Consider the following 121896-nt stretch of genomic DNA (forward strand, 5'->3'; position numbering starts at 1 on the left):
TTTTTTTTCTTTCTTTCTTCCTTTCTTTCTTTTCTTTACTGCTGGTGCATTAAAAACCCACAAAGCGAAGTTCTTTGTGTTCCGTTGAGGGTAATCAGAACTGTATCATAAAAACCTCAGATGAAATTGTAAATGATTCTGGAAGGAAAACCATTTGCACTTTTTGGGGTTTTGTTCTTTTGAATTGGTCTATATGCATCAATTTTCTTTTTTTTCCCCTTTCTTTCTTTCTTCCTTTCTTCCTTTTTCTTTTTCTTTTTTTACTGCTGGTGCATTAAAAAACCCCACAAAGCCAAGGTTTTTTTGCCTGCCAACCTAAGTAAATGGAAGGTTTGGACATCATCTTCTATTTGGTTTCTGTTTATTTATTTTTATTTGTTTGTTTGTTTTGTCAAGTATGTATTGGTGGTATGCTAAGATATAATATTATTTATATACATGATACTAGTAAGAGAGAGAAACATTAGGACAGGGGACGGAAGGCACACTGGTGCACTTATGCACGCCCCTTACTGACCACTTAGGAATCAGGAGAGGTCAACCGTGGATAATCTAAGGGTAACGTTTTTGGGGTTTGGTGATGATATTACAGAGTCTGGTAGTGAGTTCCATGCATCAACTACTCGGTTGCTAAAGTTGTATTTCCTGCAGTCGGGTTTAGAGTGGTTTACTTTAAGTTTGTATCTGTTGTGTGCTCGTGTGTTGTTGTGGCTGAAGCTGAAGTAGTAGGAGATGACTTTGTAGCAGATGATTTTATGGGCTATGCTTAGGTCATATTTAAGGTGACATAGTTCTAAGCTTTCTCAACCTAGGATTGTAAGTCTAGTTGCATAGGATATTCTATTGCGGGTGGAGGGCTCTTCTCGTAAAGTATCTCTGGATGTTTTCTAGAGTGTTTATGTCCGAAATGTGGTGTGAGTTCCAGACAGATGAACCACTGTTGTGAGTTGTCCACATCCAGCTCAGCTGGTCATGGATTTTGAGGACCAAGAGACAAAGGAGTACTGGCACCGCAGGCCAGGGTTCTTGCCATCTGAGTCTGAAAGTGTGGTAGAGTTAGGGACAGAGGAACCACCAGAAACTGTAGAACCCCCAGTTAGGGTATTGTCCAAGTCAGAGGATGATGGGGACTTTGAGGATCAGGAACCCCTGTTATATGCAAGAATTAGTAGGATGAGATCTAGCCATGAGTATCTAATCCTTATCGTATCTTGATTGTATCTGCATTCTCATGTACCAATCCATCTTTATCCCTTGTTTCTCCAATTCATGAGTAGATTACCAGTTAAGATATCCTTATATCTTGCAATATTCCCCCAATTAAGTCTATTCGGGTGGATTAGGGCTTCCAATATTGATAACCAATAAACTAGTTTCAGATAGCAATTTTCTTTTACCTTTTCCCACACCACATACAAAGAGTTCCTTATATAGTGTCTCTGGAAATAGCTGTGCCATAAAAATGCGTGCCAACCTATACGTAAGTCATGTCCTTCCAAAGTCAAAAGTCTTGTATTTCCTAGCAAAATCCATTCTCTCATCCACGCCAATGTTGCCGCATAATAATATAGCTGCCAATTTGGTAGTCTTAAATCCACCTTTAAGTCTAGCATTTTGTGACATTTTTATGTTAAATCCTTGCCGTTTTTCCCTGCCAAACAAACTTCAAAATCATTTTATTTGCCTCACATCTGCTGGAAGTTTGTTCCAAGCCTCTACTACTCTTTCAAATCATATTTTCTCACGTTACTTCTGATCTTTCCCCCAACTAACCTCAGATTGTGCCCCCTTGTTCTTGTGTTCACTTTCCTATGAAAAACACTTCCCTCCTGAACCTGATTTAACCCTTTAAACCCATATTTAAATTTTTCAATCAAGTCCCCCCTTTCCCTTCTGTCCTCCAGACTATACAGATTGAGTTCATGAAGTCTTTCCTGATCAGTTTGATGCTTAAGACCTTCCACCTTTTTTGTAGCCCGTCTTTGGATCCGTTCGATTTTATCCATCTCTTTTTGTAGGTGAGGTCTCCAGAACTGGACACAGTATTATTCCAAACGGGGTCTCACCAGCACTCTATACAGCAGGATCGCAATAAAGAGAATCTGACTTCCTCTTTCACTTTGGGGAAGGTTGCAAAATAGAATCACGTGACCCCATGATGCCGCAAGTGTCATAAGTACCTGCCAGTTTCTAAGCCTTTCAATTTCAATCATGTGATCACAGGGATGCTCCTACAGGGGCTAGGTGTGAAAACTGGTCCATAAGTCAGGCAGTTATTAATTTCGAAAGGTAACTCAATGAAAGGTTGTCAGTCAAAATCTACCCGTAGTGCGTCAGGAAGAAAAAGGAGGGACAACGAGCGCTTTCTATTTCCAAGGGACCAATTTTCAGTGGTGGGATTTGTATTTTCCCCTCCTCTTTTCCCTCCGTCTTCAAATGTTGCTTCCTTGAAAGAAAGATGCTGCCAGTCGGGGAGAAAGAGGGGGTGGGAACATTAAAGGGATACTTCGTAGAAGCGCCTACTCAGACGAGCAGGAGGATGCGATGTAAAACACTTTACACATTAAAAGCTCGGGGATGAACCGTGAATTGAAATTGCATTGGGGGGGGGAGGACCACTATGATCTCCCGGCAGAGGGATTCGAGCAAAACCAAGATAAAAGATCTGACGTCTGCTTTCTTGCCTTCTCTTCTCCCTAAATTAGTTTTTATAACCGAATCGTAATTAAAATGAATACCTCCAGAATCGTCTAGGTCATACTTGAAAAGAGCTTTGAAAACTCTTAAGTTAAGGATACGCGCCCGAGTTTCAAACTTTTCTTGCACCCGGAGTCCAGAAATGAAAAATATATTTACAATAACACACACATACAAAAATCAAAATCTAAAGGCGACAGGGGATGCGAGATTCACTTCTAAATGGCTGGATAGGAACTGATAGGAACAGACTATCAATCCTAGGTCTAGAAAGCTTAGAACTACGTCGCCTAAAACACGATTTGAGTATTGCCCACAAGATCATATGCTGCAACGTTCTACCTGTCAATGACTACTTCAGCTTCAATCGCAACAACACAAGAGCACGCAACAGATTCAAACTTAATATTAACCGCTCCAAACTTGACTGTAAAAAATATGACTTCACCAACCAAGTTGTCGAAGCGTGAAACTCATTACCTGACTCAGTAGTGTCAACCCCTAACCCCCAACATTTTCCCCTTAGACTCTCCATGATTGACCTCTCCAGGTTCCTTAGAGGTCAGTAAGGGGTGTGCATAAGTGCACCAGTATGCCTTCTGTCCCCTGTCCAATTGTCTCTCCTTATCTCATTTATCTTTTCTTCCTTTCAAATATGTTCACCTATACTTTTACATCTTTTCTTCTATTCTTTTCTTTACTTATATTATTACATATCTTTCTCTTCAATGTGTATTATGTATTGGACTAAATAAATAAATAAATAAATAAATAAATAAATAAATAAATAAATAAATAAAATGATTTCTTCATACATTTTTCTTCTGAGCTTTGTTTTAATCGGCATTTATTTGTGAGATTGGTACTCTAGCTGGATGAACAAGGATTGAGGAAGAAATTTTCTGCAGTAAATGGGTTTTTTTTAAATGCACGCCTTGTTTTCCAGCATTGTGGCAGAGCCCAAATTGGCTTTTTAAAAAGCCCACTCACGAATGTGCTTAAATACTCTTGGAAGCAGCTGCCTCATTTCTCTGTAATTTCGAGAACTGGGACCAGATGCCTTGTTTAGGCCTTACAAAACTTCAAAATACCTCTTGGGACCCCAAAAAGCAAAATGAATATTGGCTGTACAAGTTTTTATGCACCTGGCGGTAAAATAAAAGAAAAATGTGCTTCAGAAGGGGCTTAAATAAAGACTCTTGAAAGCAGCGACCACTTTGCAATTCCAGAAAAAGAGGCAGCTATTTTCAAAAGCTGGGAACAGATGCCGTATTTAGGCCCATCAACATGTCAAAATATCTCTTGGGAACCAAAAAGAAAAAACGAATTCATACACCAGCAGTTATAAAAAGAAAAATTTTGCTTCAGAATGTACTTGAAAGCAGCTGCTTTTTTTACAGTCCCAGGAAAAGCCATGACTATTTTAAGTGAACCCAAGAACAAGGGGGCACAATGTGAGGTTAGTTGGGGAAAAGATTAGAAGTAATGTGAGAAAATATTATTTGACTGAAAGCGTAGTAGATGCTTCGAACAAACCTCCAGCAGACGTGGTTGGTAAATCCACAGGAATTGAATTTAAACATGCCTGGGATAAACATAGATCCATCCTAAGATAAAATACAGAAAAGAGTATGAGGGCAGACTAGATGGATCATGAGGTCTTTTTCTGCCGTCAGTCTTCTATGTTTCTATGTAACTTTGCAACATGATATGTAATAGAACCACCTAACAGATGAAGGCATGCATCTGATTTAGATTAATCTATTCAGCCTTCCGTTCAGGACGTTTGGCAACCTCTGACATCTCACAACAGCCAGGCAGATTGTTCCCTGAATGTATAAAGTGAGCAGCGTAGTCTGGAGAAGGTAGAAACGTTTGAAGACATCAACGTAACAGATCGGTTGTCGAAGGGTGTCCCGTTAATCTCCATCTCAATCGGTCCTCAAATACTTTCATCAGATATCCCTCGCTTACAGTAAAGGCAGCTGTAATATTAGCTACTGTCATCAGATCAAGGGTCCAGAGGACTAGAAAATCCGTTGCCTTCAAAAGGGCTTTAGACAAAGCAGGATCAATACATCCATCAGTTGTCAACCCTCCGCCATCCAATGGAGTTAAAAATAGGGTCCGTGAGCTCATCTTTTGGATCAGAGCAATGAATTAAATCCAGCAGAATTTATTTCCCTGTCATGAGAGATGAGGCTGGCTGCTCTAATCACGGCTCTTCTAGAGAGGTTGCATTGCATTGGAAATTAAGCAGATCTGGGGAAGAGCCAACGGATGACCATTATCCAATTTGCGGAGCAGGTGATCTGCTTCTTTGCTTACGAACGGAGGTTCTGCTCCCCATAAGTGTAGGACCTCCACTATAGCTTTTGAGATGCATAGAACTACCCGCATTTTGCAATAGGCACCTCCAGTCCTATTTTAAAGTATTTGCAGAATTTATGTCGCTAAGGAAGATGACCGCAAGGGAATCCAACTTGATTTTACAATCTTTTTTTTTTTTTGCCACGAGGATTAAGCAAACCACTGAGGTTGTTAAGTGATCTTGCAGTCCTTAAGCGAATCCAGCCTTTTCTATTAGAATAGAGTAGAATAGAATGGAATAGAATAGAACAGAACTAGATTAGATTAGAATAGAATGAATAGGATAGGATAGGAAAGAATAGAATAGAAAGAATAGAATTGGGTTAGATTAGAATAGAATAGAACAGAACTAGATTAGAAAAGATTAGAATAGAGTAGAATAGAATAGAATAGAATAGAATAGAATAGAATTCTTTATTGGCCAGGTGTGATTGGACACACAAGGAATTTGTCTTTGGTGCAGATGCTCTCAGTGTACATAAAAGAAAAAGATACATTTGTCAAGAATCATGAGGTACAACATTTAATGAGTGTCATACGGATCAAATAAGCAATCAGGAAACAATCAATATTAATAAAAATCTTAAGGATATAAGTAACAAGTTACAGTCATTAGTGGGAGGAAAAGGATGATAGGAATGATGAGAAAAAACTACTAGAAATAGACGTACAGACTTAGTAAATTATTTGGGAATTATTTGTTTAGCAGAGTGATGGCGTTTGGGAAAAACTGTCCTTGTGTCTAGTTGTCTTGGTGTGCAGTGCTCTGTAGCGACGTTTTGCAGCTAGGAGTTGAAATAATTTGTGTCCAGGATGCGAGGGGTCAGTAAATATTTTCACCATCCTCTTTTTGACTTGTGCAGTCTACGGGTCCTCAATGGAAGGCAGGTTGGCAGCAATGATTTTTTCTACAGTTCTGATTCTCCTCTGAAGTCTGTGTTGGTCCTGTTGGGTTGCAGAACTGAACCAGACAGTTATAGAGGTGCAGATGACAGACTCAATATTAACTTTGCTTGTTGGATGCCGGGTGAGAAGATTGTAGACAGGATCCTGAAACTATCGTAAATCCATGCTGGTTACCCAGCACCTGAATTTTATTTTTATTTTTTTTTAAAATATTTTTTATTTTTTATTTTCAACACACATCCATACAAATGTCATACATACATGTTACAAATAGTACCTTAGTCCATATTGTTCTTTTTCTTCTCAAGCACCTGAATTCTGACCATGCGATCATGATGGATGCTCTAACAGTCATAAGTACGAGGATCGGTTGTAAATCGAGGGAAATCCTGTGGATTTTGGAAGGCAGGTAATTCAAACGTATTATTATTATTTTTTAAGCAGAGACACAAGGAAGGAAAAATAAAAGCTTTAATGCCACTCTCATCGAAATCCAGCCAGGATGCCTTTAATATTTATGACAACGCTTGTTTTTGCTTGAAACGTGGCCCTGTTAACCTGGTTTTCCCTGGGGGGCAGCCTACACTCCCCATCAAAAAAACCTCTCCGTTCCTACCCCTTTGTAATTTATACACTCTTCCAACATACCCCTTGCCCAGGGTTGAAGCTCGATCAGGTTGGAGGGCGTAAAGGCTACCTGTTGGAGGCCACGCTTCCGAAAACCTTTCCTCCCCTCTTCCCCTCTCCTCTTGAGATAAATTGAATTGTTGCCGTGCAGATTTGCTTAACCCAAGCTGAAGAAGCCTCTCCAAAGGGACAATTAATGCAACCTTGTCTCTTGCAAGGAGAAAGACGTCCAACTGTAGCATGAAGGAGATACGTCCTTCGCGCTACAGGTAATTCTCAACGTACAGCCACAATTAAGCCTCAAATTTCTGTGGGCTGTGCAGACAGGTGTGAAGTAAGGTGTTTTTTGGACCCATGTTTTGGACCTGCATTGCGTATCAGACATAAATACAAGCGAGAGAGTCCAGAAGTATTTCACAAGAAGAGTCCTTCACTCCTCCTCTCGCAACAAAATCCTTTACTTCATCAGGCTTGAAATACTGGGATTAGACCATTTACCGCTACGTCGCCTCCAATCTGATCATACAGTACTTCATAAAATCATCTACCCAAATGTCCTTTCTGTTAGTGGCTACTTCACCTTCAACTGCAACAACACACGAGCACGTAATACGTTCAAACTTAACATCAACCGCTCCAAACTAGATTGTAGAAAATACAACTTCAGCAATAGAGTGATCAATGCCTGGAACACATTACCTGACTCTGTGGTTTCTCCCCCAAAACCCGAAAATCTTTGATTGTCTACAGTCAACCTCTCCCCTTTTCTAAGAGGTCTGTAAGGGGCGTGCATAAGCGCACCATTGTGCCTACCATCCCTGTCATACTGTCCTATTGTCTTATTTTATCATTATTTACTACTTATGTTGTGCTTATACAAACTACCATCCTATACTTGTTCAACAAAATAGATAGGTAGGTGGTAGGTTGGTAGGTAGTTAGAGAGAGAGAGGGAGATGGAGATAGAGATAGATAGATAGATAGATAGATAGATAGATAGATAGATAGATAGATAGATAGATAGATGGGTTCGCCTGGATTAGGGAGAACCCATAGCTAACGTTATGGCCGATTCGGAGAACCTCCAAATCCTACCCCTAGCTGGCCCCAACTACCCCACGCTGCCCCTCCGACTCCACCCCACCCATCCCCTCCCGGGAGATTCCACGTATCCTATTTTGGATACGAGATAAGAGCAAGAACTGCACAGAAGTTCAGGATAGGGGAAAAACAAGGCCTCCCGGAAATTTCAGGAGTCCAGAAACATGTCCATTTCCAGGCTCCGGAGCCCAGGGGAGGCAGTTTTCACCTTACCAGAGACTTTCCCTACTCAGAGCCTGGGGAAGGTTGGGTGGGTGTGGCCTCGGTGGGTTTGGCCATCATGGCCACACCCACTTAGTGTTCTGGTCTAGCTGTGCTGCTCCCCAAAATACTCTCTTTACAGGCTTGGAGTTTCAAAATACCCCTAGTCTGCGGAGAGGGGCCGCATACAAATCCAATAAATAAATAAATAAAATAACACTTCTTTATTTATTTTCTTCCGCACTGGAATTTGTCAATGTACATCTACGGCACGCAAGTTCCAATCTCCCAGGCTAAACTGCAAAGTCATAAATTCTTTCCAATGAGCAGGTTGTCGGCTTCTAACGTCTCCTTATCTCTGGGTCAGGTTCAAGCTAATTTCAAAGTTTTATCGTGCCATATTGAAACACATTTTGCTGGAGAAATGGCAGAACATCCATCTTGTCTTCTTTCACTTTGCAGAAAAGAATCCCTCATTTCCGACCCATCTCCGGATGTGAGGTATTAATTAATTTACACATTCTGAATTAGCAGATTCAAAACCTCTTTCCCCAAATCTCATCTTTTCTTCTCTCTAACCTCCTAAATTTGGCACTTAACCAAGGGCTATTATTTACACCCCCATTGTCTGAAGACGTACTACTATCCATGCTAATGTCCAATGGATTTTCTACTAAGCTCTCATCCCCACTACCATAGTTCCCTGTAAGGTGCGCAGTGCGCTGGAGCGCAGGCAAATCCTACTGACAGCCCAGAGTTTTCCAAGCTAGCGCGGAGCCAGCATAGTTTCTCCCCGACCGACAGCTGATCCGCCCCTCCCAAGCTGTCAGCGGGAGAGAAAGCCCTGGCTTCCTCAGCTCTGCCGTCGGCCGTGCCGACCTCCTCCCATGCCCTTCCGCTTCCCCTCATCATAGACATCCTCCTCCATGTCTCTTAAATCAGGGTAAATTACAGCTTCGGTGTCTTCTTCATCTGAATCTGGCATCTCCAAAGGCTGACAGGGAACACTCACAACACCCATCACCCGTTGCTGAACTTTTTGAAGCCCACCTCTGCATCCCTTCCACCAAGGATGGTTATCTCCATGGAGCACGGAAGGGTACACCACAGAGGTCCTCCAGGCTTCTTACAGGCATCCAACGCCCTCCCTCTTGCTTTGAAGAAAGGCCATTAAAACTTGGCTCTCCCAAACTCATCCCCGGTTGCAAAGTGTTGTCATATTGTTCCCCCGACACTGGGGAAAGCTTTGACTTGTGCAATGGATATCCCCAGCGTTTAGCTCTATCGATTTCCTGTCCTTCGGTTTCTTTCTAGCGTGATTGATGGATTGTCATTTCGGTTTTAGCCTGATTTATGAAAAGCGGTATGTCTGCTGCTCAGAGTTGGCAACGGGAGAATGACATAGAAGCCCAGGAGATGAGCATTAACAAGAAATAAATAAGGGTGGGGGGATGGCTCCTTTGCGTGTCCTTCTTAACTACCTTCCTATCATCCAGGGATGTGTCTTTTCAATGATAATGGAGTTATTTGCAGCCGGCTGTTTACATTCATTCTGAGTTGTCTTATCCCGAAGACTCACCTTGGAAGAAGGTTGTGGACCTGTCTGCCAAGGAATTTTGGCTGGTGGGATCCAGGAGGAGACCCTTCCCTGCCATAGGTCCTGTCCTCTGGAACATCATGCCCAATGTGTCATCCGTAGAATGGCTTGCCTTCAGAGGTTACGGAGTCTCCATCATTGGAGGTTTTTAAGAAGAGCCCAGTGCAAAGTATTTTTGTACTTACCATATTTTTCAGAATATAAGACACACCTTTATCCTCCCTAAAAGAGGATGAAAATTCAGGTGTTTCTTATACTCTAAATGTAGCTTTTTTTACCCAGCTCTAACTAGGTGCTAAAGATCTTCCCAGCTCTTAGCTTCTTACCCTGCAGGTTCTTTCATTGTTACTCTTTTCAAATAATGTTTTCCAAGCCCTAAGTCTTTGCAGGTTTTTTTTTATTGCTCTAATTTGCTCCAAATATTTCTTTCCAGCCCTAACCAAGTGCTAACAATGTTCTCAGATCTTACCTTCTTACCCTGCAGGTTCTTTCATTGTTACTCTTTTCAAATAATGTTTTCCAAGCCCTAAGTCTTTGCAGGTTTTTTTTAATTGCTCTAACTTGCTCCAAATATTTCTTGCCAGCCCTAACCAGGTGCTAACGATGTTCTCAGCTCTTACTAGCTTGCAAGCTCTTTCATGGTTACCCTCTGCCAAGAGTGTTTTCCAAGCCCTAAGTCTTTGCAGGGTTTTTTCCATTGCTCTACTTGCTCCAAATGTTTCTTTCCAGTCTTAACCAGATGCTAATGATTTACCCAGCTCTTACTGGCTTGCAAGCTCTTTCATTGTTACTCTCTCTGAATAAAGTTTTCTTAAAACCGTAACCAGGGGATAAAATAATGTGCTGAAGCTGACCAGAATAAGGACGCTAGCCAGCTGAATACCTGGTAGGCAGATTCTTTTCCCATTTTCCTCCCCAAAATCTAAGGTGTGTCTTATACTCTGAAAAATACGGTAAGGTTTTTTTTCTCCTTTGTTGTGGTTAGCTCTGGCCCAGCTCCTGCCCCAAGGAATGTGCAGGTGGATGTGGGGGAAACATCCACATGCTGCAGGCCTGTTTTGCTCCCGATGGAATCTGACGACGAAGCCTCCTCTGACCAAGGAAGCGTGAGTGACAGGGAAGGGGGGGAGTTTGGCAGACAGCCCAGGAGGAGATCAATCATCTGTATCATCCTTGGATTCTGAACAAGAATTAATGACACATCCACACATGCGTAGAGTGATGCATAGGAGACAACAACTGAAGGGTTATTACAAGAGAAAATGAGGCCACCTGTGGTTGGGTGGGGCTGCTGTAATTAGAGCTACAGATAAAAAGAACAGCGTGCTGGTTTAGCTTTGTGGCAGTTTATCTGATTCATTGTTTCGTCAGGATCGTGGTTTTTGTGCTGTTCAAGATTGTGTGTGGACTCTCTGGACTTTAGAATTGGACTCAATTTCCCAGTTATTGGGTGAGCAATTGGATTGCATTTCACCTGTGCCTTGTGTGTACCAGAAAGTCCCTTTGACATTTAAAAAGGGAGCTGTTTCTGTTTTTCTGTGGATAAAAACTTTTGGGTTTTCCTTTTATTGTGTGGTGTGTGTCTTCCTGGGCTAACTACCCTGTAATTACGGGCAGTTGAGACACGCCGGCAGAACATCCTTAAAGACTCTTTGTCTTAATTATTAAATGCTAACAATCAAATTATAACAATCATGCATCCACATTGGCCATTAAAAATACAGGCCTGAAAGAAACCCAGCTTCATTCAAACTCAACACGGCTTGCAGATTTAAGCCGATCCCTTTTGAAGCATTGCTGCACCACACAAGGTTTTAACACCTCTGGGCTCTAGGTTGTGGTGTGGTGCCTTCCCTTCTTTCTCTCTCTCTCTCGTTTCCTCTACGTACCCACAACCACATTTTCCCACCGCCTCCCTTTATTCACTGCTGTGTTTAAGAAGGATAAACCTGGGGAAAGCTCAGAGTCTCTCACTTGCTGGGAAGACGGGCCAGCAGGGAGCAAAGATTGAGTGCTTGGCTGATGCTACTTCATTGTCGATTCTGCCCGGATCCCTTCAGGATTAGCTTCTCTTCGGAGACCGAACGTAATTCAGAAACTGTCTTAGTGCATTCTTGTTCTCATGTCAGGCCCTTCTCCGATTCCCTCAATCTTGTCTTGCTGACGGTGGCGAAACCTCTCTGGTAAATGCATCTCGGTAATTCCTCCTCTTCATCCACCCACCCACCTACCCCCACAGCGTTAGCCTGGAGCAAAGTGGTACATTGGCACTCCAGCAGTCTGCTCATTACCAAGATGTATTTACTCATGTACATTAGCTCTTTATTAAATGTGGGAAGGGGTGTGTGTCTATCTGTCTGTGTGTCTGTCTTGTGTGCAGGGGGATTGGGAGAAAAACCTCACAAGAGTTCAACTCTTCAATAAATAAATACTTTATTGTCATTGTATATCAGTAGTGAGGAAGCTTGACCCCCATACAGAAGATTTAGATTTATTTAGATTTATTAGATTTGTATGCCACCCATCTCCGAAGACTCAGGGCGGCTCACAACAACAACAACACAATACACAGAGTACAAATCCAATATAGAAACATAGAAACATAGAAGACTGACGGCAGAAAAAGACCTCATGGTCCATCTAGTCTGCCCTTATACTATTTCCTGTATTTTATCTTACAATGGATATATGTTTATCCCAGGCATGTTTAAATTCAGTTACTGTGGATTTACCAACCACGTCTGCTGGAAGTTTGTTCCAAGGATCTACTACTCTTTCAGTAAAACAATATTTTCTCATGTTGCTTTTGATCTTTCTCCCCAACTAACTTCAGATTGTGTCCCCTTGTTCTTGTGTTCACTTTCCTATTAAAAACACTTTCCTCCTGAACCTTATAAGTTAAAAAACGAAATTTAAAACCCATAGATATTAAAAACAATCATTACTGCACAATCACACATTCTCATATATGACAGTCAAGAAAAAAAGGTGGGGGGGAAGAGATACTTATTCCCCCCCATGCCTGGTAACATAGATAGGTCTTCAACATCTTGCAGAAGGTGGGACGAGTAGGGGCAATTTGAATCTCCAGGGGAGTTGATTCCAGTGGGCCGGGGCCGCCACAGAGAAGGCTCTTCCCCTGGGTCCCGCTAAATGGTGTTGTTTAGTCAATGGGACCCGGAGAAGGCCAACTCTGTGGGATCTGATTGGCCGCTGGGATTTGTGTGGCAGAAGGCGGTCCCGAAGTTATGACCAATAGAATAAATTCCTCTAGAGGAGAAGGGTTGGAAAACCAAACATGGCCACAGAGTCTTCGGAGAGGGGCAGCATATAAATCCAATAGATGGGCCATCTCATCAGACTCGAGGTTGACTCAGCCTTCCATCCTTCTGATGTGGGTAAAGTGAGGACCCAGATTGTTGGGGCAACAGGCTGACTCTGTAAACCACTTAGAGAGGACTGTAAAGGAGTGTTTCCCAACCTTGGCAACTTGAAGATATCTGGACTTCAACTCCCAGAATTCCCCAGCCAGCATCTTCAAGTTGCCAAGGTTGGGAAACACTGCTGTAAAGCATTGTAAAACGGTATATACTGTAAGTCTAAGTGCTAGGTAATATTGTTATGTCTCAGAAAAGGAAGTTCTAGTGACAATTGTGGTCGTAAATTAAGGACTACCTGTAATGGATAAAGACAACCTATAGAAGAGGGGAAGGATTTGGGGAAATTGATCCTATTGCTTGCCCCCAACATCTTCAGACTCTCCTCTCTAGGGTTGAAGGTGTCGCTGTCCAGTAACCAGTGCTGAAATGTAGAATGTGCAAGTTAATTGATTGGACTGCTGGGGGTAAAAACTGACTTCCCCAGCCTGGTTCTTTGATCCCGCTTCATCAATTTGGCCAACAAGCTCCAGGGAGCGTCGTCCAATATGTGTAGAAGGCACCAGGTTGTACGTAGCTTTGATATTCTGGCAGCAAAGCGTAGCAGCCTGTCCATCTGTTCTGGCCTTTCTCCATGTGCTTATCTTTTCCCTTCAGCCTTCTGCCTGACTGTGTACAGAGACAAATAGTGCACTGGGGTGTTTCACACACACACACACACACACACACACACACACACACACACACCTAATGGCTACAACAAGGAGAAATTTTGTCTTCCGCTAGGTGTGCTAGGTGATTGCTGGAAAAGTGAGATGGCTTCTGTCTTTGTAGAGTTGATGGGGAAGGGTTTCTGAAGTGATTTCATTTAAAGGAAGAGAGAAGCAAGGGAAGGGAAGGGAAGGAGGAAAGGAAAGGGAAGGAGGGGAGGGAAGGACAGGGAAGGAAAGGAAAACAGAAAAGAAAGTAAAATAGGGAAAGGAAAGGAAAAAAGGAAGGGAAGGAAAGGGAAGGAAAGGAAAGGAGGAAAGGAAAGGAGGGAAGGGAAGGAAAGGGAAGGAAAGGGAAGGAGGAAAGGAAAAAGGAAAGGAAAAGGGAAGGGAAGGGAAAGGAAGGGAAGGAAAGGAGGAAAGGAAAAAAGGAAGGGAAGGGAAAGGAAGGAGAGGAAAAAGGAAAGGAAAAGGGAAGGGAAGGGAAAGGAAGGGAAGGAAAGGAGGAAAGGAAAAAAGGAAGGGAAGGAAAAGGAAGGAAAGGAAAGGAGGAAAGGAAAGGAAGGAAAGGGAAGGGAAGGGAAAGGAAGGGAAGGAAAGGAGGAAAGGAAAAAAGGAAGGGAAGGAAAAGGGAAGGAAAGGAAAGGAGGAAAGGAAAAAAGGAAGGGAAGGAAAAGGAAGGAAAGGAAAGGAAGGGAAGGAAAGGAGGAAAGGAAAAAGGAAGGGAAGGAAAAGGGAAGGAAAGGAAAGGAGGAAAGTATGTGCCATAGGTTCACCATCATATCTGTAGGATGTGTATCACTCTGGAAGCTGCTATTCTCTCTCTACCTTTTTTTCCCCCCTTGCAAATGTTGGCATGTATTTGTCCGAGACAACATCGGAGAAGCAATGCAAAATAATTGTCTGCCTACACAATTATTTCTCGTTGCATTGCCAATGTTTTCCTTTCCTGCCTTGTTCCCCAGGGCTTTGAGACTTTCTAATTTCTCCTGGGGGTGTATTCTTAGCCAACATGAGCATTGCAGGAGACAGAGAGGGCTTGGTGCTTCTGTGGAGCAGACGTTTCATCTCTGAGAATCTCTGCCTGCTCCTCCAAGACTTCTCAATCTGAAAACAGACCGGAGCATTTTCTGGGTCCCATGAGAGGTGAGGTGGTTTAAGCATTAGGGTGTTGACAATGGAGGAGGAGCAGGGAAATTCAGATACAAGCTTATATCCTTGGAGATTTGGGACAAGGCACAAATACACTCAGACAGACCTTTTGTGCACTTGGGTTCTTATTGCAAAACTGGGAGGGAGGGAGGTAGAAAGGAAAGGAAAATATAGGAAGAGGGAAGGAAGGAAGGAAGAGAAAGAAAGAAAGAAATGAAAAATATAGGAAGAAGGAAGGATGGAAGGAAGGAAGGAAAGAGAGAGAGAGAAATGGAAAATACAGGAAGAAGGAAGGAAGAAAGAAAGAAAGAGAAAGAAAGAAGGAAAGAAAGAAAGAAAGAAAGAAAGAAAGAGAAAGAAAGAAAGAAATGGAAAATATAGGAAGAAGGAAGGATGGAAGGAAGGAAAAGAGAGAGAGAGAGAAATGGAAAATATAGGAAGAAGGAAGGAAGGAAGGGAGAAAGAAATAAAGAAAGAGAAAGAAAGAAGGAAAGAAAGAGAAAGAAATAAAGAAATAAAGAAAGAGAAAGAAAGAAGGAAAGATAGAAAGAGAAAGAAAGAAATGGAAAATATAGAAAGAAGGAAGGAAGGAAAGGAGAGAGAAAGAGAGAAATGGAAAATATAGGAAGAAGGAAGGAAGAAAAGAAAGAGAAAGAAAGAAAAGAAAGAAAGAAAGAAAGAAAGGGAAAATATAGAAAGAAGGGAGGGAGGATAATAAAATGGGGCAAAAGTCACTTAACTGTCTTGCTTAGTGACATACATTTGGGCTCAAGTGTAGTCATAAGTCGAGGACTCTCTGCATCTGGAAATTTTGTTCCCACTTGGATTAGATTGTGTTTCCCAGCTCCCAGCATTGATGGCAAGTCCTCTTGCCCTGCCTACCCTATTTAAATAAAAGCAGTGGCTTTTCATGCATGAAATTTGCTTTGTAATCTTCAGATTAAGGCCTCTTTTCAAAAGCATCTGTTCCCTTCGGTTAAAATTCTCTCTCCAAATCTTTCTTAAAACAGCTTCCAACTTTGATCCCACAGCAGGATCCCTTTAAAAGTGGGGAAGGAAGATTAGCCGAGCAGAAAATGGCAAACGGAGTGTAAATAATATCTCAAGTTTCTCCTTTTTTTCTTTTTTTGTTTCCTTCTTTTTTTCCCACCCCTCTCCAATCTGCTCTTATTGTGTAAACCTGAACTTTACAAATGTCAAAGAATAAGCAAAATGGGAAACGGGGGAATAAGTAAATCTCTATTAAAACTCCTGGCGGTAACATCCCTTTTCAGGCTAATTTGATATTAGTCTTTATGGATCATCTCGGCTTGTGTCGGAAAGACGGCGCTGCAGCAGGAACGGTGTTTTAATTAGCACGGTCGTAAATAAAGCCAGGCACAAAACCCAACACAGTCACGTAAAATGGGTAACTTGGGAACCGATTGCCAGAAAAGCAGGAAGTGAGCTTTTTTTTAACTCTTTGGCTGCTGGTCCAGAGCGGTCCATGGCTCAGAACTGCCGCTTAAGATGGAAAGCGACAGGTTGAGCATCGGAAAAGAAGGACTAAAGTCATGCCAAGATTCCCGATTCAAAGCAGTCCTACCTGTCTGGAAATTTCTCCTTAATTCTAGGTTGGAGGTTTCTTTGAAGGTCTCCCATCTTTTAAAAGGTTTTTTTTAATATCATATCAGACCAGATTATCTCAGGGACCGCCTTCTGCTGCACTAATCCCAGTGACCAGTTAGGTCCCACAGAGTGGGTCTTCTCCGGGTCCGGTCAACTAAACAATGTTGCTTGGCGGGACCCAGGAGAAGAGCCTTCTCTGTGGCGGCCCCGGCCCTCTGGAACCAACTTCCCCCAGAGATTAGAATTGCTCCCACCCTCCTCACCTTTCGTAAGCTACTTAAAACCCACCTCTACCGCCAGGCATGGGGGAATTGAGATTCCCTTTCCCCCTAGGCCTTTACAATTTTATGCATGGTATGTCTGTATGTATGTTTGGGGTTTTTTTTATTATAATGGGTTTTAAATTGTTTTTAGTATTGGATTATTGTTATACGCTGTCTTATTATTGCTGTTAGCCGCCCCGAGTCTCCGGAGAGGGGCGGCATACAAATCCAATAAATAAATCAATAAATCAATGATATAAAAGACATCATATTTTTAAACATATCAATGCATGAACAGTGTGGCACCTGACTGTCATACGTTTTAATACAAATAGAATAGCCTTAATCCTATTTGTTTCCTGTGAAACAAAAATAATCCTTATATAATCCTCGTAGCAATGCACATGTCTTTTTATTGAATTCTAATCTTTCATTATTTAATCATTCAATATTTCAATGTGTCGTTCCTACGCCACTCACCCTATTCTAAGTGTCATCCCTTTGAATACAAATAGAATATTATTAATCATATTTATTACTTTTAACAAGCTTATATCATTCTAACAGTAGTACATTTATGCTAAATTGAAATATTCCACTATTTGCCCTGCCCTCAGGTGAACCCAAGAACAAGGGGGCACAATCTGAGGTGAGCTGGGGGAAAGATCAAAAGCAACGTGAGAAAATATTATTTGACTGAAAGAGTAGTAGATGCTTGGAACAAACTTTCAGCAGACGTGGTTGGTAAATCCACAGGAACTGAATTGAAACATGCCTGGGATAAACATAGGTTAGGTTTAGGTTTAGGTTTATTGGATTTATATGCCGCCCCTCTCCGCAAACTCGGGGCGGCTCACAACAATAATAAAAAACAGTACAGTACATAATACCAAATCCAATGCCCACCCATCTAGTTACAATTTAAATTAATAATCTCATAAAAACAGTATATATAAAAAACAGGCACACAGTCAATCAATCAACGATCCATCCTAAGATAAAATACAGGAAATAGTATAAGGGCAGACTAGATGGACCAGGAGGTCTTTTTCTGCCCTCAATTTTCTAGGTTTCTATAAATGTGAGTCAGTTTTCAATGGTGTGGAATTTGATCACGTGTCCACAGGGATGTTGCAATGAGAGTGTGAAAAACGGTCACAGATCACTTTTTTCAGGCCATTGTAACGGTCACTAAATCAATTGTTGTAAATTGAGGACGAGCTGAAACTTGTGCAAGGAACACCTTCCCTTTAAAACAAAACCAGAAGCGTCCACAGAATGAAGATGTGGTTCTTTTGTTTTAAGAAGTCATTTCAAAGCATCCATTTGGTTAGGCCCATATAATCTTTGAAAAATGCCTCCCAATTTGCTCTTAACCGCTGCAAAATAGTTTCCAATATGTAGTTAAATAAGATCATTTACTTCTTTTCTGTGAATTCATTCTGAATACTTTCTTGAACATTGAAACTTCATTCTGTCTCTAGTTTTTTTATTTCTATTTTTTAAAAAATTTCTATTTAAAACAAAGGTGTATTTTCAAAAAAAAAGATAATATCTAGCTGCATGACTCTACAGGCATGAAGCATTATGATTCATAATGATTCAACTACTATATCCCAGGGCGAATCCCAGTGACCGATAAGGTCCCACAGAGCTGGCCTTCTCCGGGTCCCGTCGACTAAACAATGTCGTTTGGCGGGACCCAGGGGAAAAGCCTTTTCTGTGGCGGCCCCGGCCCTCTGGAACCAACTCCCCCCGGAGATTAGACTTGCCCCCACCCTCCCTGTCTTTCGTAAACTACTCAAGACTCATTTATACCGCCAGGCATGGGGGAGTTGAGATATTCCTTCCCCCTAGGCCATTACAAGTTATGCATGGTATGTTTGTGTGTATGTTTGGTTTTATAATAAAGGTTTTTAGTTGTTTTATTATTGGATTGTCACATGCTGTTTTTATCATTGTTGTTAGCCGCCCCGAGTCTACGGAGAGGGGCGGCATACAAATCCAATAAATTATTATTATTATTATTATTATTATTATTATTATTATTATTATATGTTATATTGCTTTGATGATATAAAGAAGTACAGTATACCTTTCTGAGCTTTATGGGAAGAGGTTTTGTACGATTGTTGCCTTGAGTTATAAAAGTGAGATTTTTAAAAGTCTAATGAAATAAATATATGTGGTACCTTGCTCAATGGTAGTAACTATGAAAGGGATCTTGGAGTCCTAGTGGACAGCCATTTAAATATGAGCCATCCCTGTGCAGCAGCTGCCAAAAAAGCCAACACAGTTCTAGGCTCCATTAATAGAGGGATAGAATCAAGATCACGTGAAGTGTTACTATCACATTATAAGGTCTTGGTAAGGTCACATTTGGAGTACGGCATTCAGTTTTGATCGCCACGATGCAAAAAGGATGTTGAGACTCTAGAAAGAGTGCAGAGAAGAGCAATAAAGATGATAACAATAAAGATGATAGCCAATAAAGAGGCTAAAACATATGAAGAACGATTGCAGGAACTGGGCATGGCTAGTTTAATGAAAAGAAGGACCAGGGGAGACAGGACAGCAGCCTTCCAATATCTCAGGGGTGGCCACAAAGAAGGAGGAGTTAAGCTATTCTCCAAAGCCCCTGAGGATAGAACAAGAAACAATGGGTGGAAATTAACCAAGGAGAGAAGCAGCTTAGAACTAAGGAGAAATTTCCTGACAGTTAGAACAATTTATCAGTGGAACTGCCTGCCTCCAGAAGCTGTGAATGCTCCAACCCTGGATGTTTTTAAGCAGATGTTGGATAACCATCTGTCTGAAGTAGAGTAGGGTTTCCTGCCTAAGCAGGGGGTTGGACTAGAAGACCTCCAAGACCCTTCCAACTCTGTTAAAGAGAAAAAAATATGCTTTTTAGTGCTTTATTAATGCCACATTCTTTGGCTGATTCTATTCTACATAATAAATAAACCAGACGTAGGTGGATTTGGAGATTCTGTGCAAAGGCCGGTTCCAGGAAACCCTTTTCCCAAAGATGAACCAAATCATGGAATCTATTAAAATACCCAACTCACGTGCCAGATCCAGACGCAGAAAAAATATTGGCTGCCTTCCCCTCCCTGGCGTGCAGTGTGAAACCGGATTGATCCAGATGGTGAAATTGGATTGGTTTAGACCCGGTGTTGAAAATTCTTGGACGCAGGTGCTGACACGCCAGCAATGTGGTTATCGGGGAATAAAAGGATGACGAAAGCATCTGACTCTGGTAGAGATGGCAATTTGTTGGAAATATTGGGAACCGCCATCTGTGCACCATCGGAAATGGGAGATACAAGAATCAACATCTGGAAAAGGAAGCCAATTCTGGAGCATTTCAAGATCTTCTATTCTATTCTATTCTATTCTGCATTATATTCCACTTTCTGTTCTATTCTATATTCTATGTTCTATGTTTCCCAACCTTGGCAACTTGAAGATATTTGGACTTCAACTCCCAGAATTCCCCAGTCAGCATTCGCTGGCTGTGGAATTCTGGGAGTTGAAGTCCAAATATCTTCAAATTGCCAAGATTGGGAAACACTGCTATAGTCTATATTCCATTCCATTCCATTCTATTCTATTCTATTCTTCTATCCTGCATTCTATTCTATTTTATTCTATATTCCATATTCTACATTCTACATTCTATATTATATATTCTATTCTGCATTCTATTCCACTTTCTGTTCCATTCTATATTCTATATTCTGACAATCATTAAGTGTTGTACCACATGATTCTTGACAAATGTCTCTTTTTCTTTTATGTACACTGAGAGCATCTGCACCAAGACAAATTCCTTGTGTGTCCAATCACACTTGGACAATAAAATTCTATTCTATTCTATATTCCATATTCCATATTCTACATTCTACCCTCGGCTCAGTTGCCTTCTTTCTATCTAAAGCAAAGAACGAGGCTGCCTAATTTAAGGTAATTTAATTTTTATGGTCTCGGTTTCCCAGGCCTTTCCTTTATTTCTCCCTCCGTTCCAAGAAGACTCCGTGAATACTAATTCTTTAGTAACTACTCGTTTAAACAGCACCAAAAACCTTTGATCTCATTCCGGGCCCGGCCCACTTACCCTTTCTGCTTGGAAGGTGATTAAGCCTCAGAAACCCAAAGTGGTTGCAATTGATCAGACGCTTGTTTTATCTCCCTCTTTGCCTCAGAGCTCTGGAGTCCAGAGGCGCTCAGTTGATTTGTGATGTTCAGGGTGGAGGAAAAGGATTGGTGGATGCAAAATAAAAAAATAATAATAACAAATAGTGGTAAATGGCTCAGATCTGAGAGCCAGTGAGGGTCATCAAAGCAGGAATTGTGGAGGAGGTTAGAAGGGGAAACCAAGCATTGCAAGGTATTATTTATTTGTTGGACTTCTATGCCCAGAAGGAAAAGGCCTCCTGGTCCATCTCATCTGCCCTTTTACTATCTCCTGTATTTTATCTTAGGATGGATCTATGTTTATCCCAGGCATGTTTCGATTCAGTCCCTGTGGATTCTTCCTTCCTTCTTTCTCTCTCTCTCTCCCTCCCTTCCTTCTTTCTCTTTCTTTCCTCCCTCCGTTCCTTCTTTCCTTCCTCCCTTTCTTATTCCTTATTCATAGAAACATAGAATACTGACAGCAGAAAAAGACCTCCTGGTCCATCTAGTCTGCCCTTATACTATTTCCTGTATTTTATCTTAGGATGGATCTATGTTTATCCCAGGCATGTTTCGATTCAGTCCCTGTGGATTCTTCCTTCCTTCTTTCTCTCTCTCCCTCCCTTCTTTCTCTTTCTTTCCTCCCTCCCTTCCTTCTTTCCTTCCTTCCTCCCTTTCTTATTCCTTATTCATAGAAACATAGAATACTGACAGCAGGAAAAGACCTCCTGGTCCATCTAGTCTGCCCTTATACTATTTCCTGTATTTTATCTTAGGATGGATCTATGTTTATCCCAGGCATGTTTCAATTCAGTGACTGTGGATTTACCGACCACGTCTGCTGGAAGTTTGTTCCAAGCGCCTACTACTCTTTCAGTCAAATAATATTTTCTCATGTTGCTCCTGATCTTTCCCCCAAATAACCTCAGATTGTGCCCCCTTGTTCTTGTGTTCACTTTCCTATTATTAAAAACACTTCACTCCTGAACCTTATTTAACCCTTTAACATACTTAAATGTTTCCATCATGTCCCCCCTTTTCCTTCTGTCCCCCAGACTCTACAGAGTGAGTTCATGAAGTCTTTCCTCATAGTTTTATGCTTAAGACCTTCCACCGTTTTTGTAGCCCGTCTTTGGACCCATTCAGTTTGATCCATATCTCTTTGCAGGTGAGGTCTCCAGAACTGAACACAGTATTATTCCAAGTGGGGTCTCACCAGCTCATACAGCGGGATCACAATCTCCCTCTTCCTGTTTGTTATACCTCTAGTTATGCAGCCAAGCATCCTACTCGCTTTCCCTACCGCCTGACCGCACTGTTCACCCATTTGGAGACGGTCAGAAATCACCACCCCTAAATCCTTCTCTCCTGAAGTTTTTGCTAACACAGAACTGCCAATGCAATACTCAGATTGAGGATTCCTTTTGCCCAAGTGCATTATTTTACATTTGGAAACATTAAACTGCAGTTTCCATTGCTTTGACCACTTATCTAGCAAAGATAAAGATGTTTCTGATTTGTTGAGAGTCAGAAGGATGGGCAGACAAGGAGGTTACTGGTAGCTGTGGGAGAAGAACCCCAGAAGTGTTCGCCACATTTAATGACCACGCCAGCTCACAAGAGAACCTGGAGAATGAGTGCCTGAAAAATGAAATAAACCAAGAGACAAGGGCTACTTGAACGAAAAAAATGGTGGCTTTGGAGGAGCTGGAAAACATCCAATGACCCTTTTTTATTCCCAATCCTGTTTCCGGGTCTCGAAGCTTCTTGCTAAAACAAATATTCCAATTTTTATCCCCTGCAGATAATTCACAAGACTGTCCTAGTCAATCCAAAACTCTGTCAATCATGGTTAAACCTCCCCCCCCCCACGCCCCCCCTGCTGCTTTCTTTAAGTAGGACTGCAGCCCACGAATTTTCTGAAAATATATCTATTTATCCCAAACTTTCTTCTGGTTTCCTAATGTCAGATTCTGAGCTGATTAATTCACCACCCTGTCATCTTATTAGCCCCGTCCTTGAAAACACATCTCGTTGGTTCTCTTGTCGGGGAGCCAAATTAAACTTACTTAAGCATCCTTCGTTGGTCTAATTAATCCCAACATCCAGTTTTTTAAAAAACTGATCAGATTGAACACAAGTCAATTCATGTGACAATCAGGGCCTGGTTTTGATTCCCTGACGGGCGTTTGGCCTGAGGGCTTTAGCCTGGTGACGGCTTCAAGGAACGGCCTGGCTAAAAATATCCAAATTTGATGCAAAGTCCTTATAGCCGAATGCAAATCACAAATTGCTGCATGGCCATGTGTCTTCTTGAAAACCCGGGCTCAAAACTCGGAGAGTTTGCGCAGCATTTTTAAGCAAAGCCTGATCAGAGATTTTGTGAATCTGCCTTCTCTAGATATGTCATGCATTCAATAGTCCTTTGGCCACTTTCTGACAAGCCAATGGGAAGGCCAGATTTGCTTAACAACCTAACGGTTGCAATGGTCCACTTAACAACTATAGCAAGAAAGGTCATAAAAGGGGGCAAAGTTCACTTAACAACTGTCTTATTTAACAACAGCCATTTTAGGCTCAAATGTGCTCAGAAATCAAGGATACAGTGGTACCTCTACCTACGAATGCCTCTACTTACGAACTTTTCTAGACAAGAACCGGGTGTTCAAGATTATTTTTTTTGCCTCTTCTCAAGAACAATTTTCCACTTACAAACCCGAGTCTCCAAAACTGTAACTGGAAAAGGCAGGGAGAAGCCTCCGTGGGGCCTCTCCCTGGGAGAAAACAGGGCCGGAAAAGGCAGAGAGAAGCCTCCGTGGGGCCTTTCTAGGAATCTCCTGGGAGGAAACAGGGCTGGAAAAGGTGGGCAGAAGTCTCCATGGAGCCTCTCTAGGACTCTCCTGGGAGGAAACAGGGCCTCCCCCCTCTCTGTGGTTTCCCCAATCGCACACATTATTTGCTTTTACATTGATTCCTATGGGAAAAATTGCTTCTTCTTGCAAACTTTTCTACATAAGAACCTGGTCACAGAATGAATTAAGTTCATATGTAGAGCTACCACATATATAATGTAGAATTAAATAATATATTTTGGATGTTCAGTAATAGGGAAGTTGTATCTCTTTGAAGCGAGGAGAGGCCAGGCACCTGAACCCAAACCCTTGACGTGAGTGACATCAAGTTTGATGCTTAAGACCTTCCACCATTTTTGTAGCCCGTCTTTGGACCCGTTCAGTTTGATCCATCTCTTTTTGTAGGTGAGGTCTCCAGAACTAGACACAGTATTATTCCAAATATTCCAGTATTATTCCAAATTATTCACCAGCGCTCTATACAGCGGCATCACAATCTTCCCTCTTCCTGCTTGTTATATATCTTTTGCCCTTTTCTTGCATTTATTTCCAGTTTCCAGCAAATAAAAAATAAAAATCACACACTGCAGAAAACGGATTCACCGAATGACGACAGCATTTCCCTAAAGCCCGGTTGTAGTTGTGAATCTGGTTACCAGATGCCTCAATGTACGACTGCAGCCACTTTTCACGCTAATCCCAGTCTGAATTATTTATTTATTTTTATTTATTCATTTGTCCAATACACAAATACATAGGAAGAAAAGTAGACATGTGATAATATAAATGAGGGTGAAGGTGAACTTAGAGGAGAGGATATATGAAAGGAAGAGAATATATATGATAGGTGAAAGAAAGGAAAGATAATTGGACAGGGGACGAAAGGCACACCAGTGCACTTATGTACGCCCCTTACTGGCCTCTTAGGAACCTGGAGAGGTCAATCGTGGAGAGTCTAAGGGAGAAGTGTTGGGGGTTAGGGGTTGACGCTATTGAGTCCGGCAATGAGTTCCACGCTTCGATAACTCAATTGTTGAAATCATATTTTTTACAGTGGAGCGGTTCGTATTAAGTTTGAATCTGTTGCGTGCTCTTGTGTTATTGCGGTTGAAGCTGAAGTAGTCATTGACCGGTAGGACGTTGCAGCATATGATCTTGTGGGCAATACTCAAATCGTGTTTTAGGCGCCGCCGTTGTTCTAGGCTTTCTAGGCCCAGGATTGTTAGTCTGTTTTCGTAGGATATTCTGTTTCGAGTGGAGGAGTGAATTATGGCTGTAAATTGAGGACTACCGACAGTGTTGTTTACTATGAGCCTAAAGCTGCATTTTTTTCTAAGATTCCTTAAAATCTCCAAGGCTAATTGTGCAATTGTTGGCTGCTTCTGTAAAATGTGGGCAGTGTATTGCACGCATCCATTCTTCCTTGCCTTTCTCATCCGGTTGTCTTCTATCGATTAGATTCGGCCCGTTTATGCAGCCCACACTTTGGGGGACATAGCAAGAGAAATGGAAATGTGGACTGGGTTTTAATTTACTTATTCCACTCGTATATATTATTTATATTTGCTTGCATATGCAATTCCCCCTTCCGTTTTTGAAAACTTCAGCGGTTTTCTTGCACACGAAGCTCACTCACAAGCTGCACTCCATCACAAGATTAGTAATAATGCAGGTTTCCCCCACCCAACACATACACACACACAAATAAGTTGTGTGTTGGAAGCCATTGTGAAGACAGAGAATTGTCTACAAATCTACGGGCAGGTTCTCGTCGAGTTTTGCAAAGTTGTCTCCAAACCGGGTGCCAGAGTCGAATTTTAATCTTTTAAACATGGCAGAGCAAATGTCATTATTATAATTTCTTAGCATGAAGATTCAGAAATCCCCCAGGATGCTTTTATAATGCTATAATGTATGTGTATTTTATAATGCTATAATGTATGTGCTGTATGGTTTTTAATTGTTGGGGTTTTTACATAGAAACATAGAAACATAGAAGACTGATGGCAGAAAAAGACCTCATGGTCCATCTACTGCCCTTATACTATTTCCTGTATTTTTTATTTTTTATTTATTTTTTATTCCTGTATTTTTTATTTATTTTTTATTATTAGATTTGTCCCATTGTTACACTGTTTCTTATTACTGTTGTGAGCCGCCCCGAGTCTTCGGAGAGGGCGGCATACAAATCTAATTAATAATAGTAATAATAATAATAATAATAATAATAATAATAATAATATTTAATAATAATAATTCTACGTAATGGGGAAAGGAAAGGGTTTTCTCCTTTCAGAACTGAAGCGAAGATTTTCTAACTTATTTATTTTATTTATTTTTATTTGTTTGTTTTGTCAAGTACATATTGGTGGTATGCAAAGATATAATAATATTTATATACATGATACTGGTACAGGGGATGGAAGGGGCGCTGGTGCACTTATGCACGCCCCTTAAGTGACCTCTTAGGAATCGGGAGAGGTCAACAGTGGAGAGTCTAAGGGTAAAGTTTTGGAGGTTTGGTCATGATACTACAGAGTCTGGTGGTGAGTTCCAGGCATCAACTACTTGGTTACTAACGTTGTATTTCCTGCAGTCGAGTTTGGAGCAGTTTACTTTACATTTGTATCTGTTGTGGGCTCATGTGTTGTTGTGGTTGAAGCTGAAGTCGTCGTTGACAGGAAGGATATTGAAGCAGATGATTTTATGTGGTATGCTTAGATCATGTTTAAGGCAACGTAGTTCTAAGCTTTCTAAACCTAGGCAATAGAATAGAATAGAATAGAATAGAATTTTTATTGGCCAAGTGTGATTGGACACACAAGGAATTTGTCTTGGTGCATATGCTCTCAGCGTACATAGAAGAAAATATACATTTGTCAAGAATCATGTGGTACGACACTTAATGATTGTCATAGGGGTCAAATAAGCAATGAAGAAGCAATATTAATAAAAATCTTAGGATATAAGCAACAAGTTACAGTCATACAGTCGACATGGGAGGAAATGGGTGATAGGAATGATGAGAAAAACTAGTAGAATAGAAGTGCAGATTTAGTAGAAAGTCTGACAGTGTTGTGGGAATTATTTGTTTATAGTGAGTTCTAAAACCCGCTGCTACCTGTTTTATTTATTATTTTATTTATTATTATTTTTATTTATTTATTTATTTATTTATTTTATCCAATACACAATACATATTGAAGAGAATAGACATGTAGTGATATATATAAAGAAAAGAATAGAAGAAAAGATATAAAAATAGAGGAGAAGATATATGAAAGGAAGAAAAGATATATGAGATAAAGGAGAGGCAATTGGACAGGAAACGGAAGGCACACTGGTGCACTTATGTACGCCCCTTAATGACCTCTTAGGAACCTGAAGAGGTCAATCGTGGATAGTCTAAGGGAAAACGTTGGGGGTTAGGGGTTGACACTACTGAGTCCGGTAATGAGTTCCATGCTTCGACAACTCGATTGTTAAAGTCATATTTTTCACAGTCAAGTTTGGAGCGGTGAACATTAAGTTTGAATCTGTTGCGTGCTCTTGTGTTGTTGCGGTTGAAGCTGAAGTAGTCATTGACAGGCAGGACGTTGCAGCATATGATCCTGTGGGCAATACTTAGAACGTGTTTTAGGCGTCATAGTTCTAGGCTTTCTAGGCCCAGGATTGTTAGTCTATTTTCGTAGGGTATTCTGTTTCGAGTGGAGGAGTGAAGGGCTCTTCTGGTGAAGTATCGTTGGACATTTACGAGGGTGTTGATGTCCGAGATGCGGTATGGATTCCAGACAGATGAGCTGTATTCAAGGATGGGTCTGTTTGCGCGCAAGCGCTCATGTGATGCTTCTGCACATGGGCAGAAGGGGCCTGGGCAAATGGGCGGAGCCTCCTACCGCTGTCGCTACCAGTTCGCAGAATCAGGCCCAACTAGGAGCTACCCATCGCTGCTTGAAATCAACATTTCATAGGGCTGTGAAGATCAACTCCAGTTTGATTGGGAAGGATCATTACAAGGTGATTGAAATGGCTTTAGGAAATTGAGGTTAGGATTTCAGGGCACGTGCAAAGCAGTTTTCTAAACTTTTGGCTCAGTTCAAACTTGACTGAGAAATCGTGGGACAGCAAAGATGGTACAGCTGTTATAAATGCAAATACATGGCAATAAAACACTTTTCTGGAAGCCCTCATAACGTTTTATTATTTTTTATTATTATTTATTGGATTTGTATGCCGCCCCTCTCCGCAGACTCGGGGCGGCTAACAACAGCAGGAAAACAGTACAACAAAATCCAATACTAAAAAACAGTTAAAAACCCATTATATAAAAACCAATCATACATACAAACATACCATACATAAAACTGTGAAGGCCTAGGGGGAAAGTGTATCTTAGTTCCCCCATGCCTGGGGGCAGAGGTGGGTTTTAAGCAGCTTACGAAAGGCAAGGAGGGTGGGGGCAATTCTAATCTCTGGGGGGAGTGGGTTCCAGAGGGCCGGGGCCGCCACAGAGAAGGCTCTTCCTCTGGGTCCCGCCAAGCGACGTTGTTTGGTTGACGGGACCCAGAGAAGACCCACTCTGTGGGACCTAACTGGTCGTTGGGATTCGTGCACCCACTCTGTGGGACCTAACTGATCGTTTGGACCCTTGTTAAACATAATGGTCATCAATCACACAATGCCCATGCATCTTTGAGCCAAGTTGAAGCCCAGGCCTCCCTTTGTGAATTTCAGGGAGAAATCTATGAGGAATTGGGATTTCTTTCTTTCTTTTTTCCCCCTCCCCTTCCTCCTCACTTGGGCTGGATTGTCAAGATTGATCAGAAAACAGCTCAGTTGTCCTTTTCTGCCCAGTTTTAATTAACGTCCCTTTCATCTCTAGCCTGAAGGAATCTGCTCACTCCTGTCTTCTTAATTAACGTTCATTAAGTAAATCCAAAGAGCGCCTTCGCCTTGCTAACTAGAGGATCCTTAACCCTTGCAACAGGCAGCAGAGAGTGGCATCGAGGTAGTTGCAGCTCTTGCATCAGGTGTGAACAGCCAGACCCACACCAGGGGTGGGTAAGGCTCCTCCCAGTCAGAGCTGATTCGTCCGAACCTGTAGCAGCCCGCTGGTGATGTCACGATGACATCACCGACCCGATTTGGTCAGTTCCAGTCCATGGGTGCCACCATCTTTTTAAAAATTATTTTATTTATTGTTTTAATTTATTTTATTTCTTATTTTATTTTACTTAGGTTATTTTGTTTTTATTTGTTTTATTGTATTAAATTTATTTTATATTTTATTTTATTTTTATTTATTTTATTTATATTTTATTTATTTCATTTTATTTTATTTTATTTTATTTATTTTAATTTATTTTATTTTATTTTAATTTATTTTATTTTATTTTATTTTATTTTATTTTATTTTATTTTATTATTAGCCGCTCCGAGTCTTTGGAGAAGGTCGGCATACAAATCTAAATAATAATAATAATAATAATAATAATAATAATAATAATAATAATAATAATAATTCAGGAGGGAAGTGTTTTGGCAGTGCCAAAAGATTTGTGGGACTTCTGACTTCAGACTGACCGAATTCTGAAGCATAACACACCAGACATCCTGATTGTGGAGAAAAAGAAAGTATAGATCATCGACATCGCAACCCCAGGAGACAGCAGAATTGAGGAGAAGCAGCTAGAGAAATTAGTGAAATACGAAGATCTAAAAATCGAGCTGCAACGACTCTGTCATAAGCCCATGAAAGTGGTCCCAGTGGTACTTGGCACGCTGGGCCCAGGGCCAAAGGATCTCAGTTGACATTTGAAAACCATCGGAATTGATAAAATCTCCATCTGTCAATTGCAAAAGGCCGCTTTACTGGGATCGGCAAACATAATTCACCGCTACATCACTCAGTCCTAGGTGCTTGGGAAGCGCCCGACTGGTGATGAAATACGAAATCCAGCATAGTGATCTCATTTGCTGTGTTGTATTGACATAATGATAACGATAATAATAATAATAATGATGATAATAATAATAATAATAATAATATTTTATAATTTAATTTTTATTTTATTTTATTATTTTATTTTAATATTTTATTTTAATATTTTATTTTATTATTTTATTTTATTATTTTATTTTATTATTTTATTTTATTATTTTATTATTTTATTATTTTATTTTATTATTTTATTTTATTATTTTATTTTTAAATTTTATTTTTAAATTTTATTTTTAAATTGTATTTTATTTTAATTGTATTTATTTTATTGTGTTTTATTTTATTTTATCTTCTTCTGAGCATGCACAAGAGCCAAGTTTCCAACACTGTGCATGCGGTCGCCATCTAGGCTTTTGGGAGGGGGCACTGCGTACGTGCGCTCTTGCAAAGCACACGCCCGCGGCACAGGAGGAAGTGAACCGGCCACAAGGTAAATTGGAACTCACCCCTGACCTGCACATATAGAGCTCCAATCAGCTACTTGATTGTTTGTTGCCTATAACACAGGAATCTCCCCATAATGTCGTAAATTGAGAACTGCCTGTATCTCCAGGGCTCGAAACATATGGCTCTTTCTGAGAGCAGAAACGCTTGGCAGAGGTTTTTTCCTTCCCTGGAGTTGTTCAAACGGCCCCTAATCGGAGGTGGCTTTGATAGCAACTTAGCTTTGCTGTGCTGCACCGTGGCAACTGCCAGAGCTGTGACAAACCAGGCATTTTTGGACGGAGAAGACAAATCTGCCGAGCTGCCTGTCAAGCCAGAAATAAGTCACCCAAGTCATTTGGAGGATGTGCTAGCAGCATGGTGTGAACCTGGCATGCCCAGCAGGCTGACAAAGCCATCAAACTCCGATCCAAGGTAACCCGACAGCTTCTCACTCACCTGCTAATAATCGTGGTTAGCGGATCATCAGCACACGTGTAGGCAGCCCTCGACCTATGACCATCCATTTAGCGAGTGTTCACAGTGACAACGGCGCTGTAAAAAGGTGACTTGTGATCAGTCCTCACACTTACGACTGGGCCTCACACTTATAGAAACATAGAAATCTAGAAGATTGACGCCAGAAAAAGACCTCCTGGTCCATCTAGTCTGCCCTTATACGATTTCCTGTATTTTATCTCAGGATGGATCTATGTTTATCCCGGGCGTGTTTCAATTCAGTGACTGTGGATTTACCAACCACGTCTGCTGGAAATTTGTTTCAAGCATCTACTACTCTTTCGGTAAAATAATATTTTCTCACGTTGCTTCTGATCTTTTCCCCAACTAAGCTCAGATTGTGCCCCCTTGTTCTTGTGTTCACTTTCCTATTAAAAACATTTCCCCCTCCTGAACCTTATTGAACCCTTTAACCATGTGTCTGGGTGGGTGGGGAGGGTGGATGGATGGATGGATGGATAGATGATAGATAGATAGATAGATAGATAGATAGATAGATAGATAGATAGATAGATAGATAGATAGATAGATAGATAGATTATATATTACATAATATATTATATTAATTGGAGTTTTATGCCATCCCTCTCCGAGGACTCGGGGCAGCTTACAATGTATAATAAACAATATACAGTATCTTAGATCCAATTAATTAATTTAAAGGTCTAAAAACCCAAAGAGAACATAATTCCATTCACTCAGCATTCTCTCAGCACAGTCATTGGAGAGAGAGAGAGAAGGATCTGTGGCAGGGGTGGGTTCTGGTTCCTGCTGGTTTGCTCAGGGTCACACTTTTGCGCGCATGTCCACAGCAATTAAAAAATAGCTTCTGCACATGCGTGGAAGCAAAATCCCAGCTGGTGGCACCCACGGAGACACCGACAAAACCAGCTCTGTGATGTCATCTCCAGTTTATTACCGGCTCTAAAGAACCGGTTGGAACCAGTAAGAACCCACCTCTGATCCGTGGGTGGATATTATTTGAGCTTGGCTAGCCCTCTCAAGCCCGCCAATTAAAGATGCCCTCCGGCGTTAATTTAACTAGCTTGCTGCTCAGAATTCCAAGGGAGAGCCTGTCAAATGCTTGGCTGAAATTAAAATATCCCTCCCATAAGCAAGAGGGATAAAAATCAGGTGTTGACATCACTTTGGGACAAGCCCCGTGCCGAACGTCTAATCATCCCAAAGGTTGTTTTTCAAGGTATCCGCAAATCGATAGTTTTATCATCGGCTGCCTAATCTCTCTTCCTGAGCTTGCATTTCTGCTGGAAAAAAGAAAGAATATCTGTGGGAAATGTCAAGTAAAACTTATTAGTGCATCTGTTCCGAACTGAGTTACAGGCCAAGTTAACTTTTGTGGTTTGTTTTCCGAGGAGAAAGCCTCAGGACTGCAATGAATATCTTGGGTTTAGTTCTGGATCCTCAATCATTTCCCGTGGATTTAATCTTCGCCTTCTCCTTCTGAATCCGGTGCCAAGTTTGCGAGTAGTTCTCAGGATTCTATCCAAGGTAACATTTTTCTTCTCTGCTCTCTAAAAAAAAGTTGGTGTTCTTCGATTTTAAGAGGCGCGAGTAGCAATTTCAAACGTCTTAAATTCCCATCTTGAATCAAACGGCTTCTTTTAGATAGAACACCTGTTATTGATCAGTGTTTTATTTTGCCATTATGTAAACTTTATGTGCCAGTTTGCCGCGTCCCGGGCTTAAAAAATCGATAGCAGAAAATGACCTTGCTTTGAAAACGTCTGGTGGGGTTGCAGTAACTATAGCGTGCAACAGGCAAAGATGAAACTCCACGCAGGAAAAATAAAAAAAGAAAATTTTAACAAGCCTGGAGGATAAATTCAGCCATTTTTGGCCGGCCTGGTGCATCCAAAGTGAAAATAAGAAATAGGGGTGACACGATGGCCTCCAGAAACTGAATGTTCCAACCCTGGAAGTCACCAAACATCAAAAACGCCATCTAAAAAGCACAACGAAGAATGTTCTTTCTGCGCCAAATCAGGAAGCTCAAACTGCCCAAAGAGCTTCTGATCTAGTTCTACAGAGGAATCATTGAGTCTGTTATCTACACCTCTATAACTGTCTGATTCGGTTCTGCAACCCAACAAGACCGACATGGACTTCAGAGGAGAATCAGAACTGCAGAAAAAACAATTGCTGCCAACCTGCCTTCCACTGAAGACCTGTAATACTGCACGAGTCAAAAAGAGGGCCGTGAAAATATTTACTGACCCCTCACATCCTGGACATAAACTATTTCAACTCCTACCCTCAAAACGTCGCTACAGAGCACTGCACACCAAGACAAGAACAGTTTTTTCCCAAACGCCGTCACTCTGCTAAGCAAATAATTCCCTCAACACTGTCAAATTATTTACTAAGTCTGCACTACTATTATGACTAGTTTTTTCTCTTCATTCCTATCACCCATCTCCTTATACTTAGGACTGTATGACTGTAACGTGTTGCTTGTAGCCTTAAGATTTTTATTAATAGGGTTTCCTCATTTCTTGTTTGACCCCTGTGACAATCATTAAGTCTTGCACCTCATGATTCTGAGAGCATCTGCACCAAAGACAAATTCCTTGTGTGTCCAATCACACTTGGCCAATAAAGAAGTCTATCTTCTTCTTTTTTTTAAAGAAGAGATTAGCTAGCCATTTGTCAGAAATGGTATCAGGTCTGGTGGTGGATTAAAAGACCTCCAAGGTCCCTTCTAATTCTGTGGTTCAAATGCTTGGAGACCATCTCCCATCTTCCCCAGCCAGCCAGGAAGGTGGCTGCTTTAATTAACTCTATAAATGTAACAGAGACAGGGGGGAAATAATCAGGCTAAGAAGTTTGACCTCTTTATAAAAATAAATGCGACTTCAAAGAAAGCGGATGAACCGAAGGGAGCCGTCTTTCCCTGTTTCTGATTAGAGGTAATTGCTTCATTTAACAGTTTTAGAACAGAAAGAAGTGAAACTTAATTTAAACTGGTGGAGACTGAAATCCCTTCAAACCACTTTTGGATTATTTGAAAGAGGCCACTGAATATTTTTCATAGCATTTTGAGTACAGGCTGTGCAACCTTTGATGCTTTCGCTTTCCAAGTTCTGGGGTTTTTTTTCAGCTGTAAGAACATTGTGCAGCAGGAAGAAGCAAATCAAAGTTTGGAAATAAAACTATTTCCTGGATGCAAGGAATTGTAATCTGATGTTCAGAAATGGCCAAGAGAGTGGAGAGGAAACTTCCTTCCTTCCTTCCTTTCTTTCTTTCTTTGTTCTTTCCTTCCTTCCTTCCTTCCTTCCTTTCTTTCTTTGTTCTTTCCTTCCTTCCTTCCTTCCTTCTTTCTTTCTTTCTTCCTTCCTTTCTTTCTTTCTTTCTTTCTTCTTTCTTTCTTTGTTCTTTCCTTCCTTCCTTCTTTCCTTCCTCCCTTTTTTCCTTCTCACTCTCTTCCTCTCTCCCTTCCATTCATTCCCTCTTTTTCTTCCTTTCTTTCTCTCTCCTTCTATTGTTCCTTCTCTCTTTCTTATCCCCCTTTTCTCTCTTCTCTCTTTCTTTTTTTCTCTTTCTTTTTTCTCTCTCTCTTATCTTTCCTTTTCCCTTCCTTACTTCTTCCCTCCTTCCCTCTTTCTCTTTCTATTTTCCTCCTCCTTTCTTTCCTTCTTTCTGCTTCTTTTTTCTGTGCTTGTTTTTTCTCTTTCTCTCTCCCTCTTATTTTCATCTCTCTTTTTCCTCTTTCTTTCTCTTTCTTAGTCTCTGTTTTACTTCCTTCCCTCTTGTTCATTAACTGTTTTTTTTAATGGGCAGACCATTTAGAGTCCTATTTCGAACAGTAAGAACCAGTGAATGCATCAGCAACGTCCCAAGTTAAAATAATCCAAAACTTCGGTTTCCAATCCACATATGAATGGGCCCCCTGTCATTTCTTCGCATCATTTTTTTTTCTTAAAGGGGAAAATTCAGGATCAGCCATAGCTTTGGAGGATCTGGGCACAAAACACCCAGAAATGTATAGACTCCACTCGAAAATCAGAAGAAGCGGAGGATGTTGGGGAGGGGGATCCTAGGAGATCAAACACATTAGCTCTCTCCAATTAAGTCCCAGAGCAACCCATGCAAATTTTCCCCAGTCTGGGAAATCCCCCGATTCTATTCCAGCTGTCAAAATACAGATCAATAGATGTTAACGAGGCTTTGAAAGATGACAAGTGCTAGGAGTGAAGGGTTTTTTGCAGGCGTTCAAAGACCCTTCATAATTCATGGTGATTCCACCATGCCTTCTCTCTCTCCCTCTGGTCCTTTTGGAAGAGGAAGGGGGCTGCGTGTGACGAACATATCTATAAACAGAAAGAGGGGAGCTTAAATTATAGATGAGGGTGAAGTTTCGGGAACCCTTGGCAGAGTGTTTGAGCAGGCAAATGAGCAGAATCAAATGGTGTATGTGTGTGTGTGAGAGAGAAATTTTAGTTTTTTCGTTTGTAAATGGAAAAGGTAAGTAAAAGCCGCCTAGAGTCCCTTGGGAGATGGGAGGCATACAAATTGAATAAATAAAATAAAATGCTAAGCTTCTAAAATCTCAGAGTGCAGAATAACAGAGTTGCAAGGGATCTTGGATATCTTATTTATTTATTTATTGGATTTGTATGCCGCCCCTCTTCTAGTCCAGGCGTAGGCAAAATTGGCTCTTCTATGACTTGTGGACTTCAAATCCCAGAATTCCTGAGCCAATCATGCTAGCTCAGGAATTCAGGGAGTTTATTTATTTATTATTTATTATTTATTATTTAGATTTGTATGCCGCCCCTCTCCGCAGACTCGGGGCAGCTCACAACAGAATACAACAATTCATGACAAATCTAAATTATAATTTAAAATTTTTTTAAAAAACCCATTTACTAAGCAAACATACACACAAACATACCATGCATAAATTGTATATGCCCGGGGGAGATGTCTCAGTTCCCCCATGCCTGACGACAAAGGTGGGTTTTAAGGAGTTTACGAAAGGCAGGGAGAGTAGGGGCAGTTCTAATCTCTGGGGGGAGTTGGTTCCAGAGAGTCGGGGCCGCCACAGAGAAGGCTCTTCCCCTGGGGCCCGCCAACCGACATTGTTTAGTTGACGGGACCCGGAGAAGACCCACTCTGTGGGATCTAATTGGTCGCTGGGATTCGTGCGGCAGGAGGCGGTCTCGGAGATATTCTGGTCCAGTGCCATGAAGGGCTTTAAAGGTTATAACCAACACTTTGAATTGTGACCGGAAATTGATCGGCAACCAATGCAGACTGCGGAGTGTTGGTGAAACATGGGCATACCTGGGGAAGCCCATGACCATTCTCGCAGCTGCATTCTGCACGAGTTGAAGTCCACATGTCATAGAAGAGCCAACTTTGCCTACCTCTGTCCTAGTCCAACTTCCTGCTCAAGCAGGAGACCCTGTACAATTTAAGACAAATGGCTGTCCAAACTATTCTTCAAAATTCCAGCGGAGCAACCTCAGTTTCTGGAGGCTAGTTGTTCCACTGTTCTCACCATCACGAAATTCCTCCTTAGATCCAGGTTGTATCTCCCCTGGTTGAGTTTCCATCCGTTGCTTCTTGTCCTGCGTTCTGGCATCTTGGAAAATAAGTTGACCTCCTCTTCTCAGTGACAGTGCTTAAATATTGGTACATGTTATCATGTCATCCCTAATTCTTCTCTTTATTATTTATTTATTTATTTATTTATTATTTATTAGATTTGTATGCCGCCCCTCTCCGGAGTCTCGGAGCGGCTTACAACAACAACTTATCAGACTGGACCTAGCTCTCTCAACTGTTCTTCAGATGGTTTAGCCTCCAGACCCCTAATAATCTTGGTTGTTACCCCCAGCACTTCTCTTTACTAGACTAGTTCTCACAACTGTTCATTCCATAATAGCAATAGCACTTATATAGCACTCCATAGTGCTTTTACAGCCCTCTCTGTTTACAGAGCCAACATATAGTCCCCCAACAATCTAGGTCCTCATTTTACCCACCTGGGAAGGGCTGAGTCAACCTGAGTGGGTGATCAAACTCTTGACAGTGGGCAGAGTCAGTCTGCATTGCTGCATTCTAACCTATGTGCCACCACAGCTGATAAATAGATGGATGGATGGATCGATCGATGGATCGATAGATCAATGGATGGATCGATGGACCGATGGACCGATGGATCGATGGATCGATGGATGAACCGATGGATCGATGGATCGATGGGTTGGAGAGACACAGCAATAGCAATCACCCTTAAAGTTATATACTTATATCACCCTTATACAACCTTATAAACTTATATATACCCAGTGCTTTTACAGCCCTCTCTATGTGGTTTATGGAGCCAGCCTCTTGCCCCCAACAATCTGGCTCCTCATTTTACCCACCTCCGAAGGATGCAAGGGTGGGGACTTTTGGGAGTTGAAGTCCAGATATCTTCAAGTGGCCAAGGTTGGGAAACACTGCCCTAGGGAGTAGCCAAACTACCTTCTTCGCCTGTTTGAAAAAAAAAAGACCCAGCATTTTAGTTAAAGCAAGTTGTAGCATTTTGCAGCAACCGCTGTTATCTTTGCTTAATCCAGTAATAAATGCCCGAGCGCAGAAGGCAATCAGTTTCCATCAAAAGAGCCATCGCAGCCGCAAGCCATGGCAACGGAACATGATCAAAGTACGTTGACACACACGAAACAACATTTCTCTAAGAAGTCAGAGCAGAAGAATAATTAACAAAGATGTACATGTCATGTTCCTTTTCCCTCCGCCCACAAATTCATGCTAGATTTTTCTGAATTATGGCATTAGATCTGAAAGGCTTTTTTAAAAAAATGAAATTAGAGAAGTTTTGCCAGTAGAAAATGTACTGTATCAGTTGCCTCCAGAAGTTGTCGATCTCCAACAATGGGAGTTTTTAAGCAGATGTTGGATAATCATCTGTCTGAAGTGGTGTAGGGTTTCCTGCCTAAGCAGGGGGTTGGACTAGAAGACCTCCAAGGTCCCTTCCAGCTCTGCTGTTGTTATTAGAATAGAACAGAACAGAACAGAATAGAATAGAATAGAATTTTATTGGCCGATGTGATTGGACACACAAGGAATTTGTCTTTGGTGCAGATGCTCTCAGCTCTAATATTATTATTAGTTTGCAAGACAACAAGATGAAGGTTGGCCTACTTCGATGGAGAACCTCTCCTGAGTAAGTAACTACTTGCGAGTAAAAAGTGCAGAGAAGAGCAACAAAGATGATTAGGGGACTGGAAGTTAAAACATACGAAGAACAATTGCAGGAACTGGGTATGTCTACTTTAATGAAAAGAAGAATTAGGGGAGACATGATAGCGGTGTTCCAATATCTCAGGGGTCGCCACAAAGAAGAAGGAGTCAACCTATCTATTTATATCTATTTATATTGTATTTATATTGTTGTAAGCTGCCCTGAATCTTTCGGGAGTGGTCGGCATAGAACTTGAATAAATAAATAAACCTATTCTCCAGAGCACCTGAGGGTAGAACAAGAAGCAACGGATGGAAACTACACAAGGGGAGAAACAACTTAGAACTAAGGAGGAATTTCCTGAGAGTTAGAACAATTAATCTGTGGAACCGCTTGCCACCAGACGTTGTGAATGCTCCAACACTAGAAGTTTTTAAGCAGAGGTTGGATAACCATTTGTCTGAAATGGTGTAGGGTTTCCTGCCTAAGCAGGGGGTTGGACTAGAAGACCTCCAAGGACCCTTCCAACTCTATTGTTATTATAAGATGATGATGATGATGATGATGATGATGATGATGATGATGATGATGATGTTCCATGAAGGAGTAACAAGGAGACACCAAAAATGGCATCTAGTGATGTTCTTGCAAAACGTCTTCAGGTTGTCTTCCAAGAAGGACCAGAAAGGAGACGCCAAAGTTGACATCTGGATGTGACTTCAGTTGGCCTTCAAGTTGCTCACTCAAAAGCAACTGAAAAAATAAAACTTCTACCCTGCAAATATGTCAGAAATCAAAAGAGAAGGGATGGGAGGGTGTGTGTTCATAAATGGGCAGGAAAACTTTGTCATCAATTTTTGACCGGGGTTGAATAAGGCAACTTTGCTTCTTCTTGGCATGACTGAGTTCATCCCTTGAAGGTGTCCATCAACCATGCACAGTCTAGAACAGCTGGAAGATGCCTTGAGGCCATGACCAGCACAACAAGGTGACTGCTTTGTTGTCAGAAGCAACAAAAGCACCCGCGACACCTTTTTCGCCTTGCACCGAAACCTCATCAAAGATTCAACAGTTAAACCTTTTCAAATCTTTTTTTAAAAAGCGTGGTGTGTGTTCTCTTGCGTGTAGGGAATGTTGGTTTCTTAAAGAACACCTTGATCTTGTCGTGGGGGAAAGGGAATGGAGTCTTTCATTTCTAAACATTTGAACACTGTCTCATCTGTTCTGGCAATACTACAGAATCATTGGACTGGAAGGGACCTCGGGGGTCTTCTAGTCCAACCCTCTGCTCAAGACAGGAGACTCCTATCATCCCAGTGAAATGGTTGTCCGCTTTATTTTTGATAACTTCTAGTGATGGAGCACCAATTTATGTGCTCACATCCTGGGCATGAAGGAAGGAAGGAAAGGAGGAAGGAGGGAGGGAGGAAGAAGGAAAGAAGGAAGATGGTAGTGGGAGGGAAGGACGGAAGGAAAGATGGAAGGAAGGAAGGAAGGAAGATTGACTGAGAAGTAAGCAAGAAGGAAGGAAGGAAGGAAGGAAGTGAGGGGAGAGAGGGAGAGGGAAGTAATATATGCTGATAGCAGGATATAAAATCCCTTCCTTCCCTCCTACGAACTTCCTTTTTTTCTAGAAAAACATTTTATGGAATTAATATACAATTTAAAAAGACAGTACATAAAAAAAAGAAGAAACAATAGCCAATATTGATTGAATGAAGGAATACAAGTTGTTCACCACCATGAAAATGGTTTTGCAGGAATTTGCTTTCCTGAGGATTGATGTAGTGTTTTCCTAAAAGATAGTTAAAGGGTAATGTTAGACATATCTTACACGTTCTTGAATATTTGGAAAGACTTCATGGAAAGCAAACTGCATTGATTTTCTTAGAGACAGAGAAGGCCTTTGACAATTTGAATTGGGATTTCACATCCGCAATTTTGGAAGATATGAATTTTGGAGAGGCCTACATGAAACGGGTAAGATCGATTTTGACTTGACAGAAAGCAGAGAAGAAAAACCCAACATCATTCATGGAGATTTAACGACCAAAACTTGTAAGATACAGAGAGGAACGAGTCAAGGATGTTCACTATCTCATTTCTCGTTTATTTTCGTTCCTGAAATACTAAATAGAAACATCAGACAAGACAAGGAGATTGAGAAAGTAAAGATTTTTTTTAAAAAAAAAGAGCCATAGATTTTGCAAATGACTTGTTGTTGATTTAAAGGGAATTGAAACATTAACTCTAAAAATTTGTAGGTTGGCAGCTTTTAAAAGTAACAAATTTGAAGACGTAAACAAAACCCATGAAATTGGAGGCTTACACAGAACAGATGAACAAAGTGGCTTTTTAAGTTCAGAAGAAAATTAAATACCTAGGTATCACTAAGAATTGGCATTAGTATATAATATGTCAGTCCTTCCGATTAATTCATCCTTCATCTTTGAAGGAGGGTGCAAAATGCTATTAATTATAGTTGTTAGCTAGTTTTTAATTTATACATTTGTTTTGCATTGTTTTATTTATTTAGTCAAGTATTTATTAAATAGCAGATAAATAAACATGATTATTCATTCATGAAATGGATATGAATGGGGAAATTAAGACAGGGAGGTAATAATAATAATAATAATAATAATAATAATAATAATAATAATAATAATAATAATAAATAAGTTGTTAGATTTGTATGCCGCCCCTCTCCGAAGACTCATAGGTGCACTTATGCATGCCCCTTACTGTTTATTAGTTTATTAGTTTATTATTCGTTTATTAGCTTCCTATCCTGCCTTTATTTTGAGAGTTGCAATGGATAACATCCTCTCCTCTTAGTTTTCCCCCCCCCCTCATAACAACAACCCAGTAGAGTAGATTGGACAGTGGGCATGCCTAATTAGTTCTCAATTGTTAATTGTTCTCACTTTCAGAAAAATTATCTCATTTCTAGTTGGATCTTGGGTTTTGCTCTGCTCTGGTTTTGCTCTGCTTTGCTCATCAGGAGCTGTCTGGGAAGATCACAATTGTGACAACATGATAAAAAATATGAGCTAGTTACCAAGGGCCCAGATAGCAATCATATGACCACTGGGACACTGCCATAGTCATGAGGACCGGTCATAAGTCACTTTTTCAGTGCTGTCATAACTTGAAACAATCATTAAACCAATGGTTGTAAGTCCAGGGTTACTTGTAAATTCAGATGGCCAATTGTAATTGGGTTGCCAAAATACAGGTGGCCATTTGGTGGCAGTAGTGAAGCGAAGAATATGCATAACAAAGCTTTGCTGCCACCTAATGGTTCCCTAGATTTTCACCACCCAGTTCTGGCACAGCATGAAAAAATAACGGGAACAACAAAAAAGTACAGCAAAGAAACTCACAAATGTTAGTCTTCCACTTTGTGTAAACTCCGCTGGGAATTTATCCTAGTCCCTCAGCTTTTTCTCATAAGAAACAAACTCTTAATTTACAAAGAGGAAATATTTATTTATTTTTTGGCTGAGAGCTACAGGGAACATTCTCTTTCTGCCATCTACAGTGGGGAATGGTTCTTGCAAGAGAGCCCTTGTACCACCAGAACAAGAACTGGAAATTTCAAGAATTGTTTCGATTCTGACATCAGGAAAAATGCCACTCTAGGGCTGACTACTGTGCATTACTCTGGAGTATTTTATTTACTGATGTTGTCATAAAACTACATGTGTGCCTCTGCAGATTTGCCCAATATTAATGGATAAGAAACCAGTTTGGTCTAATGGTTAAGGCACCAGGTTAGACTCTGAGTTCTAGTCCTGCCTTAGGTACGAAAACCCACTGGGTGACTTTGGGAGAATCACCAGAAGATGATGAGTTCAAATCCCACCTTAGGCATGAAAGGCACCTGGACTTTGAGCTAGTATGTCCCAGCCAAACCCACCTTACAGGATTGTTGTTCTGAGAAAATAGGAGGAGGAAGGTATGTTCGCCACCTTGAGTTATTTGGAAAAATAAAGGCGAGAATAGAGTAGAATAGAATAGAACAGAATATAGAATAGGAGTAGAGTAGAGTAGAATAGAATGGAATAGAATAGAACAGAACAAAACAGAAGAGAATATAGAATAGGAGTAGAATAGAATAGAACGTTCCCCTGTCCAAGTGTCTTTCCTTTATCTCATATATCATATATATTTTCTTCCTCTCATATATTTTCTCTTCTGTTTTACATGTTATCTTTATATACATTACTCAATGTCTATTCTCTTCCATATGTATTGTGTATTGGACAAAGAATAAAGAAAGAAAGAAAGAAAGAAAGAAAGAAAGAAAGAAAGAAGGAAGGAAAGAACAGAACAGAATATAGAATAGGAGTAGAGAAGAGAAGAATAGAATAAAATAGAATAGAATAGAAATAGAAAAGAATCAAGATTAGACCACACGGATTCATCCTCAGCCATCCCCATCCCACAAATACAGGTTTGGTCTTTTTCTCTTCCTGCTGCATTTTTTTTTTTTTAAATGTCCCTCGGGCTCCAACTTTCCCAAGTCCTCTGGAGGGGCTTAATTCATGCCTCCCTCTTGCCCGTGTGTGTGTGTCCCCCTCCCCACTCCACTACCATCTGTGCAAGGAAGTAAAGAAAAATTGTGTCCCGCTGCTTTTTCCACCCAGTTAGAATATATGGGTTGTCTCCCCCCCCTCTCTGAAGGAGCTCTACTTTTTTTCCCAAGGAAGAGAGAGACTTTGATCGGACGGGGGACGTTCCTGATTCCATCCACAAGATGGGAGTGAGTGGGAGAGAGAGAGAGAGAGTTCCCGCAGCTGGGAAATTGTGTTTTTCTTGTTCCCCATCCTCCGTGAAAGAAGGAGGAGGAGGAGGAGAGCTTTAGAGGCTGGGACTGTGCAGATGAGAGGAGAACATCATTGCAAAGATTCTTCCCAGACCCGTCATGGCACAGCTGCTGCTTTGTTCTCTGGCTCTGGCCGCCGTCTTTCGCCCGGCTACAGGAGCCATGGATGTCTGCTACGACTCCCAGGGCCGTGCCCAGCGTTGCATGCCCACTTTCGAGAACGCAGCCTTCGGACGGCTGGCCCAGACCTCCAACACGTGTGGCCGGCCGGCCGAAACCTACTGCCTGCAGATGGGCACCAGGGAATCCAGCGCCCTGTGCCACCGCTGCGATGCAGAAGACTCCCTGGCGCACCACAACGCCTCTTCCCTGACCGACTTCCACAGCCAGGAAGAGCCCACGTGGTGGCAAAGTCAGTCCATGGCCTTCGGGGTCCAGCACCCCACCTCGGTCAACATTACGCTGCACTTGGGTGAGTAGGTCGCGTCAGGAATACGTTTATTTCTGGAAGTAATATCACCATGCAAGAAAACGGTTGTGGCGAGTGGGGCGTTTGCCCAGGTTCGCCTGGTGCACCAGTTGCGGCCCTATTTGGACCGGGAGTCACTGCTCACAGTCACTCATGCCCTCATCACCTCGAGGTTCGACTACTGTAACGCTCTCTACATGGGGCTACCTTTGAAAAGTGTTCGGAAACTTCAGGTCGTGCAGAATGCGGCTGCGAGAGCAATTATGGGCTTCCCAAAGCATGCCCATGTCACACCAACACTCTGCAGTCTGCATTGGTTGCCGATCAGTTTCCGGTCACAATTCAAAGTGTTGGTTATGACCTATAAAGCCCTTCATGGCACCGGGCCAGGTTATCTCAGGGACCGCCTTCTGCTGCACGAATCCCAGCGACCGATTAGATCCCACAGAGTGGGCCTTCTCTGGGTCCCGTCAACCAAACAATGTCGGTTGGTGGGACCCAGGGGAAGAGCCTTCTCTGTGGCGGCCCTGACCCTCTGGAACCAACTCCCCCCAGAGATTAGAATAGCCCCCACCCTTCTTGCCTTTCGCAAGCTTCTTAAAACCCACCTGTGTCGTCAGGCATGGGGGAATTAAGATATTCTTTCCCCCTAGGCTTCCACAATTTATGCATGGTACGTTCGTATGTATGATTGGTTTTAAAATAAGGGTTTTTAGCTTCTTTAGTATTGGATTGTCGCATGTTGTTTTTACCACTGTTGTTAGCCGCCCCGAGTCTACGGAGAGGGGCGGCATACAAATCCAATCAAATGAAATGAAATGAAATGAAATGAAAGGCCGATGTAAGCCATAATCAGTACGTAATGATGGGTTTGCTAACTGTGCTGCAATCTGATTGGCTGTAACCTATATATCAGTGTTTTTCAACCAGTGTGCCGCGGCACACTAGTGTGCCGAGAGACATGGTCAGGTGTGCTGTGGATGGATCCACAAACCACCATTCCTGCTAGGATATCCCTTTTGTGTTCATCAAAGCTGGTACAGGTTTCACACTAAGTGAGTATAAATACATTTAGAAACTATGTTATTAACTATATGTTTAATAGGTACTGTGTTAGAGTGTCATTTTGTGTCATTTTGGTTGGTGGTGTGCCCCAGGATTTTGTAAATGTAAAAAATGTGCCGCGGCTCAAAAAAGGTTGAAAATCACTGCTATATATAATCCTTTGGGACCGTCTCCTGCCCCATGAATCCCAGCGGCCGATAAGGTCCCACAGAGTTGGCCTTCTCCGGGTCCCGTCGACTAAACAATGTCGTCTGGCGCGCCCCAGGGGGAGAGCCTTCTCTGTGGTGGCCCCGGCCTTCTGGAATCAACTCCCCTCAGAGATTGAACTGCCCCCACCCTCCTTGTCTTTTGTAAATTGCTTAAGACCCACCTGTATCGCCAGGCATGGGGGAATTGAGACATCTCCCCCAGGCTTGTATATTTTTATGTATGGTATGCGTGTGGTGCATGGTTTTTAAATGATAGGTTTTTTAGATGTTTTTTTAATATTAGATTTGTTTACATTTTCACACTGTTGTTATTACTGTTGTGAGCCGCCCCGAGTCTTCGGAGAGTTGCGGCATACAAATCTAATAAATTATTATTATTATTATTATTATTATTATTATTATTATTATTATTAATTCAAAGTATTGGCTATGACCTATAAAGCCCTACATGGCATTGGGCCAGATTACCTCCGAGACCGCCTTCTGCCGCATGAATCCCAGCGCCTGGTCAGGTGCCACAGAGTCGGCCTTCCCAGGGTCCCATCAACCAGACAATGTCATTTAGAAGGAGAAGAAGGAGGAGGGGCAGGAGGAGCAGGAGGAAGAGAGGAAGTATTGGTGGTGGTAGTAGTAGTAGCAGCAGCAGCCCCCAAATTGGCTTCTTGGTTGACTCTCCAAGATGGACTTCAAGCTCTGTAGCTTTGGATTATTCTAGACCTCCTTGAGGGCTCCTGTTGGCCAAAGATGATGAGCTGTTCAATGGAGGATCCCCAAGCTTCAATGCAAACAAGGACTTTTGGGGTTTGGAAAGGAGACAGTTGAGGCTCTCTCTCTACGTAGAAGATAGCATAATAGAGTTGGAAGGGGCCTTGGGAGGTCTTCTAGTCCATCCCCCTACTCAAACAGGAGATCTTATACCATTCCAGACAACTGGAAACTTGAAAACTTCCAGTGATCCACAATTTCTGAAGGCAAGTCATTGTATGGTTGATTGTTCTCGCCGTCAGGAAATTTCTCCTTAGTTCTAGGTTAGTCCTCTCCTTGATTAGTTTCCATCATCAATCATTCATCATACAGTTTAGCCTCCAGACTCCTAATCATTTGTTCTCTCTCTCTCTCTCTCTCTCCCTCTATCTATCTCTTTTCTTTCTTTCTTTCTTTCTTTCTTTCTTTCTCTCTCTTTCTCTCTCTTTCTTCCTTTCTCTCTCTTTCTCTCCCTCGCTCTCATCTTTCATTCTCTCTCTTTCTCTCTCTTTCTTTCATTTTCTCTCTCTCTTTCTCTCTTTCTCTCTCTCATCTTTCATTCTCTCTCTCTCTTTCTTCCTTTCTCTCTCTTTCTCTCCTTCTTTCTTTCTCTCTCTCTTTCTTTCTTTCTTTCATTCTCTTTCTCTCTCTCCCACTCTCATCTTTCATTCTCTCTCTCTCTCTCTTTCTCTCTCTCTCTCTCTTTTTTCTCTCTCTCTCTCTCATCTTTCTTGAAGAGAGGCTGTTGTTTTCTCAGCCTCCTGTGACTTTGCCAACATCTGTTCCAAATTGAGAGAACTTCCTGCTTACGACGAAAAACCAGACAGAGGTTGCTGAGATCGGGGTCCAGATTCTTACACTTCCACTCTCTTGGCCTTTGTCTTGGACCTCCTGGGAGGAGGATGCCTCTCTTAGCTGTGACCTGATGGGACCCTGAAGGTTTTTCCTGGAAGCCCCCAGATGAAAACTCTCAGGCTGACAGCCACGTGGGAGTTGTGGATGCTGGCTGTTTGATCAAGGCTTGGAGATGGTGGTGGCTGCCTATAGGCTGAGCCAACAAGTCCTTCAAAGCTTCTTCATGTGTTTATTACTGGCTCATATTGCTGGTTCCATCCCTGAGTCGCTTCCTGAAGGGGAACTCATTTGGGGGGGGGGGGGTTGGACTCTGCAAATCTCTGCTTCACCAAGGAACACAAATAGCTGAAGATGCCTCAGATCTTCATTTTGAAAGCTCATGGAAGGAAGGAAGGAAGGAAGGAAGGAAGGAAGGAAGGAAGGAAGGAAGGAAGGAAGGAAGGAGGGAGGGAGGGAAGGAGGGAGGGAGGAAATTTATTTATTTTATTATTTATTTATTTATTTATTATTTAGATTTGTATTAGGCTCACAACAAGGCATAGACAAATCGAACAAATCCAAATAAATTTAAATATTTAAAAAAGTTTAAAAGAGAACCCCAATATACTAACAAGCACACACACAAGCATACCATACATAAATTGTACATGCCCGGGGGAGATGTTTCAGTTCCCCCATGCCTGACGGCAAAGGTGGGTTTTAAGAACTTTACGGAAGGCAGGGAGAGTAGGGGCAGTTCTAATCTCCGGGGGGAGTTGGGTCCAAAGAGTCGGGGCCGCCACAGAGAAGGCTCTTCCCCTGGGGCCCGCCAACCGACATTGTTTAGTTGACGGGACCCGGAGAAGGCCCACTCTGTGGGACCTAATCGGTCGCTGGGATTCGTGCGGCAGAAGGCGGTCTCGGAGATATTCTGGTCCAATGCCATGAAGGGCTTTAAAGGTCATAACCAACACTTTGAATTGTGACTGGAAACTGATCGGCAACCAATGCAGACTGTGGAGTGTTGGTGAAACATGGGCATACCTAGGTAAGCCCATGACTGCTCTCGCAGCTGCATTCTGCACGATCTGAAGTTTCCGAACACTTTTCAGAGGTAGCCCCATGTAGAGAGCATTACAGTAGTCGAACCTCGAGGTGATGAGGGCATGAGTGACTGTGAGCAGTGAGTCCCGGTCCAGATAGGGCCGCAACTGGTGCACCAGGCAAACCTGGGCAAACGCCCCCCCTCGCCACAGCTGAGAGATGTTTTTCTAATGTGAGCTGTGGATCGAGGAGGACGCCCAAGTTGCGGACCCTCTCCGAGGGGGTCAATAATTCCCCCCCAGGGTAATGGATGGACAGATGGAATTGTCCTTGGGAGGCAAAACCCGCAGCCACTCCGTCTTATCCGGGTTGAGTTTGAGTCTGTTGACGCCCATCCAGGCCCCAACAGCCTCCAGACACCGGCACATCACTTCCACTGCTTCGTTGACTGGACATGGGGTGGAGATGTAAAGCTGGGTATCATCAGCGTACTGATGATACTTCACCCCATGCCCTCGGATAAAGAAATAAGGAAGAAAATGAGGGAAGGTGAGAAGGAAGGAAGAAAAGAGGGAAGGAGGGAGGGAGGAAGAAGGAGGGAGGGAGGAAATAAGGAAAGGAAGAAAGGAGGGAAGGGGATAAGGAAGCAAGGAGGGAGGGAGAAAGAAGGTGGGAGGGAGTAAGGAAAGAGGAAGGGAGGGAGGAAGGACAACTTATTCTTCCTTCTCATATTCCTTTTCATATTCTCCTCCTCCTCTTGTTCCTCTTTTTCTTTTTTTCCTCTTTTCCTCTTTTCCCTCTTCCTGCTCCTCCTACTCCTTCCATTTCATCTCCTCCTCCTCTCCCAAAATATTTGCAAAGCACTCCCTTTGCCCTTCCTCCCCTCTTTCCTGCATCCCACAATAATGGTTGGAATGAAATAGCTGTTGGGTTCATCCTTGGTGGAAACAAGAAACACCTTCCTTCCTTCCTTCCTTCTTTCCTTCTTTCCTTCCTTCTTTCTTTCCTTCTTTCCTTCCTTCCTTCCTTCCTTCTTTCCTTCCTTCTTTCCACCCTTCCTTCTTTCCTTCCTTCCTTCTTTCCTTCTTTCCTTCCTTCTTCCCTTCCTTCCTTCCTTCCTTCTTCCCTTCTTTCCTTCCTTCCTTCTTTCCTTCCTTCCTTCTTTCCTTCTTTCCTTCCTTCCTTCCTTCTTTCCTTCCTTCTTTCCTTCCTTCCTTCTTTCTTTCCTTCTTTCCTTCCTTCCTTCCTTCCTTCTTTCCTTCCTTCTTTCTTTCCTTCTTTCCTTCTTTCCTTCGTTCCTTCCTTCTTTCCTTCCTTCCTTCCTTCTTCCCTTCTTTCCTTCCTTCCTTCTTTCCTTCCTTCCTTCCTTCCTTCCTTCTTTCCTTCCTTCCTTCTTTCTTTCCTTCCTTCCTTCTTTCCTTCCTTCTTTCCTTCCTTCCTTCTTTCCTTCCTTCCTTCTTTCTTTCCTTCCTTCCTTCTTTCCTTCCTTCTTTCCTTCCTTCCTTCCTTCTTCCCTTCTTTCCTTCCTTCCTTCTTTCCTTCCTTCCTTCCTTCTTTCCTTCCTTCCTTCTTTCCTTCTTTCCTTCCTTCCTTCTTTCTTTCCTTCCTTCCTTCTTTCCTTCCTTCTTTCCTTCCTTCCTTCCTTCTGTCTCTTCTCTTCTCCCCATCCATGGCCCATGCTGACTTTCCCCCTTGCCGGAGTTGTTGGATAGCTCCACACACTTAACCCTGCAGCCCTTTTGCGCCAGCCGTGCTCCTCCTCCACAGACAATGTTCATATGGGCGCAATTAAGGCTCCTTTTAATCTTGCTCAAGAATAACTGCCATTTTTTCCACAATAGTTTAGTCTCCTTAGCGCCTCGCCCGACAGCTAATTGTGCTGTGTTGGACGTCGTGCGTGACGTTGCTCTTGAGGGAGGGACAGCATCCTAACATAAAATAATAATTTGCTTTGAAGCGGGTTTTAAAAGCAAACCAGATTTTTGCTTAAATGTCCTCTTTCCCAAAAAAGAACCGATCTGCTTCTGATTAGTGTCATTGAAACGGCACAGCTGGGCATAACATTGCAGTGAACAGTGGTCTCTTCTAACCATGGTTTGTTCACCATGCCCCCCAGGGCTTTAATTAAGCCACAAACAGGGGTTTGCTCTTCACAATCGTTAACTTTGCAGAACACACCAAAAATTGACTGAAAAGCACTAGGAACAGGAGACAACTTAAAGTAACTTGTGAACATAATTCTTAAGGAAGCAGATTAGAAAAAAATCTTGTTATTCCTTCTGTTCGATTGTCCAATATTGTTAACACTGGTTTAGTTCATAGGAACTCCGGTAGCCTGTTCATAGCTTTAATTTGTTTTCCTGTTGATAGGAAGATAGTCCTAAATCAACCAGACACATTGAATTTACAAAACAGACTTAGTTGTGAAATTGCTTAACATCAGCATTAGATATTTCGCAGTTGGATGCCTCTAGTTTTTCAGACATGAAAATAAAATTTAGCTAATCTGACTTGTTTACAGAACATACAACACAGAATAACAGAGTTAGAAGGGACCCTGGAGGTCTTCTAATCCAACCCCCTGTTCAAGTAGAATTCCTATAACATTCTGGACAAATGACTGTCCAATCTCTTATTGAAAACCTCCAGTGTTGGAGCAGCCACAATTTCTGGAGGCAGGTTGTTCCACTGATTAATTGTCTAATAATATCAGCATATACAGTGGTACCTCGACTTAAGAATGCCTCTACTTACTTACTTACTTTCTTACTTTCTTTCTTTCTTTCTTTCTTTCTTTCTTTCTTTCTTTCTTTCCTTACTTACTTACCTACCTACCTACCTACCTACTTACTTACTTACTTACTTACTTACTTATTTATTGGATTTGTATGCCGCCCCTCTCCGGAGACTCGGGGCGGCTAACAACAATAATAAAACAATACAATAATAATCCAATAAATACTAAAAATGATTTAAAAACCCATTAATATAAAAAACCAAACATACATACAGACATACCACACATGAAATTAATTTTTTGGAAATTAAGAACTTTTCTAGATAAGAACCGGGTGTTCAAGATTTTTTTTGCCTCTACTTAAGAACCATTTTCTACTTAAAAACCAGAGCTCGGAAAAATTTCCCAGGAAATTTGAGAGCGGCACAAAGGCCTGACCAGTTTCTTTAAAGTTTGGGATTTTTTAAAATTCCCCTCACCTCACCTTCTTCCTTCGGCAGCGACTCTCCTTCTCCTCTTCCTCCTCCTCCTCCTCCACCCACCCAAATTCCGAGCTTTTATTTCTTTCCTAATGGGTTGGCATGCATTATTTGCTTCTACATTGATTCCTATGGGAAAAATTGCTTCTACTTAAGAACGTTTCCACTTAAGAACCTGGTCACGGAATCAATTATATTCAGTAGAGGTACCACTGTATAGGCAGAATCCAAATAATTATCTCTCTATCTATCTATTCTATCCTATCTATCATCTAATCTATCTATTTTACCTCCCTCCCTCCCTCTCTCTCTCTCTCTCTCTCTCTCTTACACACACACACGCCAATGCCAACAGCCACTTTTCTTGCAAAATGGCCTTAGGAAGCTTTAATCCATTCCGGGTTTCCTTTCAATTCTTGTCTAGCCAGGAACGGCTGAGACCAGTTGCTGCAACAACAGACGTTTCCTTTGGACGAGCTCCCTTTGTTTGTTGATCCGGAGGAGAAGCAGGGGCAAAGAAATAAATATTACAGTTCAGATGGAAAAGATAGGGGTGGGAGAAGTACTTTTGCAGCTTGTTTTTACAGCGAGGAGGTCATGAGCTCAGCTTGCTGAAAAGCAATTTCCAAGAAAGAAACGGAGAGGCTGCCCTTAAGAAGGGAAGTTGGAAGAAAAGTTGCTGGAAAGTTTTGCTCATCGACTTTCCCACTTCTCTGGCATCTAAACTCAGATGAATTCTTTGGCAAACTGTTACTAGGAATTCTGGGAGTTTGGCACCTGAGCTCTTGACTTCCCAGAATGTGTTTGCTAGGAATTCTGGGATCTGACATTCCAGCACATCCTAAAGGTGTCTGTTCTGTCGGGCTCTCTGGTAGAATCCTCCCAAAAATTCACAGGTACAAATTTCAGACACACACACGTTTGAAAATCCAAAACAATGTTCTTTATAATGAAAATTCACTTAACCTAAGCCCTCTTTTGGGATAGCAAAGAGCACTGGTCTCCAAACAAACTGGTAATTTGTACAAGTCCCTTATCAGTTCTGTGATACTTAGCTTGCACCTGTGAGGCAATTCACAGCCCTTCTTCTTTCACAAAGTGAAACACACTTTGCTCTGGTTTAGTTTCAAAGCAGGGAAAAATCAGCACACAAAAAGTCAAAGTCAACAAAGCAGTCACGAAACACAATGAACAGATAATCCTCCACAATGGCCAAACCCACAGGCTGCTCTTTATAGCAGCCTCACTAATGACCACAGCCCCACCCAACCACAGGTGGCCTCATTTTCTTTGATGATAATCTCTCAGTTGTTGTTGCCTGTGTATCGCTCTCCCCATGCGTGGCTGTATCCTTAACTCTTGTTCTGAATCCAGGGAGGAGCTAGATAATTGATCTCCTTCTGAGCTGTCTGCCACACTCTCCTCCTCCCTGTCACTCATGTCTTCTTGGTCAGAGGAGCCTTCATCAGCAGATTCCACCAGGGGCAAAACAGGCCTGCAGAATGTGGATGTCTCCCCCACATCCACAGTCCTTGGGGCAGGAGCTGGGCCAGAGCTAACCACAACAGGTGTCAAAATTGTTGTTGCTTCTGCTGCGGCTGTAAACATTGCTGAGTGCTGCTTCCTCCAACTGAAGGAAGGCTTGAAATAGTTTTCAGATTAAAAACCCATCAGCAAAACATGTATATACAGAATTGCCACCACTTTGAAAAAGCATCTCAGAGGAGTGAATCAAATTAGCATAACAAATCCCGGGGAGTGTGCAACATTAAGCGTAACAAATCCCCCGTGAGTGCGTGTGAGTAGACGTGAACAGAGTACACTCAAAGCCCCACCGAATAAATAAAACAAAGGCGTGGATGGAAATTGGAGGCTAAACTGTACCATGAACAGTTGCGGGGACTGGATGTTTTCTTAGTCCAAAGGTCGGCAACCTCCAGCTCAGGAGCCCCATGTGGCTCTTTCATCCCTTTGCTGTGGCTCCCTGGCGCTGATTGGTTCCACAATTTTGGGAGGAGCTTCCGGTTGGGAGGGAAGGCATGGCACGCCAGGAGGACATTCTATGACAAGGGGCAGGTTTCCGGTCAGCTCCACAATTGATAGGGCTTTCGATAATGCAATTTAATTTAATTTAATTTAATTTAATTTAATTTAATTTAATTTAATTTAATTTAATTTAATTTAATTTAATTGACATTTGTTTATTTGTTTATTTATTCTGAATAAATAAATAACTCCCTCCAGAGATACGTACCACCCCCTCCCCTCCTGGTCTTTCGTAAAGCTTTGAGGACCTACCTTTGTATATGTCTTTTAAAATAATTAGATTTCTCATGTACATTGTTTATTTACAATGTTGTATGCCGCCCTGAGTCACTTCGAGAAGGGCGGCATAAAAATCAAACAAATAAATAAATAAATAAATAAATAAATACATTCATTCATTCATTCATTCATTCATTTATTTGGTTGGATTTTTATGCCACCATTCTCTGTAGACTAAGGACGGCTTAACATAGAATTCTTTATTGGCCAAATGTGGTTGGACACACAAGGAATTTGTCTTTGGTGCAGATGCTCTCAGCGTACATAAAAGAGAAGAGACATTTGTCGAATGGAATGGAATGGAATGGAATAGAATAGAATAGAATAGAATTCTTTATTGGCCAAGTATGGTTGGACACAGAAAGAATTTGTCTTTGGTGCAGATGCTCTCAGGGTACATAAAAGAAAAAGAGACATTGGTCAAGAATCATGAGGTCCAACACTTAACGATTGTCATAGGGGTCAAACAAGCAATGAAGAAACAATCAATATTAATTAAAAACAACTTAAGCATACAAGCCACAAGTTACAGTCATACAGTCATAGGTTGGAGTAGATGGGTAATAGGAATGATGAGAAAAAACTAGTAGTAAGAGTAGCGCAGACCTAGTAAATAGTTTGACAGTGTTGAACCCTATTATTCTGCATTCTGTAATAGCCTAGAAGGGGGGAACTTGGAAAGACCACCCTATCCCTACCCAGGAATAGTTCCTGGAATTTAATTAAGAAGTCTCCACTCTTTTTTTCCCGCCCCCTCTCCTCTCTTTAGGGAAGGCTTATGAAATCACCTACGTAAGGTTGAAATTCCACACCAGCCGTCCGGAGAGCTTTGCCATCTACAAAAGAAGCCGGGCCGAAGGACCCTGGATCCCGTATCAGTTCTACAGCGCCTCTTGCAAGAAGACGTACGGAAAGGCAGAACGGCAGTTTCTGAGATCTGGAGAATACGAGCAAGTGGCCTTTTGCACGGACGAATTCAGTGACATATCTCCCCTCAGTGGTGGGAACGTGGCTTTTTCCACTTTAGAAGGCCGGCCCAGTGCCTACAGTTTTGACCAGAGCCCCATCCTCCAGGTACTCAAATGTCAATGGGTAGAAGAACCCTAATGGGATTCTCCTGGCCTTTTGCTTGCTTCCAACTCTCGTTGCATCTCGATGGAAAGGAATGTCTGAAACATTATCATCCTTTGAAGAGTGTTCGGAAACTTCAGATTGTGCAGAATGCGGCTGCGAGAGCAATCATGGGCTTTCCCAGATATGCCCATGTCACATCAACACTTCGCAGTCTGCATTGGTTGCTGATCAGTTTCTGGTCACAATTCAAAGTGTTGGTTATGGCCTATAAAGCCCTTCATGGCATCGGACCAGAATATCTCCGGGACCACCTTCTCCCGAACAAATCCCAGCAACCGGTTAGGTCCCACAGAGTTGGCCTTCTCTGGGTCCCGTCGACTAAACAATGTCGTCTGGCGGGACCCAGGGGAAGAGCCTTCTCTGTGGCAGCCCCAACCCTCTGGAATCAATTCCCCCCCGGAGATCAGGACTGCCTCCACCTTCCTTGCCTTTCGTAAACTCCTAAAAACCCATCTCTGTCATCAAGCATGGGGAAATAGATTCCCCCGGGCCGTTACGTTTTATGTCTCGGATGTATGACTGTTTTTTATATTAAGGGTTTTAAATTGTTTTAATTATTGGATTTGTTCTGTTTTGCTGTTGTGAGCCGCCCCAAGTCTTCGGAGAGGGATGGCATACAAATCTAATAAATAATAATAATTATAATTATAAAGAGAATATTTCGAGAGTGCTAGAGGTGGAACTCTTGCCTCACAATCAGGAGGCTGTAAGTTCAACCCTAGGTAGAGGCAGATATTTTTCTCTCTCGGCACGACGAGAATATATCTGCTTAACAGAAGAGGCAGCAGCCATCACGATCTCGGGAATGTTTAACATTTATTTAAAACTACTAAGCTTCCATCAGTTCTCTACTGACTTCCTCAGAGTGTAAAATGCCCATTGAAGAGATGCTTGCTTCAATGGGGATCTTACATTCTGATGAAATCAGTAGAGAACTGATGGAAGCTTATTAGTTTTAAATAAATTTTAAACATTCCATGATGGCTACTGCCTCTTCGTTTATAACTGGTTTGCATTTTTAGGACTAATACTTATACCTATACCTCACTTTTTTGGGACAATTATATAATTGTCCTAAATATGTGAGTTCCAGGGATAGTTTTAGGTAAAGAAATGATAGACATCACGAAGGTTCCATTCTCAAGAAAACTACTCAATATTTCTCTGACGTTTTCTGATGATGATCTCAGTGTACAGGGAGGAACATGATGAGGAGTAAATCTCATTTTTTTAAAAAATAGAGCCAGTTCTCTGGAGCTTCACAGCTTCTGTGGCTTCCCAACTTCCTTTAAATCCCAAGGAAGAAGTAAGATGTAAGATGTGGTTCTCTCCAGTTTAGAAGCCTTCAAAACTCTTTGGTTCTTTCCATGTTGGTTTGGGAAAGACCAAAAAAAAAGACAGCAAGAATTCATAATTCGAAATTCATAATTCTTCTTCTTCTTCTTCTTCTTCTTCTTCTTCTTCTTCTTCTTCTTCTTCTTCTTCTTCTTCTTCTTCTTCTGCTTCTTCTTCTTCTTCTGCTTCTGCTTCTTCTGCTTCTTCTGCTTCTTCTTCTTCTGTGAGTTGCCTTCAGTATTCAGTATTCTGTGAGTCTTCTGTGAGTTGCCTTCAGTATTTCTATTATTCCACAGGAATGGGTGACCTGTACCGATCTCCTGATTTCTTTGGATCGCCTTAACACCTTTGGGGATGACATTTTCAAAGATCCCAAAGTGCTTCAGTCTTACTATTATGCCATTTCGGACTTCTCCGTTGGGGGAAGGTAAGACAAAACTTTTATAAGAGGAAACCTCTCTGAGTAATTTTGGAGGGTGGGATGAGATGGCTTTTATCAATAGGAGGAGTAGCTCGGGGTCCCCTTTGGCCAAACTTCTGACAAGCAACGTCAATGGGGGAGACAGATTGTTAAGGAGTATGAAGAGTCACCCTTGAGTTATCAAGGATACACATATGCAAAAGAAATGTGGAATTCTAGCAGATATCCAGCAGATAGTCAGGGGATATGAGTAATGGCTCAGTCATACAAACCAGATACATTAAAGTGTATAAAATAGTATTTACTTTAGCAAATATTGCAGTCAAGTTAAACAGTCCAGTCATACGTAGTCAAATCAGTCAACAACTCTCAATACATTAACAAGCCTTAACTTGTACAACTTACAAATACATAAACTATCATCAAACACACAGTTCTTACTACAGCAGTCACAATGAGTCAGCACAAAATGAGCAGAAAAACACACAGAAAGAACCACGTGTCTGGCTCCCTCTTGTGGCAATTCCTAACACTAACCCTTAAAGCCATAGTGTTTCAATACATGCAAGCATTCATTGCTAGCTTGTTTATATATTGCCAAACATAACTGGTATGTACATAGTACTAACACAGATTCACTTAAGAACCATGTTACTAACTGAACCACTGAAGTGATTCATTGAAATAATGGGACAACACTGACTTAACAAATGTCTCGCTTAACAGCAGAAATTTTGAGCTCGATTGTAGCTGTAATTCGAACATATTGCCTGTATGTATAATTTAGAATTACCATCTTTTTTTTTTCTTTTAATGTTAGGTGGATCATCTTTTGATTAATAGATTTTCTTGGTGAAGTCAAGCAAGCAGGGATGGAATTCTCTACATTGTCTTATTCTCACTTATCATATTTTTGAGTATAAGATGCACCTTATTCCACTCTAAAAGGGGCTGAACATTTGGCTGTATCTTATACTCCAAATGTAGGGGTGGTTTGGGTTTTTTTTTCTGAAGCTTTTTTCTTCGAGCCCTAACAAGGTGCTAACTATATTCCCTGGCTTGCAGGCTTTTTTCATTGCTAATTGCTCAGAAGGTTTTTTTTCCAGATCCAATGAGGTGCTAACGATCTTCACAGCTTGCAGGATTGTTACTCTCTCCAAAGAAGGTTTTTTCCAGCTCTAAGTCTTTGCAGGCCTGTTTTCATTGCTACTCGCTCTGAATAAGAGTTTTTTCAGCTCTAACGCTAGCAATCTTCCTGGCTCTTACAGGCTTGCATGCTTTTTCATCGCTACTTGCTCCAAATAAGGATTTTTTTCAGCCCTAAGTCTTTGCAGGCTTTTTTTTCCTTGCTACTCACTCTGAATAAGGGTTTTTCAGCTCTAACACTAACAATCTTCCAGGCTCTTACAGGCTTGCTTGCCTTTTCATCGCTACTTGCTCCAAATAGGGATTTTTTTCAGCCCTAAGTCTTTGCAGGCTTTTTTTTCCTTGCTATTCGCTCTGAATAAGGGTTTTTTCAGCCCTAACACTAACAATCTTCCAGGCTCTTACAGGCTTGCATGCTTTTTCATCGCTACTTGCTCCAAATAAGGATTTTTTTCAGCCCTAAGTCTTTGCAGGCTTTTTTTCCCTTGCTGTTCGCTCTGAATAAGGGTTTTTTTCAGCTATAACCAGGGGATAATATAATGTGCTGAAGCTGACCAGACTAAGGACGCTAGCCAGATGAATACCTGGTAGGCAGATTTTTCCCCTATTTTCCTCCTGGAAAAACTAAGGTGTGATTTATACTCCGAAAAATACGTTGAAGAGCCCTCCCTCCCCGTTTTTAACCGTATGAAATCTGCCGTAGCGTTTTTGACTTCCACTTGAAACCTGAAACGCAGTCGCTTCTAGCCCGGTTTTAAGACAAGTGCCCTTCGTGTAAAGATTATGTCTCACTGATTTGAGCTATTGGAATTTTACGCCGCGTGCATGTCGGAGGATAACGGAAATAATCCACCAGGGCCCGGTTAAATCATATTTAAGCAGAAACGTTCCATAAAACATGTCTGGCAAGATGCTCATCACCTGACAGTGAGGGAGAGATTCCATTCCTAGATTTGATTAGGGAATTAGGCATTAAAATGTGATTAAAGTGCTATAACGCACAATTACAGCCTATCTGAAATAACTATTTTTTTAAAAAATCACGAAGATTCGTTAGAGGAGACGTCCAGCCATTTCAAATACAAACATTGGTTAGTGACTGTTTGAAGTTACAACGGCGCTGAAAAAAGTGACTTATGATCTTTTTTCACACTTAATGACCATTGTATCTTCAAAAATCCAGGCACATGGCAACCGGACTGTATTTAAGAACATATGATAAGAACATAAGAACCTAAGAAGAGTCCTGCTGAATCGGGCCAAAGCCCATCGAGTCCAGCATTCTGTGTCCCACAGTGCCCCCTCAATTGTCCATGGGGATCTTGAGCAGAAAGAGAAGGCAAAACCCTTCCTTTTCTTGACCCTCAATAAATGGGACCCAAGGGGACCCTGCCTGCCTCAACCAACATAGAAGCGGCAGTTGGACACCGTTTCAATCACCACCATGGATACACTTGGCATCCATGAATCTGTCTAATCCTGCCTTGAAGCTCTCCAGATTGACAGCTGTCACAACCTCTTCTGGAAGGGAATTCCATCAACCAAGGACCCTGTGGGTGAAGAAATATTTCCCTTTATTTGTCCTCACTTTCTTATCTGTGAGCTTTAGGGAGGGCCCCCTCGTCTTAGTATGGTGTGATAGAGAAAACAATTTTTCTCTATCCACCTTTTCTATCCCATGCAGGATTTTATACACTTCGATCAAGTCACCTCTTCAACACCGTCTTTCAAGGCTGAAGAGACCAAGGCATTGCAACCTGGTTTCATAAGGGAGGGGCTCCATTTCCTTGATCATTCTTGTTGCCCTTTTTTGCACCTTTTCCAGTTCCATTATATCCCTCTTGAGGTGCGGTGACCAGAACTGTACACAGGACTTCAAGTGGGGTCTCACCATCGATTTGTACAGAGGCAATACAACACTTGCCGACTTATTTACTTTTATGTCAGTATAGTGGTACCTCTACTTACGAACTTAATTTGTTCTGTGACCAGGTTCTTAAGTAGAAAAGTTTGTAAGAAGCAGCAATTTTTCCCATAGGAATCAATGTAAAAACAAATAATGTGTGTGATTGGGGAAACCACAGGGAGGGTGGAGGGCCTGTTTCCTCCCAGGAGATTCCTAGAGATGCCCAACGGAGGCTTCTCCCTGCCTTTTCCGGCCCTGTTTCCTCCCAGGAGATTGCTAGAGAGGCCCCACGGAGGCTTCTCCATGCCTTTTCTGGCCCTGTTTCCTCCCAGGAGATTCCTAGAGAGGCCCCACGGAGGCTTCTCCTTGCCTTTTCTGGCCCTGTTTCCTCCCAGGAGATTCCTAGAGAGGCCCCACAGAGGCTTCTCCCTGCCTTTTCTGGCCCTGTTTCCTCCCAGGAGATTCCTAGAGAGGCCCCATGGAGGCTTCTCCCTGCTTTTTCCAGTTACAGTTTTGAAGGCTCGGATTTATAAGTGGAAAATGGTTCTTGAGAAGAGGCAAAAAAATATTGAACACCTGGTTCTTATCTAGAAAAGTTTGTAAGTAGAGGTGTTTGTAGGTAGAGGTACCACTGTATTTATGTCAGTCTCCGTATCCCAGGGTCATGTGACCTTCCCAGCCGGGCTCCAACAAGCAAAGCAAATGGGGAAGCACAGTTTGTTCAATGTCCTCATGATTCCCTTAACAACTGAATTGATTCACTTAACAATGGTGGGCATGAAATGAGGGAAAAGTCGCTTAGCAACTGTCCTGCTTAGCAGCAGAATTGCTGGGCTCGATGGTGGTCGAGGACTACCTGGGTTAGAAATTGCAATTACGTCTTCTTCTTCTTTTCACTAAGTTCATTATTTCTCCACTGAGCCAGTCATAAAATTGATGAAACGGTGGGCTATTTTTCACGAAAAGGGCTCCTTCCCTGCCAAAGCCTCTTTGAATATATTCCGTGTTTGCTCCGCTCGGAAAGAGAGGATATATATTTTCCTTGGACTCTTAGGTGGTCTCGGCACGCTGTGGTGTTTTTAAATGAGGTGTGTTACACCTTGCAAATTAAATATGATGGACGCTTTCCCTCGGTGGAGAGAGAAGAAAGGGAGAGATTCCCCAGAAGTCTGCTCTGAAAATATATATATATATATTTCTTTACTTTGGTCTCTTACCTTGCTAATTTTCACTGCCCGTGGCTTAGCTAGAGTCCCGAATTGTATCCTGTGGGAGAAAGGAAATAGATTTCTTATAAAATCCTAACAAGACCACCCTGGTTTTATTACTCGGTTATCTTAGACAGCTGGAACTTTTTAATACGCGGGAAAGGCTAACGACCTCTAGATCGCAGGAAGGGTCAGGGTGATGTTCTGCAGAGAGAAGGCGACCAAGGACGTCACACAATTTGATTTGTGTTGCTGGTCTCCAGCTTTGCTGATTGCATGTCCCAGACTAAGGGAAGGACATTTGGAAAGAGGGGGCATGGTAGGGATTGGATGGGGAGGCCATTGGCCTGACGTTGAACCCAGGGAGGTAGTAGCTAATGCGAGATGGAATGTTTTAGTTGTTCTACTCAGAAGTGTAGCGGTTATAGTATAGCATTTTAGGATTATCTAAAGCTCCATAGTGCTTTACAGCACTCTATGGGCAGTTTATACTTACAATCTTTCCCCCAACAATCTGGCTTGTCATTTTACCAACCTCGGAAGGATGGAAGAATGAGTCAACCTTGAGCTGGTCAAGGTCAAACTGCTGGCAGTGGGCAGAGTTAGCATTCTAACCACTGTGCCAATAGGTAGATGATGGATGGATGTATGACGGATAGATTTATTTATTTATTTATTTATTTATTTATTCGATTTTTATGCCGCCCTTCTCCTTAGACTCAAGGCGGCTTGCAACATGTTAGCAATAGCACTTTTTAACAGAGCTAGGCTATTGCCCCCACAATCCGGGTCCTCATTTTACCCACCTCGGAAGGATGGAAGATAATTGATAGATGGATGGATGGATGGATATATAGATGAATGGATGGATGGATGGATAGATAGATAGATAGATAGATAGATAGATAGATAGATAGATAGATAGATAGATACAGTAGATAGATAGATAGATAGATAGATAGATAGATAGATACAGTAGATAGATAGATAGATAGATAGATACAGTAGATAGATAGATAGATAGATAGATAGATAGATAGACAGACAGACAGACAGACAGACAGACAGACAGACAGACAGACAGACTCTTCTTGTACATGGTGATGGAACACCAACTACTTCTGAAGGCAATTATACTCAGTGGTATAAGAAAGAAATGGCAAATCAGTTGGAGGAGAACAATGCTTAAAGTATTGGAATAAATTGGTGGAGTAGGAGTAGGATAGGTTGGAGTAGTGCTGGAACAGAATGCTAGAATAGATCAGAGTAGCCTGGAGTAGAAATAACTTAGTGTTGGTTGGGAAAAGAGTAGGTTAGAGTAGAAAGAAGTAGGTTGGAGTAGAAATGCTGGAGGGGGAGCTGAAGAAGGTTGGAGTAATGATTGGAGTTGGAGGAGGTTAGAGTTGGAGCAAGCATTACTGCTAGAGTAGGTTGGAGTAATGTTAGAGAAGGAAGAGGACAGTATAATGTTCCAGTATGTAGGTTGAAATGATGCTGGAGCAGGAGCGTTCAAGAAGACTAACCTGTTGGTTAAGGAATTGGAGGAAGATTGCAAGACCTAATCCATGAGGGGAGGAGAGAGGGGATCCAGCCATTGGGACCACAATGTCCTTCATCAAGCACAGATAGTTCTCCAACACACCCAGGAGTAGTGGGGCCACAAATCTCCAAGATCTGCCTCTTGTGTCTTTGCCAGATGCAAGTGTAATGGCCATGCCACCGAATGCATCCCTAATGAAGAAGACCAACTGGTTTGCCTCTGTCAACACAACACTACCGGGGTAGACTGCGATATGTGCCAGCCGTTCTACCAGGACCGTCCCTGGGCAAGGGGTACCGCTGAATCAGCCAATGAATGCCTTCGTAAGTCCTCTTGGCTCGGTTTTAAGAGGGGGGGTCTCCATTCAATTCTTACAAGCAGCACATTCCCACCAACTCGTATCAGCTGACACACAAAAATAACAACACTGTGTGTCAGGATTGAGTCCATCACAACGGGCTTGAGGGATAAGATTCGGTAGTCAGAAAACCCTTCAACGCATCATGACTTCTTTTTTTGTAGGTGAGGTCTCCAGAACTGAGACCACATTTGGAGTACTGTGTTCAGTTCTGGAGACCTCACTTACAAAAAGATATTGACAAAATTGAATGGGTCCAAAGACAGGCTACAAGAATGGTGGAAGGTCTTAAGCATAAAACGTATCAGGAAAGACTTCATGAACTCCATCTGTAGAGTCTGGAGGACAGAAGGAAAAGGGGGGACATGATCGAAACATTTAAATATGTTAAAGGGTTAAATAAGGTTCAGGAGGGGAGTGTTTTTAATAGGAAAGTGAACACAAGAACAAGGGGACACAATCTGAAGTTAGTTGGGGGAAAGATCAAGAGCAACATGAGAAAATATTATTTTACTGAAAGAGTAGTAGATCCTTGGAACAAACTTCCAGCAGACGTGGTTGGTAAATCCACAGTAACTGAATTGAAACATGCCCGGGATAAACATATATCCATTGTAAGATAAAATATAGGAAATAGTATAAGGGCAGACTAGATGGACCATGAGGTCTTTTTCTGCCGTCAGTCTTCTATCTTTCTACGTTTCTTAACATATGTCATAGCCTTTAGAATTTTTTCCAGTATCATTACACTTTTCTGCCCATTTCTAACCTTCAATTAGCCTAAATGGTGCATCACCAGGTAACAATTTTTGAATCAAGGTGCTTCATATCCACTAATTTAAAGAAAAAAAACTTTTAAAAATCCAAGACCCATTCCTCCTGTGGGAACTGAAATTTTCAGGAAGTTCAAACCATCCCCGTTCACTAAGTTGTATCCACCGCAACATACTCACAGTGCTGTGTTTGTGATTTTTGACACTACCTGCTGGTTTCCCATATGAAATGTCAATGGGCAAACCAGCGGGAAGCCAAAAATCATTCCCCCATCTATTGCTCTGTTGCTGACCCATGCTGATTGTCCCTTCAGGCAAGAAAGTATTGACAAAGCGTGACCCAATGATCACAGATTGTCTAATAGCATCTGCAAATACTATTAGTAACTCGGTACTCGTCATTCATTGATTCCGGGAGGCACAGGGAGTACCAAAAACAATGAGTACCAAACAATTTTTCCCACAAGGAATAATTTAGTGAGTCACAAAACAGCTGACAACCGACAAGCTCAAGCTTGTTCGTTGAGTATCAAACAAACAACGAGTACCAGGACAAAATTTTTATGTCAAATCCCAAATTCGATGAGTTTATTATTTATTTAGAAACATAGAAACATAGAAGTCTGACGGCAGAAAAAGACCTCATGGTCCATCTAGTCTGCCCTTACACTATTTCCTGTATTTTATCTTAGGATGGATATATGTTTATCCCAGGCATGTTTAAATTCAGTTACTGTGGATTTATCTACCACATCTGCTGGAAGTTTGTTCCAAGGATCTACTACTCTTTCAGTAAAATAATATTTTCTCATGTTGCTTTTGATCTTTCCCGATTTATTTATTTATTTATTTATTGGATTTGTATGCCGCCCCTCTCCGCAGACTCGGGGCGGCTAACAACAGTGACAAAAAACAGAATGTAAAAATCTAATATTACAACAGTTAAAAACCCTTGTTATAAAAACCAATCATACATACAAACATACCATGCATAAATTGTAGAAGCCTACGGGGAAAGATTTTCTCAATTCCCCCATGCCTGATGGCAGAGGTGGGTTTTGAGGAGCTTACGAAAGGCAAGGAGGGTGGGGGCTATTCTAATCTCTGGGGGGAGTTGGTTCCAGAGGGTCGGGGCCGCCACAGAGAAGGCTCTTCCCCTGGGCCCCGCCAACCGACATTGTTTAGTTGATGGGACCTGGAGAAGGTCCACTCTGTGGGACCTAACTGGTCGCTGGGATTCGTGTGGCAGAAGGCGGTCCTTGAGTTTCAAAGCAGTCTGCAGAGAGCGGCGCATACAAATCTAATAAATTATTATTATTATTATTATTATTATTATTATTATTATTATTATTATTAGTTGAATACCAAGGTACCACTGTAAAAGAAACAGTATAGTTCCCTGCTATCAAGGACCTTACAATTTGAAGTACGACAACAAGGCTTAGTTTTATAAGAATAAAAACAATCCATTCTCCTGTCTTTATCTAGCGTGCAACTGTAGCAGTAGATCAGAGGAATGCTATTATGACTGGGAACTCTACCGGCGCACCGGGCATGGTGGCCATTGTGTGAATTGCCGGGGCAACACCGCTGGACCCCACTGTGAATACTGTCGGGCAAATTTTTATCGTTGGGGTGATGAGATGGCGTGTCAGCCCTGCAATTGCAACCAAGCAGGTAGGGTATTGGGAAGATGGGACTATACTTTATATCAGCGGTCACTGACTCGTGGTCTGTGGACCACTGGAAGGGGACATGAGGACCTTCCAGTTCTAAGCAGGAAACAGAGTGATGCTACCCGGACATTGCTTGAAACCCTGTAGTGATGGAGCCTCTATATTCAAGAAGCAGGCAAATCCCTTTTGACTTTATTTCCCCTTGTCCCTCTTTTATTTCTTTAATGGGGGTCCAGATTTAATGGATGGACATTGAAGCCTAAGATTGGGTCATCTTGTTATTGCTGCTGTCTTCTGGTTATTGTTTCTTTCTTCTTTCCTCTTCTTATTCTTTCTGTCTTCTCATTATTGCTTCTGCCTTCTTTCGTCTGTCTTTTTCTTATTCCTTCTGACTTCTTCTTATTCCTTCTGACTTCTTCTTATTCCTTCCATCTTCTACTTGTTCTTTCTGTCTTCTTCTTATTCCTTCTGTCTTCTCATTATTACTTCTGTCTACTTATTGCTTCTGTCTTCTCATTATTACTTCTGTCTACTTATTGCTTCTGTCTTCTCATTATTACTTCTGTCTACTTATTGCTTCTGTCTTATTCCTTCCATCTTTCTAGGTTCTTTGGATCCTCAGTGTGATGCTGCAGGCAAGTGTGAGTGTAAAGCGACAGTGACAGGCTGGAAGTGTGAGCGATGCCAAGAAGGATTCCATTCTCTGAGTGGAGGAGGGTGCAGGTGAGCAACAAGGAAGGAAGAATGGAAGTAATCACCTGCTCTTTTGTGGAATGTGTAACTGCTGATATGAAATGGACTGCTCACTTCTGGATTCGTTTTTGCAGACCTTGTGCTTGTAACTCTGCTGGAAGTTTGGGTGTGTGTGACCCCAATTCAGGGCACTGCAGGTGCAAGAAGAAAGTGGAAGGATACCTGTGCAACAGGTAAGTTAAATGTTTGAAAACTGAAATCTCTTCTCTTCTTTTTAATCTACCTCTCTTTTCCTCTTCATAAATAACTTGACAGAATCTGTTGTTTTCTTCCTGCGGTTTCCATTGATGCTATTGAGCACAACAATTTCTTATATATGTGAGTAAATAGACAGAGAGGCAACCATAACTGAAGGTCCCAAAACATCCCTGATTGCATTGCCAAATTTTGATGGGAAAAGGTAAAATTTTGGGAGTGCAAGTTAGAATTTTAAAACACCCATGAGACAATGAAAATACAATACAAAAATAGAAGCTGAACATTGGAGATACGACTTATTTTTTCCCCATCTAATGTTTCCCTCTATATTTTTTTAAGAAGATGAACTTTTTTTCACCACAATACCAGAGGTTCTGCTGGTTGTAAGATAAACCATGAAACAATCTCCATAGCCAAAAACATAGTGTACCTCATTTACATTGAACAAATAAGCACAATGAGTCTTTAATAGTCAAGATTTTGAATAATAGCTGGGACTTGAAACTTGGAAGGAACCAAATTGATTGGTCTCAAACTACTATCCATCCATCCTTTGTTAGAACAACATGTTCTGTGTTGAGCTGTCCAAGGTCCTGAAAGATGGCACCATTTCACCAACTTACACCCTCCACCGATCTTTCTTGACGACTTTCTTTGATCTGTAGAGCTCATTGACATTTTGAAACCTGGATGTTCCATGATAACAACTCACACACACACACGCACAAACACACACGCACTGCTCCCACATAGAATACAAGAGGGTTAGAGAGGGTTAGCATGGCCGCTCTCTACTCCCAGTAAAAGTTGTATGTCAGAAGAATGATTACTCAGAACTACAGGATTATGAGAGCCTTACGTGATGAAGGCTCAATGCAGAGAAGAGAAGACAGAGAGGCCCTCAATAGAAGGGGATCAAAATAGAAGAAATATAGAATGGGATCAAGTAGTTAAGAGAACTGTTGGACAATATTCACCATTTAATAGTTGAATGGATTGTTGGCATCCAGATTACTTCTGGAACATCATGAACTATTTAATGTTTCACATTGTTCCTCTTAGAAAATCTCTCTCTTTCTCTCTCTCTCTCTTTCACACACACACACACACACACAGCTGGAACATCTGGTCAGGGAAAAACAAAAACCTCTTGACTTCTTTAACATTTCATCCTGAGAACAGAACAGAACATTGTTTTCCATGTCAGCTCTCTTCTCAAAAAGGAAAGCTCCATCTATTCGCCTCATTTATTTTTTTGGGAAGGTGGGGAGATCTTGTTGCACTACTAGGAGCTATTTGGATTTCAGAGGCTGAAGCTTTACTTACCAAATAGTTCCCTGTTTGTTGTTTTATTTAAAAGGAATCTGAGTGAAGTATCCTTGGAAGAGAAAGCCGAGGAACTAAATCATAATAAATGAAATAAAATCTGTTGGGTGGTGGAGCATTTGGCAGCTCTCAAAAGAGGAATGCCAAGCAAAATTGAAGATCATATGTTTAGAGATCATCCACTTACTTTGTTGTTGTTAAGAAATTCCTATTTTTTTTCTCTTTTTGGACGGGGCAGGGGGCTTTTAATTTTACAAAGAATTGGCCCTGCTTTCCATAAAAACCATCTTCTTCTCTGAAGGAGCCTTATTTGTAGTTCTGTTCACACAGATGTCAGCCTGGTAGTTTTAACCTACAACCTCACAACTCAGAAGGATGCACAAGTTGTTTCTGCTACGGACACTCGACTGTCTGCACAACAGCTGCAGGATACGAACCCCGTGACGTTGTTTCCGACTTCACGCAAGGTAGGTGAGAAAATGTAATTCCTCCAAAGAATGGGATGTAGAGGTTCCCATTGCAGATCGCGTCTCCTATCTGGAGCTTGGTTTCCTTCCTGCTCAGAGTTTGATCCCTTCCCTCCTTTGATTCTTGATCCTAGCCTTTCCCAAAGAAGGCTGGAGTCAAATTTGGACAACTATTGGTCCAAATGTTATAGGATTTCCTGCTTAAGCAGAGGGTTGGACTAGAAGACCTCCAAGGTCCCTTCCAACTTTGTTACTCCATTAAGGTGGTTGGGGCATCTGAGAACAGACCTTACTTGTTCTCTTTGCAGACTAGGGTCAAATGCCATGGAGCTTGGCCAGACCAAGGAAATAAGAAACTCTGTGATGTTTTGATGGGTGAAAACAGAATCGTGGAAACCGTCATCATGCCAGCCCTTCAAGTTACAGAATTAGAGAATAACAGAGTTGGAAGGGACCTTGAAGGTCTTCTAGTCCAACCCCCTGCCCAAGCAGGAGACCCTATACCATTCTAGACAAATGGATGTCCAACACTTTCTTAAATGCCTCCAGTGAATGGACCATCCAAAATTTCTGAAGGCAAGCCATTCCACAAACGAAGAAACAACCACTGCAATGCTTCCAGAAATACTGTGTTAGACTAGATTAGAATAACAGAATCTTGGAAGCTTTCAAGAATGGAACAATTATCTTCCTGCAATGTTATAATAAAAGTAGAATTAGTTTAGATGATTTTGTCATCTATCCATCTATCTATCTATCTATCTATCTATCTATCTATCTATCTATCTATCTGTTTACCTACCTACCTACCTATCTATCTACCTACTTACCTACCTACCTATTTATTTAAACTATCTATCATCTATCTGTCTGCCCATCTGTCTGTCTGTCTGTCTATCTTGTCTGTCTGTCTGTCTGTCTATCTATCTATCATCTACCTATCTATGTATCTATCATCTAAATATCATTATCCATCTTTCTACCTATCTATCTATGTAAGCTATTTATCATATATCATTTATCTATCTATCATCTATCTGTCTAACTATATCATCTATCTGTCTATCTACCTGCCTGCCTGTCTACCATATATTTATTTATCTATCCATCCATCTATCCATCCATCCCTCCAGAACAATCTTAAGGAACAGGAGGAAAAACTGGTATCAAACCAGCAATTAGATAAAATAAATCTGGGACGCAGCTGTCCCATATATCCTGTGTGGAGCATTTGAAAGGTATTTGGGGGTACATCACACTGTCCCTGGGGATTGGGGAACCTTTCATTCAGTTGAAGATCCCCAAAAGATATATTATCTGAACTATTAAATCCGTGCTGTGCTATGAAAAGCGTTTGAGCCAATTATTCTTTGCAGAATCCTTCAAACATCTGGATCATTCATGTTGGGTTTTTTCAAAATAGCTTTATTTAAGTGAGGCCACGTAGCTTTGTCTTTAAAAGCAAACAGCCCCTGCGTGGGTGTGGGTGTGTGTACGGACGGAGTGTGAAACGGCACCCTATTAAAATCCATCCTGATTATATTTAAAATGGAATGTGAATTGCCACATTAATTTTAATGCGTTCTTGGGTTTGTAGCAGAATTAACCTTTGCCTCTGTTTAGCATGGAAAATCCAACCTATTTCTGCTTGGCCACTTAAGGGCAACGTTTTTAAAGCTCCGGGATAATTGTATTTTTTTTAATAAAAAAATAAAAGCGCCGCACTCTTTCAGTGACATGTAATTAAAGATGCAATCTTTTCTTCTCTCCATGAGTAAGGATACTAAGGATTGGTTTAGACTAGATGAATGTCTTATTTTTCTTCCCCCGTTTTTTAAATCCAGGATCCGATGGCTGGAAAGCAGAAAATTCAGATGGCAGAGAGATTTTATTACACTGGGATGGAGACGTCGTCTTCGTAGACCAACATGAACAGGAGGTGACTGGTTTTAAGGCCCCAGGTAGGGCAGCTCCTTGCTAAACCTGTTGGAATAGAATAGAATAGAATAGAATTAGAGGAGAGTAGAATAGAATAGAGAATAATAGAGAACATAGAATAGAATGAGTAGAGTAGAGTGGAGTGGAATAGAGATTAGAATTAGAATTAGGATAGAATAGGAATAGAAATAGACCTTGAAGGTCAAACAGGAGAACCTACACCATCTCACACAAATGATTATCCTCTCTGTTATTACCTCACTTAGTGACAGAAATTTGGGGCTCAGTTGTGGTTTTGTAAGCCAAGCACTGCCTGTAATTTCTGGCAAGGGATAATTTCTTCCATGTCTGTTCTTGGTTCGTCTTCTCCCACTCCGCTTAGAGAAATTCCTAGGCAATCAGCGTTTCAGCTACGGCCAGCTGCTCTCCGCGGTCCTTCACTTCGAAGACAACACAACGGGCATTTCTTCTCCTACCGTCCAGTTAATTTTGGAAGGGAATGGGGTCCTTTTATCAGCGAGACACGAGAACCCAGAAGAAAGAGGGAACGAAATTCCGTGCAAAGAACGGATCGTGTCCTTTAGGTACCAGCCTGCTTTGGTTCGCAACTTGGTTGCAAAAGATAAATTGTGTTGTTTTTCCTCTGCAATTCTTCATACAGGAAAACGTCATAGATATAGCTATCTCGTTAAAGTTATAAATAGCTGATGGCAATTATTCCAGATTATTCTAGATCGGAGAAAACCTAATGTGGTTGTTCATTGTTCTGGGGTTTTAAAGCTGAGTTTTGCCATTCCTAAATGGAAGCTTTGTTGCACATACTAAACAGCTCTTTAAAATAGCTGATTTTTACCAACGACTTGTAAAAACCATTGCTACACTCAGGGTTGTAGGCTGAGAAACATAGCAGCAAAGGAAGGGAAGATGGGGAGAGAAAACAGATTTAGCTGAAAACTTAGATCTTAAGATGGGAACACTGTATTTTCAGAGTATAAGACACACCTTAGTTTGGGGGAGGAAAATAGGGCAAAAATAGCTACCTGGTGTTGTGGTTAGCTCTGGCCCAGCTCCTGCCCCAAGGAATGTTGAGGTGGATGTGGGGGAGACATCCACATGCCGCAGGCCTGTTTTGCTCCCAGTAGAATCTGCCGACGAAGTCTCCTCTGACCAAGGAAGCGTGAGTGACAGGAAAGAGGGGAGTTTGGCAGACAGCCCAGGAGGAGATCAATCATCCGTATCATCCCTGGATTCTGAACAAGAACGTATGACAGACCCACGCATGCGTAGAGTGATGCATAGGAGACAACAACTGAAGGATTATTACAAGAGAAAATGAGGCTACCTGTGGTTGGGTGGGGCTGCTGTAATTAGTGCTACAGATAAAAGTGCAGCTTGGTGGTTTAGCCTCATGGAAGTTTATCTGATTCATTGTTTCGTCAAGATCATGGTTTTTGCTGTTCAGGATTGTGTGTGTGGACTCTCTGGACTTTAGAATTGGACTCAATTTCCCAGTTATTGGGTGAGCAATTGGACTGCATTTAACCTGTGCCTTGTGTGTACCAGAAAATCCCTTTGACATTTAAAAAGGGAACTGTTTCTGTTTTTCTGTTTATAAAAACTTTTGAGTTTTCCTTTTATCGTGTGGTGTGTGTCTTCCTGGACTAATTACCCTGTAATTACGGGTGGTTGAGACATGCCGGCAGAACACCCACCAGGTATACATCTGGCTAGTATCCTTAGTCTTGTCAGCTTCGACACATTATTTTATCCCCTGGTTAGGGATGAAAAAAAACTTTTTCAGAGGGAGTAGCAATGAAAACAAGCCGGCAAAGAGGGCTGGAAAAAAAAACTTGTTTGGAGTAGCAATGAAAAAAAATCCTACAAGATTGTTAGCACCTCATTAAGGTTGGTGGGGGGAAGCTTCAAAAAAAAAGAAAGCTACATTCAGATTATAAAACACACACAAATTTTCAGCCTCCTTGAGTGGGGGGAAAGGTGTGTTTTATACTCTGACAAATACAGTAATTCTGGTTGAAATAAGGCTAGAATTAGGTGGTTAGATGAGAAGTAATAAACCACTTGGGAATGTCTAGCTTCCTTAGACTTTTCAACTGCAAAACTGCTAGTAGGTCATCCTACCATTCATTTAGTGACCATTCAAAGTTGCAATAGCACTCGAAAAAGTGACTTATGCCCCTTTGTCCCGTGATCATTGCAGCCTCCCCATGATCACATGTCTGGTTGACGGGACCTGGAGAAGGCCGACTCTGTGGGACCTAACCGGTCGCTGGGACCCATGCAGCAGAAGGCGGTCCTACAAGTAATCTGACCCAATGCCACGTAGGGCTTTATAGGTCATTACTGTTGTGGTTGGCCCAGCTCCTGCCCCAAGGAATGTGGAGGTGGATGCAGGGGAAACATCAACATGTCATAGGCCTGTTTTATTGCCGACAGAGTCAGGTAGTGAAGTTTCCTTGGAAGAAGAAGAAGAAGGTAGGGGTGACTTGGAAGAGGGGCGCTTGGCAGACAGCCCAGGAAGCCAATCTCCATTGTCTTCGGTAGATTCGGATGAGGAATTGCTAGACCCACGCACGCGCAGAGTTATGCATAGAAGAGACCAATTGAAGAAATATTACAGGCGATAGAGAATCCACCTGTGGTTGGGTGGGGCTCACGTAATTATAGCAGCTGTTAAATTGGCAGCGTGCGGGCTGAGAAGTGTGGAGATTATCTGATCATAGTTGTTGAGAGTCATGGAGTTTGAGAAAATAAATCCTTGTAAGTTTTTGCAACGTCTGGAACAAACAGTATTTGTGCCGAACTTCACAGTACTGGTTTATTGCTTGTTATCGGACTGTAATCCATTACTGCCTTGTTTATACAAGAAATCCCCTTTGAATTCTGAAAGGGAGTTTTGCTTCTCTTTTGTTGAGATAAAAAACATTTACTGGACTTCTACTGAGTGTGTGTGTCTGTTTTGAGCCAATTTCCTTTTCATCGGAGGCTTGTACTAGAAGCCGGCAGAACAATTACCAACACTTTGAATTGTGTCCGGAAACCAATGAGCAACCAATGCAGTCTGTGGAGTGTTGGAGAGATGTGGGCGAACCTAGGTAACCCCACAATAGGTCTCTCAGCCGCATTCTGCACGATCTGAAGTTTCCGAACACTTTTCAAAGGTAGCCCCATGTAGAGAGCATTGCAGTAGTCGAGCCTCGAGGTGATGAGGGCATGAGTGACTGTGAGCAGTGAGTCCCGGTCCAAATAGGGCCACAACTGGTGCACCAGGCGAACCTGGGCAAACGCCCCGATCGCCACAGCCGAAAGGTGATAGTCCAAAATGTGTAACGTGCCACAGGTGTCTTCCTAAAGGCAGGTTATTTTAATTTTTTTTAACGAAGTAATGACCACACCGGGCTCTGCGACGCCCTTTGATGTTGTTCAATTAACTCTAACCACTGCTGGCAATCAGCAGGATGAGCCGATCAATGCCACATCCAGAGCTATAAATATCCAGAGAGCAGTGGGTTTCTGCAGGAGGGGATTAAAGGTTTTTATTTTATTTTTTTAAATAGTCTTTATTAAATATTTACATTAAAAAGGGAAACAAAAAAGTATAATACATAACATAGCAATCATATCAATTATACAAAAACAGAAAAAGAAACAGGAAAGAGATTAAGAATGGGGTAAATAAAGAAATACTCTTTATTTATTCTCTTCTATATATTATAAATATATTCTATATATTATAAATATATTTTATTTATATATATATTTATATATATATTTATATAAGTATATATTTATATATATAATATATAAATATATATATGTGTGTGTCACATGTTTTTTTGATGAATTTGAAAATTAAGGGAGACTAGGATAGATCTATTTCAGCCTTACTTTGGCCTCATCAGCTAGCCATACCCACTGGGACTTGAACCTGCAACCTTTGCCTTGTAAGGCAGAGAATTAACCTCTAGGCTACAGTATCCAATTCCTTCAGCTCTGCACCAGGGAAGGGTTACATATTTTTGTGTCGAATCACCCTGGTGTATTGAAGGAACATCACAGCTCCTTATTTGCCTCTCAGCCCAACCCAGGGCCATTTCCAAGGCAGTTAATTTTTTTGATAGCCGACAATTCTATCTCTATGTGTCACATGTTTTTTTGCTGAATTTGAAAATTAAGGGAGACTAGGATAGATATGTATATATATATAATTTATAATATATATATTATAAATATATTTTATTTATTCTCTTCTATACTCTCTTTGATACATTCTACTCGTATATATCCTCTATAACCTTCATTGTGTATTATTGTGTATTGGACAAAACAAAAAAATAAACAAATAAAAATAATAAAATTAGAAAGAGGGGGAGTTTAGGGAAAGGGGGAAGGGGAGGATGTGTCAGCTATATGGCTCACACCTCGATAATATACGACCTCAGATTTTGAGAGTGTGTTAGGTGTGCATTTCCCCTCGTTTTTGTTTATTCATAGTAATCTAGTTTGTGAAAATTGTATCAATAGTGCTTAAATACCATGAATATTTGTCTACATAGTCAATATTTGGGGTTTAGTTTGTAGGGTTTGGTATATGTCTTCAGGATGTCTCAATCAATGTCTTTTGCGACATGAGCTACGAAGTTTTTTTCGTTTCATATCGTGTTGATGGAAGGTAGAGTAAATAAGTAATTTTTTTTTTGAGATAACCAATGGTACCATTTCTCCCAGGTCTTGTAGAAATACGATTCGTCCCTCTTTTGGATCTCCATTGTCAGTTTATTTATTTTATTTATTTATTTTATTTATTTATTGGATTTGTATGCCGCCCCTCTCCGCAGACTCAGGGCGGCTAACAACAGCAATAAAACATTATATAACAAAATCCAAAACTAAAAACAGTTAAAAACCCATTATATAAAAACCAATCATACATACCGACATACCATGCATAAAATTGTAAAGGCCTAGGGGGAAAGGGTATCTCAGTTCCCCCATGCCTGGCGGCAGAGGTGGGTCTTAAGAAGCTTTCGAAAGGCAAGGAGGGTGGGGGCAATTCTAATCTCTGGGGGGAGTTGGTTCCAGAGGGGTGGGGCCACCACAGAGAAGGCTCTTCCTCTGGGTCCCACCAAGCGACATTGTTTGGTTGACGGGATCCGGAGGAGACCCACTCTGTGGGACCTAACTGGTCGCTGGGATTCGTGCGCAGGTTTTTATTTTTTTAAAACACAGACAGACGCACACCTAGTTTGAGCAAGTACCTGTTCATCCTTCAGGTGACCTTTCTGCAAAGGTTTGTTCCCGGGTCGCTTTGTTGCAGGTTGCAGGAGGCAGAAGAGGCCATGGGTTCGGTTCTGTCGCCTTTCCAGTTTCAGCGGATGCTTTCCAACCTGACGACGCTTCGTATCCAAGTTAAAAGTAAACCCAGATCAGGTAAGCGGAAGCACCGAAGAAGCTTAATTCTCATTAGTTTCAGGGAGAAACATGAAACTTGTAGGGCCCACTGAGAAAGTTACGTCCAGTTCTGCAAACCACGATAGAAAAATTATACTTTGGAAAGCATGTAGAGAAGAGCAATGAAAATACTGATACTGGTTCAGGAATAGGAGTGTGCGTGCAATACTTCTGTGCACAATAGCTGTGTTTCAATATTTGAGGGTTTGCCCCAAAGAAGAAGGAGTTCAGCTATTCTCCAAAGCACCTGAGGGTAGAACAAGAAGCAACGGGTGGAAACTAAACAAGGAGAGAAGCAACTTAGAACTAAGGAGGAATTTCCTGAAAGTGATATCAGTGGAACTGCTTGCCTCCAGAAGTTGTGAATGCTCTAACACTGAAGAAGAGATTGGATAACCATTTGTCTGAAGGGGTGTGGGGTTTGGATTGGAATAGAAGACTTCAAGAAGGCAGGAGAATTTTCACCCTCCCTTTAAAACTCGTGCTTCTTTCTCTGCAGGCAGAATTGCACTCAAGGAGGTTCGCCTGGCATCTGCACGTCCGGGTTTCTCCCAGCAGGCTCCATGGGTTGAAGAATGCCTCTGCCCCCAGGGCCACCAAGGCCGATTTTGCGAGTTTTGTGCTCCGGGTTACAAACGGGAGATCGCTTGGGGTGGGCCCTTTGCAAGTTGCGTGCCTTGTACTTGCAACCAGCATGGGACCTGCGATCCTAATTCGGGTGAGCGTAAAGTTTTGTTCCTTCCCCTCTTTATCCCAAAGGTTTTTTTTTAATTTCCAAGAGGTGACTGCACTTCCTGTTTTTTCTCTGAAGAGGTTTCACTTCTCATCCAAAAAGCTTCTTCAGCCTCTTTGTCATTAAAGAAACATAGAAACCGAGAAGATTGACGGCAGAAAAAGACCTCCTGGTCCATCTAGTCTGCCCTTATACTATTTCCTATATTTTATCTTAGGATGGATCTATGTTTATCCCAGGCAGGTTTAAATTCAGTTGCTGAATTCCCACAGCTGCTGGAAGTTCGTTCCAAGCATCTACTCCTCTTTCAGTGAAATAATATTTTCTCACGTTGCTTCTGAAAACCAGAACGTTAAGTTGGCTCTTGAAAAAAGCACCTTCAGTACTCTGATCTGACTGTTCTCTAAAGCAGTGTTTCCCAACCTTGGCCACTTGAAGATATTTGGACTTCAACTACCAGAATTCCACAGCCAGCATTGCTATTAGATTTGTTCCATTGTTATACTGCTTTTATTGTTGTTGTGAGCTGCCCCGAGCCTTCGGAGAGGGGCGGCATACAAATCTAATAAATTGAACTGAATTGAATCTGGGAGTTGAAGTCCAAATATCTTCAAGTGGCCAAGGTTGGGAAAAACATCTCTAAAGCGACATTATTTTATTTTATTTATTTATTTATTGGACTTTTATGCCGCCCCTCTCTCAGGACTTGGGGCAGCTCACAACATACAATAAAACAATATACTACATCTTAAATCCAATAAATCAAAATTAAAAACTCCCAAACCATAAGAACAGTCATTTCATTGGATCAACTTTCTCTCAACACAAACGGCAAAAAATGGCTCAATGGGCCAACCGAAAATTTGTTCCGGTTGGCCCTCTTGGCTATTTTTTGCTCTCCGCAGACTCCAGGAGGTTTTTCTGAACCCTGAGAAGAGCTAAAAACAGCCCAACAGGCCTACAAGAAGTCTGGAAGCTTCAGTGAGACCTATGTGCATCCACAGTGCGCAAATACGGGACACAGTGGGGGGGTTGGGCGCATGCACACGTATGCATGCTATCACACGCTTTCTAAGGTTTCCTTGTCTCTGTTCCTTCCCTCCTCTCCCTCCTCTCCCTTCCACAGGCATCTGCCAATGTCTACACAACACCGAAGGGCCTGCTTGTGAGCGATGTATTGTGGGGTTCTACGGCAATGCTTTCCTTGGGCAGCCTGAGGACTGCCAACCTTGCCCGTGTCCGGGTCAAGGGCCTTGCGCAACCATGCTGGACAGCAAAGAAGTGGTCTGCACACACTGTCCCCTAGGACAGAGAGGTGGGTGACCCCACACTAGAGCTCCCAGCCCACAGTCTCAAATGCCAAGCAACCCTGGCCCAAATACAATGCTCACCGAGGGAAAATATATATCGTATTTTTCGGAATATAAGATGTCCTTTTCCCCCCCTAAAAGAGGCTGGAAATTTGAGTGCATTTTGTACTCCGAATGTAGCTTTTTCGAAGTTTTTTTTCCACCCCCAACTAGGTGCTAATGATCTTCCCAGCTCTTACGTTGCAAGTTCTTTCATTGTTACTCTTTCCGAATAATGTTTTTCCAGTCCTTAGTCTTCGCAGACTTTTTTTCATTGTTCTACTTGCTCTGAATAAGTTTCTTTCCAACTCTAACAAGGTGCTAACGATCTTTCCAGCTCTTATCTTGCAGGCTCTTTCATTGTTACTCTCTCCAAAGAATGTTTTTCCAGCCCTAAATCTTTGCAGGGGTTTTTCCATTGTTCTACTTGCTCTGAACAATTTTTTCCAGCCCCAATGATGTGCTAACAATGTTCCCAGCTCTTACCGGCTTGCAAGCTCTTTCACTGTTACCCTCTCCTAACCAGGAGATAAAATAATGTGATGAAGCTTACCAGACTAAGGACGCTAGCCAGATGAATACCTGGTGTTCTGCTGGCGTGTCCCAACCGCCCATAATTACAGCATAATTAGTCCAAAAAGACACACACCACACGATAGAAGGAAAACAAAAGTTCTTTATCCACAGAAAAGCAGAAAAAACACCCTTTTTAAATGCCAAAGGGATTTTCTGGTACACACAAGGCACAGGGTAAATGCAATCCAATTTCTCACCCAGTAACTGGGAAATTGAGTCCAATTCCAAAGTCCAGAAATTCCACACACAGTCTTGAACAGGGAAACAGCAAACCACGATCTTGACGAAGCTATGAATCAGATAAACTTCCACGAGGCTAAATCAGCACGCTGCTCTTTTTATCTGTAGCACTAATTACAGCAGCCCCACCCAACCACAGGTGGCCTCACTTATCTCCTGTAACAATCCTTCAGTTGTTCTCTCCTATGCATCACTCTACACATGTGTGGGTCCGTCATAAGTTCTTGTTCAGTATCCAGGGATGATAAGGATGATTGATCTCCTCCTGGGCTGTCTGCCAAACTCCCCCCTTCCCTGTCACTCACGCTTCCCTCGTCAGAGGAGCCTTCGCCGGCAGACTCCACTGGGAGCAAAACAGGCCTGTGGCATATGGATGTCTCCCCCACCTCCACCTCCACACTCCTTGGGGCAGGAGCTGGGCCAGAGCTAACCACAGCACCTGGTAGGCAGATTTTTGCCCCCTATTTTCCTCCCCAAAAACTAAGGTGTGTCTTATACTTTGAAAAATACAGCAAGTTTATTGCTATTCTAATTATTATTACTCTGTTGCTTTGTATGTACACCGGAGATAAATTCCTTGTGGGTCCGATCACACCTGGCCCATAAAGTATTCTGATTCATCATCATCATTACCATCCTCATCCTCATTTGTCATGCATTATTCGCGTTTCTCAGGTCGCCTTTGTGAATTATGTGACGACGGTTTCTTTGGAGACCCCCTGGGGAGGAACGGATCGCTGCACCCTTGCAAGAGCTGTGATTGCCGGGGCAACACCGACCCCAACGCAGTGGGCAATTGCGACACTTTCACCGGCCATTGTCTACGCTGCTTGTACAACACTGCCGGGAAGCATTGCGAGAGGTGCCAGGAGGGCTTCTATGGAAATCCTTTGGCTGCCAACCCAGCCGCCAAGTGTGTGGGTGAGTACCCCGTCTACAGAGGTTGTGGGTGCTCCCTCACTGGATAACAAGAAATTGGACAAGCATTTGTCTGAAATGGTATAGGGCAGTTAGGGCGTTATTGAGTGCTCACACCCATAATTCAATGCCTTGGGAGGGCAAAAACAGCTTCCCCCGTCCCCCAGAGGCCCTCCGGAGGCTGGAAACATCCTGTTTCCCAACTTTTGCCAGGCCCAGTAGGCTTGTGTTTCTCCCCCCCCCCAGGCTCCAAAGGCTTCTCTGGAGCCAGGGGAGGGTAAAAACACCCTCTCCCACCCCCCTGGAGGTTCTCTGGAAGCAAAAAACGCCCTCCCAGAGCCTCTGTGAGAGCCAAAAATCAGCTGGCTGGCCCACACATGCACATTGGAGCTGAGCTAGGGCAACAGACTGTCCACGGTTGACCTCTCCAGATTCCTAAGAGGTCAGTAAGGGGCGTGCATAAGTGCACTCAAGTGCCTTCCGACCCCTGTCCTATTGTCTCTCCTATATCCCATATATCTTCTCTTCTATCCCTCTATCTTTCTTCTATTCTCTCATTGATTTTTTTTATCCTATACTATCTCTTCTATTCTTTCTCTAATTCTATTTCCTCGAAGGTGTCCTCTATTACCTTCATTGTGTATTATTGTGTATTGGACAAAATAGATAGATAGATAGATAGATAGATAGATAGATAGATAGATAGATAGATAGATAGATAGATAGATAGATTGTTGTTTTCGTAGATTTTCACGGGTACAGGTATGACGGTCTTGGTATATTCGGGTTTCTTCCTGTGTAGGATTTGGAAATTTCTGGCGACGTTTCGACGAGGTCATAGAAACATAGAAGTCTGACGGCAGAAAAAGACCCCATGGTCCATCTAGTCTGCCCTTATACTATTTTCTGTATTTTATCTGGTGTTTCTGTCCTTGTTCTAGGGCGAACACAGCGAGACCTGAGCTGCCTTCCTTCTATAAATACTTCTAAAAACCACACCCAGCCACCAGTATTTATAGAAGGAAGGCAGCTGAGGTCTCGCTGTGTTCGCCCTAGAACAAGGACAGAAACACCAGCCTGAAGATGACGAGTGGGACCTCGTCGAAACGTCGCCAGAAATTTCCAAATCCTACACGGGAAGAAACCCGAATATACCAAGACCGTCATAGATAGATAGACAGACAGACAGACAGACAGACAGACAGACAGACAGACAGACAGACAGACAGACAAATAAATAAATAGCTCGTGTGCCAGCAGATATGGCTCTGTGTGACACCTCTGACACCAATGCCATGGGTTTGCCAGCACTGGTATAGGGTTTCCTGCCTTAGCAAGGGGTTGGACTAGAAGACCTCCAAGGGTCCTTTCCAGCTCTATTCTGATTGGACTAGGGTTTTTTAGCCAGTTGGTTGCATTTCAGTGTCCTGTGATTCCTCCTTCTTTCTCACATTCTTTTTTCCCTCTCTCTCTCTTTCTTCCTAGCATGCAACTGTAACCCTGATGGCTCTACTCATGGACCAAAAACTTGTGATCCAGTTTCGGGTCAGTGTCGCTGCCTCCCAAATGTAACCGGACGAGAATGCACCCATTGCCTGGAAGGCTATTTTGATCTACAGCCAGGGGTGGGGTGCAGAAGGTAACCGATGAGGGATTGAGGAAGGAGAAGGGGGAGAATAGCAAGAGCATTGAGACTTATATACCACTTCATGGTGCTGTTCCAGCCCTCTCTGGGCGGTTTACAGAATCAGCCTCTTGCCCCCCGACAATCTGGGTCCTCGTTTGACCCACCTCGGAAGGACGGAAGGCTGAGTCAACTTGGAGTCGGTGGTGAGATTTGAACCGCTGAACTACAGCTAGCAGTTAGCTGAAGGAGCCTGCAATGCTGCCCTCTAACCACTGTGCCACCCCGGCCTTTTCTGGAAAGTGGAGAAGGTTCCAGAAAAGGTAGAAGGGGGGTACAAAACCCAGCTTCCTTCAAATGGGCGGTGTGTTTTGGGGGGGGGGTGATGCATTGGGATTACACCTTGGTTCTCTAGAGGTTTTTCAACCTTAGCAACTTTAAGATGGGTGGACTTCATCTCCCAGGATTCTCCTTGCTGGCTGTGGAATTGTGGGAGTTGAAGTCTACACATCTTGGCTGAGAAACCCTGATCTAAGAGAAATGAATTCTGCCTGAGTCAACCTTGAGCCAGGTGAGATTCGATCCGCCAAACTGCTGGCAGCCGGTGATCAGCGGAAGTATAGCTTGTAGGACTGCACTCTGTCCACTGCACCAATGAATGCACACCCTAACCCTAACAAAGTTCACACCTCTTAAAGTTGCCCAGTTAAAGAAAGAAGCTCTAGATGACACTTGGCAACTAGGGAAGCTCCCATCCAAGAAGATTAAACAAAACATGTCCTCTCTCTCTCTCTCTCTCTCTCTCTCTCTCTGTGTGTGTGTGTGTCGCTCTCTCTGTGTCGCTCTCACTTTCTCTTTCTCTCTCTTTCTCTCTGTTGCTCTCGCTTTCTTTCTCTTTCTTTCTCTCTTTCTTTCTTTCTTTCTCTTTCTCTCTCTCTTTCTCTCTGTTGCTCTCTCTTTCTCTTTCTTTCTTTCTTTTTCTCTCTCTCTCTCTCTCTCTCTCTCTCTCTTTCTTTATCTCTCTCTCTCTGTTGCTCTCTCTTTCTTTCTCTCTTTCTCTCTCTTTCTCTCTGTTGCTCTCTCTTTCTTTCTCTCTTTCTTTTTGTCTTTCTCTCTCTCTTTCCCTCTTTCCCTCTCTCTCTCTCTGTCGCTCTCTCTTTCTTTCTCTCTTTCTCTCTCTTTCTCTCTGTTGCTCTCTCTTTCTTTCTTTCTCTCTTTCTCTCTCTCTTTCTCTCTCTTTCTCTCTGTTGCTCTCTCTTTCTTTCTTTCTTTCTTTCTTTCTTTCTTTCTTTCTCTCTTTCTCTCTCTCTCTCCCCCAAGTTGTCAGTGCAACCCGAAAGGAGCCCAGAGCAACATCTGTCACCCCATCACAGGGCAATGCATCTGCCATCCAGGTGTGGCCGGACTATCATGTGATCAGTGCCAGAATGAGTTCTTTGGATTCTCTTCCCAAGGCTGCCAAGGTAGGCTCCACTTCCCTTCTCAAGGGACTTCACGGACCCATCATGGGAGAAGGTTGGAGACCCCTGAATGGGCTTCAGATGAGGCTCTTCCTACCTATGATCAGTCTTCCAATATCTCAGGGGCGACCCCAAAGAAGAGGGAGTCAAGCTATTCTCCAAAGCATCTGAGGGTAGAACAAGAAGCAATGGGGGGAAACTAAACAAGGAGAGAAGCAACTCAGAACTAAGGAGAAATTTCCTGACAATTAGAACAATTAATCAGTGGAACAGCTTGCCTCCAGAAGTTGTGGGTGCTCCGACACTGGAGGCTTTCAAGAAGTTATTGGACAATCTGAAATTATATATAGGGTTTCCTGTTTGAATATAGGGGGTTGGACTAGAAGACCTCCAAGGACCCTTCTGACTCTGTTATTTCTCCATTCTTTGGTCCCCACTGAAGATGAATGTTTTCCTTTCTTTCCAGTCTGCAACTGTTCCCAGATTGGTTCGGTTTCCCTCCAGTGCCACGACAACAGCTCTTGTGTGTGTAAGAAGGGCTTTGTGGGTAACAAGTGCGACCAGTGTGACGTGAACTACTACTTTGACCCGGAAAGTGAGAACTGTCAGCTGTGCCCCCTCTGCTACAGCCTTGTGAAAGAGGAGGTAGGATTCCGCTTTGATCAGCCCACTTCGTAAGCCTTTCAGTCAGATGGGTTAAATGTTCTCACTCAATCGGCCTGGAAATGTCAGCGGTCGGCGTTGATCAGCCTTTCGGTCCCTGTAACAGTAGATCAATCAGCCTAGGATAGGATAGGATAGGATAGGATAGTGGAATAGGATGGGATAGGATAGGGTAGGATAGGGTAGGGTAGGAAGTGGAATAGAAAGTGGAATAGAAGAGTAGAGTGGGGTGGAATGGAATAGAATAGAATAGAATAGAATATAGTAGAATATGGAATAGATAGAGTAGAGTAGAATACAATATAAAGAGTAGAATAAAATATAGAATAGAGTAGAATAGAATAGAATAGAATAGAATAGAATAGAATAGAATAGAAAGTGGAATAGAAGAGTAGAGTGGGGTGGAATGGAATGGAAGGGAATAGAATGGAATAGAATAGAAAATAGAATAGAATAGAATAGAATGTGGAATAGAAAGTGGAATACAAGGGTAGAGTAGAACAGAACAGAATAGAATAATTAGGATAGGGTAGAGTCCTTTATTGGCCAAGTGCGATAGGACACACAAGGAATTTGTCTTTGGTGCATAGGCTCTCAGAGCTTCTTGAGTTGGCACAGGAAGAACATTCTTTCTTGTGCTTTTTTGATGATGCTTTTGATATTAGCTGTCCATTCTAGATCTTGAGACAAGGCAGGAATTTGGAAGTACAGTGGTACCTCATCTTACGAACGCCTCTTCTAACGAACTTTTCAAGATACGAACCCGGTGTTTAAGATTTTTTTGCCTCTTCTTCCGAACTATTTTCACCTTATGAACCCAAGCCGCTGCTGCTAAGATGAAGGGGTTTTTTTCCCCCCTCCTTTTTTTAAGAAAGAAAAGGGAGGGGCTTCTTGGAGGGGGGAAAAACTCTATTTAAATATCTAGGAGAAGAGCGTATTTGCAAGCACTGAAAGGGTGTCTTTTTAAGAACGAAAAGGGAACCAATTAAGTTCGTATCATGAGGTACCACTGTAGCAGGTTTATTTCGTGAATTTGGCTCCCTCGGTGACTTTGCCTATCAGAAGCTGGCAAGATGGGCTACAAGTGGTGGGACACGTGACTGACATAATTAAGAGTCAGTTGTGGTGCATCAAAACCACATGACCTGTCAGACACTGTGATGGCCACAAATATGAGAGCCTGCCCTAGGTCCTCTTCTTTCAGCCATCCTATGTGGCTGAATGAGTGGTCTTTAACTGAGGACTGGCTGCATGGCTTCTTCTTCTAAATTCTTCACTCTTCTTAACGCTCCATCACTGAAGGTTTTTAAGAAGAGCCACTTAGCCAGAATATAATAGCAGGGGGTCAGACTAGAAGACCCCCAAGGTCCCTTCCAGCTCCATTTAGTGTTTTTCTCCCAGTCAAACTTACATGGACTTCTTTCGTGTGCAGGCAGAGAGACTGAAGGACAAACTGGCCAAAATGGAAACGTGGTTCCATCAGTCCAGCTGTGACCGATCCAAAGGCGAATATCATTATGCGCTGTTGGACGAAAGCTCACGTGGAGACCACCTTCAGCATCCATACCTGTGGGAAGGTAAAAAATAATGGAAGGGGGATCATCTTATGACAAAGAGGAGATCGATGGAAACACTACACACAGAGGTGGTTCTTGACAGGGACTCCCCTGTATTGGCTCTTTCTTTGTCCGCTTTCTCAGGGTCCCGCTTTAGAGACACGGACGAGGCACCCTAACCCTAACCCTTGACGGGAGTGATGTCAAGTTGGCCACGCCCACCCAGTCAGGTGACCACCCATCAACTACCACCCAGCCACATTGTTAAGGAGGGTGCAGAGTAATCTCTGAGTAGTCAAAGATACACAAACACGGAAGAAACGTGGAGGCCATGCAGATATCCAGCTGGTAGCTCAGAGATATTAGTAAATAATTCAGTAATACAATCCCGGATACATTCAGTATATTAAATATTATTTACTTTGGCAAATATCTTAATCAGGAACAATCCTAGTCATGCACAATTACATCAGTCAATAACTCTCTATACTGTAAGCCTTGCTTGTTCAGTTTACAGATACATTAAACCATCCTTTGAACACATAGTTCTACAGCATAGTCACAAATACAAACTAGCAGAGAATAGGGAAGAGAATAATGAGAGAGGGAGGGAAAGAGAGAGAAAGAGAGAGAGATGCTTCTAGCTCCCCCTTGTGGCCATCCTTAACACTAACTGTTAAAGCAATAGTGTTCCAATACGTGTAAACATACATTGTTGGTTTCTGTTATATATTGCCAAACCCAACTAGTTATGTACATAGCATTAACACACATGACCTCAAAGCCATTCCCACCCAGTCACATGATTGCCAAACCCCCTCCCACCCAGCCATGTCCACAGAGTAATTTGGGACTCACTCCTGAATCAATCCATGGAACTGGGGGTTGGACTAGATCACCTTAAAGGTCCCTTCCAACTCTATTCATCTGAGTTCCACCCCAAATGTCCCAGGTGCCAAAGCTGCTTTCTTGGAGAAAATGACGGATCTGAAAGACTTAGTGGAAGATGCCCACCATCGGCTGAGCAACACCAGCAGAACCATCGCTTGTGACGGTCAACGGGCTACCAAAGTGTGCGGCCTCCTTTCCGACCTCTCTTCCACCCTACGGGCCACCCATGAGGACATCCAGCTGGCCACTGAGATCCTGGAGAGCACGGTACCCAATATTTAATAATAATGATGATGATGATGATGATGATGATGACGACGGTGGTGGTGGTGATGGTGGTGATGGTGGTGATGGTGATGAGGAGGAGGAGGAGGAGAGGAAGACAAAGAAAGAGGAGGAGGAGAAGGAGGAGAGGAAATAGAAGAAGAAGAAGAAGAAGAAGAAGAAGAAGAAGAAGAAGAAGAAGAAGAAGAAGAAGAAGAAGAAGGTTTTTCTTCTTCTTCCTCCTCCTCCTGCTCTTCCTCCTCTCCCCCTCTAGCACTGATGATGTTATCTAGTTTGGGTCATGAAACATCTGCAAAAAAACCTACCAAGCTCAGAGTTTAGTTTAATGTAATTTATTCACCCAATCCCAATGGGACCCATCAAGGACCCACATCAAACCCTGAGCTATAAATATTTTCAAATATCAGTACACAAATGTCCATAAGGCCATTCAACAACGTGACTTATGGTAAGTTGTTTTAGCCACAAGAAGAGGATGGTTGACACTGGAGCGACAATAATTGATCTAAATTTCTAAGCAGTGTTCCAGCAGAGAGCTGGGGCCGATTGAAAGCTCAATTCCGATATCCGACGCGATAATTTCATAACGAACGCTGGGAAGTTTGCCATATTTTTTTCCTGCCGTCGGGAAAGCCAGCTGGATGGATTTCAGGTCTCGTTCTCCGAGTTTCCAAAGTATCCTCATCTAATTTGGGAAAGCACAGGCATCTGCCCAAACTAATGAGTCCTTCAAAACAACTTTAATGGATGGAATAAATTCCTGCTAGCAAGGAAACAGACCGAGCCCTGATAAATGAAGTCCCTTCCCTTCGAAACACAACAGCAACAACAACAACAACACAACAAGGATCTACTACTCTTTCAGTGAAATAATATTTTCTCCTGTTGCTTCTGACCTTTCCCCCAACTCACCTCAGATTGTGCCCCCTTGTTCTTGTGTTCACTTTCCTATTAAAACACTTCCCTCCTGAACCTTATTTAACTCTTTTCACATATTTAGATGTTTTGATCATGTCCCCCCCTTTCCCTTCTGTCCTTCAGACTATACAGATGGAGTTCATGAAGTCTTTCCTGAATTACATCCAACCATCTATCTATCTACTTACCTATCTACCTTTCTTTCTTTCTGTCTATCTGTCTGTCTGTCTGTCTGTCTATCCTTATCTGTCTATCATCATCTGTTTGTCTGTCTGTCTAGGTATCTAACTATTTACCTTCTTTCTGTCTGTCTGACTGTGTCTATCCATCCATCCAGCCCTCTGATAACTTTCTCTAATCTCCATCCATCCATCCATCCATCCATCCCTATCCTATATACCTGCTTTCTATCTCTCTATCTCTCTGTCTGTCTGTCTGTCTGTATCTACCTATTCATCCATCCATATCTATCTATCTATCTGTCTGTCTGTCTGTCTGTCTGTCAGTCTATCTCTGTCTAGCTATCTATATACCTTCTTTCTATCTCTGTCTGTGTCTATCTATCCATCCATCTACCCATCCATCCATCCATCCATCCCTATCTGTCTGTCTATCTGTCTGTCTGTCTGTCTGTCTGTCTGTCTATCTATCTATTTCTCTCTAGCTATCTAGCTATATACCTTCTTTCTATCTCTCTGTCTGTCTGTATCTATCCATCCATCTATCCGTCCATCCATCTGACATATCTCTATCTGTCTATTTCTCTGGCTCTATTTATCCATCCCCCTTTTGCAAGTGGCTTTCCAATGCCAGTTGCAAATGTTTGTTTGTTTATTTGTAATTGACTTGCAAAGCCAATTGTCAATCATTTGCATGTGTTTACTCCTGTGAAATTGGCTCCCGGTGCCTGCTGTAAATTACGAGTGCACACTTGTTTATTTATGTGCCGTGGCCACTCGGTGCCAAATGAAAGCGATTAACATGTAAGTTGCTCATTTGTCTTTCGGTGGCAGTCGCAAACGAGAACAACTTAGTTATTTAACCATAGTTGGTTTCCCACGACCATTATACGTTGTTTTAAAAAGAATTATGGACAATCTCTTTGTGGATGCCCATTTCCTTATTTCTGTCCCCAAATAAAAAAAGCAATTTATTCACTTTTATTTCAGGAAGCTCCGTGTATCTTCAGATTATTCTCAACATCTAATTTATAATAAAGGATAGGGTAGTAACTAGTTTTTCCAACTGGACCAAAGTTTGCTAAATGGCACCACCTAGTGGGCAGAAAATAGCTGCCCAATAAAGGACATACCGTAGTACAGTAGTTGGTCAGCTTCAACGCGTTAATTTATCCCCTGGTTAGGGCTTTAAAAAAACTTTATTTGGAGAGAGTAACAGTGAAAGAGCTTGCAAGCCAGTAAGAGCTGGGAACATCATTAGCACCTGGAAAGAAACATTCAGAGCAAGTAGAGCAATGGAAAAAACCCTGCAAAGGCTTAGGGCTTGAAAAACATTATTTGCAGAGAGTAACAATGGAAAAACCTGCAAGGTAAGAACTGGGAAAACCATTAGCAGGCAGTTAGGGCTGGAATTAAAAAAAGCTACCTTCAGAGTACCCAAATTATCAGCCTCTTTTAAGGAGGAAAAGGGTGCATCTTATACACCAAAAAATTACGGTAAATACTCATTTAGTGACTTTTTGAAGTTACGATAGTACTGAAAAAAGTGCTTTTGTTATAACCGATCCTGGCAGTTATGACTGTTGTAGCTGCTCACAGTTATGTGATCAAAATTTAGGCAGTGGGCAACCAACATGTTGGTTAATTGAGAAAAAATAGTCAGTGGAACAGCTTGCTACCAGAAATCATGAGACATGCTTTATCAGTGGAGGTTTACATGCAATCACATGCAATTAACCACCAGCTTGCTTAGCAGTGGAAATCCTGGATGCAACTGTAGTTGTAAGTCAAGGAATACCTGTTTGATAACATATCCTTTAAAAAGTCTCTTATCTGCCCCTTCAAAGTATGAGAAATAAAATTTTATAAGCAGGGAAAAATAAAATAAGGGAGGGAGAAATTTTGGGGGGGAGGAAGGAGCCCACAATAACCCTCAAATAACTATTATGTTAAACAGAAAAGTGCTTAATGTACTTTTACAAACAAGTAGATTTAGAAAAAGAAATACTCAACTGTCCTCCCACTGCTACAGCTCTCAGTTTTGAAGTCTACTTATTTGGTAATAAATAAGCAAAGAATAAACCTGTTGTTGCTCACTCACGTCCTGCACAAATAATCAGACATCCTGTGTTCCTGGGATTGACAGTGAAGTAGATGAGAGGTCAGGGTCAGAGCAACCATGGATGCCAGAGTTCAAAGGACATCTAGGAGGCACGAATGGTTGACTAAGAGGAGATTGACCCATGAGTAGTACTGCTGGCTTTTGGGTCACGTCCTCACATATATTTAAGGGTGAGGCATGCCCCGCCTTAGTTGCAGAGAACAACGTTGTTCATTTCAGAAACATCTTGTCTTAAATCTTGAATTCAGTTTGTAGTTTTCAAAGAGTACCTTCTTGGCTTTGCTAATGAGCTTATTGTTTTTCCTTCCTTTCTTCCTTTTTTCTCTTTCCACCTGCTAGGATTTTTCTTCTGAGATTTCTTATCAGTCTACAAACTGGAGCCGCCATGCGATCCAATCCAATGCCTTAGCCCGCAGGTAAGTTTACATGCTGCCGTAATGCAAATTGCCCCAACCCTGTACAGACTGACTTAATTTGAGTCCACTAATTCAAATCGAATGAGTATCTGTAATGGTTTAAATTCATAATCCTGGACTTGCAACATTCCATTTAAAGTCCGCTCAAACCTTCCTGAAAGAGAGAATCCAGTGTGTTCCTTCTAGCGTTTCCATTTTGCAAACCAGAATTGATGGAGAAATTTCTCTTCAAGCAGGAAGGTTTGAGGGACATTTCTCCCACTCTAACCACTGCACCACCTTCTCACCTTCCCATTCAAGCCTGGGGTATGTCCGTCTTGTGGGGGGAGGGGGCTTTTGCAGATGGAGAAGGGAGGGAGGGCAGCCAGGGAGGCTATAGATAGAAAGGCAAAAATATGAGATTAGGATTTTCTCTCCAGAATGTTAGTAGTATGTACATAATCGTTTGGTGTCTGGTAATATATAAACAAGCTAACCATGAAGGCTTGTACGTATTGAAGCACTTTAGCTTTAAGAGTTAGTATTGGAGATTGCCACAAGAGGGAGCCATAATCGTGGTTCTCTCTGTGTGTGTCTCTGTCATTTCTCTGTTTGGTATTGCTGATTCATTGTGACTGCTGTAGTAAGAACTGTGTGTTCGGTAATAATTTATGTATTTGCAAGTTGTACAAGAAAGGCTTGTAATATTGTTAATGTATTGAAAGTTATTGACTGATTTGACTGTGTATGAGTGGACTGTATAACTTGACTACAATATTTGCTAAAGTAAATTTATTTATTTATTTATTAGATTTGTATGTATGTAAATTTGACTTGGGGCGGCTTACATCATATAATGTAAAAGACAAATCTAATTACAGTAATTAAAACTACACAACCTAAAATCCCAATATATTAAATATCAGTCATACAAATTCAGATCCCAGCCATACATCACATTTATTGGCCAGGAGGCCAAGACCTAATTGCCCCAAGGCTGGTGACCTAAGTGAGTCTTAAGACTCTTGTGAAAGGCGCAGTGCAAATCTCTGGGGGGAGCTGATTCCAGAGGGCCGGGGCACCCACAGAGAAGGCTCTTCCCCTTGGCCCCGCCAAGCATTTAAAAATACTATTTTATACACTTTAATGTATCTGCTTTGTATGACTGAACTATCACTTTCTGCTGGATATTTGCTAGAATTTCACATTTCCTTTGCTTATGTGCACCCTTGCTAACTCAGGGGTCACTCTGCCCACTCCTTAACACGGACCGATTTGGGCAAATATTTAGGCTGGGAGAGGTACACCACCAAAGTCACCAGTTTTTTTGGGGGGGGTTCCCCTCTTTGCAGGCATGTTGAAATTGCATCCTTGGTGGAAGACCTAGCTAAAAAAGCCATCCAGGCATCCAACTCGAGTTATGGTCTCCTGCGAAATATTGCAAACGTCAGCAGGATGCAGGAGTTCCGGCGAGAGGTGGACGAGAGGTGAGTCGGTGGGGCTCGAGGCAGTGACATGCTGTTAGGCTGTGCCCCATGGGTCTGCTGCGTTGGTAGCCCACGGAGTGTAGAAAGAGCCCATTTAATGTCTCCAGCAAGGGTCAAGGGTCAGCCACCTGCAGCTCTGGAGCCAATTGTGGGTCATTCATCCCTTTGGTAGCGATGTACGGAAGCAAAAAAATTCTGGACCCAAATTCAGACATGGATGGAGGAAATATTGGATGATAAACTAGAGATGAAACCAGAAATGTACTTACTAGGAATAATTAGAGGCAAACATAGTAAAGAAAATTATTATTTAATAAACCACATACTTACATCTGCAAGATTGGCTTTTGCACAAGTATGGAAGCAAGAAGAGACTCCAAAAGAAGAAATGGTGATTTAAAAAATGTTAGACTGCGCCAAATTTAGCAAATTAACATATGAAATGCAAAATCAACAAAACAAGGACTATTACAGAGTGTGGGAGAAATTGTACAATTGGGTGGAAATTTTAAAAAAAAATCCATAGTAAATAGAATTGTAAAAGATTAACTTTTTATGTATATAGGGAATTGTAAATGTTCAATGTTGTTTGTATGGTGTTTAAATGTTTGTATGTTAAATAAAATCAATAAAAAATTAAAAAAATAAACTAAAAAAAATTAAAAAATCCATTTGCTGCGGCTCTCAGTCACCGATCGACTCTGCAATTCATAGGGCGTTCGGTTAGCACAGGTAGAGAAAAAAAGGACGCTTCTGTAGGCAGGGGTTGCACTTACGGACCACTATGAATCTCAATTGCTGCTACCGGAACCCTGATCCCAGCCGTGCCAGATGCAACCCACTACTGATGCCATGCTAGGAGGGGACTCTATGGTGGAGGAACTGGACTTCCGGTTGGCTCCAGAATTGAATGGAGGGCTTCCAGCTAGGACCTTCGTAGTTCTTTGGGTGTTTACGGTTTTTATTGTTGTTGTTGTTGTTGTTGCTAACCCCAGTTCTGAGGAATCCCACTTGGGTTTTTCAAAGTCCTAAACAGGATTAAGATGAGTGTGACCGCCCCTAAAAACGTGTGTTCCTCCTCTCTTGCGTGAGAAACCAAACCAAAAACTGAGCGTCGGAGCTTCGCTTGTTAAACCGTGGAACTCCCGGACACTAGATGCCCAGAAGGGCTTTCAAAAATGATGTGATCAACCGGAAGAAAACATTTCTGCTTAAAGTTGCGATGTGTTTTCTCTAAGGCTGCCTCGGCCATGTTTGGAGATTTGCGTAAGGCTTTCCTAATTAAGGCAACCTAAATTAAATTAGATTAAAGTGAATTTAAGATCAGAAAAATTGAGATTGCTTAGGTTGCCAAGGCAACAGGTTAAGCATGGTAAACGGGGCATTTATTGGTAGAGCTTCTTTGAGTCTTGGGGGGGGAAGCTATCACCTATCCTTTACACTTTAAGATGGGCGGACTTCAACTCCCAGAATTCCCTAGCCAGCATGCAACTTTAAGCATTGTGAACTACAACTCCCAGAAATCCTCAGCCACTGTGTTAAAATAAAACGAGCAAAGACAATTATTATTATTATTATTATTATTATTATTATTATTATTATTATTTATTGGATTTGTATGCCGCCCCTCTCCGCAGACTCGGGGCGGCTAACAACAATGATAAAAAAACAACATGTAACAATCCAATTTAATAAAACAACTAAAAACCCTTATTATAAAAACCAAACATACACACAAACATACCATACATAACTTGTAATGGCCTAGGGGAAGGAATATCCTAACTCCCCCATGCCTGGCGACAAAGGTGGGTCTTGAGTAATTTGCGAAAGACAAGGAGGGTGGGGGCAGTTCTAATCTCTGGGGGGAGTTGATTCCAGAGGGCCGGGGCCGCCACAGAGAAGGCTGTTCCCATGGGGCCTGCCAAATGACATCGTTTGGTCAACAGGACCCGGAGAAGGCCAACTCTGTGGGACGTTATTGGCCACTGGGATTCATACAGTAGAAGGCGGTTCTGGATGTATTCTGGCCCAATGCCATGTAGGGCTTTAAAGGTCATAACCAACACAATGCTGCCTGAAGAACGATAAATTCCGCTCTTTCTATCCTAAAACTCATTTCCTTGCAAGTTTTGATTTTTTGTTAAATACAAAGATATCTGTGATGTCCCACAGAGACCAAACTCCCCCCCCCCCCCCCATTTAAATGAGTTGATAATTTGCCTTGCAGTGCTGAGAAAATCGAAAGGAGCCAGAAAACTCTTGTCTTGCAAATAAAAGAAGCTGAGGTTCTGATTTCAGGCTATCAGAGCAACACAACCCTCGTCCGGACAGATACTTTGGAGCTGGTAAGCATTAATAACAGGATTATTTTTTCCTATATGGTTTGTTCGTGGAATCAAATTTTCTCTCGTTGGATTATATTTTGTATATTCCTTATTTTTGCCGTTGGATTCCAGGGCTTGTAAATCAGTGTTTCTCAATTTCAGTTTTAAGATTCATGGACTTCAGTTCCCAGAATTCCTTTGAATGCTGGTGGTAGAATTCCCAAAATTCCCCAGCCAATCTGCTTTATTTTATTTATTTATTTATTGGATTTGTATGCCGCCCCTCTCCGAAGACTCAGGGCGGCTAACAGCAATAACAAGACAGCATATAATAATAATCCAATACTAAAAACAATTAAAAACCCATTATAATAAAAACCAATCATACATATAGACATACCATGCATAAAATTTTAAAGGCCTAGGGGGAAAGTGTATCTCAGTTCCCCCATGCCTGGCGGCAGAGGTGGGTTTTGAGAAGGTTACGAAAGGCAAGGAGGGTGGGGGCAATTCTAATATCTGAGGGGAGTTGGTTCCAGAGGGCCGGGGCCGCCACAGAGAAGGCTCTTCCCCTGGGTCCCGCCAAGCGGCATTGTTTAGTTGACGGAACCCGGAGAAGACCCACTCTGTGGGACCTAACTGGTCGCTGGGATTCATGCAGCAGAAGGTCTTTAAAATGTATGGACATCAGTTCCTAGAAAGCTGGTGGTAGAATTCCAGAATTACCAAGCCAATCCCAAGATACTTGGACTTCAGTTCCCAGAATTCCCTATAATGCTGAATTCCCAGAATTTCCCTCCAATCTGCTTTAAGATATGTGGACTTCAGTCTCCAGAATTCCCTAGAAAGCTGGTGGTAGAATTCCCAGAATTCCCCAGCAAATCTGCTTTCAGATGCGTGGACTACAGTTCCCAGAATTCCCCAGCCAACATATTTTATAAGGACAGACTTCAGACTTCTTAAGCATGCTGGCTGCCAACCCCCCCCCCCCAAAAAAAAATCCTCAAACATGTTGGCTGGAGGATTGTGGGAGTCGAACTTCACCCATGTTAAAATTGCTGAAGTAGAGAAACACCCTCCTAAATCTTTCCTGCAAATGAAAACCTTTTGCATTACAACGTTGTGTTAGTCCCTGTTGTTTTAGCGGTGGTTGTTTGGACGCAGTCTAAGGAAATGTCTTCATTTTGCTAAAGTTTTTGGTATGGTGCCCTGTGCAAAGCAGCCTGGAAAATAAAAATAAAGTGTTGTTTTTTTTAATCAACTATTGAATTTCCAGAGTTGGAGGTGGAAAAGGAAGTTTCTGGGATTTTCTTTCCCACGAAATGTGGGGATAGACAACTAGTTTGATTTAAATGTGGGATGAGTCAAAAATAAGGCAGAAAATCTTTCCATCTTTTTTCCACTAGATAGTTTTTTTAATTGCATGAAATTCAGTGTATTTGCCTGTAGGCAGAGTCTGGTCGCCTGTGGAGAGCAGGCTAATGTTTAAACACGGGTGATTTATTGAGCAGAAGCTATCCTGGAGGGCTCAGATGCCCCCCTCCCAGAAAAAGTACTCCAGCAACCTATAAAAGTCATAATTCTAGTAATAAATATATCTTCCCAATTCTGGGTAGTTTATAATTTCGACTAAGTCAATCCCCAACCTCTTATCTTGCAGCGCCCTCTGGTGGAGCAAGCTGGAAATCTGGTCCAAGAAGCGGAGGAAATTCAACAACTGGTTGAAACGAAACACGAGTTAGCAACCAACAAAACCTTGGCTGTAGAAACTGAGTTAAAGGCAGAGCTGCAAAAGACTCAGCCCTTGAGAGAGGTGAGTGCTTAGTGGCTTGATTTGCCCTTATTTGGCAACAAAACGTGGCACAACAAACCAGGATACAAAGAAACAATCAACTAAAGGAATGTTTGACATTCCTGGTCAGATCTTGGGGTCAACCTAGACTTATTGGATTGACTCACTCTTTTAAAAGGCCTCTGTAATGCCACAAATGGCCATTAAGTGGTAGCAAATACATATTTTGAACTAACTCTGGTCTGCCCTCTGGTGATGTGCTCGAGATTTGCAGCCCCAGTACAACTGCCCTGCGTCTATAATAACCGCATTATTCACATTTTGGCTGGGTTCACACACACACACATCATTCTCACCCACAAACCAAGGGGGTGGCTTGACCTAGCGCATCAACTCAAGCCAAGCCTGCTCCAAAGTCAAATAATTATTGGTCATCTTTACCGAATGTTTGCACTTACAACTTTTGTAGCCTGATTTTGCCTTTCTGTGTTTCTCAGCTATGGCAGAGAACGAACGATGCACAAGCCCTGGCCGAGGCCTCCCTGGCCAATGGAAAGGCTGTGGTGTCCGAAGCGAAGGCTTTGGTGACCACACTGGATGGTAAGACGAGACTAATCCTAACCATTTAATTTTAAGAACATTTTCTCCTGGATGGGTAAGCTCGCACCCAGAACCCTCCTGTTCTCTCTGGAACTTCCTTTTAAAAAAAAAAAAACTTTATCTGAACTAACCTTTGAAAAAGAAACATATACCATCTAGAACTGGACTTCCTGTGAACCAGAAAAATCTTATAAGCAAATTTTTGAGGTGAAGCAGATGTTAATTTTAATCTCGTTCACCGAACCAGTTGTTCCAAGGACTGTGTCAGGCCCAAGCCAATGTTTTGAGTTAAAGACCTTGCCTGCCAGTTGCCTCAACGTCCATGACCCTCTCATGTACGTCCGGCTGGTGCCGAACAAAGGATGACCTTGAATCTTCTGGAAATAATTTGTTGTGGCTAGTACAAATACAAGACAATGATCACAAAACTAGAAGCCAGAATAATCTGTTGTTCTCTGCACTGGAGTGTGGGTCTGCTCACTCTTAAGTACCCTGAGGGTGTGACCCCTTACCCAGAAGTACAACTCATGAGTGACTCTTCTCCTAGCCAACCATTCAAGTCTCTTAGATGCCCTTCGCACCCATGCATCCAGAAGAGGCTCCTCTTCTTCCCCTGAGTCACTTAAGACAGGAAGTGCTGACTCACCCATTCCAGAAAGTGCAGAGGGCCCTGGCTGTTCTGACCCTGACCCCTCCTCACTTTCACTGTCACTCTCAGTCTCTGCCTCGCCCCTCCACAGTCTCTGCTTCCTCTGAGTCTCTGATTATTTGTGCAGGACGCGAGAGAACCATCACAGGGGTGTCATTTTCTCCAACTTGAAACAGGATGACCGGTTTCTCCTTTCGCCGGCAGGTATAAAGACCCTGATGGCAGACCAGAAAGGCCGCGCTGCAGTCAGAAGGAAGAGGGTTGCAGTGCGGGGCAGGATTATTGCAGAGACCCAGAGGAAGGTCAAGCAAGTGCAGAGAGCCCTGGGAAATTCCAGAACCATTTCGGCAAAGGCCTTCGAAGTTGCCCGTGATGGAGAATCAGTCTCTAAGAAAAACACGAAGGTAGGACTGCGTTGTGCTTTCTAGATCAGCAATTCTCAATCTTGGTAGAGGTGTGGACTTCAATGCCCAGAATTCCCCAACCAGCATCCTTTAAAATATCTGGATTTCGACTTCCAGAATTCCCTCACCAGTATGTTGAATGATGGCTCAGGAATTCTACCAATCCAAGACACACATGCACGCACATAAATATTGTATCTGTTGGAAGGGGGGTTCTCTGTGGTCCCTCTTTTACAGTACAGTGGCACCTCTACTTAAAGAACTTAATTCCTCCCGTGACCAGGTTCTTAAGTAGAAAAGTTTGTAAGAAGAAGCAATTTTTCCCATAGGAATCAATGTAAAAGCAAGTAATGCGTGCAAACCCATTAGGAATGAAATAAAAGCTCAGAATTTGGGTGGGAGGAGGAGGAGGAAGAAGAGGAGGAGGACAGTCGCTGACGAATGAAGAAGGGGAGGGGAGGGGAATCAAAAAAATCCAAAACTTTAACGCTTAAAAAAAAAAAAGAGGGACTCTGAGGTGGTGTGGAGGAGCACAAACCTCCCATACACCCGACGTGAGGCTGCCTCCCATATACTGCGCCAGGGAGAGAAACCCAGGGGGAATGGTAGGAAACTGGCTGGGCCTTCGTGCCGCTCTCAAATTTCCTGGGAATTTTTTCCGGGCTCGAGTTCTTAAATAGAAAATGGTTCTTAAGAAGAGGCAAAAAAATCTTGAACACCCAGTTCTTATCTAGAAAAGTTCTTAAGTAGAGGCATTCTTAGGTAGAGATACCACTGTACTTGTATATTTCATAAAAATATTTTTTTTAACTACCAGCACCCTCCAAATAAGCAGAATTAGACTTTGTGAATTCTTGGATGGGAGACCACTAAGAAATCCTGGCTAGAAAGGGAAAAATGGAAAAACAGCTGAGGGGGGGGGGAAGCTGTTTGGGGACCAAGGAGAAGCAACGGGAATGGCCCAGTGGTTAGAGCGAAGCACTACAGCCTCCTTGGCTAACTGCTAGCTGTAGTTCAACAGTTCAGATCTCACCACCAGCTCAAGGTTGATTCAGCCTTCCATCCTTCCCAGGTGGGTCAAATGAGGACCCAGATTATTGGGGCAAGAGGCTGATTCTGTAAACCTCTTAGAGAGGGCTGGAAAAACAGTATGAAGCTGTCTAAATCTATTGCCCTTCCTTCCTTCCTTCCTTCCTTCCTTCCTTCCTTCCTTCCTTCCTTCCTTCCTTCCCTCCCTCCCTCCCTCCCTCCTTCCTTCCTTCCTTCCCTCCTTCCTGGATCAAACAAGGACCCAGATTGTTGGGGGGCAAGAGTCTGATTCTGCAAACCACTTAGAGAGGGCTGTAAAAGCAGTATGAAGCTATCTAAATTATTATTGTTGTTGTTGTTGTTATTATTATTATTATTATTTATTAGATTTGTATGCCGCCCCTCTCCGCAGACTCGGGGCGGCTCACAACAATGATAAAAACAATACATAATGACAAATCTAATAATTAGAATCTAAAATAACAATAGTACATTTAAAAAGTCTAAAAAGCAAGGAACCCCAATATAAAAAACATACATACAGTCATATCTAAATGCTATTACCCTTCCTTCCTTCCTTCCTTCCTTCCTTCCTTCCTTCCTTCCTTCCTTCCTTCCTTCCTTCCTTCCTTCCTTCCTTCCTTCCTTCCTTCCTTCCTTGGTCAAACAAGGACCCAGATTGTTGGGGAGCAAGAGGCTGATTCTGCAAACCACAGACAGGGCTGTAAAAACACCACGAAGCAGTATATAAGCCTAAATCAGTGTTTCTCAACCTTGGCCGTTTGAAGATGTGTGGACTTCAACTCCCAGAATTCCCCAGCCATTTCCCTCTGTTTCTTTTCAACGCTTCTGTTCTGCAGGCAGCTGAAGACGTTCTAAGACAGGCCAAGCAAGAGAGGAAGAACACTAGCAAAATGTCCACCCGAGTGGCTCTTACCGTGGCAGAACTATCCGGACAGGAAGACAAAGCCAAAGAACTTCAGGTCCAACTTGGAAAACCCGAGGAGGTCAGTCACCCTTTTTTCCAAGGTTCATCACAACAGGGGATGTCCCAAAAGTGTCTTCTGACTTTATTTCTTTGAAGACCTTTCGCTCCGTTCTGACCGAAGTTCTGTTCTAAGTCAGGTTTCAGTTCATCAGAATGGAAGAAGCCTCCTCGGGTGAGGAGTGAAATGTCTTTGAGGAAAAACAAAATCCAGTTGCCTTTTGGGGTGGAAAAAGCATATTTTGGGATAACCATGACCTGGGTACACAGAGAATCTCCATAGAAATCTGGAGAAGGGACCGTTGGAGGAGGCTAACACAAAACTTGTCTTTTTTGAAGGTTGCAATGGGGATGAACAAGCTTGGCCAAAACCTCCAAGCGGCCCAACGCTCTTTGGAGGTGGACATTAAAGCTCTCAAGCAACTACTCTCCAAGCTAGGTGAGTCCTCAATTCATGGCCACGTTGAATTATCTACCTACCTACCTATCTACCTACCTACCTATATCTATCAATCTATCTGTCTATATCTATCTGTCTATCTGTCTACCTGTCTATCTATCTACCTACCTATCTACTATCCATCCATCTATCCATCTACCCACCCACCTACCTAACCTATCTACCTATCCATCTATCTATATATCTATCCAGCTACACACCCACCCACCTACCTACCTAAGTATCTATCTATCTATCTATCTATTCTTTCTATCTATCTATTCTTTCTTTCTATCTATCTATCTTTATCTATCTATCTATCTATTCTATCTATCCTTTCTATCTATCTATCTATCTATCTATCTATCTATTCTTTCTATCTATCTATCTATCTATCTATCTATCTATCTATCTATCTATCTAATTCGACTTTTATGCCGCCCAATCCGGAAGAACTCAGGGCAGCTTACAACTATATAAAAGATACAATACAATAAAAAAAGAAGTCAAATATGAAAATCATATATGAAAACCTAAAACTAACCAAAATTAGCCCAATCTAAGCTTGCTTTGTTCCGTGATTCAAGGTACTTATGGCTTACAAAGGAACCCAAAATTTTAAATGGACATTTAAAAGGCATCGGAAGGAAAGCTGAACAAATATGCCTACGAATTTTAGCTTTTACCTGACAAGGAATACACCTGTTCCGAGTTTTCAGCATTTCCAGTCATTTCCACTAGAGGGCAGAATCTTCTTTCCATAAAGATTTTATTTATACACTTTGGAGTTGAGGTCCTTGGAACATGATGCTAACGGTGGTTTCTCTGTGCCAAGATTTTGTAATCTATCTAAATTGAAGAAACTATCCCTCAGGACCCCTTTGGGGGTCGAATGACCGTTTCACAGGGGTCGCCTGAGACCCTGTAAAAAGACAAATTCTCCATGGTGTTAGGAACGAAAGCTTCTATTCTGTTGCCTTGGAACCTATTTTACAATCCGACCAATCAGTTGTTCACAGTGGGAGTGTCCCTCTGACCTTCCTGCCAATCAGCTTCAAGCTCTGTTGGGAGAATTGGCGTTAGAGGTTATGGTTGGGGGCCACCACAACATGAGGAACTGTATGAGCCGGGATGGCGCAGCAGGTAGAGTGCTGTATTGCAGGCCACTGAAGCTGACTTGTAGATCTGTAGGTCAGCGGTTCAAATCTCATCACCGGCTCAAGGTTGACTCAGCCTTCCATCCTTCCGAGGTGGGTCAAATGAGGACCCGGATTGTGGGGGCAGTAGGCTGGCTCTGTTTAAAAAGTGATATTGCTAACATGTTGTAAGCCGCCCTGAGTCTAAGGAGAAGGGCGGCATAAAAATCAATCGATCAATCGATCAATCAAATAAATAAATAAATAAATAAATAAATAAATAAATAAATATATAAACAAATAAATATATAAATAAATATAAATAAATATAAATAAATATAAATAAATATAAATAAATATAAATAAATATAAATAAATATAAATAAATAATAAAGGGTCGTGGCATCAGAAAGGTTGTGAACCAGTGGTGTAGGGGGTCTTCTGCTTGGATGGGGAGGTTAGACTAGATGACCTATAGGATGACCTTCCAACTCTGCCAATCTGTAATCAAGCAGCCTTCCTAGTTCACAGGCGTATAAGGGGCAGTTGAGACGGGATCCAGCACAATCAGAATTGTTAACGATATCCAGACTCAATCAGAACAATTTCAGTGTTGCTGTGGGCTTGATTTCCCTGTCTGGTTTATTGGAGCTGTGATTTTTGGGGTCTCCCCAGTCTCAATGCTCTGTTTTTACTTCCCCAGGAAACTTGGACCAGTCGGCGACTGTGCTCCGTGCTAGCCAGGTCCAGCTGGCAAACTTGAAGTTGCGCCTGGCAGGACCTGGTGCCCTGAATCAAACACTGGGCATCTTGGTACAGGAAGCAGAGCAACAGCAGGCATCGTTGAAAGCCTTCGAAGAAGATCTGGAGGAGATCCAGAGTGACAAGCAGAACCTAGAAGCCATTCTTCAGAGCTTGCCCAGCGGCTGTTAGAGGCTGAAAGGCTGAAAATGGAAGACTGTCAGTGATGGGGCCCTTTTTTAAAAAGGAAATATTCCCAGCATTTAAATTGGCAAAGGAGACAGACTGGGCCATCTGTGTCAAGGACAGAAAATAGCTTGAGAAAACCAGCTGTGGTTCTGGCCAACCTTAAGAATCAAACCCCGAAATGGAGCGCTCCCAAATTCATCACAGTCCTGAGGACTATAAACCTGAAACAGCCATTTTACAAGTCTTGGAAAACTGGGCTTTTTTTTTTGGGTCCAAAGGAGTTTTGGACCCTGGTGAGGGGGAAGAAGATAATTAAAGAAAAGATATTGAACCGTGATGCAGAAAAATGAAAATTGGCTTCCAGGGTCGTAAATAAATCCAGTACAGGCGTATAGAATTTGTTTGTGACTTCAAAAGTTCTTCAGAAGTCTCAGAAATGTTTAAAGGAAAATTCTCGTTTTTCTTTTAAGGCTTTAAAAACTAACAAAATCAGTCTCTTAGCTTAACTGAATAGACCACCAGTGGCAAAATTGATCGGACCTAGTTGTAAAATTGATCTGGTGAAATTGACCCATCTACAATGGCGAAAACTGGACAAGAACAGTGTTTGGGAAACCGGCACGCAAGCAGAAAATCTAAAATTTGATGTTTTCCCATCTCTTGTCTTGAAAAACACCACCTTTCCCAACCAAGACCCAAAACCTGCGATATTAAGATTCAAACCACGGAATAGTTCTCTATATAACAGTTGAACGTTGGCCCTGGAAATCCTTCTCGTATTCAGTGATCTGGATAAAGTGATATCAGCCCAGTTCACCTTAAGAGAGGAATTCTGCAGTTACATTCGCCCATATAATCAGGAAAGCTTTATCTGAGTTTTTAAGAATAGGGGATTTGTACTGTACGGCTACGTGTGTTAATATATCTCTTTTCTTGACCCCAGATTTTCAATCCTGCTTTAAAACGGCAATGAGATCTTAATGTGAATGTTTGCAAATATCTCATCTTTGGGGGTTTTGTTTTGTTTTTCCAGCCCGGGCAGGAGACTCCGAAATTGTATTTATTAAGGATCAGCAAATGGGAATGCTAAATCCATATTACATGCCCACACACCCTAGAGGAATTATGACCCTCTTTGCATCCTAATTCCCTGCATGCATAAATGGATCGATTTGCATTTTAAATATTTAAACGATGTCTTTCGTGCAGCTCCCGTCACCTCGAAAGAACGAGACAGAAATTGCTCAGCAAGAATACACAAGTGGTTCAAATTAACAGGCGCACCAGTCTCCTTTAAGATTCATTTCAGGCTGAGTTAATAATGCCGTGTTTAGCTGGGAGCCACAACGTGGTCATCCCTAAACTATGATGGATAGGCTCCGAAGGGCTTCCTGACACGAACAAGACCAAGAAAGAAAATTTATACCTTTGCATGCGGTGCAGACAATCCTTTACAACCACGATTGAGTGCCAATATTTTTTCTGCCATCGTTGTTATTAATTTTTCTTGAATTGACCTCTTAATATTTTCAGGTAAATCGTACATTTACATTCATAATAATATATTCTTTAGTCTACATACTATATATATACAATTGTTTTTCCTCTTTCCACATCCATCTACTTAGTGATTTTTTTGGTCTTTCCTTTTTGTACTCATTTGTACCAATTAGTCCAGGTGTTATAATCTGAGTCTTTCTGGTCATTCAGCTCCAGTTTGTCCAGTTCCATGCAATCATAGATTTTTTTAATGACCTCCTTTTCTATACGTATCTGAGGATCTTTCCAGCGTTGCACATAAATGATTCTAGCTGCTGTCCCTATGTGTAGTATTAAATACAGTGGTACCTCTACTTATGAACTTAATTCGTTCCATGAGCAGGTTCTTAAGTAGAAACGTTTGTAAGAAGAAGCAATTTCTCCCATAGGACTCAACATAAAAGCAAATAATGCGAGCGATTGGGGAAACCACAGGGAGAGTGGAGGCCCTGTTTCCTCCCAGGAGATTCCTAGAGAGGCCCCACGGAGTCTTCTCCCTGCCTTTTCTGGCCCTGTTTCCTCCCAGGAGATTCTTAGAGAGGCCCCACGGAGGCTTCTCTCTGCCTTTTCCAGCCCTGTTTCCTCCCAGCAGATTCCTAGAGAGGCCCCACAGAGGCTTCTCCCTGCCTTTTCTGGTTACAGTTTTGGAGGCTCGAGTTTGTAAGTGGAAAATGGTTCTTGAGAAGAGGCAAAAAAATCTTGAACACCCAGTTCTTATCTAGAAAAATCCATAAGCAGTGGCGCTCTTGGGTAGAGATACCACTGTGCTTAATAGTTTGGGGATAGAATTTTTTTACAATACCCAATAGGAATAGTTCTGGTGTAAATTCAGTTTCAGTGCCATTAATTTCCTGTAACTATTTATGAAGTTTCCTCCAATATTTTTTGCTTCGGAGCACAACCACCACGAATGAAAGACGGTGCCCTGCTCTTTTTTTTACATTTCCAACGTGCCTGATTTAAATTTGGATATATTTTTGCCAATCTTTGTTCGGCAAATTTTATGTTGTTGAACAAGACAGTTGTTAAGTGGGGTTTGGCCTTCAAACAGTCACTAAATATAAATCGAGGATTACTTAAAAGCAGCAACAAACTCTTTAGGTATCTCAGAACTACAGCTCCTACCATCCTCTACCCATTCCTGTGCTGGCAGGGGCTCCTGGGAATTGTAGTCCAGGAAGGTTCTCCTTGCAAAGTTTCTTCCTGGAATTGTAACCTCAGGAATGTCCGTTTTTCAATCCAGAAAGATCCAGAAGTGGTGGATCCAGAATCCAGCTAGCTATTTAATGAACCTTTTCTTCTGTCTATTAAATTACATTTGATTGAAGAAGAAACAGCATGAAAAACAGAGCGACGGAAGCAGAGGAAGGAAGAAGATAAAACATGTGAGAAGAGAATAAAAGGAGGAAAAGGAAAGGAAGAATAAAAGAAAAATTAAAGATTTGGGCTTCCATCCATTTGAATTTTATCTTCTCTTTCTGAGGCTGCTTGGTAGCTAAACTCTGAGCATAAAAAGCTCAGGGGGTGGGGGATATGAAATTTATTTATTTTTTGGGGTTGCCTTCCTTAGAGAGAAGGAAAGGATGTTATTTTATCTGAATTCTTTCCTTCCGTATCTTTCCAAGCCCTGGAAGTGTTCAAGAACAGTGTGGAAGCAAACAACTAACTCCTTGTTCCTCCACCTTGAAAAAAAATTGAGATAATCAAGGGAGCAGATTCCAACACAGAGAGTAGATCCCACCCCCTGCCCCCCCCCCCAAGGACATTACTAACACTCTGGAATCCTTGTGCAAACATCACTGGGCCCTGGGAAATCTGGGTTTATCTTCTCTCACCAAAGTTTGAAACCTGACTTGTTGGATGGTGGACAGCAGGAGGACTCGGAAGAAAACGAAAATACACCTACTTCTGAGGGTCTCCTTAAGGAGATGGGTGGGAAGAAGGAATAATTGAGACTTAAGGAACCAGTGTTCCCACTAGGATCCTTCCAAGTATGGTTGGTCCAGGAGAAGAAGAGTGGTAGATGCTTGGAACAAACTTCCAGCAGACGTGGTTGGTCAATCCACAGTCACTGAATTCAAACCTGCCTGGGACAAACATAGATCCATCCTAAGATAAAATATACAGGAAATAGTCTAAGGGCAGACGAGATGGACCAGGAGGTCTTTTTCTGCTGTCAATCTTCTATGTTTCCATCAGTGTTAGAAAGAAGTGGATTTGTGAGGAGGAGGAGGAGGAGGAGGAGGACTGTGGGGAGATTCTCTGAGCTGTTTTTTTGCAGACATTTAATTACCCAACTAGGTTACACCATCATCATCCTTGGGATGCAGGCAGTGTGCGAAACAGCACCCCTCCGATTTGCGGGGGGAAACCCTCTCTCCCCCTCTCTAGATGGACCAGGAAGTCTTTTTCTGCTGTCAATCTTCCACGTTTCTATGTTTCTAATGATTGTAGCTCCGAGATTGGGTGTTTTGGGTGGCGAAAGACAGCCGACAAGGGAGTGAAGCCCTAGAGGAAAGGGAGATCCAGAGGGTAGAGGAATAACCTGATTCAGGCCCTGGGGATGGGTAGGGGACCTATGGGATGGGCAGGTGGGGGGGGGGAACCCTGGGCTACTCACTTGCTCCACTGCAAAGTTGACAAACCGCTCCAGGAATGCTGTGGGTCACAAGTGCTTTGGGCCTTTTGACAGGCAGTGATTCAGACTCTTGGCTTCAGTAAGGTGGGTGGGGGTCCCTGGGAAGGGCCTGCTTGGTTGGTCTACACCTGTTGGGTTGCATTTCGGAACCATGTACTGTGTGTGTGTGTGTGTGTGTGTGTGTGTGTGTGTGTGTGTGTGTGTAATTCTTATTTTTATTTTCTTTCTTTTTTATTCATCTTTCTTTGTCTATCTTTCTGTCCTTTCCTCTCTCTTTTCCTCTCTAATTCTTTCTCCAGCGATTTTTCAGTTTTTTCATTTTTCCTTTCTTTCACCTCTCTCATCTTTCTTCCTTCCCTCCCTCCCTATCTCCCCTTTTTCCTTTTCTTGTCTTCCTTTCTTCCCATCCTTCCCCACCTTTCTATATTCCTTCCTTTAATTTTTTCTTCCTTTTCTCAACTCTCTTTCCTTTCCTTCCTTCCTTCCTTCCTTCCTTCCTTCTTTGCATCTGCCTTCACACTTCAATCCACAACTCATAAACACACTGGGGCAGTTTTTCATCATTTCCCAGAATAATGAAAGTTAGCAGTTATAACAAAGTTGGAAGGAACTTTTGGAGAATCTCACTGCAGATAAAAGAAAAGAGATATTTGTAGAATAGAAGAGAAGAGAAGAAAATTTTGTAAGAGAAGAGAAGATAAGAGAAATTTGTAAGAGAAGAGAATTTTGGAAGAGAAGAGAAGAAAAGAGAAGAAGAGAAGAGAATTTTGGAAGAGAAGAGAATTTTGGAAGAGAAGAGAATTTTGGAAGAGAAGAGAATAATTCTTTATTGGCCAAGTGTGATTGCACAAGCAAGGAATTTGTCTTTGGTGCAGATGCTCTCAGTGTACACAAAATAAAAGAGACATTTGTCAAGAATCATGAGGTACAACACTCAGTGATTGTCACAGGGCACAAGTAAGCAATCAGGAAACAATCCCTATTAATATAAACCGTAAGGATGCAAGCAACAAGTTACAGTCATAGAGTCACACGTAGTAGTAGTATTATTATTACAAACCTCTGCCAATGCCCCGAGCAAGGCATTCCTGGCATAACCAAGGAAGGGGTTAACTTGCCCGCTTGCTTTGCAACGGTAGAGAGGGAGGGAGGGAGGGAGAGCCCTTGCAAAGCCCTCCCTCCCCCAATCGCAGCCGAGGGACCTGCCACTCAAGCCAGATTCTGAATGGCTTCATTGAAAAGAAATGGGCTGGCTCAGAAGCACAAAAGTCCCACTCCCTCTCGGCTTGGTGTCAGTCACAACGGACTAACCCGGCAGCAGCGCAAAGGGGCTAGAGGAGAGCTTCCAGCCCGTTCCTCCCTCCCACCCACCCACCCTCCACAACCCAACCATGTCTGTGATGCTCAACAATGCCCTCCAAGGTATGTGGGGCTAGTTAGGGGTGGCTGCGGTGGGGTGGTGATGGAAAACTCCAAAAGTTGCTTTCCAGGAACACAACACAGCTTGTTGTGAATGCAGGGTGGGGGCAGAATCCTTTTAATTCCCCTGGCGCACAATTTTAATCATCCCCTCCTTCCTCTATTGAAGGATGAAGAGGCTTTGCTGTTTGCTTCTATCTTCTCTTCTGCTTTTTAAAACTTTGAGACGCGAAACCTTCTCAAGAAATTCTCTTTATTTTTTCCCCCCCTATTACACTTGTAAATAATTCACTGGGGAACGGCAATTTTGTTGACTTAACAACTAACTTTTGGCCTCTAGATCCAAAAAATAACCTGAGTTTTTGTATATCATGTCAACTTTTTAAGCTGTGGGATACCTTCAAAAGTCATACAAATTGTGCACAGAAAGTAAAAACTTACCCAATATACTTTTTACAAAGAAGAATTTTATTCGTACAAAGGCTATTATAGTTACTGCAAGTTAAATTTGTGACTTGTTTTCAATTAACTTTTGGCCCCTGGGTCCAAAAAATAACCACAGTTTTTGTCGATCACGTCAACTTTTTAAGCTACAGGAGACCCTCAAAAGTCATACAAATTGGGCATGTAAAGGAAAATAAAGTAAAAACTTACCAAATATACTGTTTACAAAGAAGAATTTTATTCATACCAAGGCTATAATAGTTAAACTGTGTTCATACAAATAGTTGTTTTTTTTAATCGAACAGTAATTATACATATTAAGGTAAAACTCTTTGCTTGTAGCCTTTTCTGGAGTGTTTAATCTGTGGACATTCTCCCTTGATGCTCCAAAAATAGTCAGCCATCCTATTCACATCCCATCTCCCTTGATCCCCTGCCTCCATGACCTTCAAATCGTGGTGGAATCGCTCGCCCTGCACCAAGTTTTTCCTGGAAGTTAGCAAGATGGCTATGTCAAAAAATGCAATTTGATGGGTGTGTTGCCTAATTAACTATATTATAGATAGAAGGTGTAGAGAAAAGAACTTGACGTGGTAGAAGAAAACGAACCACAGTTTTGAAACCAGCAGGCCTAATTAACTATAAAAAAAGCTCAAAAATCAAACTCAACAGAAATTTTTTATTATTATTATTATTATTATTATTATTATTATTATTATTATTATTATTATTATTATTATTATTTATTGGATTTGTATGCCGCCCCTCTCCGCAGACTCGGGGCGGCTAACAACAATGATAAAAAACAACATGTAACAATCCAATTTAATAAAACAACTAAAAACCCTTATTATAAAAACCAAACATACCATACATAACTTGTAATGGCCTAGGGGAAGGAATATCCTAACTCCCCCATGCCTGGCGACAAAGGTGGGTCTTGAGTAATTTGCGAAAGACAAGGAGGGTGGGGGCCGTTCTAATCTCTGGGCGGAGTTGATTCCAGAGGGCCGGGGCCGCCACAGAGAAGGCTCTTTCCCTGGGGCCCGCCAAACGACATTGTTTGGTCGACGGGACCCGGAGAAGGCCAACTCTGTGGGACCTTATCGGCCGCTGGGATTTGTGCGGTAGAAGGCAGTCCCGGAGATATTCTGGTCCGATGCCATGAAGGGCTTTATAGGTCATAACCAACACTTTGAATTGTGACCGGAAACTGATCGGCAACCAATGCAGACTGCGGAGTGTTGGTGTGACATGGGCATACCTGAGGAAGCCCATGATTGCTCTCGCAGCTGCATTCTGCACGATCTGAAGTTTCCGAACACTTTTCAAAGGTCGCCCCATGTAGAGAGCGTTGCAGTAATCGAACCTCGAGGTGATGAGGGCATGAGTGACTGTGAGCAATTACAAATTGCTCCCCAGTGAAATGCTACCCAGGCAGTGGTGGATTAAGGCTCACCAGTGGCCCCCTAAGCACGGACAAATCTCCTAGTTTTATCAAAAAAAATCTTCATTGGTTGTTGGGTGTTTTTTTTCCCTTTCTCAACTTGGTGCCACTTTGGGCCCGGTGCTCAAAGCATGTGCTTAGTCTGCTTGATGGTTAATATACCCTTGTATCCAGGCAAAATATTCTATTTTTTCTCCTTTGTAATTTTATTTTTCCTGCAGGAGGGAAAGCATTCCGTTTGCTGAAAGCTGAGCAAGGAGGGAGGTTAGAGGAAATCAACAAAGTAAGTACAACAGTTTGATTCTATCCCCAACTTTTTCCCCTCTTGTTAAGTCGAGCCCACATTCAGACAACCTGGTTTAAGCCCCGGCCAGCGATAAACCTTGCAAATCTATGCGTGCAGTTTCTGGCAGCTTTCTCCATTGGGGTTCGCTTTGGTCTGTGCCTGGCAAAATTTGCTTTGAAGGTTTAACCCACTTAAAGAGAACCAACCAACTTTTTTTCAGGGCTGTTTTAACTTCAGCTGGTCACTATAGGAGCAGTTATAATTCAAGGATCGCCTGTATCTTGATCAGAGTTGAATGGGAGCATTTAAAGAGATTTTTGCTGAGTTGAGCCTGATGTTTGGAGACTGGGCCTGTTTTGATGTTGCTTTCTTTCTCTCTGTCTCTGTCTCTTTCTCTCATCTCTCTCTCGTTCTCTCTTTCTTTCTTTCTTCTTTCTATCTCTGTCATTACTCATATCTCTCTCTCTCTGTCAACTTTTTCTCTCTCATTTTCTCTGTGTCATATCTTATTTCTGTCTCTTTTCATATCTCTCTCCCTTTCTTTCTTTCTTTCTTTCTTACTTTCTTTTTTTCTTTCTTTCTTTCTGTCATCTCTCTCCTTGTCTCATCTCTTTCTTTCTCTCTGTCTCTGTCTCTTTCTCTCATCTCTCTCTCGTTCTCTCTTTCTTCTTTCTATCTGTCATCTCTCAAATCTCTCTCCCACTCCCCCCTTTCTCTCTCTGTCAGCTTTTTCTCTCTGTCATATCTCATTTCTCTCTTCATCTCTCTCTCTCCCTTTCTTTCTTTCTTTCTTTCTTTCTCTCTCTCTCTCTGTCATATCTCTCCTTGTTTCATCTCTTTCTTTCTCTCTGTCTTTGTCTTTCTCTCATCTCTCTCTCATTCTCTCTCTTTTCTCTTTCTCTCTCTGTCATCTCTCATCTCTTTCTCTCTCTGTGTGTCAACTTTTTGTCCCTCATTTTCTCTGTCATGTCTCATTTCTCTCTCTTTTCATATCTCTCCCTTTCTTTCTTTCTTTCTTTCTTTCTTTCTTTCTTTCTTTCTCTCTTTCTCTCTTTTTATTCTCTCTCTTTCAGTCATCTCTCTCCTTGTTTCATCTCTTTCTTTCTCTCTGTCTCTGCTTTTTCTCATCTCTCTCTCATTCTCTGTTTTTTTCTTTCTCTCTCTGTCATCTCTCATCTCACTCCCTCTCCCCTTCCTCTCTCTCTCTCTCTCTGTCAGCTTTTTCTCTCTCATTTTCTCTCTGTCATATCTAATTTCTCTCTCTTTTCATATATCTCTCCCTTTCTTTTTTTCTTTCTTTCTTTCTCTTTTTCTTTTTCTTTCTTTCTTCTTTCTCTTTTTTCTCTCTCTTTCTGTCATCTCTCCTTGTTTCATCTCTTTCTCTCTCTTTGTCTGTCTTTCTCTCATTCTCTCTCTTTCTCTCTCTGTCATCTCTCATCTCACTCCCTCTCCCCTTCCTCTCTCTCTCTCTCTGTCACCTTTTTCTCTCTCATTTTCTCTCTGTCTTATCTAATTTATCTCTCTCCCTTTCTCTCTCTCTCTCTCTTTCTCTCTCATCTTTCTCTCTCTCTCTCTCTCTTTCTCACTCACTTTCCCCTTTGGCCCCAGCCGTTGAAGCTTCGTTTTGCATTTGCATCTGCACTTTATAAAGCTGCCTGTTGTCTTTGGTGAAAAGCTTTGCATGTGGGTTTGGGAGCAGAGGCAGGAAGGGGCTGCCGGTCCTACTTTGCAGCATTCAAGAAACCAGCCAGATCTGCAGTTTCTGACCCCTCCCTACGTTTCAGAATGGACCGCCCAGAGTAAAAAAGCTCCGGTTGTCTGTTGGCAGCTTCGGGTTTTTCACGAGAGAATGTGCTGGCTCTTAAAAAAGAAACGCGTGGCTCTTGTTGATGTAATCTTAACGGATTTCCAAACAGCCCTCTGGCTCAAATTGATTGGTTGATGCAAGCCACGGCTTTCCCTGTTTGGTGTCAGCCTGCAAAAGTTGGAAAAACCTGCTTGAGAAGTTTCAGGTAGTGAGTTCCAGGACGTGTTACCCTTTCTGCTCGAAGGGTGTGTTGTTTTTCACCTTAAAAATAAATCCCTTTGAAGTAGGGGGAGAGTTATGGAATGGAATGGAATAGAATAGGAAATGTAGAGTAGACTAGAGTAGAATAGAAAGTGGAATGGAAGAGCAGAATAGAATAGAATAGAATCATAAATAATAGAATAGAATAGAATAGAATAGGGAATGTAGAGTAGACTAGAGTAGAATAGAAAGTGAAATGGAAGAGTAGAGTAGAATAGAATAGAATAGAATAATTTTCCTTTCTTCCACCTGTCTCATCTTTCTTCCATCCTTCCTTCCTTCCCTCCCTCCCTATCTCCCTTTTTTTTCTTGTCTTCCTTTCTTCCCATCCCTCCCCACCTTTCTATATTCCTTCCTTTAACTTTTTTTCTTCCTTTTCTCAACTCTCTTTCCTTTCCTTCCTTCCCACTGGGGCAATTTTTCATCATTTTCCAGGATTAAGGAATATTAGCAGTTACAACAAAGTTGGAAGGAAAACTTGGAGGGTTTCAGTGTACATAAAAGAAATGAGGCATTTGTTAAATAGAAGAGAAGAGAGAATAGAATAGAATAGGATGGAGCAGAATAGAATAGAATTGTTGATTGTTTTGTTGAAAACGTCATCACTAGCATTGGTGATGTTACCTAGTTTGGTAATGAAATGTCTGCAAGAAAACAACCAATCTCAGGGAGCCTGGTATAAAGGTCTCCTGTTTTGGCCAGAGGGTTGGACTAGAAGACCTCCAAGGTCCCTTCCGGCCCTGTGCTTCTATAAGTAGAGGTTTATCTGCATTCCATTTGTCTGAATTGAATCCTTCTTCTGCATCCCACGGAGTCCAGTTTGGCTTTGCTGACACAATTGTTCATTATCTCTGCTCAAGGCTCCACAATCTCTACTTCGAGATAACTTTGTTGAAGGTTGACCCCCTAACCCTCAGCCTTCATTCAGGGACTGCTGACTGCTTTTTCTCTATTTTTAAGGCTGTGTTTTTTTCTTTCTGGCAGTTTCTTTCCTTTAAAAAAAAAAAAAACCAGAATGGCCCAATTTTATTTTGCAATTTCTTCCCCTCCTGCAACACCCAACAAAGCTATTTTTCATTGTTCGGTGCAAAGTGTTTAAATTTGGCTTCCCCGCTAAAATTGCAAAGAGATTGTGACAGTCTGTATATACTGGTAGTTCTCTACTTATAACCACAATTGATCACACAATTTCTGTAAAGGCACACTGTGACAACCAACAAAAGAAGCCACTGGAAGATTTGATTGTTGCTTAAACCTATTGACCGTCTTCCTTTTTTCTCTGTTTCAGGAATTTCTCTGCGACCCAAAGTTTAGCGATGAAGAGGACCTGGAAGAAAAACTTGCGGTTTTTAAAGGTACTAGTCCACATTGAGCAAACTACCTGTAGAAGAGAATTTTCCTTCGGGTTAGTAGGGCCGCAAGAACTGCAACTGTCCAGAGGATGGGGGAAAAAACGCAACGTGACAACTCCCAAAGTTATCGCTTTGGGTAAATCCATGCCTCTTAAAGCATGGTGGATTCTGGGAACTGAAGTCCGTGCATTTTAAAAGCATTCAGACTGAGGGATGCTGGGAGTTGAAGTTTCTGGGAACTGAAGTCCATGCATTTTAAAAGCATTCAGACTGAGGGATGCTGGGAGTTGAAGTCCCATGTCTGGGAAATACCCTGGAAAATCCACCTAAGCCAAGGAGATTGGAAATCTTATCCCCTGCGGTGGATAGAAACCAGTTCTTTGTCTCACTTTTAGAGAAATGGATGAGAATAGAAGTCAAGCTATTCTCCAAAGCACCTGAGGGTAGAACAAGAAGCAATGGGTGGAAACTAAAGAAGGAGAGAAGCAACTTAGAACTAAGGAGAAATTTCCTGACAGCGAGAACAATTAACCAGTGGAACAGCTTGCCTCCAGAAGTTGTGAATGCTCCAACACTGGAAGTTTTTAAGAAGATGTTGGATAACCATCAGTCTGAAATGGTGTAGGGTTTCCTGCCTAAGCAGGAGGTTGGACTAGATGACCTCCAAGGTCCCTTCCCATTCTATTGATATTATTGTTTTTGTTAGAACTGATTCCCTTTTTACCAGTCAAAATAACTTCCAAAAACTGCTTCCATTCACCCTCTTCTTTTTCTTCCCTTCTTCTTTTTAAGTAAAACTCAAGACATGTTATAAAGTCCTAGCCAGCTTGAGGTTATCCAGATGTTTTGGGGCCACCACCTTCCTGACTCCAAATACAGCACATCTGGAAGGGATTTTTGCATCCCACCAGTGGCCAGGGTCCTGTGGCCAAATCCGGTCTGAGAAATGGTGGCTTGTTGGGTTTTTTTTTTCCCAACTTGGAAGCAGGATTAAGAATGTGTCTTTGGCTACAAGATCAGGGTGTGGGTGAGCGCTGGGGATATTGTAATTTTTATTGCCAGTACAACAGATGTGATTTTCAAAAACATGTTTGGCCTCCTTCGAGATCCCATGGACCACACCCTCAGGGTTTCACAAAAACGCCTGGAGCATCAAGTAGCTCGCTTTTGCAAAATACAGTGGTACCTCTACCTACAAACACCTCTACTTACGAACTTTTCCAGATAAGAATTGGGTGTTCAAGATTTATTTTTGCCTCTTTTCAAGAACCATTTTCCACTTACAAACCCGAGATTCCGAAACTGTAACCAGAAAAGGCAGGGAGAAGCCTCCATGGGACCTCTCTAGGAATCCCCTGAGAGGAAACATGGCCGGAAAAGGCGGGGAGAAGCCTCCATGGGACCTCTCTAGGAATGCCCTGAGAGGAAACATGGCCGGAAAAGGCGTGGAGAAGCCTCCGTGGGGTCTCTCTAGGAATCTCCTGGGAGGAAACAGGACCGGAAAAGGCAGGGAGAAGCCTCTGTGGGGCCTCTCTAGGAATCTCCTGGGAGGAAACAGGACCGGAAAAGGCAGGGAGAAGCCTCTGTGGGGCCTCTCTAGGAATCTCCTGCGAGGAAACAGGGCTGGAAAAGGCAGGGAGAAGCCTCCATGGGGTCTCTCTAGGAATCCCCCGAGAGGAAACATGGCCGGAAAAGGCGGGGAGAAGCCTCTGTGGGGCCCCTCTAGGAATCTCCTGTGAGGAAACAGGGCTGGAAAAGGCGGGGAGAAGCCTCTGTGGGGCCCCTCTAGGAATCTCCTGTGAGGAAACAGGGCTGGAAAAGGCAGGGAGAAGCCTCTGTGGGGTCTCTCTAGGAATCCCCTGAAAGGAAACAGGACTGGAAAAGGCGGGGAGAAGCCTCCTTGGGGCCTCTCTAGGAATCCCCTGAGAGGAAACATGGCCGGAAAAGGCAGGGAGAAGCCTCCGTGGGGTCTCTCTAGGAATCTCCTGGGAGGAAACAGGACCGGAAAAGGCAGGGAGAAGCCTCTGTGGGGCCTCTCTAGGAATCTCCTGGGAGGAAACAGGACCGGAAAAGGCAGGGAGAAGCCTCTGTGGGGCCTCTCTAGGAATCTCCTGCGAGGAAACAGGGCTGGAAAAGGCAGGGAGAAGCCTCTGTGGGGTCTCTCTAGGAATCCCCTGAAAGGAAACAGGACTGGAAAAGGCGGGGAGAAGCCTCCGTGGGGCCTCTCTAGGAATCTCCTGGGAGGAAACAGGGCCTGAACCCTCCCTGTGGTTTCCCCAATCGCACGCATTATTTGCTTCTACATTGATTCCTATGGGAAAAATTGCTTCTTCTCACAAACTTTTCTACTTAAGAACCTGGTCACGGAATGAATTAAGTTCGTAAGTAGAGGACCACTGAATACGCAACCAGGGAGAGCAAACAGGATTGACAACCGATCAGCAACGGATCTGCAAGTAGTCCCCAACTTTAGCAAGTTACGACGGTGCCAAAAGATGTGACTGACAGTCAGTCTTCACCTTGACAGCTGTAAATGCAACATTCCCCACCCTCATGGGATCGAAATTCTTCCTCTGAGACTCAGAAGTTGTGAAATGAAATCCGTGCTTGCTTCGAAGATCATGAAAATTCAACCTTGCAGAAAAAGGCTTTGACGTGCCAAGTGTCTTTATACACTGCTTGGAGAGGTTGTGTTGATTGTAAGCAATGCACACAAACTTTCCTCTTTCCAGGTCTCTGCTCGTGTGTGCTTCTAGCTGGCAAATCCAGCATTTTTCTGACCGAAACTTTTCTCTCTCTCTCTCTCTCTCTTGGAACTGAGCAACAATCAAGCTTTTGTTCCTACATCTTTTCTCCCACCGGATACAAAGTGCACAGACACACAGACACACAAAATACCCTGCAAACTCAGGGTTTGTATCCTCCCACCCTTAGTGAGGATATGCACAGGCAAGTTGTTGTTTTTTTCAAATCTTCTGGGCACAAAGCAGATTGGAGAAGCCAGGAGGGTGTTTCTGGGAGCAAATTCTGGGAAGCTTTGAGCAGCAAATTCCACACAGGAATTTGAACCTTCGACTCATTTGTGCAACACTTTAAGCCAGGGAGAGCAAAAAAGGCAAGGATTAACATAAGCAAGCATTCAGCAGGTTGTTGGAAAGCGCTTAAATCATCCAGTTTAAGCCAGTTTTATGGATGGATCGGGGGCATTTTTTATGATATGGCCAAACACTCGAAGAACAGCATGTTACTGTGCATTGATAAACAAAAAAGAAGGCAACAGAATTTAAGGTTTTGTAATTTACCTTTCTCTTTCTTTCTTTCTTTCTTTCTTTCTTTCTTTCTTTCTTTCTTTTTTCTGTCTTTCCTTCCTTCCTCTCTCCCTCCCTTGTCTTTCTTTTTTCCTTTTCTCCATCCCATGTTTCATTCTTCCTTACTTTCTTTGTTGCCCACTCTCTCTCCTTTCCTCACTCTTCATTATTTCTCTTTCATTTCTCCCTCCTCCTTCGTCCTTTATCTTTCCTCTTTATTCTCCTTCCTCTTTACTCTTTTGTCCTTCTTCCTTTCTCCTTTCCCCTTCCTTCTCTCTCCATCCTTTCTTTTTTTCCTTCTCCTTCCTTTCTCGTTTCTCCTTCCTCTTTTTCTTTCCTCTTCTTTCTCTTTCTCCACGCCCTTCCTTCATCCTTTAGCTTTATTCTCCTTCCTCGTTATTCTTTGTCCTTCCTCCTTTCCTCTCCCTCCTCTCTCCATCCTTTCTTTTTTTCCTTCTCCTTTCTCTCTCGCTTCTCTTTCATCCTTCCTCTTTTTGCTTTTCTTTTCTTTTTCTTTCTCCACGCCCTTCCTTCTTCTTCCCTTTTTTTCCTTGTAATATCAAGAAGATCGGACCTCCCAGGAGGAAACGGGCTGAATTCAAAGTCCATTTTTCTCTGAAAGAACTTTGAATACCAGCAGCAAACAAGCATCAAAGCGAAGCTGCTTTGAATAAAATAAAATAGCCAGCAGGAACAGGAAACAAATCAAGGGCATTTTCCAGCATCTTGGCACAGGGATGGTCCTTTAGATCTTTCAAAAAACAGGGAAGTACGTGTAGCAAAACAAAAAGACTTGGGGGGAAAAGAGGACGGGAGAAAACCAGAATATTTTCCCTGTGGACTAAACTGGGGTAGCATTCATGGATCAGATCTTTTCCCTTATCTAATGGAGACCCCTTTCAACCCAAAAACTTACAAGAAAAAGGAGGAAGGAGAGAAAGAGAGAGAATCCTTTCTTGTGGAGATCTGCCTCTTGTGGAGGAAGAAAGAAGAAAATGAAGATGGAGAAGAGAAGGAGGAGGAAGAAGAGGAAGGAGGAGGAGGAGGAGGAGAAGAAGAAGAAGAAGAAGAAGAAGAAGAAGAAGAAGAAGACGAAGACGAAGACGACCACCCATCCTTTTATCCAAAACAAGGATAATAATGACCCATTCCCTCCCCCACACTAACATGCGCATCCCCCGTGCTGCCCCTGCGCATGCACACAATCCCCATCCCAGGCCTCACTGGAATCTGGGGTGGTGAAAAAATGGCCAAACAGGCAAACAGGAAGTTCAGAAAAACACACTTCCGGTTTGCCCCGTTGTGCTGTTTTTGGCACTCCAGAGCCTTCAGGGAAGCTTCTTGAAGCCCTTGTATGTGAAAAACATGAACTTTCAGGAAGCTTCCCTGAAGCCTCCAGAGTGCCAAAAATAGCACAACGGGCAAACCGGAAGTCTGTTTTTCCGAACGTCCAGTTTATCTGTTGGGCGTTTTTTGGGGGGGGGGGGGGGGTTGTACTCCGGGGCTTCAGGGAAGCTTCCCCGAAGCCTCCAGGGGACGAAACATAGTATACGGCAACACCTCGCATGCCTTCCTATATTGCTCCATGTGCCACCTGGGGCTCACGTGCCATAGGTTCACCATCACGGGTATAAGTGTTTATTCTACCTTGGTGTGTTCTAAGGGCCGAGTTTGGATGGTGCTAACCCTGCTTATCTTTTTTAGAAAAATACATGGAGTTCGACCTGAATAATCACGGCGAGATTGGTGAGATTTGTTTGTTTCTTTGATTAGCCACCAAGTTACATTTTCAGTTGTTTGCAGCTTCTCACCATCATGTAATTGCATGTTATATTTGATTATTTATTTTATTAGTTATTAATTATTAATTGTTTCATTTTTTATTTTATTAATTTAATTTAAATATTCATTAACTTAATTTACTTTTTAAATTTATTTTATTTTCTTATTTTATATTATTTTATTTTTATTTAATTGTTTTATTTAATTATTTTACTTTATTTATTGTAATGTTACTGTACATTATTACTTTCTTTTGTTTTGTTTTAATTATTTTATTTAATATAATGTCATTGTACTTTATTTTATTACTTTGTTTTATTTTATTTTATTACTTTATTTTATTTTACTGTATAGCAGGCAAGGGACGTATGGGGGTTCAGTTAGCGTCCCCCTCTGCAGGGCCTTGTTCTGACCAAGCTGAAACTGCTCCAAAAACTCGCTTTTCAAGGCTTGGATTTTCAAACTAATAAGTCTTTATTTCTCTTCCACACTGGAAAAATCGTCAAGGTTACAATGCTGTATGCTAAAGCATATTCCGATCTCCCAGGCTGCGTTTTACAAATCTATACATTCTCTCTAATGAGCAGGTGAAAGGCTCCTGGCATCTGCTTATCTCTGAGTCATGTTAAATCTAATTTCACACAGTTTGTCGTAAAATTATCAAAAGCTTACTTCTCGGAAACGACGACAGACGTCCACATTTCAATATGCAGTTTGCAGGAAAGTGTCCTTCTTTTCCGGGCATTTCAGGATGTGACGTATCAATTGATTTACACATTCTAAAACAGCAGAGTCAAAGCTTTTTTTCCCAACATCTCCTCCTTTCTTTTTGCTAATTTCCTAAATCTGACATCCAACCAGGAACTCTCAGCTAATAATAATAATAATAATAATAATAATAATAATAATAATAATAATTTATTAGATTTGTATGCCGCCCCTCTCCGAAGACTCGAGGCGGCTCACAACAATGATAAAAACAATATTATAATGGCACAAATCTAATATTAAAAGAAATAACTAAAACCCTATCATATTAAAACCAGACAACACATACATACCAAACATAAATTATAAGGAACCAGGGGGAAAGATGTCTCAAATCCCCCATGCCTGGTGGTATAGGTGGGTCTTGAGTAGTTTACAAAAGACAAGGAGGGTGGGAGCAGTTCTAATCTCCAGGGGGAGTTGATTCCAGAGGGCCGGGGCCACCGCAGAGAAAGCTCTTCCCCTGGGGCCCGCCAGACGACATTGTTTAGTCGACGGGACCCGGAGAAGGCCAACTCTACCCCCCCCCCCCAATTCTCTGAAGAAGAACTGCTTCCCATACTAACGTCTAAGTGATTTTCAGCTACGCTCTCATCTCCACTGCTCTCCCCCCTTCTCTTAAATCAGGGTACATTAAATCTACTGTCTCTTCCTCCTCCTCTGAATCTGACATTTCTGGAGGTTGAAAGGTGTATTTGTCCCATGTAGACTTCTCGGGATCGAAATGGTCAGGAGCTTTCCCCACGGGTAGGTTGTCCATGTTGGGGGCACGTAGGTAAGACCTCCTTCGTCGCCAGTGAAATAAACTGAGGCTGCGGTAACATTATAGGCTTTATTTCTCCATGACAAAGAAATACAAGGTTGCTCTGCTAATTCTATTGAGTAACAGTGTCGGTTTACAGCTTTTATACTTTGTTTCTTCCCATTTAAACGTAACTGACGCTCACTTAAATTTCCCGGTCATTTCTAAACCAATCAAATTCAAACATTGCTGACGCAACTATTTACATCAAGTTAATGAATATTCAACCAAAGGGAACACTCACAACAGGCCTTAAGCCTCCTCTCTCCGCCTGTCGTCCCTCGCAGATCTCATGTCTGTGAAAAGGATGATGGAGAAACTGGGGACCCCCAAGACCCACCTGGAGCTGAAGAAGATGATCTCCGAAGTGACCGGAGGGATCAGCGAAACCATCTCCTACCAGGATTTCGTGACCCTGATGCTGGGCAAGAGGTCGGCTGTCCTCAAGCTGTGAGTATATCGGCAAGGGGAGGAAACGCCGGTGCAAATGGAGGCAGGGTTTCCAAATGGAGGGGGCTGCCTTTGCCATCTTGGCTAGCTTGCCCACTGCTGCCCAGCCAACGATTGCGCCTGGGCAAAACTCTAAGGCCCGGTCCCAAGAAGGCATCGATTCTCAGCCAGCCTTTTGGCCAAAGAACAGCCAGTTCAGATGTTGGTCCACCAGCTGTATCAGTGATAGGGGGGTTATAAGTCCAACATGGATTAAAACTCAAAGTATTGTATAATAATGAGGATAGCCACCTTGCCCGGTGCTACACCTGAGATTTTTCCCTGTCTTTCTTTCTTTCTTTCTTTCTTTCTTTCTTTTTTTCTTTCTTTCTTTTTTTTTTTCTTTCTTTTACGAAACATTTCGTAAAATGTGGTGCACTTTATTTGCTTTAGCAATGGAAATTTGGGGCTCAATTGTCGTCGCAAGTCAAGAACTAGTCGATTTTCTCCCTCTGACCACTTCAATGCTCAAATTACTCACCTTTTAAAGTTCCTGTTGGTTCATTTAAATGTATTGGCCCCCAAACTTCAGAAAACTCAAGAGAGAAAGGAGTTGCTCGCCCCCTCCAGCTAAAACTAAAAACTATTTAGTTTTAAAAAGCTCAAATGCAAGAGGAAAAAAGAATGGCAGGAACAAACTGCCCATTGTCTTTCGATCCCGTCTCTGTTTCCATTCCTGTTCCAAACTTTGAATCCTGAATGGGGAACGAGGACTCCGAACTCTGTCTGGGCCCAAGAGATTTGGCTCCCCTTATTATCAAAGCTTTCCGATTCCCTTTCCCCTTCTCTTTGCCCTTCTCTTTCTTTCCTTCTTTCTTTCTTTCTTTCTTTCTTTCCTTTCTTTGATTTCCACACCGCCCTTCTCCTAAGACTGTTGTTGTTTTTGTTGTTGACTGCCAAAGTCCCTTCCAACTTCTTCTTCTTGTTTTTGTTGTTGTTGTTACCTTGCTCTAGAGCAGTGTTTCCCAACCGTGGCAACTTGAAGATATTGGGACTTCAACTCCCAGAATTCTGGGAGTTGAAGTCCAGATATCTTCAAGTTGCCAAGGTTGGGAAACACTGCTCCAGAGAACAAAAGAAGGTCATCGTTGGTCAGAAATGGTGCAGGGTCTCCTTCTTGATGGGAGGTTGAACTACTAGGTGACCTATAAAGCTCCTTTCCACCTCTGTTCATCCAATCTTATCCCTAGTCATGTGCCATTCACCCTTCTCTCCTTTTCTTTTAGGGTGATGATGTTTGAAGGGAAGAGTCAAGAAAACACCCCCAAACTTTCAGGTCCACCTCCAGAGCGAGACCTCTCAAGTCTTCCTTAAAGCGAGAGGAGAATACAGGGACATTTTCCAACTCTGGGCAACGCAAGATCGTGGCTCCGTTGCTTTTAAACCACCCCGTTTTAAAGACTGAAGGGCTATCTTTAAATCGCCCCTAATTTTTAATTCTTAACTGGAACCCAAAGAGCCAGCTCCGTTGTTCTCAAAAAGCAGAAGGAAACACTAAATGCAAAATCTAGATTTCACGGAGCGTTTTTCAAACGGATCTCCAAAGGGCCCTCGCGTTTTCTCCCAAACCTAAAATAATTCTGATTTTCTTTCACCGCCATTTCTGTTCCAAAAAAGAAACTGCTTTTCTGAAAATGGTTTTCTATGCAGTTGGAAAGAAAGGAAAAACACCAATCCCTCTGGTCCGAAGGAGAGGGGGGGAATCCAGGTGATTTACTTAGGTCGTATCTTTAAAGGAGCATAAACTACACAGGCAGGAGTTTTGCATCGGGAGATATTGTGTTATTTTTATCTAACGTTGATGAAGCCAAGTTAAAAGTGAAAACCAGAGGTATTCAGAACCAGGCCTTTCGGATGGGGTGGATTTGAGTGACATCGTGGTTAGTTCTGGAGCTGGTCTGCACATGAAAAAAAAAAATCACTCCTGGTATTTTTTTTTTTGCACAACCACCACAAAGGTTCTAGTCCTCAAAGTCGCTTTCCTGATTTCTGAGGATTTTTTCACCCTTTTGTCGACCTGCCAAATGCCAACTTTTTCACAATGCCTAGTTCCCTAATCTTGGTTTCTTTGCTTCAAGCCAATTTCCTTGATCAGGTCAATGCATCGTCCCCTTTTTCGATACAGGTAAATCTCAATTTATAACAGTCACCTGTTTAGTGACGGTTTAAAAGTTACAAGACACAGCAATGGGGAAAAAAAGGCAGTCTTCACACTTTGTAGCAGCAACCCCACAGTTGCATGATCAAAATTCATTCGCAACTGGCATGTACGGTGGTACCTCTACTTACAAACTTAATCCAGGTTCCTAAGTAGAAAAGTTTGTAAGAAGAAGCAATTTTTCCCATAGAAATCAATGTAAAAGCAAATCATATTTGTGATTGGGGAAACCACAGGAAGGGTGGAGGCCCTGTTTCCTCCCAGGAGATTCCTAGAGAGGCCCCAGGGAGGCTTCTCCCCGCCTTTTCCGGTCCTATTTCCTCCCAGGAGATTCCTAGAGAGGCACCACGGAGGCTTCTCCCTGCCTTTTCCGGTCCTATTTCCTCCCAGGAGATTCCTAGTGAGGCCTCACGGAGGTTTCTCCCCGCCTTTTCCGGTCCTATTTCCTCCCAGGAGATTCCTACAAAGGCCCCACGGAGGCTTCTCCCTGCCTTTTCTGGCCCTATTTCCTCAAAGGAGATTCCTAGAGAGGCCCCAAGGAGGTTTCTCCCCGCCTTTTCCAGCCCCATTTCCTCCCAGGAGATTCCTAGAGAGGCCCCACGGAGGCTTCTCCCCGTCTTTTCTGGCCCTATTTCCTCGAAGGAGATTCCTAGAGAGGCCCCACGGAGGCTTCTCACCACCTTTTCCGGCCCCGTTTCCTCCCAGGAGATTCCTACAGAGGCCCCACGGAGGCTTCTCCCTGCCTTTTCCAGTTACAGTTTTGGAGGCTCAGGTTTGTAAGTGGAAAATGGTTCTTGAGAAGAGGCAAAAAAATCTTGAACACAGTTCTTATCTAGAAAAGTTCGTAAGTAGAGGCGTTCGTAGGTAGAGGTACCACTGTATTCATGATGGTTTTAGCGGTTTGGTCGTTTTTTGCCACCTTCACAGCTGGCTTCCAACAAGCCAAGTAATGACAGGAGGGGGGAAGCTGGGTTCATTTAGTGACCATGCAACTCAGTTAACAACTGCAACGATTTATTGAACATTCGTGGCCCCCCGAAAAATGGTCGTGAAATCGGACGTGACCTCTAGATGACCTCCTGGATGAAAATCCTGGTTTCAATTATGGCTTTAAGTCGAGGACTACCTGTTGCATGTGAGTTGTAGAAACATTTGGCTGTGGAGTTGCATTTAATCCTCTTCAGGTCTTCTCCTTCTTGTAGTGGCTGAGTTCACCCAAGGGTCAAGTCTCTGTTGAGTTGAATTCAACTCCTAACTGGACACTCATCAAGTTTCTTTCGTTTTCTTGGTATCAATACAAAATAATTTGCCGTTTACTACTTCTATTGTTTTTCTTTCTCTCCCCACCCCCAACTTCCCAGTCTCACCATTCAGACTTGGGGGGTGTCTCGTGGTCATCTCCCATTCAAACTCTAACCAGCTTCGCCCCTCCTGAGCTTTCCGAGGTCCTCCCAACATGGCTAGAAACGCCCCCTGGTGGCTATCAACCCAAATGAACCGATGCAATTCTTAGTATAAATCATGGACACCA

General features: G+C 42.3%; 2 protein-coding genes across 4 annotated transcripts; both read left to right on the forward strand.

Annotated features, from left to right (window-relative positions):
* The first annotated feature begins 42697 nt into the window (after positions 1 to 42697).
* On the forward strand, positions 42698 to 100802 carry LAMC3 (laminin subunit gamma 3). 2 transcript variants are annotated; one of them, XM_070758483.1, is made up of 28 exons: positions 42698 to 43096; positions 53300 to 53604; positions 55296 to 55426; positions 61377 to 61543; positions 63840 to 64028; positions 64633 to 64750; positions 64855 to 64953; positions 66635 to 66771; positions 68616 to 68732; positions 69092 to 69293; positions 74045 to 74157; positions 74678 to 74896; positions 76038 to 76226; positions 77752 to 77997; positions 79480 to 79633; positions 80939 to 81081; positions 81545 to 81723; positions 83174 to 83318; positions 84250 to 84455; positions 88032 to 88108; positions 89440 to 89574; positions 91805 to 91922; positions 93562 to 93714; positions 94191 to 94293; positions 95147 to 95346; positions 97236 to 97382; positions 97700 to 97799; positions 99639 to 100802. In XM_070758483.1, the coding sequence occupies exons 1-28, from the start codon at positions 42724 to 42726 to the stop codon at positions 99866 to 99868; spliced, it is 4695 nt and encodes a 1564-aa protein (XP_070614584.1). In that variant the 5' UTR covers positions 42698 to 42723; the 3' UTR covers positions 99869 to 100802. The 2 variants fall into 2 exon arrangements, with proteins under 2 accessions (XP_070614584.1, XP_070614585.1); XM_070758484.1 differs by having other exon boundaries at positions 68616 to 68710; positions 69094 to 69293.
* A 4447-nt stretch (positions 100803 to 105249) lies between these two features.
* Positions 105250 to 121681, forward strand: AIF1L (allograft inflammatory factor 1 like). Of its 2 annotated transcripts, XR_011559686.1 has the most exons (7): positions 105250 to 105464; positions 107574 to 107635; positions 110995 to 111061; positions 116071 to 116112; positions 118006 to 118168; positions 119434 to 120770; positions 120834 to 121681. XR_011559686.1 is itself a non-coding variant. In XM_070758659.1 (6 exons), exons 1-6 carry the CDS (start codon positions 105434 to 105436, stop codon positions 119519 to 119521), a joined length of 453 nt encoding a protein of 150 aa, XP_070614760.1. In that variant the 5' UTR covers positions 105250 to 105433; the 3' UTR covers positions 119522 to 121681. The 2 variants fall into 2 exon arrangements, 1 of the variants encoding a protein (XP_070614760.1); XM_070758659.1 differs by having other exon boundaries at positions 119434 to 121681.
* The last annotated feature ends 215 nt before the right edge of the window (positions 121682 to 121896 follow it).

The sequence above is a fragment of the Erythrolamprus reginae genome, chromosome 8 (assembly GCF_031021105.1).
Source record: "Erythrolamprus reginae isolate rEryReg1 chromosome 8, rEryReg1.hap1, whole genome shotgun sequence".
Classification (NCBI taxonomy): domain Eukaryota; kingdom Metazoa; phylum Chordata; class Lepidosauria; order Squamata; family Dipsadidae; genus Erythrolamprus; species Erythrolamprus reginae.

Bases quoted from the DNA above. Each gene is read 5' to 3' on its own strand.
- AIF1L (XM_070758659.1), top strand. From the start codon at position 105,434: ATGTCTGTGATGCTCAACAATGCCCTCCAAG. The intron at 105,465-107,573 runs GTATGTGGGGCT...TTTTTCCTGCAG, and splicing joins GCTCAACAATGCCCTCCAAG to GAGGGAAAGCATTCCGTTTG. The intron at 118,169-119,433 runs GTGAGTATATCG...CTTTTCTTTTAG, and splicing joins AGGTCGGCTGTCCTCAAGCT to GGTGATGATGTTTGAAGGGA.
- LAMC3 (XM_070758483.1), top strand. From the start codon at position 42,724: ATGGCACAGCTGCTGCTTTGTTCTCTGGCTCTGGCCGCCGTCTTTCGC. The intron at 74,897-76,037 runs GTGAGCGTAAAG...TCCCTTCCACAG, and splicing joins GACCTGCGATCCTAATTCGG to GCATCTGCCAATGTCTACAC. The intron at 83,319-84,249 runs GTAAAAAATAAT...CAAATGTCCCAG, and splicing joins GCATCCATACCTGTGGGAAG to GTGCCAAAGCTGCTTTCTTG.